The sequence below is a fragment of the Oryza sativa genome, chromosome 9 (genome assembly GCF_034140825.1).
Source record: "Oryza sativa Japonica Group chromosome 9, ASM3414082v1".
NCBI lineage: Eukaryota > Viridiplantae > Streptophyta > Magnoliopsida > Poales > Poaceae > Oryza > Oryza sativa.
This window is the reverse complement of record NC_089043.1, coordinates 17,910,986-18,052,477: the sequence shown is the minus strand read 5'-3', so window position 1 is coordinate 18,052,477 and position 141,492 is coordinate 17,910,986. Positions and strand designations below refer to the sequence as shown.

The window sequence follows — 141,492 nt, the reverse complement described above, 5'->3', positions numbered from 1 at the left end:
AATTTTATATAGGTTCAGGCCTTCTTAATCAAGAAGTAATACCCTACTCCTGTCCGGGGATTGATCCGCCGAGTGTATTATTGATCGTATGATCTGGGTGAAAATTGTGCCCCTAGAGGCACCCGGACCCCTCCTTATATAGGGGAAGGGGTCCGCATTACAAAGCACAATCCATATCCCTAACGGAATAGGTAGTTACAGATAAGATACAATCGTAACCGACTAGGATCCCGGGTATTTCCTTGACGTACAAGTTTGGAATTTAACCCGAGTCCTTTTAAGGATATTATGTCTATACATGGCACCCCATACCTAGTCGGACTATACATGCCGTGTAGGTATGGGGTATCCATAATCTCCACAGTAGCCCCTGAGACCTTTACAGTCGACGAAATAGTCTTCTCCCGTAATCCAAAACGATAATCCGAGTACTCCGACTTCTTCTGCCCTGATCTCCCGAGTATCAAAATCAAAGACTGTGAAGGTATGAAAATAGAAAAAATCGGGTGCATCAACTAGATGCACCTAATTAGGTGTAGCCCCCGACTATGTGATTAGTTAAAAAACTAAACATATAATCAAGGTGCAAATAACATCCAACCGAGTGGTTTTACAACCAAATCATCCAAAGTATCATACAGCTAAGCATATGCGATGTTTAATAAAACATCCAGCCGACTGCTTTAGCTTTAATACACCAAAAAAGGAGATATAAAGAGGCCCGAGTGAGAAACACTCTAAAGGTCTATAAATCCACACATATGATAAAAATCCGAGTAAAAACTCTTAAAAAGATCCATCAAATGTGATATAAATCATGACAACCAATGAGTGTAAATAGCCTAGGCTATGACCCACGCCATGATTAAATCAAGCATATAACATGCCGAGAGAATGACTATTCAAAAACTAGCCATCTCAACAAAACCCGAACAACTTTTGTAGCCTAAAAAGGCCTACAAAATTGGTATAACACTTTTCTGTTGGGCACCTTTTTATTTGCATCGTAGCAATTCCAAAGAATTATCTAACTACGTCTAAAAGTATTTTAACAACATTGAGCTATACTGTTGTGAGCAAATGTTGCTGAAGCAAAAATGCCTAAGTCCCTAAGGATCACAACTTAGCCACGCCGATAGCAAAATTGGGCTGAAGTACTGTTTAGGCCCAGGCCCATTAGTACTCCCGATACCCTAATGAAACAACACCAAAGGTCAAGCGTCGTTTCGTCTTCCCCACCGAAACTCTCGCCACTTTCCCCATTCTCTGCTACACTACGAAACCGCGCCGGCGAAACTAGGGTTCACCGATTCACTCCAATCCATCCTCCAAAACTCCACGAAAATCTCCCACGCAACCACCGCATCAATCTCCCATTCAGTCCCAGCCACACTCCGAACCAAATCATATCATCCAGATCGCATCCATGGCGGAAGAGAGAGAGAGAGAGCTTTGAGAGTCAGTGGGCGCCCTCCGATGTAACGGAGGAGAACCTGAAGGAGATGGTGGCGCACGGTATTCTTCCGGCAAAAGAGATCATTGGGTGGCGTCCAGCATGCGGCGAAGCATTCCCAACCCCTGACACACATGAGGTCATGGTATTTTCTCATTTCTTCTATGGCGGGTTTTCTCTTCCAACCTCAAGCTTCGTCCGGGGAATTTTGGACTTCTATGGGATCAGCCTGCATCACCTAAACTCCAATTTCATAGTCCACATCGCCAATTTCATCCATGCTTGCGAAGCTTTTCTGGGGATTAGGCCGCATTTTGCCCTATTCCGCCGCATCTTCTTCCTCAAGCCCTAGCCAAACAAGAGCAAACCATGTGTTGTTGGGGGAGCCGGTTTTCAACTGAGGGGGACTTTGAGCCAAAAATACTTCTCCATGCCATTCAAGACCTCGAACAAAGGTTGGCATGCGAACTGGTTCAATGTGCAAAACCCCGAGCCAGCGCTTCCCGGGTACTCTTGTCTTCCTCCGGTATATCGCGATACCTGGAATTCACTTCCTATGGGAGAAGAAGCTGCCCAAGCGCTTGACCTGCTAGATAGGATGCTGAAACTTAAAGAACAGGGTCTGCAGGGAGAACAAATCACTCGGCACTTTATCAATAGCCAGCTGGCACCAATCAAAGAAAGATCCCGAACAGCTTTCGAGTTCGACGGCAAGCATGACCCCAACCGAGAGGACCCAGAGTCCCTTGAGTTCAGAATTATGCAGGAGAGAATGTACAAAATCTTCTCGAATGCCATCGTGGTCAGCTATTCACACTTATTGCCAGTCGTGCCATATAATGCCTTCAACCCTCCTCCACCGGTACATATTATACACCTCATCCTTTCTCAAAGCATGCTTTTATCTTCTGTAAGGTCAACTGGAAACTTGAAATACCATGCACAGGAATTCGATTTGATGAAATATGATCCTCCAATTGCTCAACGCCGCTCACCTCGCCGACAAACTGGCCAAGCCAGCGGAGGGCCGAAGATCCAGTCGAATATCCAACCTAACACCTCGAAGCCGACTAACCAGCCAGATTCTCGTAAGAGGAAGTTGGTTTCAAGTGACGATGAGGGCGACGATGTGGAAAAGGCAGGCGACAAAAGGGCGACTGAGAAACAGCCAAGGCAAACTAATCCAAAGAAGAAAACATCTAGTCGTCCCATACCAAAAATCAGGAAGTCATCCAGGTATGAGTCATTCAGCAATTTCCGCCGTATTACCGGTCTCTCACCATTAAAGTAGTGTTGATTGCATATCTCAGATTTGCAGGAAACCATCTGACATCAATCCATCTGGAAAGGACTCTGAACCGACTGGCATGGAGACTGGTCCTTCGACTGAAACCGGGCCGACTGCCGAAGATCGCCCGAGTGGTGACCAATCAGCAACCGACAATGTAGCAACCAGCAATAAGCCCCCGACTGGAAACCAGTCAGCTGAAGCTGAGGTCAGTGCTGATCAGGAGCCCCCGACTGGAAACCAGTCGGGTACAGAGCAAAATAAAGATATCACAGAAGCAGAGGCTCAAACCAATAGCCCTCCCAAGACAAACACTGGCGCTGGCTCTGGAACTAACTCTCCTGTCAGGGTGCAAGGACCTGCTCGTCCCCGACCAGAAATCATAACAGGTAAACAAATCCTCCAAATCAGTTTTAATCCGACAGATTCTCTTCAATTATTTTACCGTTATTCATGACTGTATAAGGCCCAATGATCGGTGATGAAGAAGAGGTCCTCCGGATACGATCGGCTGAAGATTCTCGCCCACCCATATTAGTCAAATGGTGGGATGACGAAATGCGACCTCATGGAATTGTGATAAACAAACAAAAAGAAGACGATGAAGTATGTCTGCTGAAAAAGACACTCGGCCAAGCTACTCGTCTTGTAAATGTAAGTCTCTATACGCTCAGCTTCAATAATTCCGTTGGCCACTTTGCTTAAATAAAGACGCACTTGTAATGCAGAGAATCCATCTTAGGAATGAGGCAAAGACTGCAACCCTCGAAAAATTAGTTCCCCACCTTGGAACCCTTGAGGCAACCAGAGACCAGCTGCGTGAAGCCAAAGAGCTTGCCAGAAAGACTGAGCATGACCTCATAGATCGAATCGCCGAGCTTCAAGACTCCAACTTTGAGCTGAGCGGTTCATTAAAAGGTAATTCTCATCCTTATCCAACTTGTTCTGTGCCGCTATCCATGTGTAACTAACCAATGAGAGGCAATACAGTGCAAGCTGCCAAGATGTCTGAACTGGAAAGGCGAATCAGGGCTCTGGAAAAGGATAAGGGCGAACTGACGAAGCAGAGGGACTCGGCTCTGAAAGATGTCGAAGGTACTTGTAGCTGAAACTTCAAAAAACCACTCTTATCTTCACGCCCACTTGCTGATACAAATCTACTTGCGCAGATCGCAAAATCAAATCCCAAGCCCAATTCGACGTCTTGGTTAACAAAATCAAGAGGCTTGAGGGAGCTAGAGATGAGGTCACCAACGCCGCTACACCACTCGTCCAAGCCATGTTTTTTAATAACAATGGTCCGAGTTCATTTGATGCTTCCGAAATCTTCGACAAGCTGAGAATTGCCCCGGATACATATTTTAAGAACATCAAGGAAGCTGGAAGTATGGGAGCAAGCCTGGCGTTGGCGATGACCAAGTCCTTGTACCCGAAGATTGATATTGACGCCGTTGATGGCTTTGCAGACGGGACAAGCGAAGAAGCTGCTCTTGACCTCATCAATGACGCGCAGAAAGCTGCCGATAAGATAGCCGTTGATGTAGTTGAGAGGTTCCAGGAAAACGACCTTAGGCCGACCGGGTCTGGTAACTCTGATGATGAAAAGACTGAAACTGATTGATATTGTATTATGACAATGATGATGATGATGATGATGGAGTCACAATTTGTACAATACTGATGAATTTATGTTGTGCTTGATAATTTAAACTCAGCTCCTGATTTCTTAAAAGTTTTTGTCAAACCTTATTGAGCCTAGAACCCGTAAAAGTTGTTGAAAAACTTTCAGTCCTCATTGACTAAGCCAAAAAATCAAACAAGGCAATGATAAATCAAGTAAGCAAATTGAATTGATAAGAAATCACTCCATTATTATTATAATAGCCCCCGACTAATAACTCAAGGAAAAACTTGATGTTAACAGTCAAAGAGGAAGATACAAAATGTAATGCCTAAGCATAAAAACGATAGAGATGTTCAATGTTCCAAGAGTTGTCGACATGAGTACCATCTTCACATTTGAGTCGGTAAGAACCTAGCCGAGTAACTTCACAAATTATGAACGGTCCTTCCCATAAGGGAGATAACTTGTGCCGATCTCGTGTAGTTTGAATTTTTTCTCAAAACCAGGTCCCCAACTAAGAAAGCTCATGATCGAACATTGCGATTGTGATAACGGCGCATCCCTTGTAAATACCGAGCTGACTGAATTAAGGCTGCTTCACGGGCTTCCTCCAGTCGGTTGATATCGTCTACTCGGTCTTCTCCGTAGCGCTCCTCGCTGAAGTTGCGAAATCGTAAAGATTCAAATTCCACCTCGCTTGGCAACATCGCTTCCGCTCCATAGACTAGAAAAAACGGTGACTGGCCCGTAGCCCGACTGGGAGTGGTACGCAGGGACCAAAGCACGGATGGCATAGGGATGCAGTCGGTCAAAAACTCGTGCTTTTATTCCTTGAAGTACCATACCATTGGCACGTTCGACTTGTCCATTGCTCATGGGGTGCGCTACGGAGGCATAACAAATTTTGATGCCGAAGTCCTCACAGAAATCTTTAAATACTCCGCCAGTGAATTGAGTGCCGTTATCAGTGATGATCCGATTGGGTACTCCAAACCGGTGTACAATATTGATGAAAAAATCTCTAGCCTTGTCTGCTGTGATTGTGATGACTGGTTTGGCTTCGATCCACTTGGAGAATTTGTCAACAGCTACGAAGAGATGAGTATAACCACCGACCGCCTTTTTAAACGGCCCAATCATGTCGAGCCCCCAAACCGCAAACGGCCAAGACAGCGGGATGGTTTGTAACTCTTGAGCCGGTAGATGAGTTTGTCGGGCGAAAAATCGACAACCCTTACATGTTCGCACAATCTTGTCGGCGTCGGACACAGCTGTGGGCCAGAAAAAACTCTGCCGATAAGCCTTGCCAACGATGATTCCTGCGGCAACGTGATTGCCACAGATGCTTGAATGTATATCCTTTAGCAATTGTCTTCCCTCCTCCAAAGACACACAGTGTTGCAGAATTCCTGACGGACTTTTCTTGTATAGCTCGGTCTCATGTATGACATAAAGTCTGCTGCGCCTAGAAATCCGCTCGGCTTCGTCTTTATCTTGAGGGAGTTCTTGCTTGGTCAAAAATTTGATGAGGGGCTCTCTCCAGTCGGCTTCAATCATGTTTACTTCTTGAGTGTCCATGACCTCGACCATTTCTTTCCTCAGTACGGTTGGTTCATAAAGATGTTCGACAAACAAATCGGAAGGAGCTGCTTCTCGTTTTGAACCGAAATTGGCCAGTCTGTCTGCTGCCTCATTGTTATGTCGGAGAACATGGATTAGCTCAAGGCCATCGAATTTATCTTCTAGCTTGCGTACCTCCTGCCGATAAGTAGTCATATTATCATCAAGGCAGGACCACTCTTTCATGACTTGATTAACAACCAACTGAGAATCTCTATGAACTATCAGACGCCGAATTTCCAAAGAGATCGCAATCCTTAATCCGTAAAGAAGCACCTCATATTCCGCCACGTTATGGGACGCAGAAAAATGTATCCACAATACGTAGCTCAACTTTTCTCTAGTCGGGGAAATTAGGACTACTCCTGCTCCGGCGCACGAAAGCCTCTTTGACCCGTCAAAATGCATAGTCCAATACTCCGTCTTCTCTGCAGGCGTGTCTTCCTGGCACTCGGTCCACTCGGCGATGAAGTCTGCTAAAGCTTGGGACTTGATCGAAGTTCGCGGCTTGAAGGATAGATCCAAAGACATCAACTCTAAGGCCCACTTTGCGATCCACCCATTTGCTTCGCGGTTAAGAAGTATATCCCCGAGTGGAAACGATGTAACCACCGTGACCGAGTGACCTTGAAAATAGTGAGATAATTTCCTGACGGTAATCAAAACACCATATAACAACTTTTGAACCTGAAGATATCTTGTCTTGGAGTCGGCCAAAACCTCGCTGACGAAATAGATTGGTCGTTGGACTTTTTGAACATGGCCTTCTTCCTCACGCTCAACAACCAGGACCGTGCTCACAACCTGGGAAGTTGCCGACACGTATAACAACAGCGGCTCTTGCGGATGTGGTGAAGCTAAGACCGGTGGAGTAGTGAGAAGTTTCTTGAAGTCTTCAAAGGCTTTTTGTGCTTTGGGTCCCCACTGGAAATTGTCGGTTTTCTTTAGCAGCTTGAAAAAGGGCATCCCCCGCTCGCCGAGTCGTGAGACGAACTGGCTTAGCGCCGCCATGCATCCAGTTAACTTTTGAACATCTTTCTGGGAGCTCGGCGGTTTCATGTTGAGGATGGCGTTGATTTTCTCTAGGTTGGCCTGTATGCCCCTATGGGATACCATAAAGCCAAGCAGCTTCCCTGACGGTACTCCGAAGATGCACTTTTTAGGGTTTAATTTCATCCTGAAGGCCCGGATGCTCGCAAAGGTCTCTTCTAGATCCGCAATCAAATCATCCTTCTGCTTGGTCTTGACAACCACATCATCAACATAGGCTTCAACGTTGCGACCAATCTGAGTTGAAAAGCATCTCTGGATCATACGTTGATAAGTTGCTCCTGCGTTCTTCAATCCAAAAGGCATGGTGATGTAGCAATAGGCCCCGAAGGGTGTGATGAATGAAGTCTTCAAGCAGTCGGATTCCTTTAGTCGGATCTGATGATATCCTGAGTAGCAATCCAAAAAACTGAGTAACTCGCAGCCGGCTGTTGAGTCAACCACCTGGTCAATGCGAGGTAACCCGAAGGGATCTTTGGGACAAGATTTGTTGAGGTCTGTGTAATCAACACACATACGCCATTGCCCCGTCTTCTTCCGAACCAGGACTGGGTTAGCCAGCCAGTCGGGATATAGGACTTCCTTGATGAAGCCTGCTGCTAACAGCTTGGTCAATTCCTCTTTGATCGCATCTTTTCTATCCTGTGTAAAACGGCGGAGTCGTTGTTTGATGGGTTTAGCGTCTTCCTTAACATGTAAAGAGTGCTCAATAACCTCTCTAGGAATACCAGGTATATCAGATGGTTTCCACGCTAAGATATCTTTATTATTTTGAAGAAAGGTGATGAGCGCGCTTTCCTATTTACAATCTAACTCAGTGCCTATTACAACAGTCTTAGTGGGATCAGAGGGATCTAGAGGGATTTTCTTGGTCTTGGCATCGCCTTCTCCGCTTTTCAGCATCTTGGTTGCAGGCACTTCTTCTTCGGTTGTTGTGGATGCAGCTAGTCGGATTTTCTCTCGGGCGAGCGTGATCTCGCGGGTCTGGGCCATCTTGCAGCTTTCCTTGTCACAAGTAACGGCTTGCTTGATGTCGCTCCGTAGGGATATGACTCCTCGAGGACCTGGCATCTTCATCATCATGTAGGTATAGTGGGGGACAGCCATGAACTTGGCTAACGCCGGGCGTCCGAGTATGGCATGATACACTGTCTCGAAATCAGCAACTTCAAAACAGACGTTTTCTGTGCGGAAGTTCTCCCGAGTGCCGAAAGTAACCGGAAGAGTGATATGGCCGAGTGGTGTAGCAGATTGCCCGGGGATGACTCCGTGAAAGGGCGCATTACTTGGCTTTAATTCTGTGCGAGGGATCTGCATGTCGTCCAGAGTCTTGGCGAAAAGGATATTGAGTGCACTGCCACCATCAATGAGGGATCTGCGAAGCTTGACGTTGCGAACCACTGGGTCTAGTACCAGGGGGTACCACCCTGGGTGGACCACTCGGTCGGGATGATCCGAGCGGTCGAACTTGATTGTTGTCTCTGACTACCGAAGATATTGAGGTGTGTCGGGCTGGACAACATTGATCTCCCGTTCGGTCAGCTTTTGCTTTCTCTTGGATTCATAAGCCAGGGGTCCGCCAAAGATGTGGTTGAGTTCCTTGCGATGGTCTTGAAAACCAGTCGGGGCATCATCTTCGTCATCCTTCTTCTTTGGCGTGCTTTGATCTCCGTCAGTGGTCTTGCGTGCGTTCTTGGCGTATTGTTCTACAAACTGTTTGTAGACGAAGCAATCTTTGGCCGCGTGATTGGAATTTGGATGATGCGGACATTGGGAATTCATGATCTTGTCGAAGGTATTGACGCGCGAACGTTGTCGGAAGGATGGTGTAGTGGTTGCCATAAGTTCCTCGGGCTTACGCTTGCGATCCTTGTGATTGGTACTTCCACTCCCCCCCGTGGTCGGCGTATCTTTCTTCGGCTTCCAAGTGGTGCCCGACTGCTTGGATGCGGTGACGGCATCTTCGGCTTTTACATACTCATTGGCTTTTTCGAACATCTGCTTGACCGTCCTGGGAGGCTTGCGTCCAAACTTGCCAACTAAGAGCTCGTGGCGGATGCCCTTGGTGAAGGCGGCGATGATGACATCGTCGGTGATGTCGGAGATCTTGTTGCGTTGCTTGGAAAAACGTCGGATGTAATCTCGAAGGGATTCTCCAGACTTCTGGACAACATTGTAGAGATCGAACTGAGTGCCAGGGCGTTCAAAGGTTCCTTGGAAATTGGCGATGAAGTGGTCGCGAAGTTCCGCCCAAGATCCGATTGTGCCATGGGGTAGCCCGTGGAGCCAGGACCGGGCAGAATCCGCTAGTGCTACGGGTAGATAGTTTGCCATAGCTTTACTGTCTCCTCCTGCTGCGCGAATTGCAAGACCGCAGACGGTGAGCCCAGACTCAGGGTTAGTGGTGCCGTCATACTTCTCGATTCCAGTTGGCTTGAAGCCGGCCGGCCAATCCACTCGACGCAGGTCGCTTGTGAAGGCAGCAACTCCATCCACGTCGTCGTTATAGCGATCTGGTGAATGGTGGGGGATGTAGCCTCTCGCCGCACGGCGCTGGTTGATAGTTTCGCGAAGATCGATGGGACGCCTGTGATGCGGGGAGCGGGGACATTCAGCTCGACGCTCCCTGCGTCAGTCAGGAGGCGAGTGGACGGAGCGCTCGTCGTGGTCCCTGCTCCTACGACTGGATCCGGCACCAACGACGCTGAGGCTCAGTTGGTTATAGTCTTGAGATCGAAGAGGGGGACTCGGCTGCCAGTCGGCGTGCAGACGCTTGCGGAGTTAACCGGGACCGAAGCTGCGATCATGGTCTTGGTCTGGTTCAAGATGTTGACGACGTGATTGACTTGATTGAGTGTGTCTTCCTTAAGGAGGGTGTCGAGGAGGGTGATCGCTGCAACCGCGTTCTGTTGAGGGGTGCGAAAAACCGCCGTTCCCTCGACGTCTTGTTGCCCGATAAGTTCTCGTGCTCGTCGCTCGGCATCCAAGGCGCGCTGTCGCCGGTCTTCAGCCTCCTTTGCAGCCTGTTCGCGCTCCTGTTGCTCACGCTGCAGCCGTTCTCGTTCTTGTGCTTGGCGCTCCTCTTCCAATCGGCATCGTTCGGCTTCCTGTCGCACGCGCTGTTCTTCGGCTTCTCGGGCTTTACGTTGTTCTTCCGTCTCGCTGTCAGCCATGAAGATGCCGAAGTAGAGAGGCGTGTAGTTATCTTCAAAGTCTTCGTCGAAGTCGTCGAGGTTGCGGTAGTCGTAGCGGTAGCCGAAGTCATCGTACTCAATGATCTCCGTAGGCCGTGAGTCGACACCGGGGGAGCTGAGGTAGCCATCCAGTTGTTCCGTCGAAACCGTGCCGAGAGGCTAGAGTATGACGCCGACTTCCTTGGAGCTAGGCTGGATCGGGGCCGAGGCCGGATCCCGCCTAGACCTACGGGGAGAAGATGCCCTTGTGGTGAAGACGGCAGCCAAATCATCGGGGAGTTTCATCAGGATTGGTGGATAAGCTCCATCATCTTGATCAGGTCGTGTTGTAGTAGATTGGATCTTGTCCGAGTGGTTTGAGGCCAACTCGGTTGAGATGGTCTTGGGGTAGATCTTGGCCAAGTTCGGGATACCGAACGGGGCGGAGATCTGGCCTCTTCCCGACTGGTTCGAATCCGAGTCGAGGAGAGAAATCTTGCCGAGGTCGTTGGTGATGAAGTCGAGGCTGCCAAACCGGAACACCTGCCCGGGAGGGAAGACGAAGTCGTCGATGCCGGAAACGAAACCCATCGCACTAGTCGGCGAAGAACTTGACGCTACCCCTACCTGGCGCGCCAACTGTCGAAACAAGATTTCGGCAATACTAAAAGGGGGTGGCTATCAAGCTGGAAAAGTGGATGGGTTGAAAGAAAAGGAATTTTATACAGGTTCAGGCCTTCTTAATTAAGAAGTAATACCCTACTCCTGTCCGGGGATTGATCCGCCGAGTGTTATTATTGATCATATGATCTGGGTGAAAATCGTGCCCCTAGAGGCACCCGGACCCCTCCTTATACAGGGGAAGGGGTCCGCATTACAAAGCACAATCCATATCCCTAACGGAATAAGTAGTTACAGATAAGATACAATCGTAACCGACTAGGATCCCAGGTATTTCCTTGACGTACAAGTTTGGAATTTAACCCGAGTCCTTTTAAGGATATTCTGTCTATACATGGCACCCCATACCCAGTCGGACTATACATGGCGTGTAGATATGGGGTATCCATAATCTCCACACATCTCCTTAGTAGTCATGCCAAGGGCTAAAATTTATTATATTTTAGGACAAATGGAGTAATAGGTTTTGTTCTTAAGTGTTTTTTTTATTGAAGTTTGAATCTTATAAACGAGTGATATTTTGTAGGCATTATTTGCCCTAACCTATGCTAAATATTGTAATTTTTTTAGATTATGAAATATTTCACTAATCAAGGAAAGGTTGTTCTAACAATGATGCTTGGGTGCATTCCTTATGTAGACACTGCAATGAAGGCATTCCTTTATCTTGAGAAGAGAAGGGTTCCATTAAAAAAAACCATTTTCTATCTTTTGTAACTAGAGTTAGTTCTCCTCACTCAACTTATTCATGCCTTTCTTCTTTTTTCTTCAACAGTGATATAATCTTTGCACGTAATTTGAACACGATGACACAAAAAGTCCAAAGCTAACAATTTTCTTTGAGGAAAACTATCAACATATAAAATATTCAGGGAGAACTGAACAACACTCTAAGAAAAGACTGGATTTGGCCAATCGTTCTGACATCAATATCATGGACTAAATTGATGTTTCTAAGGTCAATACTCCTTCTGTCACTATACTGCTAAGTTTTTTTTTAAAAAAAAAAGTCTTCAAAGTTCACCGAATTGCAATCTCCTCTTCCTCAGGACCTCATATTTGAAAAATGCAAAAAAAACGATGAGCTAATACATACAAGCTCTTTCAAAAAAGTAACATGTTGAGAATAGTCTCTGATTTGACCTGGAAAATTTTTTATGCTTTAATTTGAGACCACACAACACTAGCAAGAACATCTGAGACGTCTTGTACCGCAGCCACAGATGAACAAGAAGCAATGTGTTTGCTTTGAAAACTCTCACCAAATACAGCGACCCAACTGAAAGGTCTGCTTGTGATTAACTGTGGAGGCAGCTTTTGATTTAGGCATGACTTTGTTCAGCATAAATACATTCAGAAAAACTAAAGTGATTGTCCTTCTCGCCAAAAAAAAAAAGTGAATGACTTTTTATCACATTAGAGTTCAGTTTTTGCAAGCATCGAGATTTGACAGCACTTTCTCAAATCGAGAAATATGCATTTGTAATGCAAAGGCAAACCGTGTTTATATTTTCAAACCGGCCCACCACTCAAAAGATTTTCAAACCGGCCCACCACTCAAAAGAGGCTTAAACTGTCACCAAAACAAATTTGGAACAAGGCAGATATAATTAAAGCACAAAATGTGGAAAGGCATAAAACAATGGCAATTCTCTACTCTTTATTTGCATGGTTACTTCAACTGCTTGCCCTATTAACAACCTGAGGTGTGTGTTCTTCAGTAATGTGATCCATTATATACATGGTTATATAACTACACAAGTAAGGTGACAACATGGATCTGCTGGATGGCTACTGCTTCTACATAACCACTATATGCACTGACAAGCAGGTTGGATCATTAGAACAACAATCTGGAATTCCAGTACCCCATGGATCAAAAACTCCTTGGAGCAGTTGAATGCTTGGTCCATCTGCGTAAGTGAATGAAAGAATGTGTCTCACTCTCGCTTGCCAGGGGCAGCAGGGCTCAGAGACATTTCGATTTCCTCAAGAGAACGTCCTTTCGTCTCGACAATGAAATTGTAGGCGAAAAGTGCTGACAACAAGGATACTCCACCAAAACCTGCATAGACGGCTCCAACGCCTAACTTCTTCGCAAGCTCCAGGAAATACAGTCCCACCAGAAAATTGCATATCTGACGAACAACCCAATCCATAAGTGTTGAAGTAGACAGGACTAATAAACTGCATATCTTGACTTGAAGCGGCAATGTAGAGTACATACAAACTACACACTACACAAGGAGAGTTACGAGGCGATTTTATACAGTTGGAAAGTGCATACCCAATGTACAGTGAAGCTGAAGCCCATAACTTTCGAGCGTGTCCGAGCACCACTCAGCTCTGGTATGATGATTCCTGTAACTGGTCCGGCTCCAATGGCGAATGTAAATATGTACCTGGAAATGTAAACATGAATAAATAAGTGAGATAAAAAAAATCGCTCAGTATTAACTGTTCCATAAACACAATGTGTGAGACCTGATCAGTTGCCAGATCATGAAGTAAAGTATATAGATGCTAGAAAAGGATCCTTTAAATTATCCATCAGCAATGCAAATGTAAATGGCTTAAATTATCCATCAGCAATGCAAGGTAAATGGCAAACTGAGAAATTAAACACGTGAATTTTCCATATTCCAAGCAAGGATTTTGCTTCACAGCAATCATAAATAGACCTCAAAGCAAAGGTTCCAAAAAAGGGACACCCTTTGTAGTAACCTCTATAAAAAAACAGCTATCATGTTCAACAAGTTAATTCTTTCAAGTACTAATTACAAGTACTTTAAATTACCAGGGAACATTGTATCATAGCAAGTGGAATGAAGAATATGAAATAGAAAGTGATGCAGAAATACATACAACAGAGTTCCAGTAATTGACAGGCCATGGCTAACTCCTTCATCAAGGGGGAAGCTAATGGCATATACTATTAGGAACATTGCAAGTGCCTGCAAAAAAGTAGAAAAGTTGCATCAGGTTTTGTTTAAGGACTACAGCAGATCACAACAATATTTCCAGAACAGTAATCATGCAATAAAAAATTATATACTCATCATAGCTTACACTTGCCATAACTCCTCTGAAACAAGAAAAACAATGCAGAATTTACTCAACTCTAAAAGATTATATTAAAACTTCCTGAAAAGCATCGGTAGAAGCAATATATACCATTCCAAGATAGCTTCCTGTCAAGAGTTTCTTTCGACCTTGCTTATCCATCAAAATTGAAGCAACAATTGCCCCTGAAATTTGGTCCATGAGTTTATGAATAGTTACCGCAAAGTAGAGCATTATAAAACAAGTTTAACAAACCTGCAAAATTAGTTATTCCAACATATAGGCTTGCCAAGATACCACTGGTAATACCAACATCACGGAATGTTAATGATGAGAAGTACAGAACGCCATTTATGCCAGCAAACTGTTGCAGAAAGAAAAGGGACCCTCCAATCAGTGCAACTGCATATACATTAGAAATTAAGCTATTAATATCATGGAAATAAAGATCATAATAATGCAAAGGGAAGGAACAAATAGAAACAAGTATACAGACATTAAAGATACTTGTGTTTAAGGTTATCCAGAAATAAGACACTTATTCACTGTATTGATCTGTAACAGCATCTACGACAACCACCTAAATAACTGACTATTTTCCAACCAGCAATGAACATTAGCAAAATTGCAGAAGATACCATAACATATTTGAAGGAAAAAGCTAGAAACCATATACGGGACAATTGCCAACATACATCAATGTGACTCCTACAATATGAAAGGAAAAACAGTAACCAGTTCCTTTATAAAGGCATAAGGTAGTATTGAATATGTCCTATGAAACTTTACAGAGCACACAGACATGCATCAGCATTTTAGAACATACATATAGCACCTGCTACAAGCAGTCATGCATATCCTAAAGTTATGAGCTGGAATGCACATACACCACCAAAACAATAGACTTTCCATTGTACTCCACGATCATAATATGGCAGTTCTAACTTCAAACCAGCAGAAAGAGCTAAAGGGAAAAAAGGAATAACCTCTATTGTGGGGTTCTTCCAGAAGTTCTGACCAGCTAGCCTGCGAATCATCATTTGCAACAACAGATTGGATCTCTTCCATGGACTTCTCAACTTCAGAAGGTCCCCAAACATGTTCTACAACATTTCTGGCATCATCTATTCTTCCAACCTACACAATGGAGTCCATTTGTATTGGCAAATACCCTAAGTTGACAAATAAAACTATAAGTTATGTAGTAAAGGTACCTTGGCAAGCCAGCGGGGACTCTCAACAGCAAATTGCATTCCAGCAACAATAAGAACACCAGGTACACATGCAGCATAAAGCATTGTCCGCCACCTATGGATTCAGATACAAAATCTTAAGCAACACATTAATGATTTATTACGTATACAATGGATCTGCCAACTGATTAAGAATCAGTTCAGAAAGGTTCCAGGAATGCAATAGATTTCGAAATAGAAATTCTTTTTTCAATGAATATGCAATTAATATCAAGAACTGAAGGATTAGTAATTAAAACTAGTAAATTGCATTCCTCTACCAGTGCAATGGTTTTGATACCCCCATGATTTATTTTTAAAAAAATTATGATATCTTAGTTCTATTATTAAATGAATCAAGGATATGTGAACAAAAACATTATTCACCTGCTTTGATCGATATGTTTTGTTAATATGCTCCATCGATAATGGCACTGCAGCAAATTTAAACTACTGATGACTTACATTATTAACAGTGAAGAAATGCCAAGAAGAGATGCCTCACCAATGTGGGTCACTTTCAGATGGTATTCCCAATGAGAATGCAGCGATTATTCCCAAACATGTTCCGATCTGACATAGAGTCCCCAAAGAACCCCTGTATTTTGTTGGAGCAACCTAAAAGGTAGCATGTGAAAATAAAAACTAAAGATACATATAAAGCAACTGGGAAGAAAATCAATATTGGAGAATCAATCATATACTGATGATATGTATAACAGTGACAATTAATTCTGAAATAACAAACGCCTGAACGGTACCTCGGAGACATATAGTGGAACGAGCACTGTATTTATGCCAATTCCAATGCCAACAAGGAATCTTCCCAAGAGCATCTCATCCAACGAATCTGCCTGTGCACTGTATGATTGTTTTAGATGTAACAGATGCTAAATTTATGAAATAAAAATGGTGTCTAGATAAAAAAAAGAAACTGAATTCTATGTAAAATTCTATACAAGCATGCTGCACACTGGTCAGCAGGAACTCCATTAAGTTAGAAACAGTGAAACTGAGTACCTGAGAAGTGCACCAAGAATCAGCGGAATGCTATCAATTTGAAGAGTCCTTTTACATCCAAAATTGTCGACTAGTGCAGATGAGCCTAAGCTTCCGAAAAATGCTCCAACAATGAATATGCTGACCACAAGACCTTGGAGAAATGGATTCCCCTGAAAACCAAGCTCCCGTGCTATATCCTCTATTGGACCATTCATGACCCTGCAGACGTACAATGCACCAAGGATTCAGCCAGATGTTCTAACAACGACAGAAGTCGCAGAAAGCTTAGCATTACAGCGCACGGTTTAGCTCATTGAAGTGTCGGTTTTACATTTCAGTTGGCATTGTTCAGCTATAGTGCACAGGATACATAAATTGAGCAAAATGTATAGGTATAGTGTGTAGCCAGTGGATGACACGAAATGTGCACGCACCCGATGTGGTAGCCGAAGAGGAAGTTGGCCATGGACGCCGTGAGCACGTGCGGGAACACCCGCAGCCACCCGAGATCAGCACCGCCGCCTCCATCTCCACCACCGCCTCCCCCAATCCCCGCATCCAATCCTACCAATAGCAGCACGGAAGCTCGCTTTCAATTCAAATCACAATCAGCACGAACAGAAAGGAGACAGAGAAGCGCCCGCTCGCCCAACCTGCGGCGGCGCTCTCCGGGAGCGGCGGCGGGGCCGACGCTGAGGCCGGGCTGGACGGCGGCGGCGGCCTGCTCTCGACGGCGACGAGCCGCGGCGGCCAGAGCGCCCCGAGCGCCGCCACGGCCGTGCCGCCGCGCCCCCGCACCCGCGGCGCGGCGGGGAGGCAGAACGGCAGCGGCAGCGGCAGCGGCAGCAGCGCGGCGGGATGGGGCGGCGGCGGCGGCGGCTGCATGTCTCCCCGGCGGGGCAATCCGTCGAGCAGGTGGCGCGCGCGCAGAGGAGAGGAGAGGAGAGGAGGCGGGAGAAGCCGGGGGTTGGGCTAGGCACCCGCGGGCCGCGGCTTCCGTGAGAGAAGGGCCCCGGTCTCTGCGTGGGGCCCACCCGCGGTTTCTATGTGGGGCCCACCCACCCCCAACTCGCCTGAGAGATTTTTTTTTGCGTGAGGCGGAGGCCGCCCTCTGTCACTGTCTGGACATCAGCTCTCTTATCCTCTACTTTCGCTTGTCTATTCTCGTCTCAGCTTCGTCGAACCGTTTCGGGTAGACCTATTATCATTCCGTGGTAAAATAACTAGTACGTCGTGAGAATCACCGTAGTTTCAAAAATCAAGAAGATTAGTGCACATGATAATCATGTGGTCTTATAAACCCTGCTCGTCTGTTGCGAGTTGTGACTTTGAGTGACTTACTGTGGGTGATTGATAAAAAAATGCACAGATTTTGTTTTTTCTTTTGCCAACACGCAACACCAAATTTTTTGCTCGTATTTATGCTTATAAGCCACGACCAAAGTTAAACTTTTTAAATTTAAACTTAAATTATTGTAGTGCTTTCTTTTCTTTTTCTACCTTAGGTTTTAAGCTGTTAAGAATAGAAATTTAAATATTTTAACCACCATAAAATTATTTTTCGTTGCCTAGTTCATTTTCTCTACAGCTTATCAGCCGAGCCACTAACGCCAAGTAGAAAATAAATTTCTACAAGATAAACTGTTTCTTTCCCTTCCTTTGTCCGTGTGCCCGATTGAGTATGCCTTTTAAATATCCCCGTTCGGCTTTCTAGTGTCCTGTTTTAGGGAGCTAAAGAAACGATTGAAATATTTTTATGTAATAATACTCTATTTTTGGATTCTCTAGATATTGAGGTCTTGTTTGGCTGCTGTAGAAAAGTTTAACTTTTTAGTCCAGATTCTAATAAGTTATAATTGTAGAATCCAGAAAATAAACTAGAAGCCAAAAAGGCCCTGAGACTTATTAGTAGAATTTAGGCAGCTAGCGAAATAGGGCAAAACATGCAGCATTGGTTATAATTTTGTAATATTTTTCGCTACATTAATATAAAAAAATTATACTGTCCAGTGCTGGTCATTGCGAAAAAGAAAACTAGCTGTCAGGGTTAGGGGAGACGAATTCATGAAAATAGCTGCGGTTGTCAGCTGAATATCCTAATGACAGTTGAGCGAAGATTGACATTATTCCAATATAAATCCATGTGAGTATGTGACCCAATCCAAAAGGACCAAACTGTAAACTGTTGGGCCAATCTTGCACGCCAAATTTGTTCTCCATTTATTTATGGAATTTTCATCGCGAGCTGTCCTTGAAAAGCCCAAATGACAGTTGGGCTTTCATCATTCTTGATCAGTATTAATTTCTGAAAAAACTGCAGAATTAGAGTGGCCTTGTACTCCAGCTGCCCTGAGATGGACAAGCTAAGCACGACAGACACTTTGCAAATTAGAGTTGTCAATAGTGAGTCGTCCGAGAAATCATGAGGCCCATGGGTTTTATGACATATGCTTCAAAAGTAAATTATACAAAGAGTATATTGATTGCACAAATCTATCTGATCGTTTGATCAGTACCTCTGTAAAAAAAACTACAGAGAATATTTTTGCTCTTTCATATTAACTTATAACTCTACAGTAACACTTATTTTGGATACATAGATACCTACAGATAATGAAGCAAGCTACTAGGTTAATGACATGGCCGCCTAAACTTATTACTATTGAGATGCACTACTGCGCCTATTGAAGAACTCTTAACAAATTGCTGCTATAACATAGAAATTCTAACTTCGCCATGCCACCTAAATTAAAATTGGGGCTATCTATATATCATGTGACAGAAAATCCCATCTCCTATTATTCGAATTTTAGACCATTGGATGTGCTTTAAGATTCGTGCAGCCCCTTAACCCTAACTCCTCCTCCTCCTCCTCCCTCCGGTTCCAGATCACGCCGCCACCCTCCTCCTCCCGTCCCACGCGCAATCCGCCGCCGCCACCACCGCCACCGCCCCACCGCGCCGCCGCCCGCCTCGCCGGCTGGCCGGAAAAGGTCAACGGCGCCCGCGAGCCCCCCCCCCCCCCCCCCCCGGCGAGCCCCCTCCCCTCCCCCTCCCCCCCTCACTTTCTCCTCATGACAGCGATGACGAGGTGCCCCCGCCCCGCCGTCTTCCCCATCTCCGGCGGTTCCCTGCCGCCGGATCCACCACCACCGGCCGCCGCCTCCTAATCCCACACTTGCTTTGCCCCTGCCGCCAACGCCGGCCCACCGCCTTCCTTCATCCCCGCGGCTTCGGCGCCGCCGCCCACGGCCATCCCTCTAAGCCCCGAGGAAACCCCCTCTTCCCCCTCCCCCAACCCCCCTCCTACCCTCACCCCAACCCCAAACCCTGACCAGCCGTAGTTGGGGTGTCGCTGGCGCCGGAGAAGAAGAGGAGCCCGTCGGAGTTGGAGGAGAGAAGCCGATGCACGAATCTTGGCATGGATCCAATGGTCCAAAATCTATAAGACTTCATCTCCAAATTTCATTCGAATGCCATATAGCAATCCCGTTAAATTTATATGTCACTGGCTCTAATGGTGGTAACATCATCTTGTTTAAGATTAATTGAACTTGTCGGTGAACACGTTTTAAGAATATAGAGAATAACATTCTAATAAAAAAACGCTTAATACATATAAGTAAATTTATTCGGACTCTAACATATCTTCTACTACTATGTTCATGACATCTTTGAACATAGAAACGTGTGCCTCTCATCTATAGCGATTCGTTCGTACTGTATGTAATATGGTTGGCACACAGGCGCCTGCCTCTTGAAAGTTGAAAATGCATGTACTTACAGTTACGCACATAACCAACAATCTTTTATAGAAACATAATACAACCGCAGACGCTCACAACGTCTGTACTCTCATTCTTATGAACATACATACGCACATCTCAGATTGACGAAGTCATTATGGATGTCTCGTTGTCAACAGGTACATCATCTACTACTGAAAGAAAAATTAGCCATAAGTACGAGCATCCATATCAAATCTAAAATTTAAACCCGGATAGATTGGTTCTATCATAAGGAATCTAACCAGTTGAGCTACACTTATTTTGTCACCGATGACTTTTTAGAACATCGCACATGCATGTTAGTTTGTTAGACGTTGACTGGTGAGCAGACAGCTAAATACAGTCACCGTTCTATCGGTGAAAGGATATGTCGTCTTTGTTCATCAGGAGTTGTCTAATTCTTTTTGCTGTTAGCTATCAAATCTCTGGACTGTGATGGCCATTATTTGAAGATTAAGACCCGGACCGACAAAATTCATATCGTCGATCGTTTGGCAAATTAATTAAAACGTTTTTTTTTCTTTTATAAGTTTTGCCTGGCAGTTACTAAGTTGATTCACCATGCCGGTATGTGATTGAATTGCCTGCACACAGAAATATACTCCAGCTTGTACTTGAAGGGTTGAGGCTTCAATATATATATATATATATATATATATATATATATATATATATATATATATATATATATATATATATATATATATATATATATATATATATATATATATATATATATATATATATATATATATATATATATATATATATATATATATATATATATATATATATATATATATATATATATATATATATATATATATATATATATATATATATATACTCCATCCATCCTAAAATATAAGCATTTTTAGGTTTTTAGCTGTGTGTCCAGATTTATAGCTAAAAGTTATTATATTTTTGGACGGAGGTAATATACAGCTGCGCTAGACTATCTTGATGTGGTTGTAGTAAAGTTTGATGTTTACTAGCTAGATATACCTTTATAGGGCATCTAATTAATCACTTTTTAACGCTAGGTCAATGCTACCACACGTCCACACTACATGTATTTATTTATTTTATGGTGAAGCAAATAATGTTATAACCTAAAAGTTTAAAAAATGCTTTGGTGTAAGTTATAAAACTTGAAATGATTTATATACTCCCTCTGTCCCTTTAGATTTAGCTTGTCAATGAAGACATTAAGGACGATATATACTAAAAGAATACTATATCTTTTATTAATATGGAGAGAAAAATAAGGAGTAGAAGAAAACGAGGAGGGGAAGGTTTACTATTGGCTCAATGACTAAAAATGATAAAAATTATAATAGTATTAAAGATGCCGAGTGAACCACTCAAAACTACATTCTTTTTGATAAATACAAAGGCTAAAACTACACTTGTTTAGAGGTGGAGGGGGTATAAGTTTAGGTTAATCCCAAAAATAAAAAAATAGAACAAACTAATATATTGCGTAATTTGTATATTTCTAGTCAAGGTGCAATTAATTTTGTATACTGTGTAGTTTAATAAATTACTTGAAAGTTTAGGTGGCTAACCGATAAGGGAAAAAAACAAACGAGTGACAGATAACCAAATTGTACATTATTATTATTATTTATGTTGGTCTATGATAGTATAATATTACTCCCTCCTATACTACAGAAATATCCAAAAGTTATTTTCGCATGCTGACGGGTAGCCTGCATGCGCCCAAGTGTCTAAGAAAATTGGATTTTCGCATACATGTAGAGCAATCGTATGCAAAAAAAAACTGATTTTCGCATGCGGGCGCTTAAGCCGTCCGCATGCGAAAATAATAACTCACAAAAAAAACTAGCCCCGGAACCCTAATCCAGAAGTCGTCGCCCCTCGACGCCACCGCCGATGGATCCGCACACGTGGGGGCGGAGAGGCGGTGGGATCCGCGTGGGATGGGGAGGGGGCGCTCCGAGCTCAGCGCGATGGATCCACCCTCCCGTTGGTTGCCCACGATGGATCCACCCTCCCCGTGGTTACCAACGATAGATCCGTCCTCCCCTCGGTCGCTGGCGACCTATCCAATGTTGGTGCAGTAGCCGATGTTGTCTCCGTCCGCCGCCATCATCGGTCATCGCAGTAGTCACCGCAGCCATCGCCCGCCGTCATTGTAGGACATTGCAGTAGTCGCCGCCGCTGCCTGCGCCTCAACCGCCAGAGTGAAAAGGGGAGAGGAAGGGAGAAGAGCAAGTACGAGAGGAATGGAGAAGAGAAGTGCGGAGTGGATAAAAAGAGTGGGAGAAGAAAGGTACAGTGGAGAGGAGTAGGAGGAGAAAAGGGTGTGGAATTATTATGTGGGACCCACTTGCTCTCCCCATTCTCCACATGCGAAAATATAATTTCGGTTCTTTAAGAGGCTCGTCTGTAAAAAAATAAGTCTATTTTCGCAAGCGGACCTCTTAAGGATCACATGCGAAAAATGTGGCCCGTGAACCTTCTCTTGGAAAACAATTTTTGTAAGCGCAACCAGTTACGGTCCGCCTACAATCTATATAGATATACTCTTGTACTGAAAAATCATTTCTGTAGTAGTGCTATCTTATATCTTATAGGAAAGAGTACCTGCAACAAATTAATACTTCGTATATGCAAGAGTATAGGCTAGGTTGATTCACTTTATCCTAAGTTATAAGAGAGTCGACCCCGTACCAACTATATTATTATTATCTGTTGATAGATGACATGGATAAAAGAGAATTACAAAATCACCACAGTTAATCACAATTGGCTGCATCCATATTTATACTATTACCTTCCAAGCTGTCCTGTAAAAAAAAAAAAACCACAACCTAAATTGTCTCTGTCTTCTTGGGCTGTTCGGACACATGAGCTACACACAATTTGTCAAACATTAGTGCTACTTCTGCTGTGCCAATTAGTCCCACTGTTCCTGAGGGACAGTGACCTCCCAACACATAATTATTCCCCAGCCTCCAAAAGACAGTGACGTGCCACCTAATTCTCGCAACATATGCTACCTGTATTATACCCAAGAGTACTTAGAACATGCACGTTGCACTACTCTCTTGCATAGCTGCATGCATGCTAGGTTAATTAATTAGCTAGCTCGACCAAAACGGCGCCTAACTAGGGTAAGCACTAAGCACCAGCGGCAATGTGATGATAAGTCATGGGCTATTGTTTGTTGTTCAAGATGAAAATTAAGTACGACACATAAAACAAAACAAGAAAACCATTAACATATATAATTAATTAAGTTTGAATTATTTTAAACTTAAAATATATTTATCTAATATTTTAGAGCAACTTCTGTATAAAAAGTTTTCGCACGAAATATACCATTTAGTAGTTTAAAAAGGTGCTAATGAAAAAGGAGATAAAGACGGTGCATGAATATAATGTTACGTGTGTAGTGGTATGTCTGCGTATGTCTCTGTCGTATAATAGAAAAAAAAAGGTTACAGTACATATATACACTTGCAGAAATGGGCCATGTAGTACTCGTTGACCCACTTACACAGGACAGGCCAGGTAGGTAGTCGCAGCTTGGCCCACTTAGCTCTAGCGTTCGTCGTATCCGTGGGGCCCATCTACGGTTGGATGGGCCAGGGAACAGTCCACGTGGCAGACCGCCCATGCACTGGGTCCTGCTTAGCATGAAACTCTCTGCAAACTGCAGAGGCGGCTGTACTGTTAGTCATCACCGCTAATCCACTGTAACTATGGGCCTGTTCACTTTGATGGAAAAAAAAATCTTACCAAATTTTAGTAACTATGTTAAAATTTTGGTAACTTGCCAAAAATTTCGCAGGATTTCTTATATACTCCCTCCGTTTCAAAATGCTTGATACCGTTAACATTTTAGCACATGTTTGACCGCTCTCTTATTAAAAAAATTTATGAAATATATAAAACTATATGCGTACATGAAAGTATATTTAACGATAAATCAAATGATATGAAAAGAATAAATAATTACTTAAATTGTTTAAATAAGACGAATGGTCAAACACATACTAAAAAATCAATGGTGTCAAATATTTTAAAACGGAGGGAGTAGTTACCAAAATTTGACAGCAAACTAAATGTAGCCACTTTTTTGACAATTTTACCAAAATTTGATAAGGTTGAAAATGGCATCAAAGTGAATAGGCCCTACATCATCTACTATCCATCACCAGCTAACTAAAAATCAATCATTGCTAACCTTTCATCAACGCTTTTGATAGGAACTGTGCCTAGTCACTTGGTGTTACATTGTTACTGAAAGGCTGGCCTTGTGTTTATGAGTTTATCTGTGTACTGGATCAGCTTCGATCGATGACGACATCAATAAAATATAAAACAAAAGGAAGTTGATGTATGAAAAAACATATCAGTAAATTAAACTTTGAATAAGTTATTTGTTTTCTTGGTTGGTGTCCTTGTGTCATCTTTGTCAACTTTTCACCTATCTTTGTTTTAATCTACGTACTTAAAACTTCAAGCCCATAGCTTTATAAAAGATGGTTGTAGCTTCAGTTGAAACAAAGAACATATTTAGTATCTATTTGTCTAAAAAATGAGAAAAAAATTATCAGTGAATTTGTTGTGAAAAACACTTCCAGCTAATTGTATTTTTAATAATTTTATAAATATATAGTTAAAAATAGTGATGAAATGGGTGGGTTGGAGCGCCTCATATACCATGCATGGCAACGTCAAGTAAAGAATAACAGAGGTAAAAAAATATTCTTTTAAGATAATGGATAGAAATCTGATCTTTATCTCAAGACGTAAAAATAATTAGTGCGCGTATGCATGTGCTACTCGACCGATCGAAGATTATTGCGATCGCGAGAGCTCAGATGCAGCCGACCGATCGTCCGATCCGATCTCAAGTTTTTCATTTGTTTTCTCCCTTTGTCATTGGACAATTGAACATCGATCCGTCAATGAATGCTTGGGGCCGAGAAAATGTACATTATTGGAGTACATCATAGATGCGTAATTAATTAATTTTGGGGTGGTGTAATATAATTTTCATGAGGGTCCGACCTAGTCTCAGAAGAAAAAAAAGAGGAGAAAAATTTGACCTACGGCGAACTAGCATGGGTTTCTTCAATTATCCTTAGTTAATTTGACATCCATGTAGAAAATATTAAATGGCAGTATAGCCATGAGGAGTTGGATATGTTCCAATCAAGGAGTACTAAGGGCACCCACAATGGTTATCTATAAGCTCTCTACAAGAGATCCATGTCAGCATATTTTCCTACTTGGAAGAGATTAAATGAAGAGAGAGAGCAAAGCTATCTACTAACATGGAGATAGTCTATAGAGAAAAACGAGGCAATGGATTAGAGAGCTATAGATACCCATGTAGACATACCATTGAAGTGGTTTACTATTAATCTAATCTATTGTTGAGGTGTACATGTTTTATAGATAGCACCTTACTTTACCATTGCGGGTGCTCTAATAGCAGGCTCTATAACCACGTATTGAGAAGAAAAGGGAAGGAAGAAGAAAGCAGGTTACTCTCTCTGGTTTTATTTTAATTGACGTTTAGAACAATGACACGGTCTACAAAATATATGTTGGCCTTATTTTTCTATTATAATGTACTACCTCCGTCCCATATTACTTGTCTTTTTTAGTTTTTGTTTGTCAATGTTTGATATTCGTCTTATTCAAAAAAAATTAGAATTATTATTTATTTTGTTTGTCATTTGCTTTATTATCAAAAGTACTTTACATATGACTTATCTTTTTTTTATATTTGCACTATTTTTCAAATAAAACGAATGGTCAAACGATGCAAATAAAAAGTCAAAAACGTCACCTATTATGAGACGGAGGGAGTACATAATAAATAAATACATGTTAATTTGTATTATAGTATTTTGAAAGACAAATATATATATATATATATATATATATATATATATATATATATAGTTTCTTTAAACTAAATATTTTTGAAGTTATTGATGGTCAAAGTTATAAAATTTTAACCTTAACCTTATCCAAAATATCAATTATTATAGAACTGGAGGGAGTACGGATTTGTAGCCAGCCGCAATACGGACTCCAAGACGTTGTGTATGTATAAGAGGTGGAACTAGGTACTAATGATGTAGTATATTTCTATAGGTAACTATTATATAAATAAGCTATTAGATTAGCTATAGATAATTTGGAGCTAATTAATATTTGGCTATAATATTAAACCTGCTCTAAGAAATAGTACGCTGTATTAATTAATTATTCGAGAGTTGAACTTAGGTGACTTAACTTTAGTCTCTTTATTTAGACACTAATTTAGTTTAGAGTATTAAATATAGATTACTTACAAAAACTAATTACATAAATGAAAGCTAATTCGCGAGACAAAATTTTTAAGCCTAATTAATTTAAAATTAGAGAATGTTTACTATAGCATCACATAGGCTAATCATGGATTAATTAGGCTCAATAGATTCGTCTCGCGAATTAGTTTAAGATTATGGATGTGTTTTATTAATAGTCTACATTTAATATTTATAATTACTGTCTAAACATCCGATGTGATAGAGAATTAAAAGTTTTAGTCACATCTAAACAGGTCTTAGCTGAGCTGTGTGAACAAGTAACCACGCCCTCTCATAGCACATCAATTAATGTGATCCTTTGAATAATTGGGAAAATAACTAAATTAATTAATAAGGCGTATTTTCGAACAACCTAGGACAGGGCTTATATATATCAGATTTTGCAACTTATGGTGACTAACTACCTAGTTTGATAGCTACTAACTAATCATTTATTCATTTGCTCCCATTGGCTATATGAGTGAGTTCTTTGCAGGCGGCACATCTCTTTCTGCAACCAGTGTAACATATATATTCTGTATGTAACTCTCACACATAAATTAGCATACGTACGTAAGGGGTTGCTAATTAATTAGCAGTCAAAATATATATCAGCACAGGAAGTACTCCTTCGCACGTAGGGAGAGGAAATTGAATAATCTCCTAACACTTCATGACCTATAAAATTCTGTACTGATTGTAGAGGCCGGGCTTAATATAATCCATTATTAAAAAAAATTCTGTACTGATCCAGCTACTTAATTTCCTTACTAGAAGATCGTATACCACGAGAAAAAACACCATTTGACAGTACTAGTTTGCTGTGTTTGCTTGTGTACTCGATCGATATTAATTAGGCTCTTAGCATGTTAACAACAGAACATTTCGAAACACATTGACGACCAGGACATCAATCTGATGGACCCATTCTCTACCGAAATAATAGTACTTATCAATGAATTAAGCTCGCTGTCAGCCGGCCAGTCCACGCAAACCGTCGCTGTCAAGAACATCTCTCAACCTCTTCTTCCTGCTGTTCTTAGTTCGAGTTTCCCCTGACAACCATATTCTCCTAAACAATACTAGTATACTCTAGAATTGTAAGCACAGATCAGCAATAGTTAATGCAGCATACATGTACCTAGCTTGTCCATCTGGCTGATGACCACGCAATTAAGTCAGTTCCTACAAGAGTTACTTGTATGGGTTTCAATTACGAATTCATAATTGACACCATATTTAAATTTCATACTTTTTAAAATTCAAAATTTTGGATTACCGTCGGATAATTTAAACGTTATGAACATTACGTTTTCTTGAACTATGCTGGACCCAGCAGGGGCGGAGCCACATGGTGGTCCGTGCGGGCCATGGACCACAGTAAAATCTATAGAAAAGAACGATGTTTTTGTTTCATCAGTTGATTTGCCTTATCAAGTTATCGTTCCGCTTCCGTCCTTCCCAGTTCCCATCCTGAGTACAGCATCGATCATGCGAGTGCTGCTTTCGTAACTCAACGACTCAACGCTTGGGATTGGGGACTTGTGTCCAACAGCGGCTACCGGCGTCTAGCAACCAGGATCTAGCGTTCAGCAAGCAGCTATGTCACTATGTTAGTTTTGGTTCGATTTTGGGAATTCCGATTAGAGTTGGATTGATAAATTAAAACAATGCATAATCCAATTGTAGATTTATTGAAGTAGTTCTTTGTTAGTATATTAACATTTATAGTGTTCAAAAAATTATGTTAATTAAGCTGGATCACCCTAACCTAAAATCCTAGCTACGCCACTGGCTAGACCTGCTAAAAATTTCGCAATAACCAACCAAAAGTTTAAACGAAACTTTAAGTTAAAAAAAATTACTGTTATCTTTTTAGATAATGGATAATCCGGCATTCGCTTCAACAGAAACCGCAGCCATATCTGCCGATTGGCTACCGTGTTGGTAACATATTACGGGTTTTAATTTAGATTCAAACTTTGGCCATAAAAACCAGTTATATATTGAGATGGTCACCGGTTTTCTTCAGGGATCAATATTTTTCTAAAAGGTAATTTTATTATCTTTGAGAAGATACATTATCAGGTTATGGATACCACATACCTAATAGTAGTTAACTAAATCTTGACAGGACCCACCACATACCATGTTTTATATGGGAACAACATCCGGGTATAGAAGGAGTTCCGGATAAAGAAAGACAACCAGAGTTCTACATGGAAACGATAAGGACTACTCGGATTGTATCCATATTGGTTTCCCTAGTTCTACTTCGATAAGGGGACACCTATGGGTATAAATACAAGGCCCCCTAGGAGAAAATGGGACACGGACAACATAGACGCCACAAAGCCACAAACCAACACAAACCAATATACGCCAAGACAAGCTGCTAGATATCGGCATCAGAGATAAGCCTAGGAAAACCCCATATAGTACCTACGGGAACCAAAGAGAGGAATCTAGCGCTGTCTCTGATTTCGCCGGGCACGAACTCGAGGAGGAAGACTACCCTGTTACTGACTACGAGTCAGAACTTCAGACTGTCATGTCGACAACAATTAGATAGGCCACCCCAAATATTGTACTGGTGTGATTATGATGAATAAGGGCAATAACCGGCTTCGGCCAACAGGATGTACGGTTATTACCTGACAATTCAGGGGCCCGAACATATATAAAAATCCTCGTCTCCATCTCTTTTACTACAATTTCGCATATATCCTAGTACCAACGATCCCCATACTATGCAAATATCGGAATCGTGACATTAAACGTCGACATACATGTACTGCATTTTATTGTGTAAAATTTGGTACTTTTATGTACCAAAATTTATAGTGTAAAATCTTAGTATCTCTAGTTACTTTATTAAGGACGTAATTTATTTCTTTCCTAAAACCAGTATTCACAACCTTGGTTTAGAGTAACCCCTCTCTCTATCTCTATCTCTCTCCAAAGTGAGTAAAGCAAAACTCAAGGAGAATAAATCTACGAGTACCCTAGCTAGAGGAGTAAAGTTAAAGTGGTAAACAAAGAAACATATAACACTATCTCCTTTTAATTCCCTCCTAGCTACCTTCTCAATTATGTATTTTTGATCCAACTCATTTGGGATCTCGATTGGCTGGTCCATTTGAAGCGTCCGTGCAACTACAGTAGCTTTCTCAGATTCTTGTAGACTTGCAGTACAACTAATGTTTATATACTCCCCATAAAGAGTGCTACTATATACTCCTAACGTACGGGCCACATTCATGTGCCTTTAGTTAATGTTCAAAATGAAGGCGCGCTTGCCCAACAATTGCAACAGTAAAATATGGGTAATTTTCCATCCTTAAAGAAAGTATCAAGAGGTATCATATTTTCTAGCGTAAAATTTAGTACCTATAAGTATTAAGTATTTCAAGGTACCAAAAAATTTATTGTAAAATTTAGGTATATCAAGGTTGTCAGGGTTATGGATACCACATACCTAATAGTAGTTGACTAAACTCGGCAGGGCCCACCACATACCATGTCTTATAAGGAATCATACCTCATATATAGAAGGAGTTCCAGATAAGGAATGACAAAATAGAGTTCTATATGGAAACGACGAGGACTACTTGGATCGTATCTATACTTGACTCCCTAGTTTTACTTGGACGAGGGAGCATCTATGGGTATAAATACAAGCCTCCTAGGAGGAGAGGAGACACACCCACCACAATCTACGAAGCCAAAAGACACAACATACATACAAGCCAACATACGCCGCCAGATCTCAACATCAGATATTAGCCTAGACATACCCCATCCGGTGTCTACGGAGGCTGGCAAGAGGGATCTAGCGCCATCTCTGATCTCGCCGAGTACGTATTCGACGAGGAAGACTACCATGTCGTCGACTACGAGTTGGTTATCTAGCCGCCAAGTCGACGGCAGCTAGATAGGTTATCCCAAATATTGTATTTGTGTGATCCAGATGAATAAAGAGCAATACTGGCTTCGGCCAACAGGATATAGGGCTATTACCTATCAGATAAGGGGCTCGAACCTGTATAAAAATCCCTGTCTCCATCTCTTTTACCTCAATCTCGCATATACCCTGGTACCAACGATCCCCATACCATCCAAATACTGTGGTCGTGATATCAAACATCAACAAAGGTACTTTCTCAAGGGCTGTAAAATTCCTTGTAAAATAAAGGTTCGAGCAAAATTCTGTTATTTTTCCACATTACTCAATGTTCCGCAAATAAGTTTAAACATGAATAATCCACCAGGAAAACCAGTAAATTTCGATGCACCATTTCGGTTAGGCCTTAAATTAATCATCATACCTTCGTAAAAAGAAATTATATTTCTATTTATATATCTAGACAATTATTAATGTGAACTTGACAATTGTTCAGGTGCATAGCTAAAGATAGTCTTTTTAGGACGAAAATAGTACATTGATATTTTTCAAATATATAGAAGTGAAACTCCCGGTCTAGCTATGTATGTACTTTTTTTTTCGCGAACACGCAAAAGGATTGCACGTCAATATATTAGAAGAAAAGAGTTATAGTTATACGACGCAATCAGCCAGACCGGCTTATACAAAGGAAAGAGGAAAAAACCAAAAAAAGAAGCTAGAGCTTAAAAAAAACTACGGCGGCTAAATACAAACTCCAAGCAGCGGGAAAGGGCCGAGCCACGCTACACTCACAATAAGATGTACGTACTTTCTAATGAAATTGATATTAAAATCTTTTTAGGGTAACATTTTAATGCACAGTTTTGATACATTGTACTCCAAGATGACCGCAAATGCATGGACCAATGCTTCTTTTGATAAAGAAGATATGCTGAATTCATGAAACATACATGTTCATAGCGACATCGTGCAGGCGAAGAGATATCACGTTCAAAGCATTAACGCTAGTACGTTGTCGTATTTTTTTATGTATGAAAACAGTGCATAAAAGGATTGGTAAAATACAATGCACGGCAGGTATAAATAATGTCTCACTTACTTTGAAGAGGTGACCCTCTGCATTGAAAGAACAATGGGTCACATATATCGCCCATTGACCTACACTCCCTTTTTTTTTTTTGAAAGATCAAGTTTATAGGAGATGCATGCATATGGTTCCAGCATATTATGACAAGTAACAATGAAGGCCTTTAACCTTTCCTTTCTTCTTCTACTTCAAGCTTGAGTTCATTCGTAGTACTGAGGCATGCATAAATGAACAATTTATTATCATGTGCATTTTATCTTGCTTTTTTTATATATAAAACTTAATTAAATTTATTTAAAAAATAATAAGCCACATAAATACATATGGTGCTTGTGCTTAGTTTTTCTCTCTCTCGATCGAAAGATCAGTACATCTGTTTTGCTGTGTTCGGGAGTGAGGGTTGGATGGCACGTAAAACGAAGCAGCGTTTAGCGCACGATTAATTAAGTTTTTGCTATTTTTTAAAAAAATGGATCAATATAATTTTTTTAAGCAATTTTCATATAGAAACTTTAAAAAAAATACATCGTTTAGCAGTTTAAAAAACATGCGCGCGAAAAGCGAAGGAGAGGGCCGGGTTGGGAACCCCGCAACCGAACGGAGCTAGCTAGCTGGAACGCGTAAACATATGTCATAAGCAAGCACGTATATTTATAGATGCGCTCGCTTTAGGCAAAAGCACTGGCGGCAACTGTTGAGATTATGGGCATATAATGATTTAATTTATTCCATAAATAAGTCATGACATTACAGATGAAAACTAGCATGAACGCATCATTAGATCTACACATGTAAACTACGCAGAATAACATGAACAGATCAAATATGCGCAACATATTGAACACGTACCGAGGTGACGAAAAGACCGGCTGCTTGGTCGAAACTTTTCGCAGGTGTCTACGAAGGCACGAAACACGCGAGCGAAGAGGAAGGCGAGCCGTCGCGAACGAACAGGGAGCAGTCGCGCGAAGCGCTTCCCAAAAACCTTATTGCCGCCTTCTCCCGGTGCAGGACGTCAAAGGCAGAGGTTCCGGAGACCTGCTCTCCCGATCGCTGGTGCACGCCGGCGAGCGGGATGGAGTAGTCTACGAGCGACGGCGCAGTACAGAGTAGGAGGCAAACCCTAGATTGATTTTCGCATATATTGCGTGAAGACGGCGGGTCGGTTTATATAGAGAAAGGTCGCTTGATCAGGGCGCCCGCACGATCTCTACTGCGCGTAACCGAACCGGATAAGTCGCGCGTAACTTATCCGGACTCCACGCCGTTTGCACGCATCGGATTTTTCGGAACGTTTCCAAAACAAAAACGAATCCGAATTTGCAGCAAAACAAAACTGCAAAAAGAGGCTGCATCTGCGCAAGGGTGAGGAGCCAATTTTTCGGACCATTCGACGCGTACGTCGTGCACGCGCGCCGCCTGCCCTGCCCTGCCCTGCCCAGGCCAGGCCAGGCCAGGCCAGGCCAGGCGAGGCGAGGCGAGCGAGCGCGCGCGTGTGTTTCCCCTCTTCTCTCCACCACACATGCTTCAAGTGGCTAGGAGGGCATCCTCCCTTTTAAGGAGGTCCCCCTCTCCTAGAATAAGCAAGGTGGTACTAAACTCCACATGCATGCCATCCCATGAGGTGGGCTTTTGTGATTTTCCAAAGAATTAATCTTCGAGTGGGCTAAGACCCATTCATTAATTCCAACAATCCCCCACCAAATCTCAAAATCCCACTGAGATTTGCCTTTTCCAATGTACTGTTTATATACCAGCGGTTCGATGGAGACCAATTAAGGTTGAACATCCACCTAGAACTCCAAGCTACACTTACTCACAACTTGAACAATGGACTACGCCTTGAATTGCAAGTCTTGTGCAAGCAAGTTTCACTCAAAGTCTTATCTGGTACTAGACCGTCTGTAGACTACCCCTCGGGTGGAGCGTATAAGTCATACTCCTAGGTCTTTAGTAAGCTTCCTAGAAGATTCACCCAAAATCTTCATGGACTGCGACCAACAGTCAAGCTCACAAAGGTGAGTTCCTTCAAGAATGCTCTGCAGGACAACATCTTTGCTAATTAAAGCCAACAGAACTCATTAAGGCATAGCCAACCTGCCTTGCAGCTCACGAGAGTATATGCATCTTCACTTAGAGAGGGTATATATATTGGTACTCTCCTCTAGTTTATTAATGGTTTGTTCTTCCCAGGATCTAATTCACGGGATCTCCGATCACATAGACTGGGTTACCACCATAGTATAACTCACATGGGTCTCAAACCCATCTCCTTCGATGCATTGTCTATCACATTTCGTGATAGTCCCTTCGTGAAGGGATCTGCCAGGTTTCTCGCTGTTTGGATGTAATCCAACGTTATAACTCCGGAGTTTCTTAATTTCCTGACAGACTTCAATCGTCTTTTCACATGTCTAGACGATTTCATATTATCCTTAGAATTATTCACTTTGACAATTACCGTTTGATTGTCACAGTTCATAAGGATAGCCGGCACCGGTTTTTCAACAACAGGCAGATCCATTAATAGATCACGCAACCATTCTGCCTCAACAGTAGCAGTATCCAGTGCCGTTAGCTCTGCTTCCATGGTTGACCTCGTCAAAATTGTCTGTTTGCAAGACCTCCATGAAACAGCACCACCACCCAGTGTGAAAACATATCCACTAGTGGCTTTGATCTCATCCACATCAGAGATCCAGTTAGAATCACTATAACCCTCCAGTACCGCAGGATACCCAGTATAGTGAAGCCCCAATTCCACAGTACCTTTCAGATAGCGCATTACTCGCTCAAGCGCACGCCAGTGATCATCTCCCGGATTAGAGGTAAATCGGCTCAACTTGCTCACAGCAAAGGAGATATCAGGCCTAGTTGCACTAGCCAGGTACATCAACGAGCCAATGATTTGGGAGTATTCCAGTTGATTCCTAGCAATTCTCTTGTTCTTGCGAAGCGACAAGCTAGGATCATAAGGTGTTGGAGAAGGCTTACTATCAATGTAGCCAAAGCGATTCAAGATCTTCTCCACATAATGAGACTGCAAGAGTGTAATCCCATTCTCACCTCTAATTAGCTTAATGTTTAAAATAACATCAGCTACTCCCAAATCTTTCATATCAAAATTTTGAGACAAGAATGATTTAACCTCATTTATCACCTCAATGTTTGTCCCAAATATCAGTATGTCGTCAACATACAAGCACAAAATAACTCCCTCACCCCCACCATGGCGATAGTACACACATTTATCTGCCTCATTGACTGCAAAGCCTGCAGATGTCAATGTTTTGTCAAATTTCTCATGCCATTGCTTAGGAGCTTGTTTCAGACCATACAAAGACTTCAACAATTTGCACACTTTGCCTTCTTGACCTTCAAGTACAAACCCATCAGGTTGATCCATATAGATCTCCTCATCCAGCTCTCCATTAAGAAAAGCTGTCTTAACGTCCATTTGATGAACGAGAAGACCATGTGAGGCTGCTAGGGAAAGTAGCACACGAATTGTGGTCAATCTAGCAACAGGTGAGTAAGTGTCAAAGAAATCTTCGCCTTCTTTCTGAGTATAGCCCTTAGCAACAAGCCGAGCCTTGTACTTTTCAATAGTACCGTCAGGCCTAAGCTTCTTCTTGAACACCCACTTGCACCCCACAGGTTTACACCCATAGGGTCGCTCTGTCACCTCCCAAGTCCCGTTAGCGATAATGGAATCCATTTCACTACGGACAGCCTCCTTCCAGTAGTCTGCATCAGGAGATGCATATGCTTCTGAAATTGACTTAGGAGTGTCATCCACGAGGTACACAGTGAAATCATCACCAAAAGACTTAGCCGTCCTTTGTCTCTTACTCCTTCGAGGAGCTTCACTGACATCCTCCTCAGAGACAAGTTCATGTGTATGTTCAGTTTGTTCTGGTGGTGTGATTGAACTGGGAATTATTTCAGAGGGTTGGTTCGAACCACTATGTGTATCCTTCATTGGGAAAAAGCTCTCAAAGAAGGTAGCATCACGAGACTCCATAATTGTACCAACATGCATGTCCGGTACCTCGGATTTAACTATTAAAAATCTATAGGCAATGCTATGATGAGCATATCCCAGAAAAACACAGTCCACAGTCTTAGGTCCAAGTTTGCGCTTCTTCGTTATTGGTACATTGACTTTCGCCAAGCACCCCCATGTGCGCAAATAAGAAAGTGATGGTTTTCTACCAATCCATATCTCATATGGTGTTTTGTCCTTATTTCTGTTAGGAACTCTGTTTAACACATGATTTGAGGTCAACAATGCCTCCCCCCACCATGCCTTAGGCAGTCCCGCGGTGTCCAACATGGCATTCACCAAGTCAGTCAGTGTGCGGTTCTTCCTTTCAGCAATCCCATTAGACTCGGGAGAATAGGGAGGCGTCCTCTCATGTATGATGCCATGTTCCTCACAGAATAAGTCAAACTCGTTCGAGAAAAACTCTCCACCACGATCAGACCTAAGCCTTTTTATCTTTCTGTCAAGTTGATTTTCAACCTCTGCCTTATAAATTTTAAAATAGTCTAGAGCCTCGTCTTTCGTTTTCAACAAGTACACATAGCAAAATCTAGTAGCATCATCAATCAATGTCATGAAATATCGTTTTCCACCCTTCGTCAACACCCCATTCATTTCACAAAGATCTGAATGTAGGAGTTCTAGTGGTGCCAAGTTTCTCTCCTCGGCAGCCTTGTGAGGCTTGCGAGGTTGCTTCGATTGCACACAACTATGGCACTTAGAACCTTTGACAATGGAAAACTTAGGAATTAAACACATGCTGGAAAGCCGAGACATCAAGCCAAAATTAATATGACATAAACGTGAATGCCAAACATTAGCCTCATCATCCACACTGCCACAAATATGGTTCACAGACTTATTGCAGAAATCAGAAAGGGAAAAGCGGAACAGGCCTCCGCACTCATAACCTTTACCAATAAAATATCCATGTTTAGACACGACTACTTTATTAGACTCAAAAACCAACTTAAATCCGTCTCTAGTCAGACGGGAGCCACTAACAAGATTCCTGTCGATAGAAGGGACATGCTGCACGTTCTTCAGCTGCACGATCTTTCCCGAAGTAAACTTCAGATCTACCGTGCCAACACCATGAACAGAAGCATGTGACCCATTCCCCATTAGGACGGTGGAACCCCGTGCGACCTGATAAGAAGAAAACAATGAGATGTCAGCACAAACATGTACATTGGCCCCAGTATCAACCCACCAATTAGTAGATTGATTAACTGAAAAAACAGTAGGTAAATTACCATACCCGCTTCCATCTCCAGTGTTGCCAATGGTCACATTAGCAGACTTAGAAGTCTGCCCTGCAGGTGCCTTCATCCCCTTGCGTTGTGGACACTTCCTAGCCAGATGACCAACTTGGCCACACACAAAGCAAGTCCTCTCATCCTGATTAGGATTGTTGTTGTTCTTCTTCTGCTTCTTGAAGTTGGTGGTCTGCTGAGCTTTGTATTTCCCCTTGCTCTTGTTCTGGGCCTTGTGCACAACATTGGCACTGGACTGCCCACCATCGCCCTTAGACGCGGCATCTTTTTCCCGAGCTTTCTCCTCAACATCAAGAGACGCAATCAACCCCTCAACGGAGTATTCCTGTCTCTTGTGTTTGAGTGCAGTACCGAAACTCCTCCAAGATGGAGGTAGTTTTGCAATAATGCACCCGGCCACAAATTTGTCGGGTAAGACACACTTAAGGAGTTCGAGTTCCTTAGCCATGGTTTGTATCTCATGAGCCTGTTCGACTACAGAACGGTTGTCAGCCATTTTGTAGTCATGAAACTGCTCCATGATATACAGATCATTGCTAGCATCAGTAGCACCGAATTTAGTATTCAGTGCATCCCACAACTCCTTAGCGTCGGTCATATGCATATACACCTCGACCAGACGATCGCCAAGAACGCTAAGAATGCATCCCACAAAGAGAGTAGTGGCTTCCTCGAATTGCTTCTGCTGTTCAGCAGTAAGAACTCCTTCAGGTTTGCCAGTACTCACCCAGAAGCATTTCATAGCTGTCAGCCACAGAGTGACCCTGATCTGCCATCTCTTAAAATGCACACCGGTGAATTTATCCGGCCTCAGTGCATCGACAAAACCAGCCATAGTAAAATCACAGTGCCTATAATAAGGTTTTTGGATTGTTGAGATTATGGGCATATAATGATTTAATTTATTCCATAAATAAGTCATGACATTACAGATGAAAACTAGCATGAACGCATCATTAGATCTACACATGTAAACTACGCAGAATAACATGAACAGATCAAATATGCGCAACATATTGAACACGTACCGAGGTGACGAAAAGACCGGCTGCTTGGTCGAAACTTTTCGCAGGTGTCTACGAAGGCACGAAACACGCGAGCGAAGAGGAAGGCGAGCCGTCGCGAACGAACAGGGAGCAGTCGCGCGAAGCGCTTCCCAAAAACCTTATTGCCGCCTTCTCCCGGTGCAGGACGTCAAAGGCAGAGGTTCCGGAGACCTGCTCTCCCGATCGCTGGTGCACGCCGGCGAGCGGGATGGAGTAGTCTACGAGCGACGGCGCAGTACAGAGTAGGAGGCAAACCCTAGATTGATTTTCGCATATATTGCGTGAAGACGGCGGGTCGGTTTATATAGAGAAAGGTCGCTTGATCAGGGCGCCCGCACGATCTCTACTGCGCGTAACCGAACCGGATAAGTCGCGCGTAACTTATCCGGACTCCACGCCGTTTGCACGCATCGGATTTTTCGGAACGTTTCCAAAACAAAAACGAATCCGAATTTGCAGCAAAACAAAACTGCAAAAAGAGGCTGCATCTGCGCAAGGGTGAGGAGCCAATTTTTCGGACCATTCGACGCGTACGTCGTGCACGCGCGCCGCCTGCCCTGCCCTGCCCTGCCCAGGCCAGGCCAGGCGAGGCGAGCGAGCGCGCGCGTGTGTTTCCCCTCTTCTCTCCACCACACATGCTTCAAGTGGCTAGGAGGGCATCCTCCCTTTTAAGGAGGTCCCCCTCTCCTAGAATAAGCAAGGTGGTACTAAACTCCACATGCATGCCATCCCATGAGGTGGGCTTTTGTGATTTTCCAAAGAATTAATCTTCGAGTGGGCTAAGACCCATTCATTAATTCCAACAGCAACATGGTCATCAGTCAGTAAAAAAAGATTCTTTGTTTTTCCTTCCAAACATCGATTTGATGTCGCCATAGTGTCCGTGTGAGATCGATCCTGTATATTAATATCGTGTCGGTGGTCTAATAGTACTCCCTCCGTTTCAGGTTATAAGACTTTTTAAGTTTGATCACGTTTACAGAAAAAATAGTACTCCCTCCATCTACTTTTGATAGTCATATTTCATCTTGGTACACAGATCAACGATAAGTTATTCTACTTATCATCCATTTAAACATGCTACTAGTCATCCTCGTGAACAAGCGATTCATTAATATTTACATTTCTCGATGCCCATGTAGCCAATTTTGTGTGGAGGAATAGAGAATCACGCATTAAATTCGAGAAATACATTGAGATGATATGTTGTTGGATTGAAATATGCTATCAAAAATAGATTTTTTAGATTTGGAAATATAACTATCAAAGGTAGATGGAGGGAGTAACATTATTTTCAACCCAAGACAAATTTATTATGAAAATATATTTAACTATTGATTTGATAAAACTAATTTAGTATTATAAATATTACTATATTTGTCAAAAACTTAGTTAAACTTAAAATAGTTTAACTTTGATCAAAGTCAAAATGTATTATAACCTAAAATAGAGGAGTAGTAGCTGGATAGCTAGCTCGATCATATCGATCGATATATTATGCATATGGCTAGCTAAGTCCAGACATGTCGATAAGTTGAGATATATCGATAGATTCGATCAATTCCGTGGTGTACTTAAAAAGCATGGGTTTGATATGAATATATATGATCATTTATCATCGCATCTCATCCTCTCTAGTTGTCAAACGACGAACGAATACGCTGCCGATTAATAGATTCATATTACAGTGATCGATCGAATTGAAGAACGTAGCACACGACACGCGCACTTCCGGTTATTGTGCTTCGATCCATGCTTACTAACTTCTCTCGTTTCGCTGCAAGCCTGAAATAAATTAATAGCTTGATATTATACATGCATATGCATACATATATGTAGCGTTAGTCATATAGTCGATCAGATCAAACCATCTAAAATGACTAAAAAAGGTGGTCAAAGTAAAACATCAGGTGCGCTACAAGAATCCGAATTTTTTTGGCAGCCAACTGATTTCTTTGACGATTAAAACAACCGCTAAGTTTAAATATATTCTTGGCGGTTCTAACTAACTGCCAAGAAAATATGACTATTCTTGGCAGCTATGTAGATCAGCCAAAAAGGTTAGAAAACTTTCCTTGTTAGTTGTCCTATCCGACAAGGAAATCTCTTTTTTCTCGGCATGCAAGCAGGGGCCACCAGGGAAAGAGGCAGTTTTGAACATCAATAAGTTATTCTTGGCAGCCCAGACCAACAAGGATAATCTTTCTTGGCGGCACTAACTGTCAAGAATAAGTAATTTTGTGATTCTAACTGTCAATTTCATTAGCGGTTTCTCAACAGCCAAGGAAAGATATATTCCTGTCTATCCAGAGCGATAAGGTTACATTTCTCGGCGCTTTCAAAAGTTTACAGTCTTCTTAATTTGCTTGACAGTCCGAGACCGTCAAGAAAACATTTTCTTACGATTAGCAGCTAAGAAATCTGAATATCCCTAACTAACTTTTTAGGCTTAGCTGCTCGACGACGTGTCGTAACCAAGCCGGCAAAAGATCCGAAGCGTGGTCGCGACTGGCCACCGTGCGCGCGCCACTACGTACTCCGATTCGCGCGCACCGGAAAAGTCGGGAGATTGCGCGACGCGGCACGTAGAAAAAGAAGATCGCCAGCACATGCGCCAGTCGTAAATGCCTCTCCGTTTCGACCAATCCACTCACAAACCCATCACCTTTCCGGCGCCCCGGCCCAGCCCAGGTACCCAGCTATCGAGCTAGCAACATAGCTGATGCGTTTGCGTGGACAGCGTACGTGGTGTGGTGGCGATCGATCGCCGCCGAAAGCTAGCAGAGGCAGACCCCCACGCACGCGCGCCGAGAGCTTGGGACACGTACAAGTAGCGGTGGGTAGAAAAAAACCGAACCGAAAATACCGAGACCGAGACTGAAAAAATCGAGACTGAGAAATTCGGTCATCAATTTAGTCATAGGTAGTGAAAGACCGAATTTTGTTCGGTCAATTCGGTTAGTCTCCTTGGATAACCGAATAGACCGAATTATAAAAAAATGTCAAAATACAACCTACAATCCACTATGTTTAATAGGATTAAACTCTAATTTTTACATCCCTACTTCTTCTATGCATGCAACCTAATAAGTGACTAAATCATAAGTGCTTACGAATTTTTTTTGGTGATTTTTGTGTTGAAAATTTCCATTATTTCTTTGCATATATGAAAATATTGTTCAATTTTGGTTATCGGTCCTTACATTTTTTCACTAAAATTCGGTCTTTATTTTTCAAAGACCAAAAAAACCGAGAACCGAGACTGGAATTTTTAGTTAGACCGAATGACCACCCCCGACGTACACGCGCGCGCCGCGCGCACCGGGTGAGTTTACGTGAAGCCGCCCGCACGCGCAAAAATCCTTAGCTGTCTCGCGGCTCGCGCGCGCGCGCTAGTGCAAACCAGCTGATTACGACGTTAATTGTCACACCGCCTCATCACATATTCACCGGTGAATCATCGCGCGCGCGAGCTACGGCGCGCGGCGACGTACACGACGATAATACGACTCCCCGTGGCTTTGGATCGCGACTCGCGGGCGGAGACGAGTAGGTATGACGGCCACCCGTGTGCGTCGCGGTCGTCGATCCGTCCGCACCACTTGCGAGTTGCGACGTCACCGATGCTCCTATATATGGAGTACATATCGATATCGTGCGTGCCAGTTCGTCTCCGTGTTGGTAGTGACACGCAAAGTCGCAGATGTGTGTACGTATATGATGCAACTGCTCGATCGCTCGCTAATAGCTGTTGCATGTCGCAATAGCGCCTGCTGTTCCATCCATCTGCCCGTTTTTGTCCGTGCCCGCTACGGCCATATATCCGTTCAACGCGGAGCTGAGGACACGCGCGAACCAAGATCAAGTGCCGTTTTTGCAGCTGGGTAGTGATTGGCGCATTAAAAATAATCTGATTTACTTTATTCTTTTAAGTATATAGAAAATTTATCGGAATTATTAATAACATTCAACAGAAAATAAAGAGGGATTTATTATAGATTTAAAATCACTCGATTTACTCGAAGATTTGTGCGCTTAACTTCTCTTGCTCGAACAACCACCGGTGGCTTGACGAGTTAGTGTTTGGGATTTTAGGACCGGGGTTGGGGCCAAGGTTAGGGTCAAGTGGTGGGGTATGGGTCAATCAGTGGAGTTGGATAGTATTGAGAGGCAGTGGCTCGGTAGCAGAACAGACAAGAGAGGATGCATCGGGTGGCCGCCGAAGCCATGGGGTTGGCAGCGGTGTAGTCGGCTAGTTTTGGAACAGGGGCAAAGTGGAGTGATTAGGAGATGTGGTCGATGGTGACAGATCCGACGACAGGGACCACCAGAGACGGAGAAGACGATGGGATGGGCGCTAGCTTCATAACGAGAGACGGGGTGGATTTGGCATAGCCTTGTCGGCGGTGGGAGCCTAGGGGCGACGCAACGGTAGGCAGAGGAAGAAATAAGATGGAGTATGAACCCCAAATTAAACCTGGTGCATGTATCTTAATAAAGCGATCCAACAATCAAGAATATCCATTATTTTTACTGTTGTTTTTTTATTAAATACTATGTAATACGGGAGAGAATACACATGCCACGTAGTAGCTCCGACGGTAAGATTCATCATTCGATCGCAATGACAAATGATTAGCATTACCCACGCGGGTAAACAAACACACAGCTGCGCGGCGTACGTAGTACTACGTAACACGAACGTCATGCAGGGACCGCATCCCAACCCCGGCCATGACCCGTCTGCAAAGCTTTGTTGGCTGCGCCCATCATGTCCTACAGGCCCCCGATCCACACACCCTGCCTGTCAAAACTGTCATCCTCCTGACCAACAGCCCCTCCCTCATCCCCTCCGCGCCATTCATTGAAGCCAAAGCCCACCACCGGATCGCGCCTCTCGTCTCGTCTGCTGCTGCTGGCCGTGGCCGCTCGCTCACTCACCCTCGCGAAGACCATCGCCCGCGCGCGCGTGGGCTCCGGTGAGTCCAACCCTCCAAACATGCCATGTCTCGCGGCTCCGCGGCCTGTCTCTCTCGCGCGCAGTCGCGCTTTGGCCAGTAGCCACCTGCAGCCCCAACCCCACCGCCCCCCGGCTCCCGGTCAAAACCACCACCCCCAACTCCCAACCGCTTGCCCCGCCCAGAAATCCCGCCTCGTCTCGGCCTCAGCCGTGTCAACCAACCAACCCGCCCTCCCCCGCCCGCGCACCGGGCAAAATGCGAGATTTACCCGTCCAAAACGCGTCGTCGCGCGGCCGAAGCGCGCGCGCGCGCGGTGCGGTGCGGGGGGCAGAAGTACTACGTGGCGGGGTGCGCGCGCGGTGCGGTGTATGGACGGCGCGGTGATTAGCGTCGCGTTACGTGCGCGCGGGGCCCCCCCGCCGATCATTTCTCCGCGCACCTGGAAAAACGCTTAAAACGCTTTTACACGCTCGCTTGCCTGTCCGCTCGGTTTGCTTCGCGCAATTCTCCCCGGTTTTTCTTGAGGCGCACAAGAACAATAAAGAGGAGGACGGACGCGCGAACAAAGGAGGAGTACAGGATACAGTCGGAGCCAGTTTAGTACTCCGAGAAAGGCAAAAAAAAAAAACACAGAGAGAGAGAGAGAGGATCAGGAGGACGGCGGCGCGAGCGTGTGCAGCCAGAGAGGCCGGCCGGCGCCCGATCGACAAGCGCGACGCGTACGGCGCCGCCACCGGCCGGCCGGCCATGAGCCGTGGCCGCGCCCGGCTTCAGCCACCACCACCTGGTACCAGAACCACCACCCTCGCCGCCGTGCTGGTCCTTGTCCTCCTGGCCGTCGTAGCGCTGCCACTGCGGTGCGATGCGGCGTCGGCGGGAGGAGAGGAGGAGGAGGAGCAGCAGCCGCTAGACTACAGGGAGGCGCTGGAGAAGAGCCTGCTCTACTTCGAGGCGCAGCGGTCGGGGCGGCTGCCGTACAGCCAGCGGGTGACGTGGCGCGGCCACTCGGGCCTCACCGACGGCCTCCAGCAAGGCGTGGACCTCGTCGGCGGGTACTACGACGCCGGCGACCACGTCAAGTTCGGCCTCCCCATGGCCTTCACCGTCACCATGCTCTCCTGGGGCGCCATCGACTTCGCCGCCGACATCGCCGCCGCCGGCGAGTGGCGCCACGCCCTCGAGGCCATCAAGTGGGGCACCGACTACTTCGTCAAGGCCCACACCCACCCCTTCGTCTACTGGGCCGAGGTACGTACGCACAGTACAAATACTACGTACTCCCGCCACTGATCGATCACTTCACATATTCATACTATCTCGCGCGCAATTCAACACGCCATGAATTCACTCTCGCTGCTGCTGCTGCTAGGTGGATCGAGAATGGTAGCAGTAGCCATTATGACGTGAGTGAGAGAGAGGCTGACGGGTGGGGGCCATGGTGGTGTGCAGGTGGGCGACGGCGACACGGACCACTACTGCTGGCAGCGGCCGGAGGACATGACGACGTCGAGGCAGGCCTACCGCGTGGACAGGGACAACCCGGGGTCGGACCTCGCCGGCGAGACGGCGGCGGCGCTCGCGGCGGCGTCCATCGTGTTCCGCCGCTCCGACCCGCACTACTCCCACCTCCTCCTCCACCACGCCCAGCAGCTGTTCGAGTTCGGGGACACCTACAGGGGCAGCTACGACAGCAGCATCGAGGAGGTCCGGAGCTACTACGCGTCGGTCAGCGGCTACCACGACGAGCTCCTGTGGGCGGCGCTCTGGCTCCACCGCGCCACGGGCAAGGAGGAGTACCTCCGCTACGCCGTCGACAACGCCGACTCCTTCGGCGGCGTCGGCTGGGCCATCACCGAGTTCAGCTGGGACGTCAAGTACGCCGGCCTCCAGGTCCTCGCCGCCAAGGTAAACCTCCTCAATTCCTCTCTCACTCTCCGCCATGCTTGATCAATTTACTCACTCATCACTCCATGGACATCGACTAGCTAGCTCCGGTTGTTAGGTTGGTGAGCCGCCCTGGCCACCAACAGTGACCAGCCTATGACCCGTACTTTTTTTTTTTACTACACGTAGGATGTGTTCAGTCCTAAGTTAAAATTGAAAGTTTAAAGAAATTGGAACGATAAGACGTAAAAGTTAGAGGTTTGTGTATAGTAAAGTTCGATGTGACGGAAAAATTGTAAGTTTAAAAGAAAAAAGGTTGGAATCTAAACAGGCCGGACTCTCGCTCTGTTCTAAAATATAAAAATTTTAAACGATCCTCTTGATACATATCGAAAAGCAATGCAGAATTAATCGGCTATTTTAAGATGTATTTTAGAAAATAGGTAAGAATCGTTATATTTTAGAATGAAAGTAATATTTTCTTCTGCTGTAAAAATATACGGTAAAATCATTTGATGTTTGACTTTTTTTTATCATATCAGTTAGATACATTCCGTTTTTAATTAGGATCGAGTGAACGAGCGATCTGGGTTTTTCTCCCTAACAAAAGGGGAATTAATGTCACCACATGGCCTATACTTTCCTTGCTCCCCAAAAGAAGCCAAGTAGGATCCCACACCCCTGCAAGCACTGCTCGCCGATTTAATCATGCCTTGAACACAAAACCAATATAATTACGCGCGATTAGAAACACGAAGAAAAATACAAACAAGCGTACACTCTACTCTGTTCCCCTCTGTCATCCGTGGAAATGTTTGGACATGGAGAGGCCTCCAAAAGACTGGACTGTTCATCGACTGAAGTCCACTTGATCTCTCCATCCTCGATCGATCAGTGAGTGAGTGAGATTGTAGCTGCAATGATGGTGGTTGGAGAAGTGAGAGAGCATATGCATCCAGTGTTGCCGTGTACTGACTCTCACATGGCTGAGCATCTGGGGCAGTACTGCCTTTAATTTCCCCCTGCTGAAAGCTGATGGGTTTTTTTATGCTAATTAAGCACGCCCCTTTTCTGCCTGTCCACTTCAGTCTTGCATGCACCCCTGCTAGCTTCAGGATTAGTTTTCCTTTCAGCATTTTGAACCATACATGCAGCTGACCCTTCACAGAAGGGATGACAGAATCATTGAAAACATCCAAAAATTAAACACAACCGCAGTGATCTGTTTAATTAGGGTTTGAACTCGCAACAACTTTTGTGACAAGTAAAAGGTGGCTTAACCACTAAGGTAATTACCCGATCCTGTCGTCTGAATGACTTAGTCCGTTCTTGGTTGGAAAAAAAGATATCGTCTTTAGCTTAGTTTAGTAGTAGATAAAGACTACTAGTACCTGATCTGTCAGTCTCACATTGCCATTGATCGATCGAGAGATGATGCGAAGATTGCAAAGTGATCACTGCAATGCATGGACCGGGACACACCAAGGTTGGTCGCCGAGTTGTAAAGCCAGCGAGGCACGTGGTGGTGACACGGCGATCGAGTTTGAATTGATGTGTCACCACTAGCCGCCGACCTGGTTGGTTGCTTAGGTCACTAGTGTGCTATTCAGGACTCCCTCCGTCCCGTAATATAAAGGATTTTGAGTGTTTGTTTACACTGTTTGACCACTTATCTTATTTAAAATTTTTTGAAATTATTATTTATTTTTTTTTGACTTACTTTATTATCCAAAGTACTTTAAACACAACTTGTCGTTTTTTATATTTGCACAAAAAATTTTTTTTAATAAGACGAGGGATCAAACAGTGCAAGCAAAAACTCAAAATATCTTATATTATAGGACGGATGGAGTATGTATCTATCTACTCCCTCCGTTTCGAAATATTTGACACCGTTGATTTTTTAGCACATGTTTAACCGTTCGTAACTTTTATGAAATATGTAAAATTATATGCCTACATGAAAATATATTTAACAATGAATCAAATGATAGGAAAAGAATTAATAATTACTTAAATTTTTTGAATAAGACGAACGGTCAAACATGTGCTAAAAAGTCAACGGCGTCAAATATTTCGAAACAGAGGGAGTATATATCTATATGTATCCCAAGGACGCTACTGCCTGAATGCAGCTTGTTTTGCTGATGCGAGAGCGTATAAGAGATGAGATTGAGCATACAAAAGATGAGATTTCTTCTTCTTCCTCCTCTTCTTCTTCCATATGACACGACAAGAATTGCGAGAAATTTGGGGGGCATGACTTTTGTTTGCTAGCTTGTAGGTAGCGTGATAGGGGTCCAATTGAGGCCAAGAGCTGACGACCAAAAACTTAGACATGGACGGCTGAAAATGCTCCTTGCATTGAGCCGGGAAACCTTGCACGATTAATGTCCATTATTTACATATACATAAATCACATGCTGGTTGTCCATCAAGGTGGATGGTTTCAGTCCGGCGTAAGTCAAGAATGAAACTGACTATTTACGTCTACTAGGAACATAGGAATTTCACCAGAAAGAGCTCTATATATATGCCGCCTTCATTTGAATTAGAGTAGTCCATTTAAACTAGAATATCCCGTGATTGTGGCATACAAGAATCCTCCGTAGCACTGCACATACAGTAGCAGCCAATAATATATGAATCCGAGTTTACGTATTAAGGTGTGTTTAGTTCACATCAAAATTGAAAGTTTGATTGAAATTGGAATAATGTGACGGAAAAGTTGGAAGTTTATGTATGTAGGAAAGTTTTGATGTGATGGAAAAGCTGGAAGTTTGAAAAAAAGTTAGGAACTAAACTAGGCATTAGAGTGGTTGCTACTTCAACTATATATAGAGAAACAATACAAAAATAATTCGTAGGACGTAGGGGATTTAGATCCTTTGCAGTACTGCACCTACACAGTAATAGCCACTAACGTATGAGTTTGGATTTGCTACCTCCGTCCCATAAAAATTGAATTTTTACCTTTGAACTTTTGTCCCATAAAAGTTATATTTTTACATTTCCTTGTAATCTTCCTTCCTTCCATCCCATCTCTAACCCATTGTCTCAACATTCCTTTTAATCAAGTTTATGTATGGAATGTGTGCATGTACTGTATTCATTAAATAGGGTTATTGTAGTCATTTGTCTATCCTACTAATATGTCCTTAATTCCCTAGAAATTTAATTTTTTATGGGACGGAGGTAGTATATGTTAGCAACTAGTAACTGCATAGACGGTGTTGTAGATAATCCCAACAACCTTGAAGACAAGAAAGTATTGGGTTACTGTAGTTCCAGGTCACTCCCTGCAGCTAGGCTGCATTTTTTTTTCTGGCCTGCAACGCATAGAGAGGATGATGACCTGTCACCGGGAGGGCCCCACGTAGGTCCAAGAATTCTACACGCCGTGACAGGGCAACCGGGGGGGGGGGGGGGGGGAGTTGGATAGGTGTGAGGCAAATGGCAATGTAGGTCCAAATTAAGATCGTCTTCATCAGCCAACAGCCCTGGCGTGGTCTTCACGGTGCAGTAGCGATCTCCCCTTTTCCACATGAGAGCTGCGAGCATCACAAATTTAATCATTTTTCCTGGCTAGTTTTGAGCTTTGAGATGACTCGTTTTTTGGCCAGAAATAGATTAAAGAAACCCTGAGCTGCTTGCTTCTTCAAGAGTACTGTAAAGTAACATCTAGGAGTACTTCCTAAATCCAAAAAAATATAAGAATTTGTAAATTAATTCCTTCGGACACCCGTAAGATTTCTAGAGTTTTACACGTGATTAAGAAAGTAAATAATATTATTAACTACACGGAACGGTTGTGATGGATAGATATTAGAAATTACGTGGAAAAAATTAAACGGGAGATGATAGCGATTGATTGAGATAATGAGTGTTCTTTTGGGGTTTTTCTTTACTCCCCTGTTTTAACTATTTTAACTTTCTTTCTTTTTCCTTAATGAAATGAAATACAATCCTCCTGCATTTTTGAAAAAAAAAAATATATTCTGAGATAAATTTTTTAACACTAGAAGTTGTTGTATTTCGAGACTCTCTTATTTCGTTTTTTAAATAAAAAAGACTAACTCTTGCTGGGAAAAGAGAACCTTTAGATTTTTTGATTCAGGAGCAAATAAACCCTGTGAAAGACTTGATTGGATCAATTGTGTGTCACTTCTAGGTCCAGTACTGAGATTTATATTTTTTTTTAAAAAAAACTTATGAATGGTCGTCCATGTGGCCATGCCCCCGAAATCTGCTGAAAATTAGCTATCATTGCCCAAGAAATCACTGTAGGGATTTTAATTTTTATTGTTTTTTTGGACTGCTAGTTGCTTTCAATATATGTAGCTGCTGCGTGAGCAACTAGTCGTAAGATGCTGACATTTTTATTTGGACATGACCGACAACAAAGTAATTAAAAAAATATATCATATATGTAGCGTGCCACTTTCCTTCTCCCTGGGTGGCCTAGTTGGATATAAATGAATTGATTTAAGCGCTTACTCTGTTTCAAAAGGAAACTAAAAGAAATGTTGTACTGACTGCATATATAGCTGATTTTTCGTTGCTACATGCCATGAAGTAATTAAAGGAAGACAATTAGGTACTTTTTCCTTTTATTATACCTTCAAGCAACTGAGTGCACGCATGATTCCTTATTTTACAAGCTACTAGTATATTAGATTAGATTAGCCACACCCACTCGGGGAAAGACCTAATCTCTTGGCACAGTTAGGGTTGGCCGAGGCCCAGCGAATTAAGGTTGTCTGGACCCAATAATTTTTAGGCACATCCACTCGGGGAAATGCCCAATCTCTCTAAAAGACTAGTCCAATAGAGAAAGGAAAGGTGGATTTCTCCTCCTAAGCTAAACAAGGTGGAATTATTCAGAGGCTCACACGGTTGCCGTCCGATTTTTTGCTTCTTTACCAACGGTTAATAGTGGAGGATATCCTCGTCATAATCTCTGTAGAACAATTCCTTGATGGAGTAAGCAAATATCGCAATCAGAGTGGTTGTTGGGCTCAAAGCAGAACATTTCCTCTGATTTAGATCGAACAGTTTCTAGATTAATTAATTATTAATTAGCAGGAGTACTATCTCTTCATGACACTCCATTATATGGAAGTACGACCGTGTCAACCCACAATAAGCAAAAATATCCATTATTGATGACTAACTACATCGAAAATGAAAGAAAAATATCTCCACCACAATAAGTTTTCATGGCGTACAGCCAGGTAATCTCCATTTCTCCAGTAGTATACTGTAGTTGTCACCTTTTTTAACATGTGGTATTAGCTACTGGTAGTGACGTTCCTCACAAGTTTGTGGCCTTTACAACAACAACAAAAAGTACTCAGTATAATAAACTGCTTTCCTAGCAAAAAGGGAAAAATAGTACAATGTAATAAATAGTGAGGACGAAGTCGATATCAATCTTACTATACAAGTGCACTTAAATTAAATTGGGACGGAGATAGTACTTGTCTATTGTTTCCAACAGAATATAAAAAAAAAATAAAGAATCAAACTGTTTCAGAATCAAATCGAATCGAAATTAATGGGTGTGTTTAGTTCATGTTAAAATTGAAAGTTTGGTTGAAATTGGAACGATGTGATAAAAAAGTTGGAAGTTTATGTGTGTAGAAAAGTTTTAATGTGATGAAAAAGTTGAAAGTTTAAAAAAAAGTTTGGAACTAAACAATGGTGGAATTGAACACCCATGATCATTTCCTCAAATCAAAATACAGAGTAAGCGCCCAACCAATCTCCCGGGCAGATGCTTGTTGGGCCCCACCTGTCGGCGACTTTATCGCGCGCCGACAGCGGCGAACTGGCCGAGCTGGACCGCAAACTAAGCTCGAAGTTGGGTTGAATGCTACTACTCCTACCGTGTTCGAGTTAGATCGATCGCTGCATTGATTAGCCAGCTCGGTCGGTCGGGTTTGTACCAGTGTTGTGGTGTTAATGTGTGACTCGCTCGCTCGCACCGGCCGACCTAGCCACGTTCCATGCTGCCACACTGTAACAACACGATGGACACTCGAGTAGCTGACAGCAATGCTGCCTTGTTCCTGATTCCTCTCACTGTTCCATCTGATTGTTGCAAAGCTATAGCTATTTTTTTTTAAAAAAATATATCACAGATATAGGCTTTTTATAAACGTGCGCATACTTATCTATGGACGGATCTAGAACGAAATGGAGGAGCTCTACTTATCTATTCCACTCTAGTTTAGATCGAGTTTAGTTTAATTGCAGGCGTGCAAGTTTGGATTGAGGATGCATATGCATTAATGCATATGGTGAAAATAGATAAGTTATAGCTAAAAAATACCTCCATTGTCATATGTAGGATATAGCTCTGTACTCATCTCTATGAACATATACACGCATACTATTGTACACACATACATTCTATAGTTTGCAGTAAAATGTTTAAATTTTAAAACTTAATTTTCGAGTTGATTTTAGGATTTCTTTTCAACATAGTCTCTTCATATAAATTATTTTATTTCGCTAAATTATAACTCGAAAATTTGTATTTCTCCAAATAAAAGATAATTTATAGTTGTATAATTTTTCTGAACTGTCACAGGTTTAGTGTTGATCATGATATCGGTTTTGCCACTGAGCTGATTGATCATTGGATTAATCAGCTGAGAGCTAATTTAATTAATCAGTGCCTTAATCTGTCATCGTGTTGCATGCAGCTGCTGCTGGACGGCGACCCGCAGGCGGCGGCGCACCGCGGCGTGCTGGAGAAGTACAGGGAGAAGGCGGAGCACTACCTGTGCGCGTGCCTCGGCCGCAACATCAACGGCGCCGACAACGTCGACCGGAGCCCCGGCGGGATGCTCTACGTCCGCCAATGGAACAACCTCCAGTACGCCTCCAGCGCCGCCTTCCTCCTCACCGCCTACTCCCACTACCTCTCCTCCTCCTCCGCCTCCGCCTCCGCGGCCCTCCGCTGCCCCGGCGGCGCGGCGGCGGCGGCGGAGATGGTGTCGCTGGCGAGGTCGCAGGCGGACTACATCCTGGGGCGGAACCCGCTGCGGCTGAGCTACATGGTGGGGTACGGCCGCCGGTACCCCGCCCGGGTGCACCACCGCGGCGCCTCCATCGTGTCCCACAAGGAGGACGGCCGCTTCATCGGGTGCGTGCAGGGGTTCGACGACTGGTTCGGCCGCGGCCGCGCCAACCCCAACGTGCTCGCCGGCGCCATCGTCGGCGGGCCCAGCCGCCGCGACGAGTTCCGCGACGACCGCGCCAACTACATGCAGACCGAGGCCTGCACCTACAACACCGCCCCCATGGTCGCCGTCTTCGCCAGGCTACACCGCCTCACCACCGCCATCACCACGGCGGCCGCGGCGGAGGATCCCGACGGCGGCTCGCCGGATCGGAGGAGTGTAGATAGAAGGTAGTGGTGGTGGTGGTGGTTTTAATTTGGGCGGGAAAAATTCTTTTTTCTTTTCTCGTATACTTTGCCTTCTTTTCTGCTTAAAAACTTCACTAAATTTTTTTGAAGTGTTAATATGAGAGAGAGAGAGGTAAAGAGAGGGGATTTGATTATTATTATTATTATTAGTGAAAAAGAAACAAGAAAAAGATAGTGGATGGGTGTTATAATTAAGGAGGAGATGAAGGTGAAAATTAGTTACTTGTATTTTTGAGGTTAGGTCTAAGAAGTCAGAACTGAACAAAAGAAAAATTAAAAGGGCTGTAATATTTACTGGAGTTCTGGTATATATTATATAGACCATTACATGTTGCCTGATTGTACATTTTCTTTCTGCTTGAGGTGAGTATTGTTTTGCAAGATTATTTACTGTCTTTGGGGCATGTTCTATGCTGTATTGGGCCGATGTTACAGAGCTTGGGAGTGGGCCTTTTAAAGCAAAATAATCAAATAATCCCTCCATCCCATTATAAGGCTCTGTTTAGTTTTCAAATTTTTTTTTCCAAAAACATCACATCGAATCTTTAACACATGTATGAAGCATTAAATATATATAAAAATAAAAACTAATTGCACAGTTGGGGGGAAATTGCGAGACAAATCTTTTGAGCCTAATTAGTCCATGATTAGCCATAAGTGCTACAGTAACCCACATATGCTAATGACGGATTAATTAGGCTCAAGAGATTCATCTCGCGGTTTCCAGACGAGTTATAAATTAGTTTTTTCATTCGTGTCCGAAAACCCCTTCCAACATCCGGTCAAACGTCCGATGTGGCACCCAAAAATTTTCATTTTGCGAACTAAACGGGGCCTAAGTGTACTTTTAAGAGTGAGAAGTGAAAGGTTAGTTGAGTGAAAAGAGAGAGATGATTTGATGGTATGAAGTGAAAGGTTAGTTGAGTGTATGATGATGATAAGTAGTATGGTACGATTATAATAAGATACAAATTAATTTTAGAATTGTATTTATAATGGGATGGAGGAAGCATATTTTGTCATTTAAGAAGCAAAATGATCAGCTTGGACTTATGTACTTTTGTCCCTCCAAAGCCAAAAGACCTCCAAACCAGAATAACAAAGTTTGCACTCTCTGAGTTGAGTGTTGACTCAACAAAAATGTCCCTCCAAATTCCAAAAAACCTCCAAACTCCAAACCAGAATAACCAAGGGGATGCCATTTTCAACCATACCATTTTTTGGTAAAGTTGCTAAAAAAATATCTACGTTTAGTTTGTTGCTAAATTTGGTAAATACATAAGAAATCTTGCCAAAATTTTGGCAATGTTGCCATGTTGCCAAAATTTTGGTATTGCTAAAACTTAGTAAGGTTTATTTTGACTATAATTTAAACATGCCCAAAGTTTCCACTCTCTGAGTTGAGTGTTCGCAACTGATGAATGTGAGGATTAAATAAAAAGCATATAAAACAATAGAGCTATTAACACATAATTATTTTAGTTTTAATTATCATAAACTTGGAAAATAGATTCATTCGATATTTTAGAGCAACTTCTACGTATAAGTTTTTGCATGAAATATAATTTGCAAAGAGTGGTAATGAAAAATGAGGTAAGATATGCTTCTTAATCAGAAAATATCGAAGCTTAAGTGTCAACAGTTAACACCCAATTTTATTATCACAAATCAAGCTAATATGCCTAATTTTGCCAAACATTATTGAGAAATGCCATCTTTTGGGAAGCTTATAATTATCCTTGGATTCGAAGCAAAGGCGAACAAGTTAAGGGCCCCTTTGAATCGTAGGGTAGAGAAAACGGAGGAATAGGAAAAACACAGGATTCTAACAGGAATTGAAATGTAAAACAGAGGATTGCAAAACACAGGAAAAACACAGGAATAGTCGTTTGATTGGAGCACAGGAAAAACGCATGAATCGGATGAGAGAGATAGACTCAAAGGAAATTTTTCAAGAGGTTGAAGCTCTTGCTAAATTTTCTCCAAAATCTACATGCAATGTGCCATTCCATAGGAATTTCATAGGATTTAGAAAGCTTCAATCTTTTAAATTAAAGGATCAAATAGAAAAATTTTCTATAGAATTTGAATCCTATAAAATTTCTACATAAATCCTCTGATTCAAAGTGCCCTAAGATGACTTTTGCAGCACTCCCGTAACCGATTCGCTTTCACACGACACCGCGACGGCTGAACCCAACCCACCACGTTGGCCGCCCACGCCGCGACCTTTCGCCGGCGGCGAACTCCCCGGCGGCGCCGCCACATGACCAGGAACCACTCCCCCAAGTCCCTCGCCGTCCTCCTCCGCGCCCGGATGCACCCCGACCCCGTCTCCCCCGCCCCGCCGCCGCCCGCTCCGACGGCGGCGGCGGCACCCGACCCCGATCCGTCCGCCCCGCCCGCCGCCGCCGCCGTCCGCCACTGGCTCCACGCCTCCGTCTCCTCCTCCGCCTCCACCGCCCTCGACCGCTTCTCCGACGGCTACCGCTCCCTCGACCGCCCCGGCCGCCGCGAGATCCTCCGCTCCCTCGCGGCCGACTACGACGTGCCCCGCGCGCGCGTCCGCGACCTCATGCGGCAGTATCTGAGCGCCGCGGCGGCGGGCGGGGAGGAGGAGGAAGAGGAGCACCCGGAGGCGGGAGGCGGCGGCGGCTCTGCGTCGGCGATGTACCGGATGGAGCGGGGGCTCCGGGAGGCGCTCCGGCCCAAGTACGCCGGGTTCCTCGAGGCCATGAACGCGCAGCCCGGCGGGCTCAAGCTCCTCGCCGTCATCCGCGCCGACCTCCTCGCATTGCTGGGGTGAGAGTGACACTGGAAGTAGTAGAGAAGCTAATAGAATTGGGATAATATTGGAAATGTTCGTCTCCTTGTTTGATATTGATATTGGGGGGCAATTGCCAATTATGCAGGGAGGAGAACTTGCCAGCGCTGCGTGCGCTGGACGGGTACCTGAAGGAGAAGCTCGTGACATGGCTCAGCCCCGCGGCGCTGACCCTCCACCAGATAACTTGGGATGATCCGGCCTCCTTGCTAGAGAAGATTGTGGCATATGAAGTTTGTGATCAGCTCACCTGTTTTGACCTTGCAGTGTGCGCTCCGGTGGCTTGACTGATGATTCGCTTCTGCTTTGGTTTTTTAGGCTGTGCATCCAATTAGGAATTTGATTGACTTGAAGAGAAGGTTGGGCGTCGGTCGCCGTTGCTTTGGGTACTTCCATCCTGCAATACCAGGTTGCTTATTATGGCTTCTTGCCCTTGTGGACTATTACTGATTATTGGTGATGGTTTGATTAAGTGTTGATAACTAGATGCATAACTTGTATTTTCCCCAAATGTTTGAGAGTTTTGTAGGGGGCAAATCAATGCATCAGTTACACTTCTTATACATTTGTAAACAAAAGTGTTTACCTGCTGCAGAACGATTGTTTTGAGTTAGTAACTAGCTTTGTTTGAGTGTTCTCACTATCTTTATTAAAATTAGGAGAACCATTGATCTTCATTGAAGTTGCTCTGCTCAAAGATACTGCCGCATCTATACAGGTTAGTTAAGTTATAGCACAGTACATCTATTTGATTATCCCAATCCATTGCAACTTATTAACTTCTATCATATTAGGAAGTTCTGTGGGATGACCCTCCAACTCCTGAGAGTGAAGCCAGATGTGCATTATTTTACTCAATATCATCAACCCAGGTAAAAAAATTTCTTAGAATTCTGGCAGCAAATAAAGTAATGTGGCAGGTAATTTAGCAACAGTGACAAAATGGTGCTTGCCTGCCAACAAACTGATTGTCTATTGCTATCAGCCAGGCCTATCTGGTATCAATCTGGGAAAATTTCTTCTCAAACGTGTGATTGAAATGTTAAGAAGAGATATGCCTTCAGTACAGGTACCACTTCCAAATTCTGTGATCATTTTTCAACCTTACTGTTGTTTTATGCTTAAGCACTGGCTGTAGCATCAGTTGTAAACTGATAATTCATCATGCTAACTAAGTTTTTTTGCCTGTATTTACTGATAAATCAAAGTCAATATGCTTTGTTTGTTGGCATTTCATACAGATTTTTGCAACTCTTAGTCCAATCCCTGGTTTCATGCAATGGCTTCTTGCTAAGCTGGCATCCCAAATAAAGTTAGCAGAGGCAGAATCACAGGATGGCAGTTTATTAGAAGGAACCAGTTCCACTTTCAGAGAATCCATCCTTTTTCCGGAGGAAGAGAGGATGATACATGATGCGGTGTATGTTCCTTTCATAAAAAAATAGCAAATTGTACTTCACGTAATTTCAACCTTTTTCATATTCTCTGTACTTATATTAAAAAATGTATTTTTGTTTTTTTTTATCTTGACCTTTGTTTTCATTTTCTTTCATAGACTTTGGTTTTCTAAAAAAATCAGTCTCTTAATTCTGGACATGCTGTCTCTTTTTCTTTTGTAGTTAACTCCATTACATGTTCATGTGAAATTTTGATCAGTCAATAGAGGAGTAAAGGTCTGCTTTGTGATTTATAATCATCTGCGCTGCTACTTTTGCTCCAGTGAACATGCTGGTGGAAAAAGTGGAATCAAACTACTGCAAGATATACTGAAATCAAGTCAGTGGGTAAAATCTGACAAATTATCTTCTGCACTGAAATCTCCTTTGATGCGTTTGTGTGCAAGGTATCCAGTAGCATCACTTCTTCTGTGTATTTTTAGAGTATATATTAGTTGCAACTGATAGTCCTTGCATATAATCTATAGGTATCTCGCCAGGGAGAAAAAACGAGGAAAAGCTCTTGATGCTGTTGCAAATTTTCACTTGCAAAATGGAGCAGTAAGTTAGCCACTATGTGCACATTCAGTTTCAAATGCTGATGCTACATAGGGGATTTAGTTTTGTAGGGTATAAAAACCAGAATTTTCTGTCTGCTCTGCTTCTGTGTGAAACTTAGAGTTATAATGACCTCTAGAACCATGTTGTTGTTTCACATGTAAATACAATATTTACCGATCTAAGCATTTCTATGCTATTTCACATTCGAAATTTTCGCTTAGTACCATAGAATGGTCTATTGAAGGAACATCTTTTTGAAACAAGTGGTCTTATCCTTACAGAATAACGCCTTGCTTTTCTGGCAGATGATCGAGAGGATAAACTGGATGGCTGACCAATCAGAGAAGGGCATTCAACAGAGTGGAGGTATCATGGTAAATTATATGTACAGGTACGCTCTTGTTGAACTAATGTTTATCCAGAATCCCAGATGCCTTCAGATGGCGTTCATGGACAATCATGTTTATGTACAATGCCACTCTTTTGTTCAGATTAGAGAATATAGAAGAGTATGCGCTGTCATATTTGGGTACAGGGCTCGCTCATACTTCATCTAACTTGCTCCAATATATCGAGGTATGAAAAGATTTGTGCTTGGAAATTGGCACGGTGGTTTTCTATTTTTCTCTTCTGCCTTTGTTTTCTCGCTGAGATGTTCTGCAACAGCCAAAGGATACATGAGCTGAAGAACACTTTTGGAAATGAAGTTTTTCATCCAGCGAAGGATTATAAGGATATCATTGGATACGGATAATAACTTAATAAGGATATCACACTTCTCCCTGGTCCTTGTGGACTTGAATTCGTCATATAAATTGTTCGTGATAATGTATAGCCGCGTGTACAGTGTACTTCTGTTTCTGATTGGCCTCGCTGCACTGGCAGCATTGTAGCACTAGGAGTAACTAGTAATTAGTTTATCTTGGCCATTCATTCTCTCCTGTTCTGGTAAATGTATCAGGGAATACGGAATACCTAAATACCTAATAGTCATAGTCACAATATCATGCATACCAATGCAAGAAGAAGCACTTACATTTGCACTTATTTGAGACCAGTGATCTCATGCATATGACTTGGTGGATGTATGTCCTGTTTTCCGCGAGCGGATAAATAAATGATTTTAGGTTTACATGGTACACTGAGTTGGGATTCCTCCAAGTGCGGGGCTCAAAACCATAGGTGAAAAGACAACCGTACATATGCAGGCTGATAGTTTTCCTGGGGACTATTCTATTCGTTCGGTTAGTGGCCCAGAAAAAAAATCCTAAATTTTAGTATCTTTTGGACGGTCCCTATTGCAAAAGATTCACATTATAGTACCCTTTCTCTCTTGCGACGTGAATCCGTGTGTTCCCCGCTCATGTCGCTGCCATTATCTTCCCCATGGGTGGATCTAGAAATAGATTATAGGAGCTCATCGTCTTCTTCCTTCTTTCTTACCTTTCCTGTTCTCTTAATGGTGATCTACCGCGGGTAGGGGGGTTTGAGTGCCCCCTCCCCTCCCAAAACCCACACTAAGATCTACCCCTGCTCTTCCTCACCCTGTCCTACGTTGTTTATTCTCTCTTGCGACGTGTATCTATGTGGCCTCTGTTCGTGTTCATACCATTCTCGCCTCCACTCACGTGCAAGTTGAGCCCTGTCATATTGGCCTCCTCCCATTGCTCCTCCTTCCAAAGCCAAGTGATGATATGGTGCCCTAACTGTCGATCTTTCTCATCTTTGATAATTTGCAATGTTGGAGACACCACCACCATTCTCTATCTCCTCACTACTCTCGATCCCATGTCCCCCCATCCCCCCACTGATCCACTCACACCCACCCCTCCCCCCCTCCCCTCCCCCCCCCAAAAAAAAATAATTATAATATAAAATGCGACATCTTATCTGTAAGCAGCAAATATGATATTAATCCACCACAGAATAATACTTCCAACTTCCCCATACAATTATTGAAGTTAAATATGGTACGCTTGCATATAGATGTTGCAAGCAAGATATATTAGGCCCTGCCTCACCACAATAGAAATGCTAAGCTAGCTAGGTGGAATCATTTTTTAAAGGTATTTGTAATTGGCGTGTGCACTGAGATGTGTTAGGATCTTATTCAATTTCTCTTTGCACAAGGCACACTGCTGGATAGTAGCGGTCTAGTTCCAGAAACAAACGCTGAAGCCATTAGGGTGGCTAGGTCAAGAGGGGTACAAACAATCATTGCAACAGGAAAGGTAAAGCTAACTTTGTTCTACTCAGGTAATTTTGTAATTAAAGAGAAGTTTGTTTCCTGTCTCAATGTTAACTAATTTCCATGTTATTTTTTGGAAACAGTCCCGCGCTGCAGTTATTGAAGTTCTTGGCAAGGTTAATTTAGTTGGCACATGTGTCGTTTCAAAATTGTCTCCAGGAGTATTTCTTCAGGTTAGCTGGGTGCAATAGCTTGGCACTTTTCTATGCTAGCAGGGTTTGTAAGTTTTTTTTTTCTATTCCTCTATATGCTTGCAGGGTTTGTTAGTTTAAGGCGAGGGGGCCAAAAGTTATATCAAAAGAATTTGGATATAGAAGTGTGCAGAGAGGTAAGCTGCACAAACACTATTGATTAACATGTTTTTAAACTCTTGTCCGCCATTATTGTAATTAAGGTTGGTGCTCTTGGCATTTCAGGCGCTTCTATACTCTCTGGAGCACAGAGTTGCCCTGGTGGCCTTCAGCCAGGACGACTGCTACACAACGTTTGATGATAATCCTCTGGTGGACTTTTTCCTGGTGTACCACGAACCAAAGGTGCGGCGGCATGTATTTCTCTTACGAATGATTTTCCTTTTTTTTTATTACTAGTAAAACAAATTCGTGCATTGCAACCCAATACATACAAAAATTAGACTATGTTTCAAAAACAATTAGACTTCATATCATCGCTAGATGACAAAAGAAACTATGCACCATGCGGATAGCTAAAGCCTAAGAGCATCTCCCAGAGAGGGCCAAACATGTTCCTAAAAATTAACTTTTGGGATTTTGGTTAAAACTAGGTCTCCAACAGACTGTCGATCATGGTCCTAAAATTTACCCATATCTAAAATCGGTGCCAATCTCATCAGAATTTGGGAAGCGGTACACCCTCCCAATCACACAAATCGCGCCATTTTTTTACTTCACCTCTAGCAATTTGAACTGTTTACTGACTACGGCTTGAAAGAACACTTATAAAACTCTTGGCCTCTGTTCATGTTCATACCGTTCTCTTCCCCACTCGCGTGCGGGGTGAGCCCTATCAGATTGGCCTCCTCCCATTGGCCATTGCTCCTCCATCCAAAGCCGAGTGACGACATGGTGCCCCAACTGTCGACCTTCCCCGTCTTCGACAATTTGCATTGTAGGAGACACCACCACCATCCTCTATCTCCTCACTACTCTCGATCCCATGTCCCCCCATCCCCCCACTAATCTACTCACACCCACCCCCTCTCCCCCTCCCCCCTCCCCCCCCCCCAAAAAATTGTAATATAAAATGCGACATCTTAGCTGTAAGCAACTAATATGATATTAATCCATCACAGATAGTATTTCCAACTTCCACATACAATTATTGAAGTTTAAATATGTTACGCTTGAATATAGATGCTGCAAGCAAGATATATTAGGCCATGCCACACCACAATAGAAACGCTAAGCCAGCTAGGTGGAATCATTTTCTAGAGGTATTTGTAAATGGCTTGTGCCACGCTGCTTTCGTCGTTGCTCGAGCCGATAACGTCGGCTACCACCTTTGTCACCTCGCAGCCGTTGGAGAGCGCGAAACCAAGAGGCCGACAAGTTGGAGCATCTCTTTATCGTTTTCTCCATCGCCTAGTGCCATGACCTGGTTAAATGAAACGGGAAGAAAATGTAAGTACCTTTACTAACATGTATAGCGAATTAATCATTGTGCTGGTAAAAGTAAGATGACAGGATTAGGTACCTCATTTGGACTAGCCCAAAGTGATTCCAACAGAATTTTTACCCCGTTTCCTTTGGAAGTCCCGAGCGGCACAACTTCAAGCACATCACTCTGTGCCTGAATGAGAATGACATGTGCCTTTCCATCAACCCTCCTCGCCCAGTGTGGCCTCAGCATAGACGAGATCACTTCCCGAGTTTCTAAGAACACAAACTTCTGCATTTTTCCCTTATAGCAAATGAAGCAATATGATGATAGAAGAAATGAAATGCTTAGACTTCTAATAAAGTTCAAGCATTTCATTTCTTCTATCACCATATTGCTTCATTTGTTATAATGGAAAAATGCAGAAGTTTGTGTTCTTAGAAACTCCGGAAGCGATCTCGTCTATGCTGAGGCCACACTGGGCAAGGAGGGTTGATGGAATGGCACAGGTCATTCTCATTCAGGCACAGAGTGATGTGCTTGAAGTTGTACCGCTCAGGACTTCCAAAGGAAACGGGGTAAAAATTATGTTGGAATCACTTTGTGCTAGTCCAGATGAGGTACCTAATCCTGTCATCTTACTTTTACTAGCACAGTGAATAACTCGCTATACATGTTAGTAAAGGTACTTACATTTTCTTCCCAATTCATTTAACCAGGTCATGGCACTAGGCGATGGAGAAAACGATAAAGAGATGCTCCAACTTGCCGACCTCTTGGTGTTGTGCTCTCCAATGGCTGCGAGGTGACAAAGGCGGTAGCCGACTTCATCGGCGTGAGCAACGACGAAAGCGGCATGGCACAGGCCATTTACAAATACCTCTAGAAAATGATTCCACCTAGCTGGCTTAGCATTTGTATTGTGGTGAGGCAGGGCCTACTATATCTTGCTTGCAGCATCTATATGCAAGCGTACCATATTTAAACATCAATAATTGTACGTGGAAGTTGGAAATAGTATTATGTGGTGGATTAATATCATATTTGCTACTTACAGCTAATATGTCGCATTTTATATTATAATATATATATATATATATATATATATATATATATATATATATATATATATATATATATATATATATATATATATATATATATATATATATATATATATTTGTGGGGGGGGGGGAGGGGGTGGGTGTGAGTGGATCATTGGGGGGATGGGGAGACATGGGATCCAGAGTAGTGAGGAGATAGAGGGTGGTGGTGGTGTCTCCCACAATGCAAATTGTCAAAGACGGGGAAGATCGACAGTTGGGGCACCATGTCGTCACTTGGCTTTGGCAGGAGGAGCAATGGGAGGAGGCCAATCTGACAGGGCTCACCCCGCACGCGAGTGGGAGAGAAAATGGTTTGAACATGAACGGAGGCCAAGAGTTTCATAAGTGTTCTTTCAAGCCGTAGTCAGTAAACAGTTCAAATTGCTAGAGGTGAAGTAAAAAAAAACAAGAGCCAAGAGTTTCCACCACAAATGCATACCAACAGATGTATGAATAATTCTTTTACTATGCATTCCACCTACTTATTTCTACTGATACTATTTTGCACATCAACAATGATATAAGATATCCTAAATTAACTTTGCATTAATTTGATAGTAGAGAAAAGGAAACAAGGTCAAACAAAATGATCATATCATCACAGATTCATCATTCATCACAGCATACCATCCTAAATTTTAAATCTAATCATCCAAGAGATGACACTCTGGATTGGGAAGATCCACGGAGAAGAAAAGAAAAGAGTTGTTGCTATGAAAATACCTCAAACAGAATCAGTAGCAGCACACGTCGTCGTCGGGGATGTCATGGTTATAGATACCACATACCTAATAGTAGTTGACTAAGCTCAGCAGGGTCCACCATATACTAAGTCTTATACGGAATCATACCTCGTATATAGAAGAAGTTCCGGATAAGGAAGGACGAATAGAGTTCTATTTGGAAACGACAAGGACTATCAGATTGTATCCATATTGATCTCCCTAGTTCTACTTGGACAAGGGGACACCTATGGGTATAAATAGACCCCCTAGGAGGATGGGGAGGGGAGACACGAAGACATATACAGTGATATAGACCAATACAAGCCAACACACGCCAAGACAAGCCGTCAGATATCGACATCAGAGATAAGTCTAGACAAGCCCTAGATGGTGTTTGCGGAGGCCGACAAGAGGGATCTAGCGCTATCTCTGATCTCGCCGAGTGCGGATTTGAGGAGGAAGACTACCACGTCGTCGACTACGTGATGGTATTCCAAGCCGCCAAGTCGACGACGGTTAGATAGGTTATCCCAAATATTGTACTGGTGTGGTTATGATGAATAAAAGCAACATTGGCTTCAGCCAACAGGAGTAGGGCTATTACCTGTCAGATAAGGGGCTCGAACTTGTATAAAAATCCTTGTCTCCATCTCTTTTACTTCAATCTTGTATATACCATAGTACTAACGATCCCCATACTATGCAAAATACTGTAGTCACGGTACCACCCGTCGATAGGGGCAACCTGGAAGTAGCAGCACACGTCGTCGTCGGGGCGACCTGGATGGATGGTTGACGGCGACCTGCACTGAGGTCGGCGGTGCCTTGGACGGGCGGCTGCCGGCGCTCCAGATAGAGAGCCGGTGCCCCCTGGACGGATGACAAGCAGCGACCTGGGCGGCCGAACGCGATCTAAACGAAGGCCGGTGGTCCCCTGGATGGGCAGCCGTCGGAGCCTTGGACGGAGGGTCAGGGGTAACCTGGATAGGCAGCCGACTGCGCTCTGGACGGAGCTGGTCCGAGGAGACCCAAAAACCCTGAATACGGCGGTGTGGGCACTGGTTCTTCACGAGAAAGAAAACAGCGCGAGAAGGGGAAATTGAAGGCGCGAGAAAGGGAAAGGAAGTGGGTGGAAAAAATAAGTTGGCGCGGACCTATAAAAAAATAGCGCGATTTGTGTGATTGGGAGGGCGTACCGCTTCCCAAATTCTGATGAGATTGGCACCGATTTTAGGAGGGGGTAAATTTTAGGATCGTGATTGATAGCCTGTTGAAGACCTAGTTTTAACCAAAATCCCAAAAGTTAATTTTTAGGAACCTGTTTGGCCCTCTCTTAGAGATGCTCTTAGGCTTTAACTATGCGCACGGTGCAGAGTTTCTTTTGTCCTCTAACGAGGATATGAAGTCTTTTTTTTTTGAAACATAGCCTAATTTTTATATGTATTGGGTTTCGTTGTAATGCACGAAATTGTTTTATTTGTAATAAAAAAAAGGAAAATCATTCGTAAGTGACGTACGTGCCGCCGAACCACGTACGTGCCGCCGCACCTTTGGTTCGTGGTCCACAAGGAAAAAGTCCGCCAGAGGATTATCATCAAGCGTTGTGTAGCAGTCATCCTGGCTGAAGACCACCAGGGCAACTCTGTGCTCCAAGAGAGTATAGAAGCGCCTGAAATGCCAAGAGCACCAACCTTAATTACAATGGCAGACAAGAGTTTAAAAACATGTTAATCTCTGCACACTTCATATCCAAATTCTTTTGATATAACTTTTGGCCCCCCTCGCCTTAAACTAACAACCCCTGCTAGCATATGGAGGAATAAAAAAAAAACTTACAAACCCTTCTAGCATAGAAAAGGGCCAAGCTATTGCACCCAGCTAACCTGAAGAAATACTCCTGGAGACGATTCTGAAACATTACCACCTGTGCCAGATAAATTAACCTTGCCAAGAACTTCAATAACTACAGGGCGGGACTGTTTCCAAAAATAACATGGAAATTAGTTAACATTGAGACAGGAAACAAACTTCTCTCTAATTAGCATTAGAGCAGGTACAATAGTAGGTTATAAGCCAGCTGCAAACATATTTTAAGAAGATAAATCAGGAGAGAGAAGAGCAGCGGGCTACAGATTTGTAGCCAGCTGTAGCACGGACTTCAAGACGCAGTGTGTCTATGACAGGTGGGACTAGGTATTAATAGTGTAGTATGTAACTATTGTATGAATGAACTATTATATTGGCTATATATGAATTGGAGCTAGTAGTTGGCTATACTATTGAACTTGCTCTTACCTTTCCTGTCACGATGATTGTTTGTACCCCTCTTGACCTGGCCACCCTTATGATTGTTTGCAAAGAGATTGAATAAGATCCTAACACATCTCAGTGGAAAGATAAATTGAATAAGAAAACATACCATCCATATCACAAAAAATGTACTTAGCTTGAACTTGGGTTGATAAAACATGCCGGCTCCCTCGTGGACATTGGCCAAATGTCCTGTACATATTTGAGCAAGCAATACCAAGCTGGGGTTAGTTAATTACCAGCCATCAGACAGGCATACAAGAAAAAAAAAATCATGTGACATAATTACAAGCACACAAGAAAAAAAAAATCAAGAAATACAACTACTTTTTAAATTTACTCATGTTTTGTATAATACGTACACTATTGAAGATCCGCCATTAACTCATATATATGCATGCATGCTCTTACTACACATGTATATAATATACTCATAGACTCAGTATAATAATATTTATGCAGATACTCCATTCGAAAAAGTAAGTATATATATACGCATAGACTCAGTATAATAATATATACACAGATACTCCATTCTAAAATGTACAAATACTCCATTCTAGAAAATATGGGCCTGTTTAGATCAATTTGCTGCGGCAAAATTTTTTGGCAAAAGTTTCGGTGGCAAAAGATTTGGCATTGGAATTTTACAAGTTGGTGTTTATTTACATGATAAAATTTTCTCATTTTTCCATTAATTGCATCTTATTAGTTACTGCTGCCTCTCTCATGCACTCTACCAATCTCTCAGGCACGAGGCCTGACTTTTTTTTTTTTGCCAAATTTGCTACTATGGACTCTCAAATGACAAATGCTTGTCTATTTTTTGCTACTAGTGTTTACATCCATTTTGCCAAAAAAGTGGTCCAAAATGGTAAAACTTTTGCCATTTTAGAGGATCTAAACAGGCCATATGTACAAGTACTCCATTCTAAAAATTATATATGTACATGAAAACTCTTCTAGAAAAAAGTATATATACCTATTTTTCCGCCAATAATATATATACACACATACTCCCTTCTAAAGTATGTACATATACTCTCATCTTAGAAAGAATTTATGCAGACTCTTGTAAAAAAAGTATGTATATATATTTCCAAATGCGTCGTTCAAATAAATGTATGTATATATACTCATATTTTATTGATATACACATACTTATTACTCCATTAGTCCCAAAATATAAGCATTTTTAGCACAGTGACAAGTCAAACATTTTTTAACTTTGACTATTAATAAAAAAATAAAAAAGATCAATCATGTAAAATTAATGTTACTAGATTTATTATTAAACAAATTATCATAGTATGCAACTCTTTTTATTTAAAACATTTTATTTTTATAGATATTGTTGGTCAAAATAACATCTCAAAGACCATATCAAAGTTTAAAAATGCTTATATTTTCGGACGGAGGGAGTAGGTCATTTTATTTATTTATTTTGCTTAGAGAACATACTCTAGTACATACGCTAAGAGAACATACTCTAGTACATACGCCCATATAATAGTATGAACCTATGCATGCATACTCGCAGTTTCACTAATATGTGCTCATACGGCCGGCCGATAAAAATTTATATATGTACGTCTTCATACTCATTAGGTATATACTCCCTCCGTTTCTAAATATTTAACGTTGTTGACTTTTTTAAACATGTTTGACCATTCGTCTTATTAAAAAAAGCAATTATTAATTCTTTTCCTATCATTTGATTTATTGTTAAATATACTTTTATATATACATACACTTTTACATATTTCATAAATTTTTTTTAATAAGACGAATAGTCAAACATATGGTAAAAAGTCAACGGTGTCAAACATTTAGAAACGGAAGGAGTATATAGATATATGCATACTCCAAATATAATATTGCTTAGGTATACATACGGCCGGTATTAGTACATATGCATATATATACGGCCGATAAAAAGAAATAAATTGGGTATTCAACAATATTTTTTCCAATGCATATGCATATGCAGGTGGAAGCGAGAGATCGAGAGAGAGAAGTGTACCTGCTGATCCGGGGAGCGAGTTCCAACCAACTGCCCTCGCGATCGCCGTGCGCGGCTTGACGAGAGAGCGGGACGTCGTCCTTCGTCTCGCGTCGGAGCTCGCTGCCATGCGCGCGCGGGTACGTTGTTGACGAGCAGGCGGCCGACGTCCACGGCTCGCGTCGGAGCTCGCCGCCGGCCATGGCCTCCTCCTAGCTCGCTGCTCTTGTCTCTCTGGTGCGCCATGTCTCTCCCTAGCTAGCTAGCTCTCGACTCGACGGACTCAACAGGTGAGATATGGCCAACTATACTGTGATCATGATCCTCTCAGCTGGCTCGATCGATGCACAAGACATGGTAAGAGCTCTCTCTCTCTCGGCTGAAGCTTCTGCTCTAAATTAAGGAAGGGTTGATGTTAGCTGGCAACCGCTTGATTGTTCAGTCTGACTGCGTGGAGGTTGTCGAGATCATGGGCAATTAATGGTGGTTTTACAGCTAAGGTCTTGTTTAGTTCGTGAAAAAGAAAATTTTTTGGTGTCACATCAGATATTTGACCAGATGTAGGAAGGGGTTTTCGGACACGAATGAAAAAACTAATTTCATAGCTCGCCTGGAAACCGCGAGACGAATCTTTTGAGCCTAATTAATCCGTCATTAGCTGTCACGACCGAGAAAATTGTCTTTTGCCGAACGCTAGTGTATTAATCCCCGTCCTAGGAAAAGCCGGGGTACACCAAACAAACATGATACAAAAGGCACATCTTTATTATATCGATAATATTTACATTATTACAAAGGCTCTTCAGGCCTGACAATCAAAAATAAACAGCAGCGGACTAGCGGGCCTACGGCTCCATCTTCACAGGCGCTCAACTGGGGTATAAGCCAGGACTCCACCTAAGACATCTTCTCCAAAGCTTCTCTTACTGAAGGGGGAAAGATTGAGCAAGAATGAGTACAACCACAGTACTCAGCAAGTCACACAGGGAGATGCATGATTAATGCGAGGGAGTACAAGGGGATAATAATAGGGGTTAAGTTTTGCAGTAAACAGCATTTAAAAGTCACTTAGTTGCCCAAAGCTATTTTGTAAACACGATCCTAGCGCTATACAATATTATTACTCAAGGCCGTGGACCCACACGAACCTGCCTTAACCCAAGGCCTACGATGATTCAGACCGAACTGGCAACCCGACCCTGGGTCCCAGCTCGTCCCAAGCCAACCCAGGCCAACCATTCCACATTTTAGTTGTTAAGCAGGTTTTAAGAATTTAAAACACTAACTTGGGTACATTGCTAGGCTTGCCCATAACCGAGGGCGCGGCTATTCGAATAGATTATACTCTGATCAGAGGTGTACATCTTTACCCACAAGATACATCTTCCTCACGTGTAACCACGTGCCACATACCACCACGGCATACGGACAAAAGACGTGACATAGTTCCCAACCCATCCTAGCCATAGACAAGAGTACCGACCCAACCCCACCTACGGCCGGAACCTCCGGGACAGGTAGGCAGGACTGAGCCCCTAGCAGCAGGACACCAGCCCTGTGCCACGACATCTCGACTACCGGGCCGCAGCTCGTGTAGCCTTCATTTGTCCTAGAGATGTCCATCGACCCCCGACTTCATCCATCTCCATCCGTGTACTTTTGTTTATAACCAGACTGAGCCACAAACTAAGCCTTACCCACTAGACATGTGGAAGTACGGTAGTGCTTTGCAACAGAGGCCCGAAGACCGGTCCTTATGTGGCCGAGGTGCTACTAATAAAACCATGCACCCCGAGCCCAGCCTAAAACCATTTTGAGGGTTTTGAATAGAGGGGGAGGTGTGCGTCCAATTCCACAATAATCCAACCATTCCATAATGTCCAAGTGATATGAATATTCCCAAAGTCTAGAGTTATAAAACCACCTAATGTTGCCTAATTAATCAGCGAAGCATCTACCTAAATTCTTACTAGTGGAACCATGAATAGAGTACCCACTAGTTGGGGTTTTGTTTAATCTAGGGTGAACAAGGTAATAATAACAATAGCAATAATAATAAGGTCATAACAAAGGTAAATAGGCATGGCTAAATAAAACAGTGATAACGCGGGAATTTAAATAAAGCGATAATGCATTAATTTAAATCAAAATAATTTTATAAACTGGGATTCAATATGCTCAAGGATGATGTGACTTGTCTTGCTCAGAGAGAACGGCCTGCTGAACCTTCGGCGACGACCGCGAACCACGCTTCGGGAACCTCCGGAACGACAGAAGCTACGCGAAGCACACAAGCAAAGCTACAAGCCTATAAAGAAGCAGTAACAATACATAAAAAGAAAGCACAGGGTTCTTTAGGTTATAACAAACATTAGGAGACTTGAACGGGTCGATTCAGAGTTCGTATGACCAAGATATGATCATCCGAAGTTTAATGCTGTTATATGGAGATTTGCGGATTATTATAATTAAGCTTTGCAACTATAAAACATGTGGAAGCGCTAGCCTGGAAAAGACAGGAAGGCTGCGCTGTTGACATGCGGACCCCACATGTCAACCTAAAGGACCGCGGTAGACCGAGTACACAGAGACGGTCCACGGGTCGACGGAAGCGGACCCCGTGTGTCAACCGAGGCGAGTGGTCGACAAGCGGACTCCACTAGACACCACGCGGGCTGCACTCGTGGAAACCACGCGGCTACCGGGCGGGCACACTAACACGGTCACCACACGCACAAGCGAACGACTACCGGCACCGGTACACGGGTACCGGGGTCGACAACCGCACAACGGGCACGGGCGACACCGAAAGGACGAGGACGGGGGCGGCGAGAGGACGGACCCTTACCACCACGCGACGAGGCGTGGGAACGACAACGACGAACGGGCGCGGCGGAGACGGCCGGGAACGACGGAGACGAACGGCGAGGGGACGACTTCGGCGGCGATTCTTGGACGAAGGCGAGACGCGGCCGGCACAAGGCTTGACGACGCGGAGCCGAGGACGAAGACGATGACGGGGCTGCAACGGCTCACTTGACGGAACGCGGACGACGAACGCGAACGGCTTGACGGAGGGACGAACGCCACGACGATGAGGACAACGAGAGGACGACGACGACGACGATGACCGGGGCCGGCGAGGAGGCGACGAGGGCAGCCGACAGTGGCTGCACGGAGACGAGGACGGCGCGGAACACGCCGCTGCGATGACGACGACGGAGGCGGCGCCGCGAGACGACGAGCCGGGCGACCGACGGGACGTCGACGACGAGAACGAACGGAGACGACGACGATGGACCGCGGAGGGGCTTGGATGGAGGGGAAGCGATGACGAGGACGACCTTGCCGCTGCGATGCCGGAGGTGGAGATGGCGACGTCGGCCGGCGCACTGGCACGGCGGAAGGGGCTGCCGGAGTGGGTGCCGACGAGACCGAGGGAGAGGCGGCGCGGGCGACGGCGTTCCGACGAAATACGGGCGACGCCGTGGCTTGGCCGGGGAAGAGGATGGCGTTCCGGTGCCGGGAGAGGTGGTGGCGACGTCGGCCGGCGCACAGGGGACGCGGCAGAGGCGGCCGGAGGCGGAACAGTGGCGGCAACGCCACTGTTGCCGGCGGGGATGCACTTCCGGAGGTCTTCGCGGGAAACAGAGGGCAGGCCGGCGAAGAGGAGGCGGCTGTGACGCTGGAGGAGGCGACGGCACGGCCGGCCGGCGTGCTGACGCGGCGGCAGGGGCGGCTGAAGACGGCCGGCGGCACGGGAGAGAGAGGTGAGCGCGGGGAGAGCGTTTCCGGCGACGGCGGCGGACGGGACTTGAGGGGGATGGGTAGAGGACGACTAGGGGGTCCTTTATATAGCCATGGGAGGCCGGGATCGAGCCCACATCGACCGGAAAAACTCGGGAAAGTTTATCTTCGCCGGAAAAAGGAAAGGATTTGATCCGCGAAATTGGAAAGAATTTCCATATAAACTTTTGAGGATTTCTTGGGGAAAAGGAAGAGGAGATTGAGAGGATTCCATTCCCGCAACTAATTTGGAAAAAGGAGCAACGGGGAGGCGAGATTTGGAAGGAGGAGGCGGCGGCACTGTGCGCGGCACGGCTGGAGAGCTCGGGCTCTGCCTGAGCTGGAAGAAGGAGCACTGTAGCGCGGGGGACGTAAAACAGACTTTCGGCCGGGCTGAGAGGAAGGGAGGGAGGCTTTGGGGCCCAAAGGGAGGAGGGGGATTTATTATTTTTTTTAGTTTTTCTTTTTAGTAAACTTTGTTAATTGTTGTTGTTGTTTAATAAATATTTTCGGTGCTCTGAGAATTTAAGTAAAATTTGAGGGCTCCTTTTAGACCAAGGAGAATTTAACAAAAATTCTCCGGACCACATTCGAATTTTTCTGGTACGTATTTTAGTGTTTGCCAATTTCTTTTCGAATTTTAATTAATTCTATTATTCCTTTTAGAGAATGATTTTTAATTTTGGGATGAATTTATCAGGACGTGACATTAGCACATGTGGGTTACTGTAGCACTTATGGCTAATCATGGACTAATTAGGCTCAAAAGATTCGTCTCGCGGTTTCCATCGAAACTGTGCAATTAGGTTTTTTCATCTATATTTAATACTCCATGCATGTATCTAAAGATTCGATGTGATGTTTTTGGAAAAGAATTTTGGGTAACTAAACCGGGCCTAATTCTGCTGCTGCAATTTATGATGAATGTGTTTTGGTTTGGGGCGGATTCCAGGAGGTTTCAATCGAGCATTTAAACAAGAAAATAAGTTGACACATGAATTAGCTAGGCCGGCTATGCTTTGCCTTCTGAAAATGGCCATCACCCGCATTGTATTCTTGGCATGCCAACTTCCATCGGATATTACACGCATGTTTTGTGTGGCTGGAAATTGAGATCTGGCCCCAAAAATCAGGCCTTACACAGTGCAAGGCACGCATAAAAAGAGAGATAAACAGGTCTTTGCTTTTTGCCAATAGGAGGGGTAGTCCAGACCTTCTCTCTTCTCTCAGCAGGCTTTTCATGTGAGGAATATTTGCCTTTTGCCGATGGAATGGGTGGTCCAGGCGTCCAGCAGGCTGTTGAGCCCCCAAAATCTGCATTGAGGCATTCACACCAAACTTCCCATGAACTTCCAACTTTCCATCACATCACATCACATCCAAAACTTTTCTACACACATAAACTCCCAACTTGTTTTCCAAACTACTAACTTTCTCTAAACTTCTTTCCAATTTTAGGAACTAAACACAGCATGAGTTGAGGCCCATCCTCAGTGCTGATGACAACATCTTCCATCATCATAGCCTCATAGGGAAAATCCTCAACAACCATGATGCTCTATGATATGATAGTACTCCATGATACAGCTCCTGAAATAGAGGAACAAGATCAGAGATTTGAGTAGGGATACAAAGCCCATGATACAAAATGTCACAATAGTTGCAGATCGATGGCATTTGACGATTTTGCATCTGTAGTGAGTGGTCATGGTTATACACGGATTCAATCATGAATCGTCATCATACAAGAAGACCCAATAGAATTCTCTACAATTGCACTGCACAAATAGTAACCGGCAGAAATGTTGGGAGCCATAAAATGGTACGATGGATTGGATCGAACTGAAAATGGATTAAACATCTACTTAAATTGGTACTCGCCTTTTTTTTTTTGTTATCAAATTCATCTTCCAAGGTGTTGAAGTATAAGAAAGACTAGATGTTGGGGCGTGCCACCTGCATATAACTTATTTTGAAATTGATGGAAACTGTGACCAACCACATAGAAGAAAATAAAACTAATTTGTTGTGCTGGTAGCAAGACATTAGAAGTTGCTTATCCAGACATTTGTTGTGCTGGTGGCAAGACATTAGAAGATTGTTCCTTCATTAGAAGTTGCTTATTAAGAGATAACTATCGCTGTCCATAAGGTATATTTATACGAAACATTGCCAGAGACAATGAATATATCAAACTTAGAGGATGAGCAATATTGGAATGAAAAATTATGACGAAATAAAATCTTCCTACATCATAGTCACAGGTAGAGTAAGGGATTCAGGATTGATAAATGTTAGGGGTGACTGCATTTATACTTTTACAATCAAAATATGCAAAATCCATGATGTCCATCTTCTGAAAATCTCCAACTTCCTGTAATATAATAAACAACGACACTCCAGCAACAGAAAAAAAGGCATATTATAAACTAAGCGAAGCTACACAAATTGCACTTCATTATATTATCCAATTTATTCACCACAATTTCTTTCAGTGTAATTTTCATTTTAGAATCTGGAATATATATGAAGGTGCAAAGCAGGTTTAGACTATTAGTCACAAATGAGTTACATATGCAAAATATGCATCAATGTCCAATCCCTGGTTTCATGCAATGGCTTCTTGCTAATTAAGCTGGTATGTTCCTTTCATAATAAAATAGCAAATTGTACTTCACGTAATTTTTCAAGTTTTTTCATATTCTCTGCACTTATACTAAAAAATGTATTTTTGTTTTTTTTTATCTTGGCCTTTGTTTTCATTTTCCTTCATATATAGACTTTGGTTTTCTAAAAAAACCAGTCTCTTAGTTCTGGACATGCTGTCTCTTTTTCTTTTGTAGTTAACTCCATTACATGTTCATGTGAAATTTTGATCTGTCAATAGAGGAGTAAAGGTCTGCTTTGTGATTTATAATCATCTGCGCTGCTACTTTCGCTCCAGTGAACATGATGGTGGAAAAAGTGGAATGGAACTACTGCAAGATATACTGAAATCAAGTCAGTGAGTAAAATCTGACAAATTATCTTCTGCACTGAAATCTCCTCTGATGCGTTTGAGTGCAAGGTATCCAGTAGCATCACTACTTCTGTGTATTTTTAGAGTATATATTAGTTGCAACTGATAGTCTTTGCATATAATCTATAGGTAATCCACCACTAGCCATGGCCAATGGGCTTCTGAATCCTCCCTGCGTCCTCCTCGCTGCTCGATCCCTCGTCGATTCCGTCGACGTCTTCCTCTTCCACTGCATGCGATGGTATCTGATTCTTCATCTTTCTCCAATTTGTTTGGTTCTTTTTGCTTGAGATTTTCATCCCTGCTTCGCACTGGCCGTGTATTTATTAGTTGCCTCTGTGAATTTGTCTTAGGGATCATTTGGAATTTGGTAAGGAGATAAGCTCATTGAAGGGGTCCCAGAGACGATGGAGCTACTGAGGAAAATGGTATGCATGCATTAGGAAACATCCCTTTATTTATTACATATAATTTTTAGGGGTTGTCTATATATCTGTTGACTGAAAATCCCACCACCAATCATTCAAATTTCGGACCGTTGGATATGCTTTGAGATTCGTGCACAGCCTTAACCCTAACTTTTTCCTCCCGTTCCTCTCCCCCTCGTGCATTCCGCCGCCACCGCTCCCCTCGCGCGCCCATCTCGCCACCGCAACCGCCCCAACGCGCCGCAGCCAGCCTCGTCGGCTAGCCGAAGGGAGTCAACGGCGCCGGCGAGGTCCCCCCGGCCGGCCCCCTCCCCTCCCCCTCCCCCTCCCTGTCCTCTTCTTCCCTCGAGCCGATGGTGGCCGTCTGGAGACGTCTCCAGCGGCGGGGCGCCACCACCGGCCGCCTCCTACTAACACATCTTCCGCTTTGCCCCCGCCTCCTACACCGGCCCACGGCCAGCTTTCGACCCTACGGCTTCGGCGGCGCCACCGCCACCTCGCCGCCCATCCGATCCGCCGCCTACCGCCAGGCTGCCGCCTCCCACGTCCATCCCTCTAAAGCCGGTGAATTCCCCCCTCTTCCCCTCCCCCCCTCCCACCACCACCCCACCCCGGGACCCTAATTCGTCGGCCCTCTACCAGAGTTTGGGTTCACCGGTGCCGGAGAAGAAGAGGTGGTCGCCGGAATTGGAGAAGAAGAGCATGAATCGTGGAGCACATCTGGTGATCCATAACAAAATTTGCAAGATTTGAGGTTGGATTTTCTATCGATAAAACTTTAGCAATTCTGTAATTTGGGATGTAATGTTTAATTAATGACTAAGTATTGAATTCGTTTCCTCATTTCGGGCTTAGTCGGTAGTAAGCCTAAAATAGAGCCACGGTCTTTGTCACGTCCTGATAAATTCATCCCAAAATAAAAATCATTTTCTAAAAGGAATAATAGAATTAATTAAAATTCAAAAAGAAATTGGCAAACACTAAAATACGTACAAGAAAAATTCGAATGTGGCCCGGAGAATTTTTGTTAAATTCTCCTTGGTCTAAAATGAGCCCTCAAATTTTACTTGAATTTTCAGAGCACCGGAAATAATTATTAAGCAACAAAAACATTTATCGGAGTTTACTAAAAAGAAAAACTAAAAATAAATCCTCCTTCCTCCTTTGGGCCAAGTCTGGCCCAAAGTCCTCTCTCTCTCTCGGCCCGCGGCCAAAGTCCTCCCTTCCTCCCTCTCTTTCTTTCCCTCTCCTTCTCTCCCTCCTCCTCTTGGGCCTCCTCTCCTCCCGGCCCACTCCCTCCCCTCCCCTCTCTCTCCCGGGCCTCCCCTCCCTCCTCTCCTCCTGGGCCGGTCGCCCGGCCCAAGCCGAGCCGCGCCTCCCCTCCCGTGCCACGCACGTGCGCGCGCTGACCGCGCGACCGCGTGGGGCCCACGCGCCCGGTCGTCGTCCTCCTCCCGCCCAGCTCCTCTCTCTCTCTCCCGAAAAACCCTAGTTTCTTCCTCCCTCAAATCCGCGCGAATCAATTCCCTTATTTCCAAATTAAGTGGGGGCTTTTAATCCCCTTTCCATCCTCTTTGATTTCCCCCGTTTTCCCCTTGAATGGCGCCCCCAATCGTCGGGAACGGCCGCGACTTTCTCGGCCACCAACCATGGCCGCCGGCCGTGTTTCTCGTCGCCGTTCCGCCCTCTCCCATGCCCGGCTCCCTCCCCCATCCTATAAAATGGAACCCCCTCTTTGCGTTCTACCGTTTTAGCCTCCTCCCGAGCCCCCCCGTGGCCTCACCACCTCAACCCGCCTTCTCCTTCTCTCCCTCCGGCGCCGGCCTTCCTCCAGCTGCCTCTCCCGCCTCGCCCGCGCGCCGTCTGGCCGTGCCGTCGCCTCCCTCGGCTCTGCAACACCGTCCCCTTCACCGGTCTCACCGTCTCCTCGCCGGAAACTCGCCGGAACGGTGCCCCCGCCGGCAACCAGTGGCATTGGTGCCACTGTACTCCCTCCAGCCGGCTACTGTCCCTCGTCGGTGCGGCAGCCGTCGTCGTCGCCATCCTCCCTCGACGTCGCCGCGTTGCCCTCCACCCCGGCCTACCCTCGGTTTTGCCGGAACGCCGTCGCCCGCGCCGGTCTCGCCCTCCTCCTCGCCGGAGTTCCTTCGGCAACCCCTTCCGCCGTGCCCGTGCGCCGGCCGACGTCGCCGTCTCCTCCGGCATCGCAGCGGCGAGCCGGTGACGTCGTCCTCGGCATCGCCTCCTCTCCATCCTCGTCATCGCCGACGTCCCTTCGGTCGGCCGCTCCTCCTCGCCGGCTCCTCGTCTCGTTGTGCCGCCACCGTCGTGGGCATCGCTACGGCGTGTCCCACGCCGGCCTCACCTCTGTGCAGCTGCCGCCGGCTACCATCGTCATCTCCTCGCCGGCCCCGGTCGTCATCGTTGTCGTCCTCTCGTCGTTCCCGGTCGTCGTGGCGTTCGTCCCTCCGTCAAGTCGTTCTCGTCCATCGTCCGCGTCCGTCAAGTGTGCCGCTGCAGCCCCGTCGTCGTCTTCGTCCTCGCCTCCGCGTCGTCAAGCCCTGCGCCGGCCGCGTCTCGCCTTTGTCCAAGGATCGCCGCCAAAGTCGTTCCCTCGCCGTTCGCCTCCGTCGTCCCCGAGCCGTCTCCGCCGCGCTCGTTCGTCGTCGTCGTTCCCACGCCTCGTCGTCGTTCCCACGCCTCGTCGCGTGGTGGTAAGGATCTCTCCCTCGTCGCCCTCGTCCTCGTCCTTTTGGTGTCGCCCCGTACCCATTGTGCGGTTGTCGACCCCGGTACCCGTGTACCGGTGTCGGTAGTCGTTCGCTTGCGCGTGTGGTGACCGTGTTAGTGTGCCCGCTCGGTAGCCACGTGGTTTCCACGTGTGCAGCCCGCGTGGTGTCTGGTGGAGTCCGTTTGTCGGCTTCTCGCCTCGGTTGACACACGGCGTCCGCTTCCGTCGACCCGTGGACCGTCTCTGTGTACTCGATCTACCGCGGTCCTTTAGGTTGACATGTGGGGTCCGCATGTCAACGGCGCAGCCTTCCTGTCTTTTCCAGGCTAGCGCTTCCACATGTTTTATAACTGCAAAACCTAATTATAATAATCCGTAAATCTCCATGTAACAGCATTAAACTTCGGATGATCATATCTTGGTCATACGAACTCTGAATCGACCCGTTCAAGTCTCCTAATGTTTGTTATAACCTAAAGAACCGTGTGCTTTCTTTTTATGTATTGTTATTACTTCTTTATAGGCTTGTAGCTTTGCTTGTGTGCTTCGCGTAGCTTCTGTCGTTCCGGAGGTTCCCGAAGCGTGGTTCGCGGTCGTCGCCAAAGGTTCGGAAGGCCGTTCTCTCTGAGCAAGGCATGTCACATCATCCTTGAGCATATTGAATCCCAGTTTATAAAATTATTTTGATTTAAATTAATGCATTATCGCTTTATTTAAATTCCCGCGTTATCACTGTTTCATTTAGCCATGCCTATTTACCTTTGTTATGACCTTATTATTATTGCTATTGTTTATTATTACCTTGTTCACCCTAGGAAAATAAAACCCCAACTAGTGGGTACTTTATTCATGGTTCCACTAGTATGAATTTAGGTAGATGCTTCGCTGAATAATTAGGCAACATTAGGTGGTTTTATAACTTTAGACTTTGGGGATGCTCATATCATTTGGACACTGTGGAATGGTTGGCTTGTGATGGAATTGAACACACACCTCCCCCCTCTATTCAAAACTCCCAAAATGGTTTTAGGCTGGGCTCGAGGTGCAGGGTTTTGCTAGTAGCACCTCGGCCACTATAAGGACCGGTCTTCGGGCCTCTGTTGCAAAGCACTACCGTACTAACCACATGTCTAATGGGTAAGGCTTAACTCGGTGCTCAGTCTTGTCCTGAACAAAAGGACACGGATAGAGATGGATGAAGTCGTTGCGACGATGGATATCTCTGAGGCAAATGAAGGCTACGCGAGCTGCGGCTCGGTAATCGAGATGTCTAGGCAAATGAAGACTACACGGGTCGGTGCCCGTTAGTCGAGATGCCATGGCACTGGACTAGTACGCGGGTGGTCTCACCCCTATGTGTGTGGCGCACCCGGTCTAGATCTTGTTGCTAGGGGCTCAATCCTGGCCTGCCTGTCCCGGGATACCGGCCGTAGGCAGGGTTGGGTCGGTACATTTGTTCACGGCTAGGATGGGTGAAGGGTTATGTCACATGTTTACGATGGGTTCCAAGGCCATGGAATGCGGAGTAAAGATGTGTCTTGTGGGTAAAGACGTACACCTCTGATCTGAGTAAATCTATTCGAATAGCCGAGCCCTCGGATATGGGCAAGCCTAGCAATGTACCCAAGTTAGTGGTTTAATTCTTAAAATTTGCTTAACAACTAAAATATGGAATGGTTGGCCTGGGTTGGCTTGGGACGAGCTGGGACCCAGGTCGGGTTGCCAGTTCGGTGTGAATCATCGTAGGCCTTGGGTTAAGGCAGGTTCGTGTGGGTCCACGGCCTTGATTAATAATATTGTGTAGCTCTAGGATCGTGTTTACAAAATAGCTTTGAGTAACTAAGTGTCTTTTAAATGCCGTTTACTGCAAAACTTAACCCCTATTATTATTACCCCTTGTACCTCCCTTGCATTAATCATGCATCTCCCGGTGGGACTTGCTGAGTACGGTGGTTGTACTCATTCTTGCTCTATCTTCCCCCCCCCCCCTCAGTAAGAGAAGCTTTGGAGAAGAAGTTCTAGGTGGAGTCCTGGCTTATACCCTAGTTGAGCGCCTGTGAAGATGGAGCCGTAGGCCCGCTAGTCCGCTGCTGTTTATTTTTGTTTGTCAGGCCTGAAGTGCCTTTGTAATAATGTAAATATTTTTGATATAATAAAGATGTTCCTTTTGTATCATGTTTGTTTGGTGTACCCCGGCTTTTCCTGGGACGGGGATTAATACACTAGCGTTCGGGAAAAGGCAATTTTCTCGGTCGCGACAGTCTTGTGCTTCTTAATTATTAATTAATTCGTCGCAAACTCGGATCACATCAAGCTTTTGTTGAAAGTCAAATTAAATATGAATGCGTTAATGCTAGGACTGCTGCAAACAATTACTCCCTCTGTTCGAAATTATAACTCGTTTTGGCATTTCAAGATACATACATAGCTTTTGTTATGCACCTAGATACTACGTTATACTTAGATAGATAGCAAAAGCTATGTACGTAAGAAAGAAGAAAGCTTTTAATAACACCTGTGGTAAGCCTGATCTCTCCCATTTGAGCAATATTACAGTCATTGAGGAGGTACCATGAGTTACCATTTTTTCTATTATAAATTTAGTATCTCTTGGTACCTAGGTACCATGAGGTACCAAATTTTATACTAAATTTTTGGTACCTCGTGGTACCTCCTTAAGGACCGTAGAATTGCTCCTCCCATTTAAATAACAAGCGAATTCATGTTTCATTAGTCTAACTGTCAGGTAAAAAATTTCCAAATGATCAAGACAAGTACATTAGAGCCATTACAAGGCAGTCTCTGCCGAGCTCACTTACAAAGAAATACCATACTTGCAGTTCATTTGCGAAATGCAGAACTCGTCATGGGGAGATAATAACAGCCAAGATGTATATATGTATTCCATGGGAAATAGTTTCAATATCCCAGTCTTCATACCCGTTTGATGCGATGATAAATAGCGTTACATATCTCATGCTTGTCAAAGAGAAATTTATTTGGCCCTGGACGGTAGGAGGAAAAGTAACATTATCCCTATCCACAAGATGGTTTGGCTACTGACAGTAAACAGGGCACATCGGTCCCTGCCTAATAATTTTATGCAATCAACACTAATAAATTTATTTTATTTTTTTAAAGACGCAAGGCAGAAGGAGCTCTGCCTATTCAATTAAGGAAGGAAAGAAACATGTTTATGTACAGCCCATCACCCCTATGACGGGTGCAAAAAGGTATGCCCATTGCCTTCAAAAAAAAAACTAATCTCCTCTCCTCCTCCCAAAAGTTTCTCAATCGGGCTGTAGTTAACATGCCATTAGTGCAAGATATGTCTACACACTAGCAAAATAAATCCTCATTCAGTTTTTGTTTATTGAGGGTGGCTTAAAGATACATATTTACGGTGGCGTGCACTTTTATGTCTTTATGTAACCATAAAAAGAATATAAATACCGATGTGATATGATCATCAAGTATATGCGTACAACCAAGTATGAGAAATATAAAACATTGCCAAATAATACCTCGGATGAATGAAGAATGTACATTGTACAAGATATTCAAGTCCAATGAGTTTTGGAATACAGTTCGACCTCCAGAAACAGCACTGACTTCAAACGGACCTATCGTCTTCATGTTAAGTCCGATTTGGGTGATCTTAGACTTAATGGAAAGCTTATATCACCACCTTTCAAACGCATCTGGTATCATATCCAAATTCATTCCGAGTCAAAGGAAATCGTCAAAACAAGATAGTGTTGTTGCTGAAACCGAACTTGGGCCTTAGACCTTGGGCCTTGTAATAGACTAGGCCCATCTCGGAAGCGTCTCCCTCCACCTCCACGAATTAGCACTTAACCCTAGATCTATTTTTCTCTATAAATGTCTATGTACACCCTTTAGAACAATTGGATTTTGTTTAGTTGAATCTTGCCAAGTGCCATTCACATTGTCTCTAGTCCTCGCTCGATTAGTCGATGACTATAGATTCAGACCCCAATAGTTGGTGTCTTGATTTGCCGGGTTGATTAGATCTACCACTTCAATTGCAACTATTCCTCTGTGCTTAATCCCCTATTTGCAATATTTGATTGCACCTTATCTTGTTCTTGCATTGCATTGTAGGGATCATCGGCGTGTCACGATTGGTACAACATCACCTGTGGTGTAGCGATTGCACAACGTTCTAGACTTGTTCTGTTGGTAGGCACGTCGCAAACGTCACACTCGATCAAAGCGAGTTATCCTCTCACCAGAAGATCGGGCCACGAGAGAGAGAGAGAGTCATCGGTTGATATTAGAGCTTCGGTTGTCTGGTGAGGATTATAGTTTTATAGATTTATTTTTCTTACCCATCATCTACCATACAGACACAGCAATACAACGCTTTTATTTTTCCTTCACCGAACCCTAGTTTTGGGCCGTGCAATTTTCATTCAGTTTTGCTTTGTTGAGTTTTAGATCATCGTCGTGTCAAAAGTGCTGGTGTTAGTTGTAACTCAGTCTTAGTTTTGAGTCTTAGCATATATACCATCGCTAGAAGTCTTGTTGCTCTCTTGCGAGTGCTTGCATGCGACTCTTTTGTGCTGCTTTTGCGTCAGATTGAAAAAAAATCAACTGATTGATCGATTCATGATATGGTTGGTTACTTGCGCAAGGAATTGTAGGGATCTGTTTCCTCTAAATTTTTCAGTCAGTTTCCGTTTTAGTTGGGGATTATCTCCATTGTTTCCTCCTACTGTATGTGCGCAACGCATAAATTGGGTGGACCCCTTGCTTATCTCGTGCATGCAAGTTCAATCTCCTTGCTTTTCGGTTTCTTTGTTTGAGTAGGTAAACACCCTAACCACCTTGGAGTATATCTTTTTTTTTAGCAATTTTGCTATATATTTATCGATAAATTTTCTTCTAAAAATTTGACAAATGTAATTATAGTACAATCATAGTGTAATTACACTATAACTTATATGTAATTACACTGTAACTATAATGTAACTTGTATGTAACTTTCAAAAATTTCTCCGTAACATGTTATTTCAGTAAAATGGAGGTTGTGGGAACAAATCCTCTCATATGTGTGTTGTGATTTTTTTTCTTGCTCACCAAAGATATATCTAACAATTCAAATTACGTGAAACTTACATACAAGTTACATTATAGTTGCATGCAAGTTATAGTATAATTACATACGAGTTATAGTATAATTACACTACGATTGTACTATAATTACATATGTTAAATTCTTAGGAGAAACTTTTTCGACAAATGTATAATGTATAGGTGATCCTTTTTTAGCCGTGCATGCAAGTTCCATACATGCACGTGAACTTCTCTCCCAGTAATAGCTAGCTGCTTAATAGCAAGTGTTGACTCCAAAATCATCTATAGTCAACTTAATAGCCAATTCATACAATAGTTATTTATAAAAATATACTACACAATTAATATTTGGTCCACCTGTCATACACACATGCATATTGGAGTCCGTGCTGCAGCTGGCTACAAATCTGCAGTCCGTTGCTCTTCTCTCTCCTCGTTTATCTCCTCGAAATATGTTTATAGCTAGCTTATAGTCTGCTATTGTACATGCTCTTATATTTGTGCATGCCCACACGCACTTGCCCCTTGTTAAAAAAAAAGGAAAAGAAAAGAAATAGAAAAAGGTAGAAGGTGCAAAAAAAAAAAGAGCCGCACCAAAAAAATCAGTAAAAGAAAAAAAAAGAGAAATAAAAACAAATAAAAAATCAGAGAAAAAAAAACAGAGAAAGTGTGGCATTTTTTTGGTTGGACTTTTTGGAGAGAGTTGTTCGATATAATCAAGTCAACTTGTTTCTATTCCGAGTGTTGATCATTTGTTTGCTTGAGTTAGAATTGAGTCTAGGCTGGGCCAGTAATTTTGACTAGTATTTTGGACTATTATTTAATTTCGTAAGCTGTTTGATTTTTGCTATTCCTTGTGATATAGTTAAGCCTATTAAGATCCACATACTACTAACTTTTACAGGTCTGGCTTTGCAATCGCTCCACTCATCAAGCGTGTCATTGTGCCACGAACCAGCCACGGTGATTGACTTGTTTTTGCATTATTTGAGAATATTATAAGAACTTGATATATGCTATTGTGTTGAGCGACTTGCAACCCCACAAGAAAAAAAAATTGTTGTCAATAAGAAGTTACATACATCTGTATGTTTTTCTTATTTGCTACTGATAATGATAGGAGTGTATAGGAAGATCGGGCCATGATAGAGAGCGTCATCATGATGCATATATTAATGCATCCTTTAGCATCAGATATGTTGAGTCTTTCAAAATGTTGAGTCTTTCAAAATACTCAAATTGGAATTTTAAGGAACATAACCACCAGATATGTTGGGTCTTTCAAAATGTTACTCCCTCCATCCTAAAATATAAGGATTTTTAGCATAGTAATAAGTCAAACATTTTTAACTTTGACTATTTATAGAAAAAACATAAAAAAAGATCAATCATGTAGAATTGATGTTACTAGATTTATCATTAAACAAACTATCAAAATATGCAACTCTTTTTATTTAAAACATTTTATTTTTATAGACATTGTTGGTCAAAGTAGCATTTTGGAGACCGTGTCATAGTCCAAAAGTTGTTATATTTTGGGATGGAGGAAGTACTCCCTTCGGTCCCATAAATTTTGGCGTTTTGGACATTGACACGATCTCTAAAATATATATCTTTAACTATATTTTTGTATTATAAATATATAAATAAATACATTTTATATTGAGTCTTTCTAAATGCTACTCCCTCCGGTTTCTTAATTTTTAACGTTTTGGATGATGACACGGTCTTTAAAATTTATCTTTGACTTTGTTTTTCTCTTATAAAATTTTCACTGAGTAGTTCTTTGATGAGTACACATAATTGTGAATTTTTCCCTTACACTCCTTTTGAAGTGATTCCCTCCTAGGAGGATAAAATTTAGTTCCAATATATCTTTGTTGTATGAATTTAGTTCCAATATATCTATGTTGTATGCCGATAGAAGTTAGTATGCGTAGGGAATCAATAGGGGTTAGATTGCTTGGTTTATAATTAGGGGCTTTAACCCATATTTTACTAAGATTAGCTAGGGCTAGTCTTAATTATCACTTTATTAATCGCAGTAACGTTTTCCTTTTCCTTTACCACTTCATTATTTAGGTATGGAGTATGTATAACACTCTTGATGAGATCTAAAAAAACTTGATGTCAACGCACGTTATCAAACACATACGGATTAATGTTACCATCATCACATTAGATCACTACTATAGCACATTAAGGGATTGAACAATTAATTCGAAATCCCCCCATAGTACAAAACATAAACTGCTCAACAAAGTCTTTATTTATTGAGCTCAAATATCTCTAACTCTACATGCCTGCATATAATCTAATCCGCTTTCTCGTAGGAACCCCATTTGAAGACGACGTCAATGCAACCATCGTCATCAATCGGACGGAGAGGGGAAACGCTCTTTCAGAATCCTCAAGCTGTGGTCGATAGCATAGATTATCATCTTATTCACCTGTATTCACACAAGAGGTTAGTAAGTTCATAGATACTCTTCTTGAGATAAATAATATATTGCATGTAAAATAAAAATATAACCATTAGATTTTACCCAGTAAACTGGAGTAATCTATTTGGCAATTATTAGCATCGACTATGATCTTTTAAGAAATTTTCAAACATTGGTTAGATCACGTGTAAAACGTGTGATGTGTAACCAGAAAAATAATTAAAAAAATATTATTGTTTGAACTAATGCGTACAAGTTAGGACAAACTTGTTTCTCGCTGATGTTTGGGTTTCTGATCGATGTGGCGTTTGGACGTGACAAAAATGAACTGGCCCACGTAATAATTTATCGGCTTGCATGCACATAGCTAGGCTGATTGGGCTGATGTTGAGCCAAATCATGAGGTTTTTGGGCTGTAGTTACGGGCTTATGCTGGGCCAATGTATGGGCTAATTCATGAGTTCTGTACTGTACGACGTAGGAGGTTTCTAGGCTCTCGGAGAAGTTCTACGCAAATTTATTCCATGAGAATTTGGAGAGGACTCCGCGTCGGACGTCAGAGATTTGTAAAACTCCGGGCACTGTTTCACTATGTGTTAAAGAGATCGGTGGCGGAGCCAGCATTGCCGTGAAGCCCGGACGATTAGTACTGTTTTTGATGGCCGGCTAATTTTTATATACGTCAATGGCTAACAGCAATGGAGACGACAGCGGCAGAGCCCGGGCGGCCACCCAACCTGCCCAGGAGCAGTCCGCCGCTGAAAAGAGATGTTGTAATGTTTCACTGTTCTAGAAAAAATGTGTCAACATGAGTTGTTTCCTTGATGTTTCATCCTTCATGGAAGAATGTTCCGTTGTTTTACCGAAGATGTTTCAATCGGATGCAACACTTAAAGAATGCAGTCTTCAACAACAAAAAACATACGCAACATCCAAAGAAATGAACTGCAGCATATAGAAATGAAAATTGCAACAAATCCTTGCTAACTCGATGCTCCCACCATCCTCACCTTCGTCGGCGGCGCCTCAAGCTCCACCCCCACCTCCTCGTGGCCCTGCTGCCACCGGCGAGATCAGGACCCTAACCGGCGATGGCTGCATCTCCTAGCGGCATTGCCGCTGCTGCCCGCGGTGAGCTGCCGCTGTCGCCCGGCGAGCTTAGGGCCCTAACCTCCGCTCCTCCAGTGACAGTCTTTCTCATGATCGAGTTTATATGTGCTTCCTCATACGCGTGGTGAAGAGTTCCTCCATTGCGAGAGAGAAATGAGAAAAGGAGTGGCTGAGAACAAGTGGTAAAATGGATAAAGAGATGGACGGTGGATGTTGGTGCCCCTTAGGGTCCGACGCGAGTCGCAGAATCAGACGCTCGGGACAAAGCATTTTTCCTGAGAATTTGGTCCGTAGTCTTACGAAAGTAGATCCATGAGAATTATGTATGTGATGTCGTTTAATTTTGACATCTTATCTAAAGACCATCCTCTCACTCCCTACGTACCGTTCATTTAAGGTGGGCATTTTTCTAGGTCGTCTCACGGAAGTTCTACGCAAATTTGTTCCGTGGAGATTTGGTCGTAAAAGCAAATTTACCAGTACATCACATGAAAAAATTTACGGTCTTTGTGCTAGACACCTAAATAACGTGACATGACTATAGGACACCACAACTATTATTTTATCATTTCCAAGCTAAATAGAAAGAGATATTTAGAAAAGACGCGTTTGTCCGTGACAATAGCTTGTAATGGCCACCCACTACTACATAAAAGCAAATAGAACACGACACTATAAGTGCTAGAAGCGGTAAAACCGACACCTATAATATTTTTCCAGCCCACATAAGCGCGTGTCAGCTAGAACCAGCAACTTTGTGAAGAAATAGGTGTCGGTTCTTAACTAAAACCGACATCAATACAATAAATGCTGTTTTTCTTTAAAAGCCACACCCATAATTTATTATAAAAAAACCAATAAACGCCGACAGCGCCACTGTCACGCCCGGAAATTCACTAGTAAATTCCGAACTAATTTGTGCATAAAATCCTCGTCCAGGAATCAGCCGAGGTACACAAACTGACAATTTAATATACAAATCCATCTTAAAAATAACGTTACATACTTACAAAAGAAAAGAAAACAGCAGCGGAATAACGATCTAGCGATGGCTTCAGCTCCACTCCCACAGGCAGCTCAACTGGGGTATAAGCCAAACGTCTTCTCCTTCTGGAACCTTTATCTTCAACTGAGATTTGATGATTATTGCAAGAATGAGCATATGACATACTCAACAAGCCACACAGCAAATATGCAAGTGCACAAGGATTCCAAAGGATGGCATAATATAGGCTCATTTGCAAAAGCAGCATTTAGCAAAGATTTAAGATAAGTAAAACAGTAGAGTAATTAATCATCAATTTTAATCAACACTGAACAGCACACCCATGCTGCTCAGGCCCAACCAAACCTGAACAACCAACCCCGGTCGTACAGATCAAACCTCCAAACCAGGAATTATCCATTCCAAACCAGGAGTCAAATTAATTATCACATTATTAACATTGATGAGTAGTGTGAGACTAATCACGAAAAACATTGCTCAACTCGCCCATAACCGCGGGCACGGCTATTCGAATAGTTTTACTCTGGCCAGAGGTGTACCACTGTACCCACAAGACACGATTCCACACATGTTGCCATGCCCCGAAGTACCACCACGGCACTGCAAAGGGGGAAATCGTGACAGTACCCTTCGCACAACACAACTCACCACAGTGCACCATTCCTGGATCATAATCACCCCCTCAAAAACCAGAGGCATGGACTCCCCAGCGACCCCCACGGACTTCTCGCCGCTTCTCAGTCTGGCACCCCGCAATGAATCATGCTATACAAAAGGTAAAGCCGTTGCCCACGCTGGCTTGTGGTTGGCACGGTTAATGTCTCGCAACAGTAGCTCGCGAACCGGTCCTTAATTGCCATGAGCACGACTTTCAAAACCATGTGCTCACAACCCACCTTTAATCAAGTTTTAATTATCAATTAATTATCATAACACGATTAACCATCGTGAGCTACCATTAAATATAACCATAAATAATAATGTAGTATATATGATTCATCCCATTAGTGAGCTAATGTTTCTAAGCATGGCTAAGCAATTATATATATATGTAGCATTTAGCTAAACCAAACCAATATATAAGGTTCTAGCTAATCAAATTATAACCCATAGGAAAATAAAGTCATCTTCGGCCATTAATTAATTGGGAAAGGTTCACCACCCGGTGACATTCGAAAACAATGCATAGTTGAAATAAAATAATAGCTTTAAACGGGTTCAACATGCTCAAAGGGTTGTTTGGGATCTGTGTGACTTGCCATGAGCTTCCGCAAACACTTCCGAACCTTCCTCAACGAAAACGCTCTCCTTCGGAACGTCGGAAACTAAAGCGAAAAAACAAAATTCAACAAAACAGTACAAAAACAAGCATAAACAGTACATGTGGATATTTTTAACATGTAGATCCTGATTTTAGAAAAATTTAGCAACTTGAACCACCTGAAACGGATCTACGATTATTTAGTTATGATTTTCCGAAGATTTAATCTATTAGAAAAAAGGAAAAAGAAAAGATGATGATGTCACGATGACGTCATCAACGGCAGCCACGGCATGGGTGGCGACCTCGCCGGAGCTAGAGAGGTCGGCCGGCCTATCTAAGGGCATCTACACGTAGAGGATGACGTCGCGAGCTCAACGATACTCACCAACGCGACGAACGACGACGGATGACGGCCGGCGACGAGAGGTGGCGGCGGTGGCTTGGACCTCGCCGACGGCGGCTAGCTACGGCGGCCGGCGACGAAGGGGGAGGCGCGGCCGGGGTTCCTCACCTCCGTGCGCACCTAACGGCGGCGAGGGGAAGCGGCGGCGACGGCGGAATCGACGGCGCGGCGCGGCTGGGCGTCGGCCGGCGACGGCGGCGGCTTGCTCGGCGTGGCGGCGGCGCTACGGAGCACGAGAGAACTCGGGAGATGGGGCAAACGAAAGAGGAGGACTAGGGGGTCCTATTTATAGCCTTGGATTGAAGAGATCGGACTCCTCCCGCAAGAAATCGATCCGGAAAATCAAAAACTCGGTTTTGGAGATAAACTCGAAAATGAGTTCGATTCGGATAAAAATACCCAACGATTTGCTCCGATTATTGGGGGAGAGGATAGAGGAGGATAAGAGGAATATTTCCCCTCAACTAATTTGCAAACGGAGCTCGGGATGTGGCGGATTCAACGGAGGAAGCGGCGGCTGCACAGGGCACAGCACGGGCGGCTCGGCTGTGTCCATGCTTGAAGATGAATAGTGCCAGGGAGGCAAACTAGACTTTCGGCTGGCTGAGAGGAGGGGAGGCCGGCGGCTTGGACTGGGCCGACGTGGGCCACTTGGCCACGCGCGAGGAGGCAGAGAGTTGGGCTGAAATCAGCCCAACGACTTAGGAGAGGATTTAAAAACTTTTTCCAATTAAAATAATCACTGAAATGATCTTTGAATTGTTAAAAATACTTCCAATGCTCAAATAATTTCAAGAAAAATCCTGAAAATACTTGGACAATTAAAATACATGGTTAAGTATTTTCAGGATTTTTCTTGAAATTATTTGAGCATTGGAAGTATTTTTAACAATTCAAAGATCATTTCAGTGATTATTTTAATTGGAAAAAGTTTTTAAATCCTCTCCTAAGTCGTTGGGCTGATTTCAGCCCAACTCTCTGCCTCCTCGCGCGTGGCCAAGTGGCCCACGTCGGCCCAGTCCAAGCCGCCGGCCTCCCCTCCTCTCAGCCAGCCGAAAGTCTAGTTTGCCTCCCTGGCACTATTCATCTTCAAGCATGGACACAGCCGAGCCGCCCGTGCTGTGCCCTGTGCAGCCGCCGCTTCCTCCGTTGAATCCGCCACATCCCGAGCTCCGTTTGCAAATTAGTTGAGGGGAAATATTCCTCTTATCCTCCTCTATCCTCTCCCCCAATAATCGGAGCAAATCGTTGGGTATTTTTATCCGAATCGAACTCATTTTCGAGTTTATCTCCAAAACCGAGTTTTTGATTTTCCGGATCGATTTCTTGCGGGAGGAGTCCGATCTCTTCAATCCAAGGCTATAAATAGGACCCCCTAGTCCTCCTCTTTCGTTTGCCCCATCTCCCGAGTTCTCTCGTGCTCCGTAGCGCCGCCGCCACGCCGAGCAAGCCGCCGCCGTCGCCGGCCGACGCCCAGCCGCGCCGCGCCGTCGATTCCGCCGTCGCCGCCGCTTCCCCTCGCCGCCGTTAGGTGCGCACGGAGGTGAGGAACCCCGGCCGCGCCTCCCCCTTCGTCGCCGGCCGCCGTAGCTAGCCGCCGTCGGCGAGGTCCAAGCCACCGCCGCCACCTCTCGTCGCCGGCCGTCATCCGTCGTCGTTCGTCGCGTTGGTGAGTATCGTTGAGCTCGCGACGTCATCCTCTACGTGTAGATGCCCTTAGATAGGCCGGCCGACCTCTCTAGCTCCGGCGAGGTCGCCACCCATGCCGTGGCTGCCGTTGATGACGTCATCGTGACATCATCATCTTTTCTTTTTCCTTTTTTCTAATAGATTAAATCTTCGGAAAATCATAACTAAATAATCGTAGATCCGTTTCAGGTGGTTCAAGTTGCTAAATTTTTCTAAAATCAGGATCTACATGTTAAAAATATCCACATGTACTGTTTATGCTTGTTTTTGTACTGTTTTGTTGAATTTTGTTTTTTCGCTTTAGTTTCCGACGTTCCGAAGGAGAGCGTTTTCGTTGAGGAAGGTTCGGAAGTGTTTGCGGAAGCTCATGGCAAGTCACACAGATCCCAAACAACCCTTTGAGCATGTTGAACCCGTTTAAAGCTATTATTTTATTTCAACTATGCATTGTTTTCGAATGTCACCGGGTGGTGAACCTTTCCCAATTAATTAATGGCCGAAGATGACTTTATTTTCCTATGGGTTATAATTTGATTAGCTAGAACCTTATATATTGGTTTGGTTTAGCTAAATGCTACATATATATATAATTGCTTAGCCATGCTTAGAAACATTAGCTCACTAATGGGATGAATCATATATACTACATTATTATTTATGGTTATATTTAATGGTAGCTCACGATGGTTAATCGTGTTATGATAATTAATTGATAATTAAAACTTGATTAAAGGTGGGTTGTGAGCACATGGTTTTGAAAGTCGTGCTCATGGCAATTAAGGACCGGTTCGCGAGCTACTGTTGCGAGACATTAACCGTGCCAACCACAAGCCAGCGTGGGCAACGGCTTTACCTTTTGTATAGCATGATTCATTGCGGGGTGCCAGACTGAGAAGCGGCGAGAAGTCCGTGGGGGTCGCTGGGGAGTCCATGCCTCTGGTTTTTGAGGGGGTGATTATGATCCAGGAATGGTGCACTGTGGTGAGTTGTGTTGTGCGAAGGGTACTGTCACGATTTCCCCCTTTGCAGTGCCGTGGTGGTACTTCGGGGCATGGCAACATGTGTGGAATCGTGTCTTGTGGGTACAGTGGTACACCTCTGGCCAGAGTAAAACTATTCGAATAGCCGTGCCCGCGGTTATGGGCGAGTTGAGCAATGTTTTTCGTGATTAGTCTCACACTACTCATCAATGTTAATAATGTGATAATTAATTTGACTCCTGGTTTGGAATGGATAATTCCTGGTTTGGAGGTTTGATCTGTACGACCGGGGTTGGTTGTTCAGGTTTGGTTGGGCCTGAGCAGCATGGGTGTGCTGTTCAGTGTTGATTAAAATTGATGATTAATTACTCTACTGTTTTACTTATCTTAAATCTTTGCTAAATGCTGCTTTTGTAAATGAGCCTATATTATGCCATCCTTTGGAATCCTTGTGCACTTGCATATTTGCTGTGTGGCTTGTTGAGTATGTCATATGCTCATTCTTGCAACAATCATCAAACCTCAGTTGAAGATAAAGGTTCCAGAAGGAGAAGACGTTTGGCTTATACCCCAGTTGAGCTGCCTGTGGGAGTGGAGCTAAAGCCATCGCTAGATCGTTATTCCGCTGCTGTTTTCTTTTCTTTTGTAAGTATGTAACGTTATTTTTAAGATGGATTTGTATATTAAATTGTCAGTTTGTGTACCTCGGCTGATTCCTGGACGAGGATTTTATGCACAAATTAGTTCGGAATTTACTAGTTAATTTCCGGGCGTGACAAGTTGGTATCAGAGCCATCTCGACTATAGGATAAGCCAAATGGTCAAACCTTAAGGACTAATTTTCCGAAAACATGATTTGTGAAAAAAAAAACCAATAAACGCCGACAGCGCCACCCTCCCCTCCGCTCTCTCTCTCCACCGCTCTCTCCCTCTCTCAACGGTTTGGCGAAGGTGGCGGCGGCGGCCCGGTGGCGCGCCCTTCCCTCCGCCAGATCTGGCGGGATGGGAGGCAGCGGCGGTCCGGCAGCATGTCGGCGGCACCCTCCCTCCATTAGATCTAGAGGGAGGTAGTGGCGGCTTGGCGCCTGCCCACAGCAGCGGCGACGGTGGTGCTGAAGACAGTGGCGCCCTCCTCTCCATCTGACAACGGTGCGGTGGAGGAGAAGGCCGACGCGGAGGGCGATGTGACGGCCGGCGACACAAAGGGCGATGCTTCTTGTGTTAACGTGTGCTTGATATGTTCTGTGTTATGTGTTCTTGAGGTCGGCCGGCTTGATTCGTGCTCTGTTGCTCTTGAAGTTCTTGATGTGTATTCTTGACATGTTCTTGAAGTTCTTGATGTGTGTTCTTGATCCGTGCTCGGGTTGACTTGATTTGAGCCGATCCGGTATTTTTTTTTTGGCTCGTTCATCCTTATAGGTGTCGGTTCTAAATCGACACAGGAACCGGCACCTATTTGGTTTCACAATCAGTGCCGCCTCCGTGGTGTGGGTTCGGAGAACCGACACCTATGCCGTGTTCCAAACCAGCACCAATAGCCCTTTCTGTAGTAGTGACCGCGCCATTAACGTTGTTGCCGCTTTATAGGTTTTTAGAGGAGATTGGAGAGGGAATGTGAAAGTGGACTCGTAAACTCTCGAGGGGCATCACCTCATTATATGCATGTCATTCAAATGGTTATGTAAAAAAAGTTGAAAAAAAACAACAAATAGATTAATATGTGATAAATTACTTCACAAACATGCAAGTTAAATTTAACTTCTACAAGTTGCTAAAAAAAATTAAACTATGGGTAGGTAACGTATATTTGCAATCAATTTTTTTTCGTTGTAACTTGTAAAAGTTAAATTTGACCACGTATGTTTGAAGAGTGATTATCACATATTAATCTATCTTCTTAAACTTTGTCATAACTATTTGGATGATATGCAAACAACAAGATGTCCCATTGAGAGTTTAGAATAGTTTCTCGAGGGTATGTGGGCTTGGGTCCATTTTGAACCACACCTAGCTGCGTTACAACATCCACATATGTAAAGTTTTGGCGTGTCACATCAGATATTATATAGGGTATATAGGGTGTCGCAAGAGGTATTCGAGCACTAATAAAAAACTAATTACATAATCCGTCAGCAAAGCGCAAGACGAATTTATTAAGCCTAATTAATTGTCATTAGCAAATGTTTAATGTAGCACCACATTGTCAAATCATTGTGCAATTAAGCTTAAAAGATTTATCTCGCAAATTAGTTGCAATCTGTGCAATTAATTATTTTTTAGCCTATATTTAATATTTCATGCAGGTGTTCAAGCGTTCGATGTAACAGGGTGAAAAATTTTGGAGTGGGATCTAAACAGGACCTGAATTGTCTTTTTTTTCACGATTTTTCTCTCCATTTGACTCAGAAATAATAAATAGATGCAGTGCCACCTAGCAAATTACTAGTTAGTCAACCATGTCATGGTTCCAGGTGTCCAGCAACAAACTTCCAGTGTCCTACAGCTAATTTTACCAATTAGTTCTGTGATGTTTGCACAATCACATCGTTTAGTTTTCACCATCTTACCCCCAACCATCCACTCCCTTGATACCATTCATTTAACCGGTTGTTTCGCTGCCCTAGCTGCTGCAACTGCCGCCGTATAAATCTAATGTTCGATATTGTAGTTGTGCCTTCAATCTGGGCAGCTTAAGATCCTGATTCTGAGAAGCAGATCTTACCGAATCAGCCTCTTACAGAGCTTAAGATTTTGAGAAGCGGATATTTGGTAACCAGTTGTAAGAATCTGAAAAAGCTAGGTTTCCTAGCTTCTAACTTATAGTTCATTTGTTTGGATTCTACAACTAGCTTCTCAGAATCTGAAAGAAAAACTAGATTGTTTGGGAAAGCTGCAGCCAACTAAAACTCTCTCCAAATAGGAGCTTCATCTTTTCCTTATACTTATGGAGAGTACGACATTGCTCTGAAGGCTGACTAGGCATTATCTCATCCTGTCATCTACTCTTCTTTTTTCTCCCAAAATTAAGTCAGGTTGTTGTATTAAATAAGAAAAAGGATTACAACACTCTCGTTACAAGAAAGATGAACTGACAACAGATATAGAGCTTCGTATGTTGGACCACCTAAGAGAGATACGAGTAGACGAGCATAGCCACAAACGTATCTTTGTTCCTCCCACAGACCAGCAAGTCGACCTCACATAAAGTCGGTAACTCGAACCCTAAAGTTGTCGTTTCTCTGGCAGATCAACAAGCCGACTTCACATTAAAGTCAGCTAAAGTCAGCTCTAGCAGCAACAAATAGATCATTTTTAAGTTAAAAAAAACAAATAGATCATTTGTGACCCAAGCATCAACCCGACAAAAGGGTGGTCTTGTGTTTTTGAATGGGCCTCGCGAATGTAGTGGCTCTAGTGAAGGAATATGAAAGGAATAAGTTCATCTGAGATCCCTTAACTTGTCAACAAATCCGATTTTCGTCTTTCAACCGTAAAACCACATACAAATGGTCCCTCAACTATCAAAATCAGTGCAGATAAGATCCCTTGGCGGTTTTGGCTGATGTGGCGCCTACGTGGCTAATTTGACTCAGTCTTCAACTGACGTGGCGCTTACGTGACAATTCGATCCGAAAAAATAATAAAACTCGTGGGACCCACATGTCAGTTACACAAAATATAACAATTTAAAAATGGTGGGGCCCACGTGGGCCCCACATGTCAGCCTCACTCCTCCCTTCATCCCTCTCCCTTCTCTCTTCTTCCTCATCCTCACTCTCTTCTTCCCTCTCCCCTCTCCCTCTCCCTCTCCCTCTCTCCTTCCTGGGTGTACCGGAGCGGACGGGCGGGTGGGCGGCGGGGCAGGATGTGGCGTCTACGTGGCTAATTTAACTCGGTCTTCAACTGACATGGCGCTTACGTGGCAATTCGATCTGAAAAAATAATAAAACCCATGGGACCCACATGTCAGTTACACAAAAAATAATTTAAAAATGGTAGGGCCCACATGGGCCCCACATGTCACCCTCACTCCTCCCTTCATCCCTCTCCTTTCTCTCTCTTCTTCCTCATCCTCACTCCTCTTCTTCCCTCTCCCCTATCTCTTTTCTTCCCGGGAGTGCCGGAGCGGACGAGTGGGTGGGCGGCGGAGCAGGCGAGCGAGGCAGGCTGTCCAAGCTCTGGCGGTCCCGGGAGTGCCGGAGCGGACGAGCGGGTAGGCGGCGGAGCAGGCGAGCGAGGCGGGCTATCCAAGCTCTGGCGGCGGCGGCTTGGCGAGCGCCACGACGGGGATCCCCAAGACGGTGGACAACGGCGCTTGCGACGGGAGCCTCGACCGAGGGAGAGGAAGCATCGTAGTGGCCGGAGCCAGGGTGGTGGGTGCCACGGCGGGGGCCAGGGTGGCGAGGGTGGTCGGCGCAGGAGTCGGAGAGGCTCGACCGCGGGCTCCGACAACGAGGACGACCACTCCGGTGCCATCACCACCGCGCGCGCCAAGAAGGCGCCGCCCTCCATCGTCGTCACGCTCAAGAAGATGGAGTTCGACGGCGGCGGTACTAAGGACGGGGATGCGGCTGGTGCAGGACCTCGCGGCAGCGCTGACCACCGCGCCGTCGGTCTCCTCCAACAAGACGCCCGCGCCCGCCACCGCGCCGACCACCCCCACCACCCTGCCATCTACGTAGACCAATCCTCCATTAACAAGAGCAGTAGAGCACCCAACTAGCATCTACTACATGCTAGACTTCTAAACAATAAGAGATTTAGAAAACTCTGAGGACATGATCTCACCAAAACCAGCAAACAAGAGAAGTGCATTCATGAAATTACCGGCGATTCTCGATCATCTCGCCGATCCAGCGTCCGTAGCAACAGAGCAATGGGGCTCCTTCATAGGAAGGTGTGTTTCCCTGCCCATAAGGCTGGGCCCCACATGTCAATGACCCATTTCTCTCTGACTTAACATCGTGACAGGCTTCCGCAAAGGAGTGATCATCTCATCGATGCAGCGTCCGTAGCAAAAGGAGTGTACAGACTCCTGCCAAGTGGGTTCGCAATGCCATAGGAATGAGCCGCTTGCAAACGGCAGCAACCAGAGGCACAAAAATGAACAACAGCGACCCAAGGCACACAGCAACAGGGACATATTCACCAACACCACGCAACAAGACTACTCACGAATCAAGATAAAATGGAGAGAACTCCACGAGGAGGGAAGAGGTGTGCAGATGAAATGAAAAAAAAAAGGCCGAATGGCTACAAGTTGGCACCTTGGTATATCAGCCATTCGGCCATAGAGATTTGTATGCCCGTACAATGACCAGTTCCATATGTATAAGGAAATACAATCAGATCGTTTTGATGAGATATTTCATTTGCTGGTTTAGTTCTTAATTTTGTGGTTATGTTTCAACTTTCAACCAAACAATATATATTTGTTGATGTCCTTTAGCCTAGTTATGAAGTTGCAATTAGAAAGGAGACCTAGAGTTCAATTATTGTTTAAAATGTCTGCCATTTGTTTTTTGTGAGTAATCCAATTAAAAGTGTTGCTTCATCTTTCTGGATATATGGGGTGATAAGCTTAAGCCTAGGACTACACATACTAACATACTTCGTGCCAAATGGTTCAAAATGGGTACGCATTGGAAATGTGTTACTTACCTCTAATTTGTCTTCTTTGGCCCTGTGGTTCTTAGGAAGTCTTCGGAAGTCCTCGGTTAAGCTGAGACACTCCTTAACATTCTCGGGTGATACAAAATCCAAGGCAATCTTGGTGCAGGACTGCAACATAGCATTAATAAGAAATTAGCTACAAAAACATGTGAAACTTGGCAAGTATTTCAACCCAGTTCTCAAGTATGCAGTGCTGCAAGAAGTCACGGTACTGAAAGAGTACACTGAAAAAATTACCTTAAGATTCCGTACTTGATGAGGACACCCAGCAGGAATGAATACTGCCTCCCCAAGTTTTTGTACAAATGTCCAAGGCTCAATTCCTAAATGAGCATCTCAGGATTTCAAATAACCTTTCAACACAACCATTTGCTATTACAAATAATTACTACAAATCCACAACATCACATTAGCAGATAAAGGAACTCACCATGCTCCTCCTTGAGTTTTCTCTTGTGTTCTTCTGTTAGATAAAATGTTTCATCATGTACAGGGTTACATACCTTCAAAAAACATAAGGTGGCATTAAGCATGATGGTCACAAGTGCAAGGTTGTTCATAAATCACGCCCATACTTACCTTTTGAACTGCAGAACAGTATATATGGCGAAATTCCTTAGAATGCTTGTCGAGATACAATTTCAGTTTTGGAACATCTTCCCTCCTAAAAATATCCCATAAAGCACCTCCCTTGTTGGTCTCACTGTTTATAGGACAGGACAACTCATTTGCATCCCCACAGATTTTAGGAGATGTATAATTTCCGTCTGCATTCCCAGAACACTCCTTTTCATTTTGCGCTGTATGTCTTCTTTTCAAACTTTTTATTGCATCTATTTGTTCCTCGGAAGGGTCAACTTCAGCAGTATGCATCAAAACGTTAACCTAATAAAAAGCCATCATAGGTTTAGATGAATAAACAGAACAAGATGCCAGTGTTATAAGCTAACAATTTCACTGTGGGAGAAGAATAGTCAGTAGTTTGCATAATCAACTAGCTGTGTCAAGAGCACTGTTGTCTCAGTGTCTTGAATTACAAGCAAAAAATGGTCTCAGGTAAATAAGGAAGCAGGATCTCATTTTATATACCACAGTTATTTTTTTTAAAAAAAAAAAAGAGTAACTTTAAGTCTTCAAAGAAGAAAATGAACTTGCCCAAGGACTCTTCATGAACTATATGAACCATAAATGGCCATAGTATTATAACAACTTACTGCATCAGACAAATCGCAGTGAAGCTTTGTAACAGAATCTCCTCTACCAAGTTCCTGTGCATAGCCATAAGCTATATATGATTTTGGGCCCATGTCAAGCTTTAAGATGTCATCAGGAAGCAAGGTTGAGACATTCAGCAAACCAGACTTCAAGTTTGTGTATGGTTGAAAAGGTAAAGAATTCATGTATTTAACTCCATGGGAAGGCAAAAGCTCTTCAAAATGATTTGATGTAGGCCAGTCCTTCAATTTAAGCATTTCAGGCCATAGATTTTGATACATCCGACCTTCATAATACCCATTGAAGAAGTCTTGAGTGCATATCTCGACCTGGATTACACAGACACAGAATATTACGTTTTTTTCTTTTCTAGTTTATGATAAATGAAAATTACAATAGGTGCACTGATGGGGGTCATATGTTTTCATGCATCATCCTTAACCACTATTAAGATAGAGTTTAAACAAAACTGTTTGAAGGCAATCCCCTAGTAAAATACATGCTCCCTTCAAAATGTGTTTACTGTATAAAATTTCATATTATCAGATAGACAACTATAAGAAAAGAAAATTATAGCTCAATACAGTAAAAATCTTTCTGGCAAATGAAGAACACATGAGACTAGACTGCATAAATTTCTAGTGTGATGCTGAATGTGATGTGTGTTATTTACTTATTTTTCGCATGGTCAATGGATACAAAAAGAAGGGGGTCCTTCATGCTAACAGACACCCTCTGTACTCAGGAACAACTCAGTCTTTAAATCTTCAATTCATACATAAGTTCTGCGTGTTGACAAGAGAAGTAGTGATCTACAGTGTGGAATCGATGGCACCCAGGATTTAATTATGTTGAGTCAATAATGAAGTAAAGAATGTTAATTAATACAAGTATCTGGATTTGGCTTGTGTGCGACGCAACCAACTGCAGACACCCTTGGGAGCAATTCTGATGTCTTGTTTCATATACTACAAAGTGGGTCCTTTTTTATGTAACTATTAGCTGTTTGCTCTCAGCGTGTTATGCCAATGTAACACAAGAAAAATGTGGCACAGCTTTCAGGTTGACAACTCATTTACAAAAAAAAGGGCATTACTACAAATACAATTTCACTAGAATAGCAGCACTGATCGCTCTCATAAACAAACTACAGTCAGTATCAATCAAGGAAAAACTACTGTAACATGTATTGTAGATGTAGGAATGTTATACTGACCTCACAGCAAGATAAACAATCAATAGCCTTCACGTTTTTCATCTCAGGACTAGTGCCGGTGCCATGTACTTTAGACCACATATCTGGTGGCTCCCAACTCAAACATGACATTTTCTTGAGAACCTGTTGAACAATTACGGGTTCGCCTTTCACCCAATGCTTCTGGAAGTGTGTGAGATCTTCTGGCTTTCCATTATCCAATGTAGGGCAGTATATGTAGTTATCAGTCGAATCCTCTCTGCTGGCAGCTTTCCTTGAACTTGCATGATCAGTAGAACATGAGCACTCACAAGTGTCTCTACCGATAATATCAGATGGTTCTAATTGTTTACGCATTTGGAAAGCATCCACTTCGAGTTTACTCAACCAGTCTTTTGAAAATATTCGTCTCAACTGAAGAATATGATTACCACACCCACCAAGTTCAGTTGGAGGACAATAAATCTTGTCAGAATCAACACGCCACTGTATGTCCTTAGATTGGTTGCTAGACAGGTCTCCTTGTTTGTAGTTTATCAACTCTGGTACTGAATCACCATCACCACCATGCATGTAGTCAGGTCCTCTATTAGGATAAGAGAACAGTTCTTCCTTACAAGAGCCCATAAGTTTGGCTTCGCGGAGCTCCTTACAACAGACGATGCATAATTCATAGGAGCAGCCTGGACAGCTTCTATGCAGATCAAAGATTGAAGTTTTGCAATGGTCACTGGATCACATGGAAAAGAAATCAGGACACATTTAAAATGAAAAAAAAAAGTATTTGATGAGTGGGAGGCAACCAGCACCAGAATACTCTCTCATCATGCCGGCAGGCAGCCTGCTCCACACTCAACTGAGACAATTCCAATCCTGTGCAGGGAAAGAGATGTACTAAGAAATAGTTGCAAGCTAGCAAGTAAATTACTCAAGATGTTCTAAAGAACTAAGCTTACTTTGAATTTTAGCCTCCTTTTCTATCTCACTCATCTGGTCCTTGTTCAGCTTTGTCAAATGTGGCGCCAAGTAGTGTAGCATGTAGTTGGCATATTTGCTTTTAGTTTCAGTGTCAACCTCATCAGTCCTGACATCTAGTGTATCTGCCTTATCTAACATGGCAGATTCATTGTTTATCCTACTGTTAGCTTCTAATTTATCAATTGCTTTTGCCTGTAGTGCCGCAGTATCAACCCTGCATCTTAAACCTGAGGCAGCAGTCTTCACTCTCCGTTTTACTGAACTACTGCTGTTACATCTCCTGACAAATGGGTTCTACAAGAGGAGAAAAAGAAACACATGTTAGAAACACAGCAAACTGCGAAATATCTTTACAGTTGTGATTTTAAACAAGTTGTATCAGTAATCTATTACTAAACAGGCTTATGAGTCCTTAATGAAATGAAATTGGGGTCCTTCTTGTCAATCTAAAAAAGAACATGTTTAGCCAAATTTCGTCTACTCCCTATGAAATTCACGATCTAACAGAAAAAAATAACACTACCAATGCATCACTGGTACAAGAAGAACACAATTTTCTAGCAATGAATCTAAATCATATGAAGCTAAGAAATCTAACTGCTTCATGTCGCAATGAATCTTAAAAATCTCTAAAACATCAACAAAGCCACAATGTCCATTACCCTGGGTCCATCCGACTTGTCACTGGGATTGCAGCGAGTGCAGTTGCAGATATTTCGACAGAAAGGGCACTTATCTCTAACCTCGGCCTGCTGCATCTCCGGGTACCTGTAAAGCACACAAGCTTTGGTGAGAACTCCACGTCACCTTTCCACATATCTAACTGCAGATGGGGGAAAAAAGATGGATGTGATACTTGTTCTTGATGCATGCGGCGCAGAAGACCTTGTCGCCGCAGAGCTGGCACCTGACCATCTCCTCCGGCCGCGGCTTCACCCTCTTGCATTGGTGGCACGAATTCCCACCCCTCCCGCGTCCCTGCTTCCTGCCGCCGCGGCCGCGGCCGCTGGTGCTCGGCGGCGAGAAATCCTCCTCGTCGACGGTGGTGCCGAGCAGGGGCGCGCTCCCCATCGCCGCCACCGTCCTCATCTCGTCGCTGCTGCTGCCGTCGCCGTCGGTTTCACATGTTTCCACCTCCTCCTCCTCCTCCTCCCCCGCGACCACCACCTCCTCCTCCGGCTCCTCCACGCGCCGCCGCTTGGCCGGCGGCGATGGCGCCGCCCGGCTCCGCCCACGCCCCCGGCACCGGCCCCGGCCCCGGCCCCTCCCCCGCACCGCTCCCCCCCTCCTCCCCCTACCCCTCCCCCTCCCTCTCCCTCTCCCTCTCCCCCTCCCCCTCTCCATCTCCACCCCCCACTCCTCCTCCTCCTCCGTCTCCGTCTCCGTCTCCTCCACGCCGCCGCGGCCGTAAGCCCAGCCCACGAGCACCGGCGGCGCCCCGCAATCCACCGCCGCCATCGCACGCAGCTCGCTCTCCTCGCAACGACGACGACGATACGGGGGGAGATCCGAGCTCACAACTCCTCTCCGGAATCCGGATTCGATCGATCGGGCAGGGGGGGATCGGATTGGGATTTATTTCTGCTTCGGATTGGGTGCTGTGATCGAGGAGCGAGCGAGGCGAGCACGTGGAGCGCGCGCGCGGCGGGGCGGGAGAGGGGAGGAAACCCACGCGTCGCTCGCGTCCTCGGCCTCCTCCTCCTCCTCCGCTGGTTTTGGTTTTTACCGTGGCGCGCATGGTTTCGGTTGGGTTGGTTGGCTCGGTTGAGATTTTTTTGACTCATCACGCTAGATGCGTGCCTGCGTCCGAGTCGATCAGGCTCAGGCTGGCAGGCTCTCTCTCCTCGTGTCGTGCGGCGTTGGGACGCGACGGGGGTGAGGCTGACGGGTGGGGGCCGTTTAGGGTGAGAACGGTATAAAAATTTTCCGACCATATCGATATCGTTCTGCAAAACTAATGTAATAATAATATTTTTACCGATGGTTACCCTTTTTAAAATTTAGTTTTTTTTAATTTCTGTCAGTGTGGCACTGAAGTTGACACTAAATAGATAAACTGAATTCATAAATATGAAAATTTCATGATCGTTTTTAAAAAATAATAAAATAATGATACCGTTTCCGATCATTCCCGACCGTTTTCATCCCTAGGCCCGTTTTTGTCCGGTGGGTCCACATGGCTGTGGGAGGTGTCGAGCGCATCCTGTCTCAACCGTGGCAGGTTCAGGTTGAGACTTTGGCATTGGCAAGTTTGTTTATGGGAACCTTTCCTAATCGATGCAATACACGCGCGAAAAATATGCATATGCTCAATCTGTCGCAACAATCTGTTAGGGTTCTCCCCTAGTTAAGGCCGAGTTGGTCTAGTGCTCAAATTTTCCTCATCATTTCAACAGCATTTTGAAGATATTCAGAATGGAACTATAGCATTTTCTGACAACTTACATATCAAATATTTTCTGACAACTTACATATCAAATGTTTTAGTTTGCTGTAATTAGTGCTTCTAATAAATATATAGTAGCAAATCTGTAGTTCAGTATTTTTATATTTGGTAACTTAGGTCCTAGTGCTCGTCTTTAGGAGCTTGAAGAGCTGGTTTCTGCGGAGGGGTATACAAGAGACGAATCGAGGCTCACAAGGCGAGATAGTGTGGCGGCGCAATTAGGCACCATTAGTGGCAGGGGTTTTTCGTGCTAGGATAGATGGATCGATCAAGCCATACTGATAGTAGCGTGGAGTTAAGCTGGGAGGCGTGGTTCATCTGGCTTTGACGGTGAGTGCAAGGCCAGCGAGCTTGGGCAGTGCGATGGCCTTTGTGCAACTTGAGAGAAGATAAGAGATATGCTATGACAAGTGGGCCATGTCCAAAATGCAATGTTTCGGGAATAAATACCGGCCTAAAATGAAAACTTTGGATTAAGGGTGATCCAATGTGAAACGACGGTACATGGCCTAATATGCAATTTTACTCTAAAAATTTGTATTGTTTTTGTCTGTTACTTTCATCTATAGTTGCCCTTAGTACCATATCGCTTCGCTCATCTCCGACTACCCTATGCTCATTCTCATGTTTTACTTTTCCTATTATAGTGCAAGCCATTTTGATGCTCTCCTTTCCAATTGCAACCCAAGCCGTGTTTTCATTTCGATCATGTTGCCTATCACTCTCACTCCGATCACTTCCCGTTTGATTCGTGTTGTGCTTCTGCACTACTAAAAACAAATTTGGCAAACGGGCATAATAGATTTTTCACATGTGGCCTGTGGTAGAGCAATCGCTTGCCCCCCAAGTGTATGTACAAACCAACATTTTTGCAAATGGGTAGCACAACCGCACGCGGTCAGTTATGCCGCCCGCTTGCAAAAATGAAAAATGCGGGGGAAAAAATAAAAAATCCGAAAATGCTCACCCTAGATCCGACGGCGGTGTCCCCCGCACTGCCGCCACCACCGCTGCCCACGGCGTCGCCAATCGTCGTCACAACAAGCAGATCGTGGTCGCGGACATCGCGCCGTCATGGAGATAAGGCGTGGGAGGAGGGAGAAGGGCTAATGTCGAAGAGGAGGTAGAAGATGTGGATCCGCCACCACTGACCTCCTTGGCAGTGGATCGGCGCCTCCCCTGCAGCCATTATCGGATCTGCGAAAGAGGGGGAGGCCAGTGCCTGCAGATTTGCGTCTCCCCTTGCCGCCGAGTTGTTGTTCAACTTTGAAAGGTGTCAAGTACTCCCTCCCTCCCATAAAAAACGAATCTAGGACCGGATGTGACACATCCTAGTACTACGAATCTGGACATACATATGTCCAGATTCATAATACTAGAATGTGTCACATCCGGTGCTAGGTTGGTTTTTTATGGGACGAAAGGAGTATAATGGTTTTGGTTGCTTCAATCACTGGCGAATATATAATTGTTATTACAGACTGAAGTAAAACGGAGATGGTCATTCTAGCACTTCAATTGTTCTATACTTAATTATGCAGATTTGCTTGCGCACAAGGATTTTGAAAGCCTATTCATCTTAGAGATTGGAGAATATTTTACTTTCATGTTCATCTCATTTGCCAGCACCGTATTGTATCCCATATGGAAGTTTGCAGCAACAATGGAGGTGAGTTCTTTGTATCTAAGTGTTCGGATCTTTAATGCTTCTGGTGGTGGTACATGTCATATGCTGCCTCGGCTTGTGAGGACAAACACATCTCGAATAGATAGATCAAAGAGTTTCGATAATTGTAATGTACATGTTTGTTTTCCCTGAAATATTTTTGAATGAGTTGTTTAATAAATTTACTGTCTGCTGTTGTAGTTTTCGGCACTGGAACTGTCCTAAGTAGATAGCTTAATCTTAGGAAGGATTAGTCTACCACTCTACCACATAGATCATGAAGTAATGCTTGCATATGGTCAAAAATTATATTGACCTTGATTTAATATGGTAGCGAGGCACTAACCCGCGAGTGTACAAAAGGGGTAAACATGCGGTGGAAACCAAACTTAGGTAAAAACTCATGTAAACCCCGACCAAAAAGTCGTCTAAATTTATATAAAAACACACACATGTAAATAATACGATGTAACACAAGCATGTAAAAAATCTTTTCTAAACTAAACTCCTTTTGTGATATATAAAAATAACAAATTACATGTGTTTTACACTATACACATGTAAATTATTGTGATATGTAAAAATAACAAATTCATGCATGCCACACCACAGTAGCACCTCGCATGCTCACCAAACTGTAGCCGCTTGTTGCCAAAGTCTATCTGCCACCGTCGCCACTTGATCCTCCCTAGGTTTTGGGGTAGGGAAAGGGGTAAGAACGAGCACACGATTGGGGCTAGGGAAAGTGATGTATTAATCGGGGGGTACAATTGGTCTTTTTTTAATTTTTCAATCATTTTATCTATTCATTTCTAATTCTTTAACTCATTAGTTCTAGGCTCAGCTAACTGTCGTCCAAAGCTAGGACAAACCGGAGCTTCGTTTAAAAGGGGGGCAAAATTACTTTGAAAAACAAGGGTGTAATCAGAAATTCAACTCAAAACATGGGCAAGAACACAATCGTCCTTGGAATAATGGCTGGAGTCATGAGCTTGCCAACGACATGTTCTCTCATCTCCTACAGGAGAGGTGAAGCGGGCTGAGCTACCCATGAAGGTGCTAGAGAGGGAGCCCAAGGAGGTGATCGATCAAAGCGTCCTATGTTGGGGAAGCATACTTAGTCTTTGGTCCACTTATGTGGCTTGTTTTCTTTGCCTAGCCAAACAGAAATAATTCCATTTGCTTTGTTCCTAGTCATTGGATTTAGGCGAGGCATTGGATTAGAGTGCCTGACTAAGCTGCACACACCATATGTAAGAGCATGGGCATTATAAAAAATGGTTGGGCCATCTCCTCGAATCTGGGGCTTGGGTGAAATACAAATTGGGGCCCTTAGATCTTTGATTCACTGTCATAACTCTCAACACTACAGTGTAACAACGTGTCGCCGTGAGCCGTTGAGGACAAGGAAGAGAAGGCGAGGCAACCACTCGACGCTCAACCACGACACTCGTGGCTTGCTCATCGACTACTCTCTCGTCTTGTCGTTTCACAAACTTAGGAGTAGGAATAATTGTCTCATTGTCGTCACGTTGCTTGGCCTCGGCAAACCGCTCGAGACATGACTCTCAAACATGGAATTGGGAATGACAGCTTCAGCGCGCAACGCTACCTCGGTACCATCGTATTGGTCTCGCCTCTCGTGTCTCGCTTCTTGTGCTTGTGAGCCATGATGCTTGGACTGAATTTGGGATGGACATGACACACCATGCACCCCTATGGATGTTGTGCCCGATTGTTTACTCTTTTCTCGATTCCACATTGCGCCATTGTTGCTGAGGTGTGTAATGGCTAATGGGTCGGCTGCCCTCTCCTACGTATGAACATGCCCAACAGCCTCCCGTCTTGGTTCCTAAGAGTTCTGTTTTTTTAAAAAAAAATGACCCAACATTAACCCTAATAAGGAAAACCAAAATCCTGATTCCGCTTCTCTGAAGTCCTCTGTCTCCACAGGTAGGCCCCTACGCTCGCTTCCAATCTTTCTCCCGTAGCAATTCGTGGCGCGCGGTCTTGTATAGAGGGGCCATGTGGAGCGGCGAGAGTGATCACGTATGTAGCGAGAGAAACATATTAACATTGATTTCTATTGGTAGTTTAGTATGGGGCTCTTATTTTTGTTTTAGGAAGTTAATTTTAGACAATCTCTTGGAGGGATAAATATTGTCACAAGTCAAATTTTGTTTAGTATTCCTATAAGCAAAATCTTGGGGATGGACTTTAGCTAACCTCTTGGTGATGCTCTAAGGGGCCCTATGCGGACGCCACGCCAAGGTCGCATGTCTGATCAACCGCTATAGAAAATGGAATGAGCAAATTTTCTTTTGAAAATAGATGCTTTGCCTATTTAAAAACGGATCTTTCGACAAAAAAAATTGGCGAGCAAAACTTATGGGGTATTTTTTAGTGTTAGATATGCTGTCAGTGTTGCGCGCAAAATGTACCCCGGGTTGTCCTCCGCCGCCATTGCCGCGCCAACCGGAGACGGAGGAGACAGGAGGGGCACAAGCGGCGGCAACAGAGCAGAACGAGGAAGAAGAGAAAGAAAGAAAGAGAAGATATGTGAGATTGACAAGTGGGCCCATGGGCAAACTTGTCTTTAACCAATGTTTATGTCTCCGTTTCGACCAGAAATAATAAAATAATGGGAGGGGTGTCTAGCAGCAAGTAGGCAACTCTCACACTGTACTATACTCTCCAGCTCCACCGGCGGCGGTATCCTGCGCAGCGGCTCTTCCAGCGCTGCAACCGACGACGGCCTACGGCACGAGCTGTTAAGCTCATCGGAGTTTGTCCGGCTAGAAGAGAGGAGAGAGGAGGGAAGGAAGAAGGGGCAATTTGGTAAAAGAAAAGAGAAAAATGTTATGAAATAGGAGGGGTGTCTTAGAAAAGAGACTTACGGGACTTACATTTGCATGTATTCAGTGACTGAACCATGCGTTAAGAGTGTATGCGTATATTATATATACATGCTAGTTTCGTATATGCTGTGTATATGGTAGGGCACATCACTTCGCCGGCCCACGCCTCCAACGACGCCGGGACGCTCCTGCCGTCCACGCCGTGCCGCCCAGCCTTTCCAGCAACTGCTACCGACGTCCCCTCTGAACTTTGCCGAGACTGCAGTCCTCCTCGTACAATCCAGCGCCGCGGCCGACGACCGCGCAAGCTCGTCGGAATTCATCGGCTGTAGGATAAGATATATGGGGGAGGAAGAAGGGGATGAAGGTAGAACAAAGGGGTGTTTTGGTCCTAAATGATTAGAAAATGGTGTGGAATGGTAAATAGTCGCATATCTCAAATACTCGTAAAATTATAACAGCATGATATCGAATAAGCGAATAGTAATGGTATATTTCTAAACCGTGAAATTTACAATGGCATGGATCCAATTAACCCTTTATTTTAAGTGTCATGTAACAAATTTTGCCTAATTCAATATACAAACCCTTCTTTTTAAAAAATTTCTTCAGAAAATGAGGAATTAGAATCATCTCTCTTTTTCTCAAGATCGAAGAACCATGCTCTTAATTGAGTGCACGCTTACATTACACTTGTCACTACGAAATAGAGCAATTTGACATAACTATTGGTTTTATACACCATCACTGGAAAAATAATAAAGAGAACACAGCATATCTAAGCAAGACAACATCAAAATGCAGGCATCAATATTTGAGCTGCCACATTAACATCTGCACCAGGATTGAGGGCCGTAGTTGTTCCTCGTTCCATGTTGTGCACATATAATCCTTTGTCACCACGCATTAAAAAATAAATGCAGTTTCCATCCAGATAAACTTCTTTTGCATTAACCGATACTCCAGAGTTCTTAATGGTATTAACTACAAATGCTCTGTCCTCAAGTGTGTCCATCTTCACCCAAGCTCTTCTTGTTATGTCCAGCTTGTGAACATCGATCTCCACTGTTTTTTGAGAACATGTCATTGGATGGTAAAAGAACAAGATGAACAAATCTCCGCTTGATTCTAACAAACAGATTTCCGCAAAGTGATACACTATATTATGTGCTGATTTAATAGGAATAATATCAAATGTTGGATAAGGGAAGAATTCTAGTGTCACAATACGATCACCAAATGTCGTGTAGAACTTTCCCCCCACTGCAGTGAGAAGGGACATAGATTTAATAACAGTGAAACGGTGATGATGAAACCTCCTAGCATGGTACTTATGCATAGACCACTGGGTTCCTCCAATATGACAATACCAAATTATTGTGTCATGAAGGCTTAGTACGAGCACGATGCAGTTTGGATCAGTGGGACTATGCGATAACAAACACCTCGTGTAATTCTTTCTGAGGAATCTATCTTGATCGAAGGGTAGGCTAATTCTCTGAGACGTAGATGGGTTCCACAAAAAGATCTCATGTGAGTCACGGTGCAGCATGAGCAACCAACCTTGCGGTGTTATCCAATAAAAGTGGTCTTTCAAATCATCTGGCTTGTCGTAAGCTACCAATTGTTTGCTAGAGATGTTGTAAAGGACCAAAGTGTCATTTACCTCCTTAGCCTCATCAGTAGTGTTATCATCATCATCACCACTTACATCAATTTTGTTATCCTCACTTATTCCATCATCATCAGTTTCCTCTGTAGATTCATCCTCATCACTTGTCTCACTAAACTCGTCTTCGTCGCTCACATCGTCATCATCACCACTTTTCTCATTGTCCTCGTCGTCGCTTTCTTCCAGAGGCATATAATAGTTGTAATGAAACCATAACATTGGAGCTAATTTAGGATCCAATAAAGTTGATTGTTCGTTTTCTTTAATCCCGATCTGCATACTCAAGCTGCATACAGAAATGAGTACTCTAAAGAAATTGAAATTTACTCAAATGTGTCGACGATGCTGTGTACAATGAGGTGGTTCTATAATTTCTGAACTCTAAGCGTTAGAGCTAGCTATATGGAGATAGTAATAATTAAATAGCAAGAAAAAGGACATATATATATATATATATATATATATATATATATATATATATATATATATATATATATATATATATATATATATATATATATATATATATCACCGTACCGTCACACTGTGAAGCATTATTATATATAGCAAAAGAGAGAGAAAGACACATTTATGTCTCCGTTTTATATTAAAAAAAAGAGAGAGAAAAACATGTAAGGAAAAATATCTATAACAGTTTCATATACAATAGTCTAGTTGGCATCACATGATAATGCTCCATCCGTTCCAAAATATAAGGTACAACCACTCTTAACCTAAAGAGAAAAACAATTATTATCATCTTTTAGTTTGGATCACCCTAATAAATGTAATGTATACATCCAATAAAATTAGAGATCTTGAGAGTGGATGATTTAAAAAAGTAATAATTTAATGAAGAAGATGTACTAATTAATTGTATAAATGCATGCATGCCTTATGTATTATGGAATATTAAAAAAAATATAGTTGTGCCTTGTATTATGGAACGGAGGGAGTAACTGATAGTATTAATTAAATTAAATTTCCTGTTGCAAAAAGAACATTGTAATAATAACATGCTCTAGAACGTACCTTTATGCGTTCCTTTAGATTGCCGATCAACACGGCTGCAGCCGCCAACAGGTAATTAACCAGGCGCACTGTTCTTCCGTTCCTATAAGTTGCCGATTAATTGCACGGCTGGATCGTATATCTCGATCTGGATATATACATGCTCGTATAAATACCCGTGAGAGGCCGTACGTGATGCACTGGATCTGCGAATCTAATCCACCTCGGATTAATTCCCGCGATCCACTCGTACACGGTATCGGTATTCGCACGCACGCGGCTCGAGTCGTATCCGATCCGGAGACCGAGCCCGACGTACGCGAGGACCAGCCGCGCCACACGGTCGCATGACGTACATACTCCGCTACAGCCTTAGGCTTTAAAACGTGACATGCACGTACGGCCTGGTACACGAATCCCACACCGATCAATCGATCGATCCAGATCAGGTAGCTCGCTCGACGCGCGCGATGGAGGAACGGGACTGGTCGTCCCTCCCGCTCGACGTGCTCGCCGCGATCCTGGAGCGCCTGCGGTGGTCGAGCCACCCGAGCGTCGCGCTGACGTGCCGGCACTGGCGCTCCGCCCCGTGCCGCCCTTCTACCCGGCGTGGATCACCCCGCTCCTGCTCAGCACCGCCCGCGTCGGCGCCGCGAACCTCCGCTACTACAGCCCCTACTACCACAAGAGCTTCGAGGTCGGGGACGACGAAGGCGGCAGCCCCGCTCTTGGCGGCGTCGCCCGTGGCGCCAGGATCTGCTGCGCCTCCGCCGGGCGACACCTCGCGCTCGGCATGTCGGGCGCGGTACTCGATGCCGATCTTGTAACCGGCGTCGTTCGTAAGGTTCCGCACGCGCATAAGGACATGTTCGACTTTATCATCTACAGCGACGACGCGCATAGAATGTTTGGGATCAACGCGGTTCTCCCGCTCAGCGTTGCCTATGTCAACCAAAACAACGACGGCGATTGGGAGGACTGGACGTTGACAGAGTTCGACCCCACTAGGCCATGGCTAAGGGCGTCACCTATCACCAACCCTGTCATACATAGGGGCTTGATATATCTTCTGGACGAACAAGGGAGGTTGGCCGTGTATGACCCATGCAAGCATGAGGAGGGATTTGAGATTCTTGATAAGCCCATGAGCTTTGGAATATTTAAACATTATGACAGCCACAACATCTACATGTTTGAGTCTGACCAGGACGAACTGATGGTCGTCCTCGTTGGGCAACGAGGTGCACCGGTTCATGTTGTCAAGCTTAATGAGAATACAATGGAGTGGGATAAGGTGGATAGTTTGCAGGGGAGGGCGTTGTTCACCGGCACGCATGCATCGATGATGAAGAAAATCGAGCTGGAGTGGATGCAGAATCGGAAAGTCCTTTTAGCACCTAGGTGCTGCGGCACCTAGACTACCATCCACACGATTGCTCGAAGATTCGTGCTCACCTTTACTGTATCAGTTAGTGTATGTATAGGTTAGCAGCGTATTTCTTTTTTTTTTAGCGCGCGCTTCAAATATAGCTGGGCCCACCGTAAGATTCGTGCACACCTTTAGAGGAGGGAGAGGAGTTTGGGACCATTGTGTGTACGAAGTACGATGCCTCATTTTTTCTCGTCCAAATATCTGTTCGATACATTCCCTATCTTTTTCCATCTCTCTCCATCGTCGGAGAGCCACCGTCACCATCTCCAGCCATCGCCGCCGGTCGCCAGCCGCCCCGCGCGGCGCTGCCCGCATCTTACTTAAAGTAGCTAGCCCGCCTCCCCGCCACCTGCATCCCCGTTGCATCTCCCGGCGGCCGAACCGGCGCTCCGTCCATCTCGCTGATTCTCTGGCCGAAGAATGTTCACAAACTGATGAACGCCCTTCTCTCCTTGTTCTCGTGATGCTCTCCTTTTTTTTTCCTCGACTCCCTGCATTCCATGTGTTTGTTTGTTCTTGTGTTTAGACTTTAGAGATGGAGAGAGAAAAAACAATTAAGATAACTGTCATGGATTTCTTTTTCTCTTTTTTAAGTCCGAATTATCATCATCATGGATTTCATTCATGAGTTCCTTGTTTCAAGTGGCTCTTGTGATAAAAACACTGGTGAACACTCATGAAGCGATAAGCATGTTCTGAACTTTTTTATCTAGATCTTCTAAGATCTTGTTCATGTTTATTTGGAATATACATGCAAGTTTCCATTGGATCAAGATGAGACAAGGAATGTTCTTTTTCGTTCCCCTCTTTGTCTCATGTGGTCAGATAATTAAAAGTTCAGTTCTTGTGGCATCACTGTTTCCCCATGAATTTTTTTTCACAGCTGCTTCCGATATGTGTTTTTTTTTTTCCTGTTTTGCTTCTTCATTGTTTTTTCGAGTAATGAGTGCTCAGATCAATAATCCATAAGCTTGGATGCTTCTTATTTAATCCAATTAGGCAGATTTTAAAAGCTAAGAATCATGAATTGTACAAACCGAAGTCATTTCGAGCACAGCAAATCCATCATCTCCCTCTACTCAAACCAGCAAAAACAACTTTTGATGCATTTTCATATGCAACTTTTGAGTTTTTGAATAAACCAAGACATGTGAAGCACTTGTTTTGGTAAGCCTTTGAACAACTTTCAACTGTCCACATCTGTTGTTTCCTATCCCCGAATAAAATGTACCTCACTCGTAGAAATGTTTTTTACACGCAAGTGCCTTTACGGCAGCCGCAGTGTGTCCAACGCACTTTACAAAAGTACGGACTACGGAGTAGCACTACCTCGCTTACGAAGTAAAAAAAAAAGAAAAAGAAAAAAAGGTTTACTATGTGCTGGCCCTCAAGAGCTATGCAAGTAAGCAACAATAGCTGTTTGCAATTGCTATCCGTGCATCATATAACTGTCTTTGCTAATACAAAGGACACGGCACACCTGATAGGGACAATACCTGAATTTCCTTATTATGCTCTTATGCACTTTACCTAGTTTAAGTTTTATTACCGGTAATTATGCTATTAATAGACATTGTGCATGTTGTCAGTTTGGTTGCTTATTTCTTATCTTTGCCACACAGTAATGTCGCTTGATATAATGCATATAATTTAAACTGTTTTTTTCAGTTTAGCTGTTGCGTTCCCTCCCCTATTTCTCTTCCCCTCTCGCTCTCTGATGTTTTTGTTATAGAAAAAAAGTAGAAAGCAAGAGATAGATGTGGTGATCACTGCTCACCACAGGATTTTCTGTTGGCCTGTTTTTTCCCTCTAAAAACAAGATCAGAGTGCAGTCTTCTTCTCCACGAATAGGGTGGACAAACATTCAAAATGAATTTGTTTCGTTTTGAAACAAAATCAGTGCAATGCTCCCCTTGCCTCTTTTTTCATCTTTCAATTGAATTTGTCCCCCCTCTTAGGTGAATGAAATTCATGTGTTGCAATGAAAATTTCACAAAATTGGAGTCACTATGAACACAATGCACAAAGTTGCTATTAGTGGAATTTCCTTTACAAGCATGATTGTTTTTTTATCCAAAAAGAGAGAACAAATCCAATTTTCCTCAGTGCTTCCTTCGGCTCCATGAATTCTGTTTTTAAGAAATGCAACAAAGTTCAAAGGGGAAAATCATCCTGGAGACATGGATTGTACCGAGAACATCGACACTTTTAAGTTGCAAATTGACAGTTACAAAGTTGAGCGAATTGTTTGTCCAGAAAAATCACTCGATATACAACGAAGTTCAAATCCAAGAGAAAAAGAATAACACTGAAATCCATGAGAATAATCTGTCTGCTCAAATTAGCAACAACGCAAGCCCAAAAACATCACCATGAAAAATCTCTGTCTTTCGTTCTCTGCGTCAGATAAACAACTGCATCTTAGGAAAAAAAAAACATGGATCCTTCTCTCTCCTCCATCTCTAAACTCTAAGCACAAGAAAAGAAGAAACTGTGCAGTTTGAGATCTGGCGATACAATGCATCCGAACTAGAATGAACTGTGCGGAGGGACAAATTAGAACATTGAACCGATCTGAAAGTTCTGAACACACACCCAACAAAGGAATACATAAACACAGACAAAAAAAAAATCAAACTTTAACACACAAGAACACAGATTTGCACAAATGCACGGTTTAAAAAAAAAACAGATTTGCACAAATGCTGCAATAAGCGCATGCATCTGTTGCTTGAGTGGATGAAAAAAGACAGCGCAGACAGAAGGGCGACAGGACACACAATTGCCTACCTCCCTGCAACGCCATTAGACAAGCACAACGTCGGGAAGGGAAAAAACTGATGGAGAAAGCAAAGTTTTGCTGCACGAAGCTTTGTTCAGGAAACGGGGGAAACAAGAGCTCTGCTGCTGCTTCTTCTTCATTCTTTTTCTTCTTCCATTTGTGTCTGTCCCCTCTCGTCTTCTTCTTGTGTCCTCTCTCTCCGTCCTCCACCGCCTCCTCCGCCTCCTCGCCTCCCGCGGCGTCTTCTCCGAGCACACCTCCTCCTCCCCGCGCCGCTTCTCGCTCACCACCGTCAGCCGCACCCTCGTCCCGGCCGGCGGGGGCTCCTCCGCCGCGTCCTACGCCGACTACGTGCTGCAGCACCACCAGGACGAGCTCGTCCGCGCCTGGTCCCTCCTCCACGAGGCCGTCCTCGACCCCGCCGGCTCCGAGCCCTTCGCCCGCGCCAACGCCGGCGCCCTCACCTGCGAGCCGGTGGTGCCGGACACGACGGACGGCAGCACGAGGACGAGGGCGCTGCTGGAGAATGACATCTTCGTCATGGCCACCTACCGGACTCAGGGCAGGGAGCGCTCCGAGGAGGAGTTCCGGCCGCGGACGGCGTGTTCTCGAACACACCGACGAGGTGTGTGGTCGGTAATAATTGGGAGGGGCAATAATATCTACTCGTACTATCAAAAAGGCTGGGAGGCGGGACCACGCGTCGTAAAAGTAGTTCTTCTGTACCCCGTATAAGAGCAAGTTCAATAGTATAGCCAACTACTAGCTCCAATTCATCTATAGCCAATCTTATAGCTCATTCATACAATAGGTACATACTACACTATTAATATCTGGTCCCACCTATCATTCACACACTGTGTCTTGGAGTCCGTGCTACAGCTGGCTACAAATCTGTAGCCCACTGCCCTTCTCTCTCCTCGTTTATCTTCTTAAAATATGTTTACAGCTGGCTTATAGACTGCTATTGTACCTGCTCTAATGTCTGGTAGATACGGTCACCGCAATATACAGGGAAAACACTTTACATACAGCACCAATCATGGGATCCATCCGACGGCATGCAGCCTAGGTGCTGCAGCACCTAGGTGTAGAAAAACCACCTCCGATGCAGAATAGGGTGTTTCTCCCGATGTTCTATAAGTGGCCCGAAACCGTCCACGTTGATCTTGTTTCTTGTGATGGTGAATTAGCTTTCGTACCAAAATCATCGTCCAACACCGATTATTCCAAAGCGAAGAACGGTGGCGAAAATTCTGTAGACATGTGGTCGTACAAATTGGGACAGCAAGAAGCAGCGAGAGAATTTTGGGGAGCTGAGAAAGTGGACTACAGTATATGGATTGACCTTCACTAATCAATTTCGTTATATTGGTACTCCCAATTGACCAGCATTCGAATAATGCATGCATGTATGTACGGCCATCTTTTATCACATCAGGGTGTAGCGATTGCTGGCTCTGATTGTCTTGGCACTGGAACGGTTTTAGGATGCCCGTGAAGTACCCATAGTGCCTATAAATAGTGATAGCGCTAATCACACCACGAGACAAGGTGGTTATCTCGATTGGGTACTCACATGCTACCTATACGTCATGCCTCAATCGTGGAAACGGTAGCTAGTAGTAGTATACGCACGTGCAGCGCAGCCGCCTCGCCTCACTCTCTGAAGCACCGACACCTATAGCCTACAGTTAGACGCGGCACGCCGCGGCTTACGGTGACGGCCAGGCGGCCGGAGCACGTGCGGTGACCACTGTGCGTATACTTCCCACACAAGCCTTGTTTAGATGGCAACATATCAGGTGAACACAAAGCAAATCGTGCACACATGCACAAACTCCATCTCAACCATCTGATCCGTTATGTGCGCTCAGGATGGCTCCCACCGCGCACTTACGTGAAGTTTCGCGAAAAGCCCCTTTGCACACGGGAATACGTTTTGCAAACAACCCCCCGTTGTCTTCCCCGATGCCGTCGTCCACTCGCGAGTCGGCAACGCTTCGGCTCCCGTCCGCCTGCCGCCGAAGCCGCCCCGCCGCCCGCTGCTGAAACTGAGTCGCCGCCGCAACCATCCGATGCTGAGTCGCTGCTGTTGAAGTCGAGCCAAGCGCCACCTCCGTCCGCCGCCAAAGATGAGTCATCTCAACGCCTCCGTACGCGCCATGGAAGACAGTCGTCTGCCCCCATTCACTTCCACAGACAAGTAGCATCACCTTTCAGTAATGTTGTCTCCACTCAGCAGCTGAACCTGTTTTTGAGGCTGTAATGCACGACTATGGTTTGCATATTTGTGATTTGAGTTTGGTTTAATCAATAAGCTTAATTTGCATGACAACTGAAGTGCAACCTTAAGTATGAGAAGATGCGTATTGACACGATTACACGAACCTATTGATCGAGTCCCCCCGTGAGAGGAGTGGCCGAGCGTGGCGGCGACCTCAAATCCCTTGAGGGGACTCGATACATCGAACTAAGCCGCCGCTATCGCCATCGATTCCGGTCACCGCTGCTTGCAACAAGACAACCTATAACTTCGCCGTAAGCTCCTCTTCGTTTTCTCTTTTGATCGCAACCCAGCCGAGACGCCGTTCGACGCCGCAAACCTCAATGCCGTGCCGCTGCTCTGCTCCCAGTCGCCTACAGACTGACATGTGGGCCTATGTTCATATGCGAGTACAGACCCAGCTTAGCGAATGCTTAAATCATGTAATGTTTTAAACGTAAAATGTGTTAGACTTACATGTGGGGTCATGGATTTGAATGTAAAAATGTTAACACTTGTGGACTATTAGGGCATTAGCAGTGCGTCACTTGTATTTGTCGTTCCTCGTGGGCCACGTAGACCAGAAACGCCTTAAGGGCCTGTTCACTTTGATGCAAAAAAAACCATACCAAATTTTGGTAAAGTTGCAAAAAAAATAGCTACATTTAGTTTGCTGCCAAATTTTGGAAACTATATAAGAAATCCTGCCAAAATTTGGCATAGTTGCTAAAATTTGATAAGGTTTTTTTTGGCATCAAAGTGAACAGGCACTAAGCTACATGTTCCACAATGCAAATTGCTTGTACCACTGGTGCCATCTTTTTTACTACTTTTCAACTCTCCCTCTCTCCTCTCTTTTTTTATTCCCACCGGAGGAAAGCCTTATCTCTCTCCTCCATTTTCTTCCCCCACCAGAGGAACCGAGGCTGCCGGGCGACGGAGCCGGCAGGCGGCGCGAGGCGCCAGCGGCAGATCGAGGGCGGCACGTGGCGCGAGCGACGCCGAAGCCGGGCGGCCCTAGCGGCGACAGCGCCAGCGGCAAATCGAGAGCGGTGCGCTAAGCTTTCTCTATCCTTATTGTTTCTTTCTCTCTCTTTCTTTCTTTGTCTTTCCTCTGCTCAGGAGCGCCCGAGGGAGAGGGAGCCGACGGCCGGGCTCGGCAGCGCGGCTAGCACTAGGCGACGGCACGTGGCTCGTGTGACCAAGGCGGCGGTGGGCGGCCATGGGGAGAGTCGTGTGGGGGTGGTGGCGTGGCGCCTCGGCGACGCATGGCTTGGGCCTGGGCGGCGGCTGGGCGCGACCGAGGTGGACGCGGCACGGTGGCGGAGCGAGCACTGGGCAACAGTAGGGAGGAGCCCGGGGGCGTCGCGCCAGGCAGGAGTAGGTCGGGGGCGCCGGTGGCTCATTGAGGCGCGAAGGATCCGCCGGCGTTGGAGATGGGAAGGGCGGATCTGGCGCCCCCTTCCTCTTCCCCGCAGGCCACAGATCCCGTCGCCTCTCCGTCCCCCACGCGCCTAGAATGATCCGGTGCCCGCTCCCACTACCGCGTGGATCCCGGCCACCGCCTATCTGCCCCTCACGCATGTGGATCCGGCGCCGGCGCCCCCTCCCACCGACAATGTGGCCGCACAAGTCAGCCTGGTGGTCTGGTGGGAACTGACACCACGGTTGCATTCTTTTTAATATGGTATAGTTATAATGTAATTACTCCTTCCGTTCCATAATGTAATACCGTATTTCTAGATTCATTACACTATAATATGTCATATCCATCCAAAATCTCTTATATTATGGGATGGAGAGAGTATATTATAGCATACTATAGCTGCTTCTAAATATTCTATGAGGGATTTTCTAGTTAAAAAAAACTATAGATACAAAATTCCCTTTCGGATAGAAGGAAGAATAAAAAAGATTACGATGAAGCTCTCGTTCTCCATTCAAAGATAAGGGCATGTATAATGGTAGCCACAAGCAACAGTGGTCTCAACCAACTACGTAAGATAGAACCATACAAAGATTACACTACCTAGAGTGGAAACCACTCTAAAATGTATTTTACATTTCAGCCCCTAACTATTTATATGTCAGCCCTTGTAGTGTATTTTATTATCAAACCTATTAAAACTTTATATTTTGATCCCTATAACAACTAAAAGAAGTATATATGCACCCCTAAACACCATGTGGACCCACTGTCAGCCTCTCCCCATCCTTTTTTTACTCTCTCTCTCGAGTCTTCTCGTATTCTCCACAGATTTTTATTCTCTCTCCGAGCCTTATCGTCTTCTCCGCCGAAACCATCGGCACTCCTTCTTCTCCCAATCCACCTGCCGACGAGACCCCTTCCCTACCCAGCGAAGTCGCCGGCGAGACCCGTTCCCCTCCCAGTCCCTCACACCGCCGCGAGCTTCCCATCTCCCCCGCGTCTCCTCCGGCCTCTCTCCCGCGTCTTCTCTGCAAGCTGCGATGCACGGAGCCCCATGGCGGCAGCGGCGGTTTTGGCCGCCGGCTTCTTCCATCTCCCCCCTCTTCCCGCTGCGGCTGAGAGACCACCGGCGGCGGCGGATCCCCTCCCACCCCCCATGTCGCGACGGTGAGGGGCCACCGGCGGCAGGGAGGAGTTCTCACTGGATCCGGGTGCGGGCTCGCTGGATCCGGGCGCGGGCTCACCTGATCCGAGCGCGGGCTTGCCGGATCGGGCGGCAGGGGGCACAACGACGGCGGTTCCTCTCCTCCCTTCTTCGCGACCGTCGGTGGCGGGGAGTAGCGGTGGCGATGGATCTGGGGACCGGTCGAGGCGACGCACAGGGCTCCGGCTCCGCCAACGCGTGACCTCGTGCCGTGGCTTCACCCTCCCCAAGCCAGGCGCGGCGCTTTGTATGGTTCTTCTGCAAGCGCGGAATTGGCCTGCAAAGCCACGGTCCCCACTACCACGGATGAGCGTATCAGATGTGTAGGTTTGAGACTACAAGCTAGGGTCAACGTTGTACATGGCCTAAAAAGAAGAGAAGACTACCGCATAAAAGTACGATATATGAGTATATATATACGACGCATGTTGGATGTAAGTAAAATATAAACAATTTATGACGTGTAAAAAGCTAGTAAAAAAGTTTCTGAAACATCTCGTCATCTCACAAGAGAAGGGAAAGGAAAGTATCTGGAATTATCATTTTTTTCTCGGTAATTTTGTGATTGGTCTACTCCTACAAAACGCGGTAATTTTCTCGAAGTACGAAGCACCAACACTGGATACGCGTCAGGTAGGTGACAGCTTTATTGGGTAGACCAGGCTCATGGACCGCGTCACCGATCCAACGCGGCCCACTCGCATCGATTCTGTACACCGCGTGCACCGGTGCATGGCGCAGTTGAGGCTCAGCAATAAATCGCAAAAGCCTGTGGCCACATCTTATCTTTTCCATCCTTTGCATCAGCGTCGTACGACTCTCTCGGCCTCCCCTTTCTTCCTTCCACCGCCCAAACCCTAGATCGGCGCCGCCGCCGCCACGCAGGGCCGGCCAGCACCGTGTGGGGGAGCGTCCGGCCGCCGCCGGGGTGCCTTGGAGATCGATCTCCTCGCCGCCGACGACAGCTTTTCTTCGCCGGATGCGTTCCGTGGCGGTTATCAGGACTCTTTTTCTCTCGAGATAGAGAGGAAAAGCTCCCTCTCGATCTGCTGTTGGATCGGAAGAACAGCAGAGAGAGAGAAAGCTTAGCGGGATGATGGTGCAGATCGCGTGGATCTGTCGCCGGGAGGTGACCTGGATCGGTGTCGTGCTCTCGCCGTGTGGGTGAGATTCACCGGCGCCGGTGCCTCGGATCCTCTTCGGCGGCGGCGTTGGGCCTCCGATGCGCGAAGACCTGGGGGTATATCTGCTTCGCTTCGCTTTTGATGTCGGGTGGAGGCGTGGTTATTTGATTCCTTCTTATGTTTTTTTTCTTATATATTATATACATATTTCCACTACAGGGATATCTTAGATCTTCCTGCTCTTCGGTGTTCGATCATGAGCTTTTTTTTTTTCTGCGAGCATCCATGATATAAGATATTTACAAAGTCAGTATAATTGCTGTCTGTCCGATCCGGATATAAGTATTGAATCTAATCACCATTCTGCAACGTTCTTGTAGCTCTGAGGTCATGAGGAGGACTTTATTTTGGGGAGAGGATTTGATGAGCATGGAGGATGTGCAGTGCTCCAAGTCGGAAAGCTTTTTTTTTTACCATTACTGCTGCCGAGGAAGCTCAATCTCTGTCGGGATGGTAATTACGGAAGGGGTTATCTTAGTATGGTGTGGTTTATGAAATTCAGAGATCGGTTATCTTATTATGGTGTGGTTTATAAAGTCAGAGATCCATAATTTCGTCGCTTCAGGAGGATAAAGGAACACACATCGTTTTGGGTGTCCGGTACCAAATATTGTTCATTTCACCCTCTGGGTTGTCTTTCAAAAGGTGTCAGAGTGATGGTTTTTTTTTTCCTTCTTCAATCACTGGTGATATATAGTTTTGCAAACTGAGCTAAAATGCACGGCCATTCCAATATTCCAATTGTTCTGTATTTATGTGGACTCACACGAGGATTTTGAAAGACTTCTACTATTGTGGATTAACACGAGGATTTTGAAAGATTGTTACTATGCGGATTCACATGAGGATTTTTAAAAGACCGTTCATTTTAGAGGTTGGAAAATGTTTTACGTTCATGTTCATCCGGCTTCCTCTTGATATGGCCGGTAACCACAATGGAGGTGAGTTATCTGTATCTACCTAAGTGATCACATCCTTATGTTTCTAATGATGGTACAGGTCATGTGCTGCCTCTAGATAAACGCAACTCGAATGGATGGATTTATTATTATTATTTTTTTGGAATGAATGGATTTATGAGTGCTGGTAATTACAATATTGTTTGCACGGTTATAAAATAAATGCACATGATCTTTTTTTCCTTTAATTTTGTTGAACGGGCCATCTAATTCTATGGTTTGCACGGTTAAACTATTTGGCACCGGAATGGTAGCTACATAAATAGCTTAATCTTGAGAAGTATTACGATTGGTCTACCGTATAGTATCATGGTAGTAATGCTTGATTAGCATCACGATTAGTATGCTATTAGGCTTCATCTTAAAAGGATCACGATTAATAACTCACTGCTTCTGTATGCTGGATCCTCCGCGATAAGGTTGGTCGATGTTAGGTTAATTGCTAAAAGTCTGGCAAGAGAGTTATTTGAGTTATTTTTTTGGTTTAGTGACTAAAAAGGTGGAATTGATGAAGTTAATTACCTTTTCCATGGGTCTACTCAAACTTAATTTTATTATAATCTTGCAAAAGCTTTATCTTGTCACATCAACTCTCTTAATTACGAACCTAGGTATTTTAGACTATGGGGACAGGTTCCGTCGTTAGGATTACTGAATTAGCCAATCTTATCCTGATCAATACTCCATTTCTATCCCCAAATCCGAACACGCCACAGGGACGTGTGAAAAAAATGGTATGTCAGCATACCTCCGGTCTTCTGTTGAACTGAGGAATTTCATAGAAACTGAACCACCTCAGTTAAAATTTCTGTAAAATTCGATAAACTGCCTTTAATGCCAAGTCTGATCTTTGGATAGTCATACTTCGGATGTCTTTTTAACCTCCAAAGTACAATGTAATTTTTTATCGTGTGGATGAACATGATCTAATTTTTTTTGGATGAATATCATTTATACGTCTTTGCTTAATTTGTCAGATCGTCCAATCATCGTGGAATCCCTGAGAGGTATGCAATGATAAGGTGTGTCTGCTATCTCATTTGAACTTTAATTAGATTGACGTATGTGCTTTTCTGCTAACATTGAGAGTATAAAAACCTAATAAATTTACATCACAAATACAAACAACTCTTATTGTAAAAGTTATATCAAGTGATCGCATTACTCTTGGTGAAGGTCTTGTATGCAACACATTGTCCACAAAGACCATGGTGCAGTTCGAGTTTTCATGCACAAAATGTAGACAACAACATAAACAATTGATAAGCATGATAATATTAATTCGTACTATTCTACATTTGATAATACACCACAAACAACTTTATCACATACTTACAAGATGATAAACTTGTTGTCTCATGGTATAGTAAACTTTTGCATGCAAAACAACCTTTTGATATGTCACAATAACTGAACATTTAGTACAGAACTAATAGATAAAATCACAAGTGTATCTCAGTGTGGGGACAAGAACAAAATTACCCCAAATAATATCTTTACCTTAATAAAATTGCCGCAAATAATACCTTAAATTGAACAAAATTGCCCCAAGAAATAGCTATGCTAGAGATATATAGCGTTTGTATGCAGTCAAATCACAGAACTTCATTTACATGAATAAGATTGTAAATCATGATAGCTATTCGAATAACGTCTCATTTCCCTTATACTAGAACGACTTTCAATTTTATCGTAGATAAAGAAAGAGCCATTTTATATTACAATAGTAAAAGTCTATGTAAAAGTCTCCATGCATGTAGTAACACTTATTCCTGGCATTTCGAGTATCATTTCTGTCCTACCTGCAATAATTAAACAAGTCACAAATTAATGGTTTGCATATTCAAATATTTAGCATGTAAGGAGCTATAGAAAACAGATAACATGTATTACGCAAAATCTACAATCAACCATAAACTGTAATTTTAATATAAAGAGAATGCAAAAAAATTCGTTTAAAGTGTTCCAGAAATTGGCCCTAAGCACGGGGTTAGCGCTATGATTTGACACAACTCAGCCTGTTAGGCGGGAGGGCCTGCCTAGCTGGTCCAAGGCAGTCAACATCGGTGCCTAGGCGGTATGGAGAAGATGGCATCAAGGCATTGCCGCAAGTGCCTAGGCGATATGGCGGATGACAATGCAACTAGGCGGTGGCCAGGTGTGATATAGAATCAGATCTTCGAGCTCACCTGCACCTGTGACCCAAATCAGAGGTGGCTAGGGAATCATTGAGCACACGGCAAGCTCACCTGCACCCGTGACCCAAATCAGAGGGAATCATTGAGCACACGGCAACTTGATCTGCGCCGGTGGGGTTCGCCTCTGCCCATATCTTCTCCCCGGAGGTCTGCACCTCCCTTCTCTTCGAGCATTAGCAGGCAGCAGCAGCAGTGATCAAAGGAATCCACAGTCGAGCAAGCAACATTGCTGACACTGGTGGATTGAGCAAGAGCATGTAAGCCCATTTCATTTTCTTGCGATGCTAATATGCTTGCTGCAGCGTCGAATTGCCTCAGTTGAATTAGTGCTCATAGAAGTTGTGGGCGTGCTGAAGTTTACATGCAAGTAACTTTTTTTCCAGGTGATTTCAAAGAAATATCAAGCTCGGCACTGGTCTGATCAGTCAAAACAACACATCTTTATTTCTGCATCAGAAATGGCTGCTGTATTCAAAGAATCCCAGTATGGTACATATTTGGAGGCCAATCTAAGTAGTTCGTGTGGTAATAAAGATTCTCCTCAGGTTCTTCCCAGGTAGAAATTTGCAATACCAAAATTTAGCCTTGTTAGGGCATGCTTTGCCAGAGAGCTTATTCTAATAAGCCGTAATTGTTTCCTCTACACTTTTAGAACATCCCAAGTACGTCGTGACTCTTGTTACTTCTAATAATTTATCAGAATAGTTAATTTTGTTAACTATGAGGAACATGCAGATTGAGTGAGTTTTACAATATATGGACTAGTCTTATCAAGTATGAAATAAAACAATATATATGTTGCGTTACTTCTGCCAGATTCTTGTCACCTGTAATTTGCACATACAGAATTTTATACTTGAATGGCTTTCATTTCATTTCACTTCTACCAAATTTGCTATGATTTGGTTGAAAAATATTATGTGAAGTCATGTTATCATTGTCTTCACTTGGGGTTTTGAGGAATGGATTGATTTTTTGCAGGTTGCTTTTGTTGGGATCATTACATCCACACTGTTTCTCCGGACAAGATTACATCCTGTTGATGAACAAAATGGGAATCTTTATCTGGCATGAATATTTCTCGACTTCCAGTGTTCTATAAACAGGGAGACAATTTCTTTCATCCTGCATGGGCTCTCACTTCCAAATTGGATACTAAGATTTCCATATTCCTTTATTGAAGCTGTTGTATGGTCATGTGTTGTATACTACACGGTAGGCTTTGCACCAATGGTTGACAGGTATACCCAGGACATGTACCCTTTTGATCAATATGCCTAACTAGCTACATCTTTTGTATTTGTTCATGTTGATCTAACATACCATGTGCAGATTCTTTTGTTTCATGTTGCTGTTATTCTCTATACATCAAATGGCATTGGGCCTTTTCAGGATAATGGGAGCTATTGCACGAGACATGACCATGGCAATGTAACCTTTTCAGCCACTCACCATGAAGTTCCACAATGTGAACTATTATGTCAATTTGCCAAAGGTGACTCACTCAAAAAATCTAGTACTCTTATTTATTGATCTTACATGTTACCTCAGCTAAAACTGTATTTTATTAAAAAGGAAATGCAAGCAAAAGTTATTCCTGAGAAAAGACTACAGTTGCTGTGTGAAGTGTGAGTACAACTCCATCACAAGTGTGAGTTCAACTGACAACTGAGCTCTCTGTATTGTCGACCCTAATTCCTTTCTCCCAACCACTAGGGCCAAAATTTTGTGAACACTCTACTGTAGATTGTTGAGCCAACTGGTGTGTTTACTACTCGAGTGTGATTTCTATTTATACATCATTTCACCTACATCAGTATTATTTTGCAGAGAATCCACTGAAGAGATATATTGTGCACAATCAGTAACTCGCAACTCCAATTGTGTTAAACTGCTAATCACAATTAACAACAACAAGCTAGATGGCTCTCGAGGCGTTACCTGTAGATCTAGATGCTCTCTGGTCGGGGCCTTCCTGTTGACCTACGGCTCGTTGGCGGCCTCCTTCGCTGCCTCCGCCGCCATTCGGCCGGCCGCCACCTCCTTCCGCTTGGCGAGGCATCTCTGCGTATGCTCGTTCTCCCTTGTGGTAGATCCTTTGTAGAATCTTCCGCAGGAGCACTGAAAGCTGTCCTCCGCAGCCTTCTGCCCTGCCTTGTCCTTGCGGTCGCTGGCGGCCTGCGCCTTCCACGCTCTGGTGGTCTTCGCCATCGGAGCCGGAGGGGGACGGGGTCGTCGGCGGTGGCGGTGGCGGCGGAAGATTAGAGCTTAGGGAGGGGACAGGAGGAGGAGGCGGCGGCGGAAGGGAGGGCAGTGGACAGGGGACGCGAGATCGCTTCGTTGTTTTGTGGGCCGGCAGTACTAGGCCTGCTAATGGGCTGACATATAACCTAAATCCAACCCACCCGAAGTTCACCACAGTTTTACGCCAGTCTATCTAAGGTCCCCTAACTATAATACCAGAAATGTAAAAAACATCAAAAAAAAAAAAAATCTCGAGACAGTATAGATGCCTAATTTTGCTGACATGCCATCCTAGTCAGAAAAAAAATAAATATGCGAGGTCACATGTAAGTGAGAGAATGGTGTGGGCCATGCATCTCTCATTTCGTTTCTTTCTTCTTTCTTTTCTTCTTCTCTTCTCGCCAGCGATCTTTTTTTTCTCCTCTCGTCTGCAGAGGGGGTAGCGGCAACGAGCGGCTGGAGCAGGCGGGCGAGCGCGCAGTTAGTGGAGCGGAGCGGAACGGAAAAGAAGAGAAAAAGATAAGAGGAAGAAAAAATAAAAGAGAAAAAAAAAGGGTGGGAAAAAGTGGAGGGATTGTTGGAGAAATTCATGAGGCTTCTTCTATTGGAGGAGGTAAATCGAATCACAAGATTTTTGTTGGTTTTTTGTGTGGCTTTGAAGCATATTAGGAGGTGATTTCTTGGGCTAGTTTTGCTCGATTTGAGCTAAATATATTGAAGGTTTTTGTGCACTTTTTTCCTACAATCTGCAGCTTTGTTTCCAAGGTAATGGGAACATGCAATAACTTTTCTGACCATGGGGTGGTTTGTTGTTGATTACTACCTCTGTTTCAGGTTATAAGATGTTTTAACTTTGGTCAAAGTCAAACTGCTTCAAGTTTGACTAAGTTTGTAGAAAAAATAATAACATTTTCAACTCAAGACAATGTTTTTATGAAAATATATTCAATTATTGATTCAATGAAACTAATTTGTTATTATAAATATTGCTATATTCATCTATAAACTTAGTCAAACTTTAAGCGGTTTGACTTTGACCAAAGTCAAAACATCTTATAACCTGAAATGGAGAGAGTAGATTTTTTTTTTCATAATTTTTGAAACAACAAGGTGGAACTATATTATTCTAAAACAAATATGCATTATAAGCTTAGCTAATTCTCCTTTATTATAGTTATATTGACGGTCGAAATTGGTCTATAACGGCCATCAACACCTAGCAACGGCTAGTCGATGTCACCATCCTTGGACGAGTTGTCATCTTCGCCCTGAAGTTCTCCTTGGCACCAATCTCAACATCCCATGCTTCGGCCCGTAGCCCGTAGGTGCTGTCACTGGCGTCCACCACCCTATTACCAGTTGTCCCCGAGCCGTCCCCACCCCCATCCCACCTCGCGGCCATGGCTGCGGCGGCAGCCACCACCACCTCATTGTGCCTCTTTCACCATTCACTTTGTTGTTTCCTTCATCTCACCGCTCACCACACCGTTCCCCATCGCCGAGGCCGCTCAGCTAGTATCTCACCACCGTGGATGCCTCACCTAATTTGGGAGGACATGCCAATAACATGGGAAATAGAGAGGGAGGAGACTGAGAATGTTATGTAGGGCCTATTTTTTGTTTTTCCACGCTAGCACGAGTACGGGACCAGGTCAATTTATCATGTTAGCGAAATCAACTATCTATACTACTTGAGGACCTAATTTAATCTTGTTTTGCATCTTAGTGGGGCTAAGATTTCTGATACTGCGGTTTAGGGATGCGATTCAAACTTGACAACAAGATGAGAGACCCAAAGTGAACCTATTTTTCCACGAATGCACACGTACGACGCGGTGATTGTGAACAAGGCCGCAGCACGCTCCTTGCCGTCGGCGTGGAGGGAAGAAGATGGATGATCGTGCAGCAGTGCGGCGCAACGATCTCACGGTCGTGACTTGTGACTCAGTACGGTCCAGTCCATTCTATTCAACACAAAGCCCAAACTTCCCTCCCTCCAAATTAAGCATTTTTTTTTACGATTGGTGAATGGTTATAATGTAATTACACTATGATTATACTGTAGTTATACTTGAAAAAAATTGGAGGGATTTTCTATCGCATGTTGGTTAGGTAGTCCCAAAAGTATTTATATTGTACCGTGCATCCACGTCGTTATTCACATATTATATTTTTACCATTGACATATACTTCCTCCGTTTCACAATATAAATCATTCTAGCATTTCTCACATTCATATTGATGTTAATGAATCTAGACATATATATCTATCTAGATTCATTAACATTAATATGAATGTGGGAAATGCTAGAATGACTTACATTGTGAAACGGAGGAAGTAGTATTTTTTGCGGCAACGTGTAGTTTTCATATAGTTTATTTATACATAAGGGTATATGCATGCGACGTCTTCCTTCTCATTCTTTGTTTGGGGGTAGTGGAAAGTATTTTGTTTTTACCATTGACATAAACTGAACCATTGGATACAATCTTTTGTTTTTATACACCCCCTGGTCATTGGGAAAAATAAAGAGAAAATTAATATAGGATCAAGATGCGGGCATCAATATTTGAGCTGCCACATCATCTACAAGATCTGTACTGGGATTGATTGCAGCAGTAGTTCCACGCTCCATACTGTAAACATATAGTCCTTTGTCTCTGTGCCTCGAAAAATAAATGCAGTTTTCCTGTAGGCAAGCTTCTTTTGCATTGACCGATGCTCCGTAGCCCTTCCTGGTATTGATAATAAACGCCCTATCACCAAGTGTGTCCACCTTCACCCAAGCTGTCGTTGGTATGTCCAGCTTGTAAACAGAAATCTCCACTGTTTTATTAGAACATGCTCCTGGAGGGTAGAAGTACAAGCAGAACAACTCCCCTCTTGATTCTAACAAGTAGATTTCCCTAAAGTTGTACACTGAATTTTGTACCAGTGTAACAGCAACAATATCAAATGTTGGATTCGGGGAGAAATCTAATGTCACGACAGTGCTAAAAAACGCCGTGCAGAACTTGCCCCCCACTGCCGTCATAAGAGACATAGTTTTAATGACAGTACCACGGTGACGGAAAAACCTCCTAGCCTGATACTCATGTTTAAACCACTGCATTCCTCCAGGACGACAATACCAAAACACTGTGTCATGAAGGCTTAGGACGAGCACAACACAATTTGAATCAGTAGGCTTGTGTGATAGCAAGCACCTTGTATAATTCTTTCTGAGAAATCTATCTTGATCGAAGGGTAGATTAATTCTCTGAGATGTGAATCACATGCGAGTCAAGAAGATCGCATGCGAGTCACGGTGCAACATGAGCAGCCAACCTTGCGGTGTTATCCAGTAAAAGAGGTCTTTCAAATCATCTAGTCCGCTGTTGGCTAGCAATTGTTGGCTAGATATGCTGTAGAGGAGCAAGGTATCATTTACCTCATTAGACTCCTCCTCATCATCGTTACTGTCGTCGTCGTCGCTTATTCCATCGTCATCGGTTTCCTCTATGGACTCATCCTCATCACTTGTCGCACTAAACTCGTCTTCGTCGCTCACCTCCTCATCATCACCACTTACCTCACCATCCTCGTCATCACTTTCTTCCACATATTGATCATAGTTGTTATGAAACCATAACACCGGAGCTAATTTAGGATCCAGTGATGTTGGACCTTCGCTTTCTTTGATCCCTATCTGCATTGTGAGTTAGCCAATACGTGTACTAAGCTGCATAAAAAAAAATTGAAGTTTACTCGTGGAGGATGGTATAACGACAAGAATAAAGGACCCTAATATATATATTCGTAAAGGAATAAATCGCATAGGGCTATTCCCGCGTTTCATGATTAGTTGCAAAAAGTATATATCTCCACTATTATAAAAATTGAAGATATTTTTCTGGTACTTTGGTACGTTATCCGTGTATGAGTTGATTTTTAAGTTCGTTCGCTTTTGCAAATATAGACCCGTATTTGAGTTAGGTTTTAAGTTCGTTGGCTTTTAGAAATACAGGAGTCATACAAGAAATATCTTTAAAAAAACTCGCATGCTAATTTGAAATGATTGAACTACTAATTACAGCTCATGATTTTCCAAAAATATATATATCCAAGCGATTCTCGAATTTCACAATATATAACAATATTAATATTAAAATAGCCTTCGTCTGTTGCAACGCGTGAACATTTTTCTAATATATATAAATATAAATATATATATAATAATATATAAATATAAGTAAAATGAAAATTAAATTAAATACATATATACGTACCTGTATGCGTAACGATCTACGGCTGCAAGCAACCAGGCAGGTACGGCATACTGTGCGCCCCTTCCTTTAAATACCCGTGAGGCCGTGATGCACTGGATCTGCGAATCCGCCTCAGATTCAGATTAATTCCCGCTATCCACGCGTATATGGTATCAGTACGTACGTATTCCGACGCGAACACGCGTACGGACGTCGCGTCGTATCCGGTGACCGAGCCCGACGCGAACACGCACGCACGGTCTCGCAACTTTAAAATGTACGTTGTACGTACGTGACGCCCCCCATGTACACACGAATCAACCACCGATCGATCGATGGATCAAGAAGAAGAAGAAGAACGTACGCACGCGATCATGGAGGAACGGGACTGGTCGTCCCTCCCGCTCGACGTCCTCGCCGCGGTCCTGGAGCAGCTGCGGTGGTCGAGCCACCCGAGCTTCGCGCTGTCGTGCCGGCACTGGCGCTCCGCCGTGCCGCCCTTCTACCCGGCGTGGATCACCCCGCTCCTGCTCAGCACCGCCCGCGTCGGCGCCGCGAACCTCCGCTACTACAGCCCCTACTACCACTACACCTTCGAGGTGGTGGTGGCCAGCTGCGACGACGACGTCGCCCGTGATGCCAAGATCTGTTGCGCCACCGGGCGGCACCTCGCGCTCGAGAAGCCGAGGCTAGCGCTCGATGTCCACCTCGTGACCGGCGCTGTTCGTCAGGCTCCGCATGCGGCGTACGCGGACCATTTCGACTTCGTCGTCTACGGCGGCAGCGGCGCGCGGAGGATGTTCGGGATCGATGCGGTTCTCCCGCTCGCGGTTGGCTACACCAGCCAGATCGGCGACGGCGACGAGGGCGAGTGGGAGGACTGGACACTGACGGAGTATGACGCTAATGGGCCACGGCTAAGGCCATCGCCCGTCACCAACCCGGTTTTCCATCGCGGTTCGATATACCTTCTCGGCGAACATGGGAGGTTGGCCGTGTATGACCCATGCAAGCACGCGGAAGGATTTAAGATTCTCGATAAGCCCATGAGCTTCGGGTTCGAACAGTACCACGACAGTTACCTGGTTGAGTCTGATCAGGGCGAGCTTATGGCCGTCCTCTTTGGTCGACGTGGGACACCGGTACATGTCATCGTGCTTAACAAGGAGAGGATGGAGTGGGAGCAGGTGGAGAGTCTGCAGGGGCGAACGCTGTTCACGGGTACACTCACATCCATGGTGAAGAAGACCAAGTTCAAGTGGATGCAAAACAGGGTGTTCCTCCCGATGTTCTACAAATGGCCTGAGACCATCCATGTCAACATTATCTCTCGCGATGGCGAATTAGCCTTTGTACCAAAATCATCATCGTCCAACACAAAGTATTCCACTATGGGGGATCACAGCAATGGCACATGCTGCGAAAAATGTGCAGATGTGTGGTCGTACAAATTGGGACAGCAAGAAACTAGAGAAAACTGGGGAGCTGAGAGGGTGTACTATGGTGTATGGGTTGACCTTCATTAGTATCAATTGATCTACGTACCAATTTATAGAGTGCTCCCTCTAGATTAAAAATAAACGTTGTTTTGGATAAGTACCCGGTTTCCAAAAGTTATAACTTTTGCCACACAAACACACACACATATGTGTGTATATATGATATTATGATTTTATTGAAATGTATTTTAAGATCAATCTATACAAATGATCTCAATTTTCTAAAGCAAATATTTTAGAATATATTTATAGTCAATTTTTTTTAAGTTTGATATATTTTTTAATCTGAAGGGAGCATATGCATGTATCTACGACTCTTTTTTATTAAGTCAAGCGTAGCAGCTTAAACCTCATCTTCAACATCAATACAGAATTTTAGACCCAAAAAAATTGGAGGCGGCATTTTTTTTTAACTCATTCAGCAGCAATTCAGGCTCACAAAATTTGCCTGAACAAACTCCTAGGCAATCGCTTGCGGCTACAACCTTGCTGACCGCATTGGCCAACATATGAGCCAGCAATGATGCAAGAAACAAATGGTTCAACTTGAACTGATTGTATTGTGTAGGATACAAAAACGCGAAGTAGCATATTTACAAAGTTCATGCATATGGTATACAGTTACAGTGGCAGTAGTTGCAACATGCCACGAATGCCTGCCTCATCATTGTGAAGGCAAATAATTCTATCCATATAATGTAAAGCTTCCTTACCAGGGCACAAGTTTCGCGATGCATGATGCAGATCTGTGGTTCTCCGGGAGCGTCTTCCACCAAATCACAAAAGAAGAACGGCTCAGGAATATATCCTTCCCTAAACTTCCAGACATGGACCATCCGTGAGCATCACTCTCAAGCTTAACTACTCTATCTCTCACATCCTCGAATGTTTTGCCGTTAGCAATCTCAGCCTGGAGTTCCTCAGCCATTGCCCAGAAGCAAGACTCAAGGCTAGAACCGAAGGAGATGCGCTGCGACTGCTCGTGCCACTCCTGGGTGTACTTGTAACGTCTTGGCCTTCCCTTGGAGAGGTAGGAGCCAGTGTCCTCGTTCTTGGAATGCCTATAGTAGTTTGCAATGTCTAAGGGCTCAACCAACCGGCGGTACAAGGTTCCTAGATTCACCCAATCTTGTCGGCTTTCGAAACCATCTGGCAGCTCACGCCTTCGCAGCATTTCAACTATCTCATCCCAGAGTCCAGCTAGTTCCAACCTGCTAACATTTGCATTAAAGTCATGTACTTCACGCTGAAGCTTGAAGGAATCATAGTAGCTCACTTCATGGAGTTCACATGTCCTTTTGTACTCGTTCAGAGACTTGAGGGCTTCCCTAATTTTGGTGCAGCTTGCACCATCTATTTTTGCCTGGTTTGTCTCCCTTTGCTTCTCCCATTGTCCAGCTGCAGAAAGGCTCAACATAGCTTCCTTGCTCTGCAATAAACAACCCATTTTATAAAAATACAACAGATAGGCTTCAGTTTTATTGTTGAAAGGAAAACACTAATCAATTATTACGAATGTTGAGGTGGTAGCTGAGGATTTTGATTGAACGTGAACATGGTCACTTATATCAATTTGATGTGTCCATTGGCATTTAACATAGACCAAAATATCGTGGTGTTGAATTTGGTCATGTAATAAATGGCACACCTGGCGCTAAAAGCAACATCAATAATTTTCAAAGTAAGTTGCATTGACACATAGCATTTCACTAGGAAATTCATATTTTTACATATGCAACCCACAGTTCTTTATTGAAGAAATGTAAGTGTTGCTTACCAGTTCAAGGCCTCCAACTATTGTGCTACTCATCTGCCTACCAGGAAGTGTTGATGAAACCACTCCCAAGTAATCCACGCAAACTATCTCTTGCATCATGCTTTGCTTAATTGGTTCATATTGCCAATGAGCACTTAAACTTCTCTCAGCAGCATCACGCAATTGTTGCTGGGGATCCAACTGAAGGCAGTAAAATAGCAACTGCAATACAGCATCTGAATTTGTCAGAACGGCCAGCTGTTCACTGCTTGTCAAGAAAAGATAAGTCCCACAGGGTCTGTAAGGGGAGAGCTCAATGAAGGAAGTCAATGTTCCTAAGATCGAGCTAGTGCATCCCATGAAGGAACAGGCCTCATAGCTCGCAATAGAAAGTGTGCTTCTCAGTAAATTTTCATAAAACTGACTTATGATGAGTGGCATCCCAGAAGGCGAGAAGTTCGGAGTTTGAGGGGATAACCAATCCAGAACAGCTTGAATTCCTTCTGTGGCAGATGCAAGCGGAGTAAGTGGTATGCGGGGGATGATGTCTACTGGCACGACAAAATTCAAAATACACTGTGACCAGCCCTCCCTTCGAACAGCATTGTTAAAGGTATTGTCTCCAACAAGAGGAGCCCCAAAGGTTACACAAAATGGGTGTGCCTGATTAACACTGCCTCTCCTGGTGCAGGTCTCAAGAAACCATATGGCAGCAAGGGTAGCTATTGAACCCCCTGATGAATGGCCTGTGAATACAATACGCTTCTCTTCTGCCACAGCTCTAGATACCTATAGTTCAAAACAAACAATCACTTATTTGTATCAGGTGAAATAAATTCAAATAAAAACATACCATGTCAAGATTACCATTCTTTTTTTCCTTAAAAAAAAGATCATCATTCTTTTTATACAAAGATGGTATCGGATGGAGCTAAGACAAGTTTTATGCTGACAACAAGAAGAAACAATCTTGCCTGACTATATTAATGTTGAATTCAAGATGGTCTCTTTTGGTCAAATAAGGTACTCTAGATCATTTCGACTCTTTTCATAGAGAACAAAGAGGTACTATAACCAAACTACTTTTAATACCGATTAGCAACCAAGGTGTAGGATATAGCTACTAGCACACTAGAACTGTTGTAAACCATGAATTATCATCTCCTATTCTTTTTAGTAGACTCAAATCAAAAGTGAATATTATCAAGAACTTTGCAAGTCGAAAATGTGCCAAAAGAAACAGCATCGAAACCAAAAGAAAAACTCCTTAGAACAGCCACTGCGGACAACACAGATCACAAAAGGAGGTTATCTAATTCTATAACCCCTAACCACAATTCAAGAGAAGTGTACTGATCTCCAAACACCCCAATCCACAATTACGAGCTCCCTAGTTGGCTGAATAAGCACAGTTTAATCCACGCGTGTTCACGCAACAATATTGTACACATCTCATACCCAGTAACCCAGGTGATTAGCCCAATTAATCACTGCAATTTGACTCAGATACAGAGAAACAAGCCAACAGCAACGACAGTTATAAGTTTCTGCTTGATCTCTAAATCGCGTAGAAATCAAAATCCTACATACAACTAGAGCGCGAAACAGCGATGCGAAATGAACAATTGAAGTTATCTTCGTCTTCAAAATGAATATACTCCATTTCACCCAAATGGAAGGCTTCACAGAAAGGCATGTTCTTCTGTTGTTACAGCAAAAGGCAGAGGTAGCGAAACAGCAAAGCGCCGAAAAGACCTCGAACTCGAAGACGACGAGATCTCGATGAGGAGGAGGTGGGGGAGCTCACCTCGGACTGGAGCGGCGAGCCGTCGAGGAGGGCGCCGAAGGAGGCGAGGAACGCGGCGTTGGCGCGCGCGGGGACGCCGCTCCCGACGCTGCGGAGCGACGGGAAGAGGGACGGGTCCACCTCCGCGTCCCCGAACGCCGCGCGCCCCGCGGCGGCCCAGCCGGGCGCGGCGGACCAGGAGGGCGGGAACGCGAAGGCGGCGCAGGGGTACGGGTGGGACGCGTGGTGCACCTGGAAGGAGGCGCCCGCGCCGGCGCCCGAGGAGGAGGAGGAGGTGGTGGGAGGGGGCGGCGGCTGGGAGGCGGGTGGGAAGGAGAGCGCGGCGCAGTGGGCGACGACCAGGCGGTCGTCGTCGGACAGCGCCGCCGCCGCCGGCATCGTCGGGGAGCGGGAGCGCGTCGCGTCTGTGACAGTGTGGCGGGTGACGCGCTTGGCTCGGTCGCTTGGGACGTTGGCGGCTGCGGCTCGAGCCCGAACCGGTGGAGTGGTGTGGTGGGTGGGTGTGTGTTGCTTGTCGCAATGGGGCAGCTTCGAGCCTTTCGCACTCGTGCGCCGTGGCTGGTAGCCTGGCACGATAGACAGGGACAAGAAATCCCCTGATGTTTAGCGATATTGGCCGCGGTAGTGTTCTTTTTTCTTATGAGATTAGTAACATTTTATCACGATTTTTGTTAGCACGATTTTTAAACTATTAAATGATATATTTCGTGCGAAAATTTTCTATACATATGTTGCTTTAAAATATCAAATATATCTAATTATCAATTTTATAATAATTAAAACTTAATTATGAGCTAATAGATATCTCGTTTTACGTGCCCCAACTTTACAACGCAATATTTTTCGGTTTGACTTCTGTTTTTTACGAAAGTGGTAAGATCGAGCAGATCTGATTACCCATATCTGCTTGACATATAGGCCGTGTTTAGTTGCAAAATTTTTCTTCAAACTTTCAACTTTTCCATCACATCAAAACTTTCCTACATACACAAACTTTCAACTTTTTCATCACATCGTTTCAATTGCAACCAAACTTCCAATTTTGGTGTGAACTAAACACATAGAGGGTGAAAAAAATGAACTAAGCAATAAAATATAATTTATGAGTAAAAATTTTATACGATGTTATTTGTGGTTTAAATTCTAATTCAAAAATAGACTACGATAAAAAAGAACTCAGTGTTTTAAAAAATAAGTTTTAAGTTTTATGTGCAGTTGACAAGTCAGGGCCTGTTTGGGAAACATGGACTTATTCCAAGTCCCTGTCACATCGAATGCTTGGACACTAATTTGGAGTATTAAACATACACTAATTACAAAACTCATTCCATAACCTTAGACTAATTCGCGAGACGAATCTTTTAAGTCTAATTACGCCATGATTTGACAACGTGATGCTACAGTAAACTTTTCATAATTATGGATTAATTAGGCTTAAAAAATTCATCTCGCAAATTAGCTCTTATTTATGAAATTAGTTTTTTTATTAGTCTACGATTAATACTCCAAATTAGCGTCCAAACATCCGATATGACATGGAATAAAAAGTTTTAGCCCCATCTAAACACCCCCTCAATTAGCAAATGACAGGGAAAGAAACCGTGGAAAGCGCATGCACCCACAGGGCATTTTACCAGTTCGATATTGCATCAGGCTCTCCATCCAATTTGTCATTTACGGTTTATAACTACCTGTATACAACCTGAGCAAATTTTAATTTGAATGTTTTCTTTCCCTTTTTGGATACATGGTGGAAGTGACAAGAATATCCAATCATTTCTTATAGACCATGTGCTCCATGAAGAAGGGTACTTGCAGCTTCATTTAAGTTCTTCAAAAGTCACTTTTAAGTAGTACTAGCCAATTTATAGTACCATATAGCACTAGAGAACAAAAGGCAGAAGCATCACATTATCCAATTCCTCAAAGCACATTATCCAACAGAAAATTGAGAATGCATTTATCCCACTGAAATTATTCTAGAATCGGTTTGATTCCTCAAGCCGAAAACTTATCAGAGCCAGTTTTTCAGTAGATATCATTTCAAAGTTCTGTGTTGTGAGCAAATTCTTAGACAGGTCAGTCCTTCATATTGGATGCCTGAGCTCAAGAACAGCTCTCGTAACAGGCAGAAACCTGAGGGTCACCTTCCTTACGTGTGAAAACTGCGATCTATCAAACACCTATATACAATATGATTTACTTACATGATAAACTTTCAAACAACATCCTACTTTCAGTTGTGGGGGCACAGTGTCAGCAACGCGCTGGCCGCTTGTACGTTGGGGGTAAAGATGGGCAGTTCTCATTCATTTTGGCATACGGTTCTATTGTGTTGTACTCCGGTAGCTCCATCCTGTACTCCCCCAGGATCTGGCAGAAGGGGAGCTTGTCAGATTCTGTGTTGCACCAGCTTGGAAGTCTGGCCTGGTTATCTTCGAAAATCTTGAGCATGTACGCGTCGCGTATCTGAGGCAGAAGTAGACAGTCAGATTGGTGTAGGGAATTTCGGAACTTTTGGCATCAACCAATGGAAGAATGATGGCAACGAAATGAATTCAAACATGTTGAAGAACACAGTGTTTTCCTGCAACTTGGACAAGTAGTTAGGTACTTACAGTGAACTCGGTCACCTGAATCGACTCTGCAAAAGGCGTGAATATTCCAGCCTCCTTGTACATTGCAAGAATAAAGGCAACACATGTTGTAGATTTACCATCACTGTAAACCCATTCATCTTGCTCAGGGATGGTGAGCAACTGATCAAAAGACATCCCACGTCTTTCAGTTTCAACAATGATCCCATGAAGGTCCAACCCCTATATAAAAAAAATGCAGAGGAGATGAAATTAGTAGCTGAGTATAGCAATGAAAAACAAACTGTGGCAGGAGCAAATTGAATAAAACAATTGTTTATGCCTCTTTCAATAAGCAACTTAGTTTAAGGGGGAAAACTCCCCTACTGTTTTTCAGTCAAAAAGAAGAGGGGAAATCAAGCCAACTTATTTCATGTCTGCCTAAGACTAGGCAACGTCCAAACAAGTATGTAGAAACCAAAACTGAACTGGAGTGACAACATCACCGTAGGGTTAGCAGACAATTTCAACAGTGTAGATTTTATTAGTGCAATATCAGTACCCAAAGTATGAATTGTGGCAAAGAGTAGTTTCACAGAACTGTAGTCCAATTTTTATAAAGCTGAAACCATTACAATGCACAGAGTTGTTCACAGACCTCAGTCCCAAGTCGTTTGTTAAGGGCTTCATTCCACATGTTTGCAGCATAAAGCGGTTGTAACCTAGTCCACATTGACATAACAGCCATCACCTGAAAACAATGTATTATGGAACTTAGCAATATACAAAAATGACTAATACTGTTACAGAAATTAAGATTGAATCAATTTGGATGCATCAGGATGCTCCATCACTCAACAACCCCCATATAGTTTAGTAGTTTTGTTTATGTTAAGAGCACAATCTTGATATAGTGTGCACCCATATAGGTATACAAAAAGATCACAATAGAACATGTGTACACTCTGGCGATGCTGGAACTAAAATATCAAACACAAAGATGACATACCAGGTTTGCATCAAGAGGAGGTGGATAATTGTCTCCGATTGTATCAATCCAGCTAAATATCATGTTATGATAGCCATAAGGCTTTCCAACCATGCTTCGAGCATAGTCCCATGCTGCACTTTCATTGAATCTGGCCCGTACATCAGGATGTAGTGGTAGAAGGGCTATCTGAGGATTTGACGAATCCTTGAGTGCCATTGCCCACCATTCATCCCAAGGAACTATAACAATAATTTCTTCTCCCTATTATTGTAATTTGTAACAGAGTATCATCAAGAAAAATACACAAATGCGAATGTTATGCACAGGAATAAAATGAATGAATAAGTTTTGAAGGGGGGCAAGAAAATTAGTGCATGTGCTGCAAGATTTAACACAAGAACTGCAGATTGACTACTAAAATGAACCTCCCAGACAATAAGTTCAAACCTCTAGCTGGCCTACAGGCTCAACACAATATTTTTACCAAAGGGACGAGTTTAAAGAGGAAAAGTGTCAATTTCAGAGCAGAAGCATAACAAGTAATACTATTTACTTGTTTAGTGAATTGCTTAACATGATCAATATTCAACACAAACAATAGAAAAAAAAAGAGAAAGCAATAGGACATGATCGATATTCAATGCTAGCACACATATCACATGTAGACAATATCATGCAAACTTTCAAGACGCACGACAGTTCAGCAAACTATACCTTTTCATTTTCAAAGCCTGATTCCGCAACCCAAACTTCACCCTTCTCATCTTTCAAGCAAACTGCGGTGTGCCCAGCAAACGCACCAGTCACCCATTTCTCTAGTGTCTCAAATGCACCCCAGCGTCCTCGTATCTTCGATAGAGCCAAAAAATCACCAGAATGTATATCCTCCTTCCTAATAGTAGTAACCCAAGGCTGAGAACGTTTCTCAAATGAAGCTCCCATATGCTTCTCCAAAAAGGCCAAGTTGGAATGTTGACCCCAACCAGTATTGGAAAACAAAGGTAGGACATCAATCAAAGATAACAAAGTTCCAAGCATCCCAGATGGCATGAGAAAAACAGAGATGCCGTGTTGCTTCACCTGATCACAAACACGAAAGATTGTATCATTAAGATTAATTTGATAAGATATTGCATGGTAAAAAAAGGAGGGAAAGAAACTTTGGGAAGAAAACACACATATTCCAGTTCCGCTTCTTCTTCCCATGATTTAATCTCCAAAGTGTGTTCTCGAGCAGCAAAATAGTAATCCCATGTTATCCTATATGGTGTTGCAAACACATAGAGATCCATGCATGTCCAACTCTTAGCTGAAGCAGTCTGCATATAACAACAAAAAATAAAATATGTTAAGAACAAACTCATAATAACAACAATCATCTTAACTGCCAATGCTGATAATTTGATATGCACTTTGCATGAACAAGAAAAGATTAAAACTTTTGAAAAGTCATCAGAAGTAACCATGATGTTGCAACTCTACCTTTGTCTATGAATCACCTAACATGTGTAATCATTGTTACACGTTCTACCAAAGTTGACATTACAGTTGTATAAAGCAAATTTCATAATTTACATCAACAGAACTACACTGAGAATATCATTCAAAAGCTCAGATCTTTTTTCTTGTCCCAACAAAATAAATACAAGCAAAGAGAAATTTCTAAACAAAATTGCACGTTCCACTAAAGACAATACAAAATTTAATCGCCTAATTAGAGTGCGACTTCGATAGAAAGGTCTCTAACCCAGTAACCCTGAATCCTCACCACAAAGAGCACTAATGCAACTGTATCTACAAAAGTAGCTTTGGCTACTTACATAACCAGCTAGCAATCAATTCTGCATCATCAATTCATACCCTCTACCACTCCCAATTCTCATATAAAACCAAGCTACAATGATAGACGAAAGTGATCCTGCCTAATTTAGACTGAATGCTTCAATAGTTCCAATCACTCCCCAGGCCTACACTGAGCTAAGTTGCAATCACACACCCAATCAATTCTGCCCAATTCCACGACACCCGGCAAAACTGAGCTAATTCTGCCTAATGTACAACCAAGCTACAACTACACATTAAGGCAATTCTGCCTAATTTAGGCTGAAGCATCCGTGATAGCCCATATAGCCCATTCATCAATAGTTCCAATCACTCCCCACGCCTACACTGAGCTAATTTACAACCACACGCCCAACCGATTCCACCTAATTCCACGACATCCGGCGGAAACCGCCCCCCGCGACACGATTCCAATCCTGAGTTGGGGGCAAAACCTTGAGTCGGAGCACGGCGCCGCTCAGCTCGGTCCCGTTGCGATCTCCGGGGGTGAGCTCGAGCGCGGCCTCGTTCCGGGCGAAGCAGGCGCCGCTCCACGCCGCGTCGGAGGGGGCCGCCCCGGGGGCCACGGCGGCGACGAAGGAAGGCAGCAGGTCGACGGCGCTGTGGAGCGTGTTCATCACGGGCCACGACACCTGCCTCGGCAGGACCGGGAGCACGTCGCCGGGGCTGAACGGCACCTTCGTCATCAGCTCCCCCAGGCCACCCCCAAGCCCCACCGCCGCGGCACGCGGCAGCCGCCCCATGGAAAGCAGGAGGAGGACGACGAGGAGTAGGGGGGCGGCGTGGGTGCCCCCGCCGCGGTGGCGCGCGGCCGCCATCGCGGCGGCGGTCGCGGCGACTTTTTCCGGGGGGGAGGAGGCTTGCGCGGTGGGGGAAAGGGGGGTTGCGGTGGCGTGGCGTGGCGTGGAGTCTCGTTGGTCGCGCTGGCGATCGCGGCGAGAGCTTTCAAGGCGGGTGTTGGGGTTGGGGTTGGGGGAGGTAGTTGTTGCGAGAGGAGTACGCGTGGATTTTGGTTTGGATTTTTTGGGGAGGATCCGAATCTGAGTGGGTTCCGGGTCCCACTACGACGAAGTCTACTAGGAACCTGCTGGGCCCATGGTCGTCTGCACTCATATTGCACCCATCGGTTAGGAACAAAGTCGCAGGTAATTCCTCCGTTTTACGGTGTAAAATGTTTTGAGTTTTAAATATACTAGGGTTTCGGGGGAGTGGCTGATAGGGATCAAACTTTTTGCGAAAGAGTCCCTTAGTTTTTATGTTTCCGAGCGCAGTTCCATTTTCCAAATTTTGTCTTCTTCGTATTGGATATTCTAGATTAATATTCTAGAATAATAAGGGCTTAAATGAAAAAAATACTAAAACGAAAAAAGTTTGATTGGGTTCTATAAGGAAATATCAGTAAAAGCGAGGGCTTTTATGCAAAAATTCCAGAGCCGACGCGGAGGCACGAGCGCTCGCGAAATCCCTCCTCCTTCCAGAGCCTGTTGACGTGTCGCGCCCCGGCCGCGTCCACGCCAGCGCAAAAATCGGACGTGCGAGCAACCGGGGGCAGGTTTTAATACTTTAGATTCGTATATGAATTACATGTGTTTCATTATTTAAACTTGTATAT

General features: G+C 44.0%; 9 protein-coding genes, 3 long non-coding RNA genes and 1 pseudogene across 27 annotated transcripts; 5 read left to right on the top strand and 8 right to left on the bottom strand.

Moving 5' to 3' along the window:
* Window positions 1-12,524: 12,524 nt before the first annotated feature.
* LOC107275739 (probable plastidic glucose transporter 1) lies at window positions 12,525-17,160 on the bottom strand. Of its 3 annotated transcripts, none has more exons than XM_015795745.3 (12): window positions 16,840-17,160; window positions 16,621-16,750; window positions 16,205-16,405; window positions 15,946-16,045; window positions 15,690-15,802; window positions 15,167-15,260; window positions 14,939-15,089; window positions 14,208-14,354; window positions 14,064-14,137; window positions 13,755-13,843; window positions 13,177-13,291; window positions 12,525-13,027 (listed from the first exon to the last, which is right to left on the bottom strand). In XM_015795745.3, the coding sequence occupies exons 1-12, from the start codon at window positions 17,069-17,071 to the stop codon at window positions 12,830-12,832; spliced, it is 1,644 nt and encodes a 547-aa protein (XP_015651231.1). In that variant the 5' UTR covers window positions 17,072-17,160; the 3' UTR covers window positions 12,525-12,829. The 3 variants fall into 3 exon arrangements, with proteins under 3 accessions (XP_015651231.1, XP_066160328.1, XP_066160329.1); XM_066304231.1 differs by having other exon boundaries at window positions 15,946-16,038; XM_066304232.1 differs by lacking the exons at window positions 15,946-16,045; window positions 16,205-16,405; window positions 16,621-16,750; window positions 16,840-17,160 and adding an exon at window positions 15,572-15,618 and having other exon boundaries at window positions 15,690-15,764.
* Window positions 17,161-36,130: 18,970 nt separating this feature from the next.
* Window positions 36,131-37,071, bottom strand: LOC136351934 (uncharacterized). The gene is made up of 2 exons (XR_010735226.1): window positions 36,616-37,071; window positions 36,131-36,503 (listed from the first exon to the last, which is right to left on the bottom strand). It is a non-coding gene; the product is annotated as an uncharacterized lncRNA (long non-coding RNA).
* A 6,047-nt stretch (window positions 37,072-43,118) lies between these two features.
* Window positions 43,119-52,223, top strand: LOC4346968 (endoglucanase 22-like). The gene is made up of 3 exons (NM_001422754.1): window positions 43,119-43,886; window positions 44,088-44,543; window positions 51,233-52,223. The coding sequence occupies exons 1-3, from the start codon at window positions 43,386-43,388 to the stop codon at window positions 51,944-51,946; spliced, it is 1,671 nt and encodes a 556-aa protein (NP_001409683.1). The 5' UTR covers window positions 43,119-43,385; the 3' UTR covers window positions 51,947-52,223.
* A 1,875-nt stretch (window positions 52,224-54,098) lies between these two features.
* On the top strand, window positions 54,099-59,711 carry LOC4346967 (uncharacterized). Of its 3 annotated transcripts, XR_010735098.1 has the most exons (15): window positions 54,099-54,762; window positions 54,873-55,017; window positions 55,103-55,193; window positions 55,444-55,502; window positions 55,579-55,656; window positions 55,770-55,853; window positions 56,026-56,204; window positions 56,505-56,627; window positions 56,709-56,781; window positions 57,087-57,172; window positions 57,273-57,357; window positions 58,912-59,012; window positions 59,113-59,202; window positions 59,287-59,357; window positions 59,446-59,711. XR_010735098.1 is itself a non-coding variant. In XM_015795666.3 (12 exons), exons 1-12 carry the CDS (start codon window positions 54,227-54,229, stop codon window positions 57,460-57,462), a joined length of 1,554 nt encoding a protein of 517 aa, XP_015651152.1. In that variant the 5' UTR covers window positions 54,099-54,226; the 3' UTR covers window positions 57,463-57,828. The 3 variants fall into 3 exon arrangements, 2 of the variants coding, with proteins under 2 accessions (XP_015651152.1, XP_066160374.1); XM_015795666.3 differs by lacking the exons at window positions 58,912-59,012; window positions 59,113-59,202; window positions 59,287-59,357; window positions 59,446-59,711 and adding an exon at window positions 57,448-57,828; XM_066304277.1 differs by lacking the exons at window positions 58,912-59,012; window positions 59,113-59,202; window positions 59,287-59,357; window positions 59,446-59,711 and adding an exon at window positions 57,448-57,828 and having other exon boundaries at window positions 55,993-56,204.
* A 4,301-nt stretch (window positions 59,712-64,012) lies between these two features.
* LOC112936455 (uncharacterized) lies at window positions 64,013-66,958 on the bottom strand. Its single transcript, XR_003238658.2, has 5 exons — window positions 66,811-66,958; window positions 64,897-64,979; window positions 64,773-64,818; window positions 64,361-64,453; window positions 64,013-64,146 (listed from the first exon to the last, which is right to left on the bottom strand). It is a non-coding gene; the product is annotated as an uncharacterized lncRNA (long non-coding RNA).
* A 1,893-nt stretch (window positions 66,959-68,851) lies between these two features.
* Window positions 68,852-76,444, bottom strand: LOC136351710 (uncharacterized). The gene is made up of 3 exons (XM_066303977.1): window positions 76,388-76,444; window positions 69,632-70,627; window positions 68,852-69,097 (listed from the first exon to the last, which is right to left on the bottom strand). The coding sequence occupies exons 1-3, from the start codon at window positions 76,442-76,444 to the stop codon at window positions 68,993-68,995; spliced, it is 1,158 nt and encodes a 385-aa protein (XP_066160074.1). The 3' UTR covers window positions 68,852-68,992.
* A 7,561-nt stretch (window positions 76,445-84,005) lies between these two features.
* LOC4346966 (lysine-specific demethylase JMJ26) lies at window positions 84,006-101,356 on the bottom strand. 8 transcript variants are annotated; one of them, XR_010735034.1, is made up of 12 exons: window positions 100,667-101,356; window positions 100,473-100,578; window positions 99,789-100,104; window positions 99,642-99,705; window positions 98,854-99,562; window positions 97,637-97,966; window positions 97,002-97,307; window positions 96,853-96,925; window positions 96,660-96,745; window positions 96,411-96,530; window positions 85,308-85,542; window positions 84,006-84,303 (listed from the first exon to the last, which is right to left on the bottom strand). XR_010735034.1 is itself a non-coding variant. In XM_066304172.1 (11 exons), the coding sequence occupies exons 1-11, from the start codon at window positions 101,266-101,268 to the stop codon at window positions 84,226-84,228; spliced, it is 2,790 nt and encodes a 929-aa protein (XP_066160269.1). In that variant the 5' UTR covers window positions 101,269-101,356; the 3' UTR covers window positions 84,006-84,225. The 8 variants fall into 8 exon arrangements, 5 of the variants coding, with proteins under 5 accessions (XP_066160269.1, XP_066160270.1, XP_066160272.1 ...); XR_010735035.1 differs by lacking the exon at window positions 85,308-85,542 and having other exon boundaries at window positions 96,660-96,775; XM_066304172.1 differs by lacking the exon at window positions 85,308-85,542.
* Window positions 101,357-107,450: 6,094 nt separating this feature from the next.
* Window positions 107,451-109,893, bottom strand: LOC107278914 (F-box/kelch-repeat protein At1g57790). Its single transcript, XM_026020533.2, has 2 exons — window positions 109,485-109,893; window positions 107,451-108,738 (listed from the first exon to the last, which is right to left on the bottom strand). Exon 2 carries the CDS (start codon window positions 108,729-108,731, stop codon window positions 107,574-107,576), a length of 1,158 nt encoding a protein of 385 aa, XP_025876318.1. The 5' UTR covers window positions 108,732-108,738; window positions 109,485-109,893; the 3' UTR covers window positions 107,451-107,573.
* Window positions 109,894-109,933: 40 nt separating this feature from the next.
* Window positions 109,934-115,034, top strand: LOC136351900 (uncharacterized; annotated as a pseudogene).
* A 1,771-nt stretch (window positions 115,035-116,805) lies between these two features.
* On the top strand, window positions 116,806-127,348 carry LOC9268766 (uncharacterized). Of its 5 annotated transcripts, none has more exons than XR_010734848.1 (9): window positions 119,361-119,816; window positions 120,081-120,701; window positions 121,697-121,741; window positions 122,745-123,174; window positions 123,301-123,473; window positions 123,899-124,158; window positions 124,250-124,412; window positions 124,493-125,774; window positions 126,919-127,348. It is a non-coding gene; the product is annotated as an uncharacterized lncRNA (long non-coding RNA). The 5 variants fall into 5 exon arrangements; XR_010734845.1 differs by having other exon boundaries at window positions 122,737-123,174; XR_010734846.1 differs by lacking the exons at window positions 119,361-119,816; window positions 126,919-127,348 and adding an exon at window positions 116,806-117,630 and having other exon boundaries at window positions 122,737-123,174; window positions 124,310-124,412; window positions 124,493-124,728.
* Window positions 127,349-129,598: 2,250 nt separating this feature from the next.
* Window positions 129,599-131,291, top strand: LOC136351078 (uncharacterized). The gene has a single exon (XM_066303924.1). It carries the CDS (start codon window positions 129,745-129,747, stop codon window positions 130,933-130,935), a length of 1,191 nt encoding a protein of 396 aa, XP_066160021.1. The 5' UTR covers window positions 129,599-129,744; the 3' UTR covers window positions 130,936-131,291.
* A 138-nt stretch (window positions 131,292-131,429) lies between these two features.
* On the bottom strand, window positions 131,430-134,894 carry LOC4346962 (protein EDS1L). Its single transcript, XM_015757167.2, has 3 exons — window positions 134,472-134,894; window positions 132,686-133,453; window positions 131,430-132,337 (listed from the first exon to the last, which is right to left on the bottom strand). Exons 1-3 carry the CDS (start codon window positions 134,847-134,849, stop codon window positions 131,618-131,620), a joined length of 1,866 nt encoding a protein of 621 aa, XP_015612653.1. The 5' UTR covers window positions 134,850-134,894; the 3' UTR covers window positions 131,430-131,617.
* A 1,510-nt stretch (window positions 134,895-136,404) lies between these two features.
* On the bottom strand, window positions 136,405-140,832 carry LOC4346961 (uncharacterized). The gene is made up of 7 exons (XM_015756982.3): window positions 140,315-140,832; window positions 139,217-139,357; window positions 138,753-139,118; window positions 138,057-138,299; window positions 137,706-137,798; window positions 137,090-137,290; window positions 136,405-136,940 (listed from the first exon to the last, which is right to left on the bottom strand). The coding sequence occupies exons 1-7, from the start codon at window positions 140,696-140,698 to the stop codon at window positions 136,728-136,730; spliced, it is 1,641 nt and encodes a 546-aa protein (XP_015612468.1). The 5' UTR covers window positions 140,699-140,832; the 3' UTR covers window positions 136,405-136,727.
* Between the last annotated feature and the right edge of the window lie 660 nt (window positions 140,833-141,492).

Bases quoted from the DNA above. Each gene is read 5' to 3' on its own strand.
- LOC107275739 (XM_015795745.3), bottom strand. From the start codon at position 17,071: ATGCAGCCGCCGCCGCCGCCGCCCCATCCCGCCGCGCTGCTGCCGCTG. The intron at 14,355-14,938 runs GTTATTCCTTTT...ATGTATATGCAG, and splicing joins GGAAGAACCCCACAATAGAG to TTGCACTGATTGGAGGGTCC. The intron at 13,844-14,063 runs GTATATATTGCT...ACTTTTTTGCAG, and splicing joins CAGGAAGCTATCTTGGAATG to GCACTTGCAATGTTCCTAAT.
- LOC4346968 (NM_001422754.1), top strand. From the start codon at position 43,386: ATGAGCCGTGGCCGCGCCCGGCTTCAGCCACCACCACCTGGTACCAGA. The intron at 43,887-44,087 runs GTACGTACGCAC...GGTGGTGTGCAG, and splicing joins CCTTCGTCTACTGGGCCGAG to GTGGGCGACGGCGACACGGA. The intron at 44,544-51,232 runs GTAAACCTCCTC...TGTTGCATGCAG, and splicing joins TCCAGGTCCTCGCCGCCAAG to CTGCTGCTGGACGGCGACCC.
- LOC4346967 (XM_066304277.1), top strand. From the start codon at position 54,227: ATGACCAGGAACCACTCCCCCAAGTCCCTCGCCGTCCTCCTCCGCGCC. The intron at 55,503-55,578 runs GTTAGTTAAGTT...CTATCATATTAG, and splicing joins ATACTGCCGCATCTATACAG to GAAGTTCTGTGGGATGACCC. The intron at 56,782-57,086 runs GTAAGTTAGCCA...CTTTTCTGGCAG, and splicing joins TTCACTTGCAAAATGGAGCA to ATGATCGAGAGGATAAACTG.
- LOC136351710 (XM_066303977.1), bottom strand. From the start codon at position 76,444: ATGACGACCGGGGCCGGCGAGGAGATGACGATGGTAGCCGGCGGCAGC. The intron at 70,628-76,387 runs GTGAGGCCGGCG...AGGACCCCCTAG, and splicing joins CCGGCGGCAGCTGCACAGAG to TCGTCCTCTACCCATCCCCC. The intron at 69,098-69,631 runs GTCCGTCCTCTC...GCTTCTTTATAG, and splicing joins CTCGTCGCGTGGTGGTAAGG to GCTTGTAGCTTTGCTTGTGT.
- LOC4346966 (XM_015756863.3), bottom strand. From the start codon at position 101,268: ATGGCGGCGGTGGATTGCGGGGCGCCGCCGGTGCTCGTGGGCTGGGCT. The intron at 100,579-100,666 runs GTATCACATCCA...TGTGCTTTACAG, and splicing joins GCCGCATGCATCAAGAACAA to GTACCCGGAGATGCAGCAGG. The intron at 99,563-99,641 runs GTGCTGGTTGCC...CATGTGATCCAG, and splicing joins CATGATGAGAGAGTATTCTG to TGACCATTGCAAAACTTCAA.
- LOC107278914 (XM_026020533.2), bottom strand. From the start codon at position 108,731: ATGCAGATCGGGATTAAAGAAAACGAACAATCAACTTTATTGGATCCT.
- LOC136351078 (XM_066303924.1), top strand. From the start codon at position 129,745: ATGGATCAAGAAGAAGAAGAAGAACGTACGCACGCGATCATGGAGGAA.
- LOC4346962 (XM_015757167.2), bottom strand. From the start codon at position 134,849: ATGCCGGCGGCGGCGGCGCTGTCCGACGACGACCGCCTGGTCGTCGCC. The intron at 133,454-134,471 runs GTGAGCTCCCCC...TTTGAACTATAG, and splicing joins GCTCGCCGCTCCAGTCCGAG to GTATCTAGAGCTGTGGCAGA. The intron at 132,338-132,685 runs GTAAGCAACACT...TGTTTATTGCAG, and splicing joins TAGTTGGAGGCCTTGAACTG to AGCAAGGAAGCTATGTTGAG.
- LOC4346961 (XM_015756982.3), bottom strand. From the start codon at position 140,698: ATGGCGGCCGCGCGCCACCGCGGCGGGGGCACCCACGCCGCCCCCCTA. The intron at 137,291-137,705 runs GTCTGTGAACAA...TTTTTTATATAG, and splicing joins ACAAACGACTTGGGACTGAG to GGGTTGGACCTTCATGGGAT. The intron at 136,941-137,089 runs GTAAGTACCTAA...CTTCTGCCTCAG, and splicing joins TTCAGGTGACCGAGTTCACT to ATACGCGACGCGTACATGCT.